The sequence below is a fragment of the Macrobrachium nipponense genome, chromosome 6, assembly GCF_015104395.2.
Source record: "Macrobrachium nipponense isolate FS-2020 chromosome 6, ASM1510439v2, whole genome shotgun sequence".
In the NCBI taxonomy this organism is placed as follows: Eukaryota; Metazoa; Arthropoda; class Malacostraca; order Decapoda; family Palaemonidae; genus Macrobrachium; species Macrobrachium nipponense.
In genome coordinates, this window is record NC_061108.1 from 118,620,762 (window position 1) to 118,764,940 (window position 144,179).

The following is a 144,179-nucleotide window of genomic DNA, read 5'->3' on the forward strand; positions in this document are numbered from 1 at the left end:
ATATATATATATGTGTGTGTGTGTGTGTGTGTGTGTAATAAATATATGGATACATATATATATATATATATATATATATATATATATATATATATTAAATGTGTGTGTGCGAGTGCATTTAAAAGCAGGGAAGGGTGCTCTCATAAAGGAACAATTCTAATCTCCATTTCATGTTGAACTATTCATTTATAATGTAACACACAAATCACTGTTTCATATCACTTTCATGACAGCTCCAGTATATTAATTTTATGACGTAACATGGAAATTAGTTATTATCACAGTTCATTTAATATTGAACATTGTTTCACATAAATAACTCTTCAATTCGGTACGAATTTGATTAAACCGTTGTTGTACAAATGATAATAACGTAATCACAGGTTCGGAAATACAGAAAATTGCGTATTATGTGTATAATCCCTAAAAGAAAATTGCGAATGAGTATGTGTTTAATTACCGGTAAAAATTCCGTGTGAATATGTTTAATTACCGGAAGCAAATTGCAGTTTGCTTCCGGTAATTAAACATATGTCTTTAATTTCTAAAACATATGTCTAACATATGTCTTTAATTTCTAAAACATATGTCTAACATATGTCTATAATTTCTAAAAGAAAATTGCGTGTGAATATGTATCTAATTACTGAAAAAAATGTCTATGAATATGTATAATTAAAGAAGAAAGAAAATTGCTTATGAATATGTGTTAAATTACGGAAACACCAACATTACTATGGTAGATTCACATCAACCGTGCATTTGACGTCTAGGCCGGTCCCTTACGACGCTCCTGATTGACCATTGATAAGCCAATCACAGGGCTGGAAACTCTCAGTCTCTTGAGAGAGTTCACATGGGTAGGATCTATATGTTCCATCTCTCCTGAGGGATACGTCTTTCAAAAGTATCCCTCAGGAGAGATGGAACATAGATCCTACCTATGTGAACTCTCGAGAGAGACAGATTCCAGCCCTGTGACTGGCTTATCAACAGCCAATCAGGAGTGTCGTAAGGGACTGGCCTAAACATCAAATGCACGATTGATGTGAATCTACTATAAGATCACCATTCTACCCAGTTACCTAGCACATACATATCTGCGGGTGTACGTGTGTACTAGATGAATAATTTATGGTCGATTAAAGGTATGCATGGTTTTCGTGCAGCGTACCATTTGTTTGTTTGGTATTACTGTGGACATTGCTCCCAAGAAGCTCCTGATTGTTTGCCTACTCTCTCTTCTTCTCTTGACTTCGCCATACACGAGAGACCTCGGAATCTTACAATACTATGTGAAAGTTAAGAACATAAGGGTCAACCTTTTTTATTAAGATTATCATACCTATCACCTCCAGAATGGGAAATTCTCTGTCTTCCTCTATGTTTCATGAATATTTCACATGGCGCAAATGTTAAAATAAATAAATAAATAAAACTATGAACTCGAGAGTCAACCGGTTTTATAAGTACTGACTTTTTTTAGTGTGGAATACTCTGAATAAATTTGTATTTCCTGGATGTGTCTGCTTCGATAAGTCTATTAATGCCTCCTTTCCTTCAGGAAGCGGACGTGATTTGGGCATCCATGCCCCATCTTGGCCCCTTCCCTTAAATAAGAATTTTATATTGTCTTCTGAGGGACAATCAAAATGCAACTGGTTATGAATACGCGTGAAAAATCTGTCGGTACAGCGCCATAGTGGGTAAAATAGCGGATTAAATTATGTAATCGCCTTACATCAAGGTTTTTTGACTAATGTCCCAATGCATGTTCTGATAGGTTTGACATTCAGTGGTGTGCAGTTACACAACATTTGCTCTCTCTCTCTCCTCTCTCTCTCTCTCTCTCTCTCTCTCTCTCTCTCTCTCTCGTGTGCGTACAGACTGTTTCCTTTAATGTACTCTATATGCCAAAGGCACAGACAAGCAACTCTGCTAGATTTGTTTTGCTACTACAGGAAATGAAAAGAGGAATTTTTAAGCGTTTGAATTATAATTGTCCTTTCTATTACACAGTAGACATTCAATTGAGTGTTCTGGAGAGCGTATTCTAACACGCAGCCTTGTCAAATTTTCGATAAAGTCTCCTAATCTGGGACCTAGGTATATTTCACCGTAAAATTCTTGCTACTTTTATTTCTAATACTGAAATCACTGAACGTTGGTTTATATATATATATATATATATATATATATATATATATATATATATATATATATAACATATATATATGTATATATATATAATAATACACATATATATATAATGAAGAATGGACAGTAGTAAGGGAACCCTTAGACTCATGTTCGATATCAGTCAAAGGTATGTTTCAAATTGGAGAGGGCTTTTGCGTAGCATATGCCTCATACCTGAAACTTTGGCAGATTTACAGTACATGAAAACCAAGGTCATACCCATTAACTTTCATATGCGTGTATGTTTGCGAGTTTGTGTATGTGTGCGTGTATCACATGTATACAAGAATATTTTCAGTTCAAGGTAAAGCGTTTGAGTGATGCAAATTAACTGCATATTCTTCCATATTCAAAAGTGAAGAATTCTTTCAACGTAGGTTTTAATTTTGAATTGTAGGACAGAGTTAAAATGAAATAACGTCATTTGTAGGCATTCATGTCACTCTTTTTCCATTATTCTAGGAATTTGTACGAGTTAATTAACGCCTTTACAAACCGATACTCCATTTTTTTTATATGCGTGTGTATATGTTTGTTTATCAATACAGTATTAATTCAGATTTTACATACGTCTTTCCGTGTATTTTCGACATTGAAGGAAAATATGTTGAGATGAGATGTGATCTCTCTCTCTCTCTCTCTCTCTCTCTCTCTCTCTCTCTCTCTCTAACATTTTACCGTACAAGGATCATGAATAAATAGCCTATATTTTACCATGGAAAGAATCCCCAAAGAAAAATGAGTCGAAAACACTGGCTAACTCTCTCTCTCTCTCTCTCTCTCTCTCTCTCTCTCTCTCTCTCTCTCTCTCTCTCTCAGAACGTCTTAGAAATGTATCATATCCTCGACTAAGTCCCACACTTCGAAACAAAAATGGGAGCAAACCACTGGCGAAACTTTATAATCTGCCGGACGAGGAAGAATAAGTCAGCAGGAGTCTTGCGGGTTTCCTTGACACACTTTCCGAAGGATCATTTGGCCCTTTGATGAGTCCGGTTGTTTGTGGATTTCCAAACGGCCGGTTGCAAGATGATTACGCAATATGGCCTCCGCATCGTGAGAAATATTCCTCAGTGCTTGGTCACGAGAGGTTGTCCTTTTCCAATCTGTTACATTTTGTCCGTCAGTGTTGAGGAGAATTGTGTAAGTTAAGTATATATTAGTTTAACCAGACCACTGAAAGATTGGATATTTTTACGTGGCTAGGAACAAATTGGTCTCCTAGCAACGGGACCTACAGCTTACTGTGGAATCGAACCAAATTATATCGAGAAATTAATTTCTTTCACTAAAAACATATTCCTCTGATTCCGCGTTGGCCGGGCCGAGAATCGAACTTCGGACTACCGGATAGGTAGCCGAGCGTGAAAACCACTTGTCCAGCGAGGAACTAGGAGAACTGTATAATATCCAAGGTTTGTGCGGCCACATCTAAGACTAGAATTCGCGACTTTACCTTCTTTTGTACTTCCAAAGTCATTTCACTTGCCTCTTCGTACAAAGGAGAGTTTGGTACGTCCTCATTTCTTTTGAACTCCGTTCTTCCACCATTAAATCCACTGTTGAGTTCCAAGAATGAGGTACTCTCTCTCTCTCTCTCTCTCTCTCTCTCTCTCTCTCTCTCTCTCTCTCTAAGTAAGAAACGACTTCTGACGGGCTAGTCAGGTGGTCCAGACGTAAATAACGAACGTACAGAAAATAAGTCAGCCATTGTAGCACGCACATAATAATCTGAATAGGTTTTTTCGCTTTGAAGCTTTTCATATCCCATACTCTTATATGTACTTCATACGTGTTGTCTGCGATGTAATTGAAAGAGATGGGAGTCTATGGAGAAATGACATAAAAGGATCATTCTTCTAAATACTCTTTTTCGCAGAAGGCTTTTCGATATTCAGATACATGTTTACAATGGGAGTTGCTAATGAACTGAATCACAATTTGGTTATTAGCTATTTTTGGCGCTTGTGAATGTGAAGGTGGTTAATTAAGTCTGGGTGGGCCAACGTCTGCATTCATAGGAAATCCGATGCCTGTCACTGACTGGTTTAATGTTCGGTCGGTATGATACAAAAAATTACCTGCTGCTGAAAGTCCGTTGCTGTGACTAGGCTGAACTTCTCGTAGCTGGCATATGTCTCAAAGCTCAATGGTAAGGCTTTTGAACGCTTGTATGTATAGTAGATTCACATCAACCGTGCATCTGATGTCTAGGCCAGTCCCTTACGACGCTCCTAATTGGCTTTCTCCTGAGGGATACCTCTTTCAATAGTATCCCTCAGGAAAGCTGGAACATGCATCCTGCTTATGTGAACTCTCTGGAGAGACTGAAAATTTCCAGCCCTGTGATTGGCTTATCAACAGCCAATCAGGAGAGTCGTAAGGGACTGACCTAGACATCAGATGCATGGTTGATGTGAATCTACTATAGTAAGAAAGCTTTCTGGGTGACGTTTGGAGACGGTTTATGTTTGCAGTGCAGGGACAATGTTGGTGTGCCAGTTTTAATGCTCAGTCTAAGAAAGCCCTGGCACCTGTGTTGGTATGATCACAAGGTACTAACATAGCTTGGCATGATAACAAACAGATGCCACAACAGTGCCCGGGACAACTACATTTTGGGAATCCTTGTAGCGTTATATTTATCGAAAAATCAACTCTCGGAACATCACCAAGAAGGCATCCGTTCTTCTTTGGCCGGGTATTCAAGCTCAGGTTTACCTGTCAGTCCACCCAAGACTGTTCGACGGTTGAGCGTCCACACGTAAAGAGTAGAACTGTCAGTCGGAAAATCAACTAGAATCCCAGGCTCAAAAAAAAAACAAAAAAGTGCCAATTTTGTGTTTTTTTTTTAAAAAAAATTTTTCCTTAATTAAACAAAAATCGGTTTGGGCGGGGGTTAAAAAACCCCCCCCGGGTCCACCCACGTCGCGATCACCTGCCAGTCGGTCGAAAGAACTTTAGGTAATTCCATCTGTTTCATCAGTTCTAGCGAGTGGACTGACTCCGCCCACAAACTGTCGTCCACACGTACGTTTTCACATCAGTTTCGATGAACTGACAGGTAAACCTGTGCGTAAATCCCCGGCCTTACAAGTATCAATGACATCCTGTCCAAAGTATCTATAACTGTTTGTCCATGAAGTGGCACTTCTGCTTTGAGTCACCCACCAGGACTGAGGACGCTTTCATCCACAGGCAAGCTATGAGATGTTTTTTCCAGGTTGTAGCAACGTGCTGTCCACAATCTCAGTCAATTTCCTGACACATATGGACCACATACCACTCATATGCTGACTGCCAAATTGACTGTCAATGAATAGTTACAGGCTAGTACCCAGTTTTTTTCTTTATGGGGGCAGGGTCTTTTTCCCCAAAACTGGATCTTTTCTTCTATAAATGGCATTGCATATATAGGTATATATCATATTCCTATTATCACTTTTGTATTTCCTACTACTAAAGAATGATGTTAATGTTTAATAAAAAAAAAATTAAAAAAAAAAATTAACAAAAACAACATTGTTATTTACTACTTTGTAAGTACAGTTCAATGAAAAGAATAGTCACAGAAAATTTGGACTTCCAGAAATTTTGGTTGGGGGGGTTGTCGTTCGACACCCCCGACCACCTTCACCCCCGCTCCCCCCTCGGTACAGGCCTGAGTTACAACATACTCATAGTAGCGGGAGTCTTGAGATGTACAGAGAGCTTTCGGGAAACTGTTGAGATTTATTTTAAGATGCATATGTACCCATACATAACTGTGGATTTGTTTCGCTAGTGAACACAAAGGCTAGGATACGTGTAACTGACCAACTTACCGTCTGCCAGTCCTCGTCAATATGGCAACTTATCTCATCATGACCCAGTTTAGTAGTATCCCCTGCTGTCATGTCCCCGTAGGGGGGATAGTGCCGTCAGTGCACCACATTCGGTGCAATGTAGGCAATACTTAAGTTCTTTGCAGCGTCCCTTCAGCCCCTAGCTACAACTACTTTCATTCCATTTACTGTATCTCCGTTCATATCCTCTTTCTTACATCTTACTTTCCACCCTCTCCTAACAATTGTTTCATAGTGCAACTGCTTTGAGGTTTTCCTCCTGCTACACCTTTCAAACCTATTACTGTCAATTTCCGTTTCAGCGCTGAATGGCCTTAGTTGCCCCAGTGCTTGGCATAATGCCAGAAATCTATATAAATCAAATCAAACCCCGTTGTCATGTTTGACTATGGCGAAACACTAACAATTCACTATGCATACTGGTTGTAAATAGTTCATAAATACAATGACTCATATATAATTTGTGCATATACTTGCAGATAATTTGAATACAGGACGATTACTATGTGACCTATGTCCCTTGATAATGGGGAATTACTAGGAGAAACGGAATATTCTGTTAAAGCTGAATTGCTTCGATGTAGCTATTATTATTATTATTATTATTATTATTATTATTTTATTATTATTATTATTATTATTATTATTATTATTTTTATTATTATTATTATTATTATTACTGGTAGCTCGTCAAACATGCAGCTATCTTACAAAGACACTTTCCGCACAATACAATGGCGTTGTTGGAAAACGAGAAATACGGACACAAATATTTTCAGCTATTAAGCTATGCCAAGGACGGGAGAGACAAGGCGTGCGCGCGCGCGTGAGAGAGAGAGAGAGAGAGAGAGAGAGAGAGAGAGAGAGAGAGAGAATATCACATCTATGAAGGGCTTACAGGGGCTGACCCAGTTTCAATACCTTTGATGCTCACGCCTAAAGACATCAAGAGGCTTACTGAAGACGTTACTTAGACCGAGGAGTATCGAGAGAAGATGAGATAGTAGATGTTTCTTGGTCGATAAGAAAAGAGAGAGAGAGAGAGAGAGAGAGAGAGAGAGAGAGAGAGAGAGAGAGATCAGCTCAGGTGGAAAAGCATCGTTTTCGGGGAACTTCTCAATAGTTTTGATGATATAAGATGCCATCTCAGTGTAAAAACAGGTATAGGAATGCTATAAGAAGCTGGCAATATATATGATAAGACATTGTTGTTATTATCAAATACGAACTCGTATAGCAAGCTTCCTCCATAGAAGAGGCTGCCCTTTCAGAAACGGCATTTTAATATCTTTGCTGTTTTGCAGTATGGGCTGAATATTATCCTCCTTTTTTGTAAAATATAAAAACTCGGTATTTTAATGTATAAATAGAAAACGTACATCAAGATTCCTGAATTATGGCGACCATAGGGATGTCAAGAACAATTTGGAATATAAGCGAAGGATTACATAAATTCAGAAAATGAATGTAGTTTTTACTTTATTTAAATTTAAAGTTATCCATAATCTTGCGTCTGGCAACGATACAGGCTAGGCCACCACCGGCGGTGGTTAAAGTTTCAAAGGGCGCGGCTCATACAGCATTATACCCAAACCACCGAAAAATAGATCTGATTTCGGTGGCCTAGATTATACGCTGTAGCGACTGTACAGAAAACTCGACTACCATCGGCGTATTTTCCACTTGTTTCTTAGGGAATTGGTTTCCCGATATGAAAGTCCTATACAGTTTAATTTAGGATGAGAGGAACAGAAGGACTTCAAAGTGGTGGAAAGCGGAAGCGGAAGTTAGGAGGGTTCTCTAATTAGTGCGAAGACAGAGGCAGATCACGAAATCATGTTTACGTCGCCATAAAGTATCTAGGTCTCGACTAATCCAATACTGCTTTCAAGCATCCTTTGATGGCCTGTCTCGAAGTTAACCAAATTACGGGAAGAAAACAGTACAAGGCTAAATCCCGTATTCAGATCAAGCGAGTTGGCCTCGACTTATCACTGTTTGAAGAGAACAGCTTCATTCAGTGTCCCTTCGACACCTAGCTGCAACCCCTTTCGTTCCCCTGACTGTGCCTCCGTTCATATTCTCTGTCTTCCTTCTTACTTTCCCCCCTCTAACAATTACGTCATAGTTCAACTGCTTTGAGGTTTTTGTCCTGTTACACCTTTCAAACCTTTACTCTCTATTTTCCTTTCAGCGCTGAATGATTTCAGAGGTCCCGGCACTTTGTCTTTGGCCTAAATTTTATATTCCAATTCCAACAGTTTCATTCTTTCATATGAGTGAATAACAATAAGTTGCAACTCTACGTACAACCTGACCATTCCGAAAATAGAATAGAGGCCGAGGTAAATCTATGGTACTATTCCGCGGCGGCCTAGACTATGGCAGTTGCGGATTTTCTATCAGTTTTACCTCCTGAACGAGAATTTTAAGTAGTATTTAGACTATGGCAGTTGAGGATTTTCTATCAGTTTTACCTCCTGAACAAGAATTTTAAGTAATATTTAGACTATGGCAGTTGCGGATTTTCTATCAGTTTTACCTCCTGAACAAGAATTTTAAGTAATATTTAGACTATGGCAGTTGCGGATTTTCTATCAGTTTTACCTCCTGAACAAGAATTTTAAGTAAAATTTAGACTATGGCAGTTGCGGATTTTCTATCAGTTTTACCTCCTGAACAAGAATTTTAAGTAATATTTAGACTATGGCAGTTGCGGATTTTTATCAGTTTTACCTCCTGAACAAGAATTTTAAGTAATATTTATTCGGGCGACTGTAATTAACCCTCAGGGGCCAGTACTAAACTCGGCGAAATACATTGGACGCCGCAATCCCTAATGGATGTCGTCTACTCGATTATGTTCCTTGCAGTGGTAATTCTACAGAATAGTTCCGCACGGACTGCAAGGAACGTAACCGAGGGTACGACATCCACTAGGGATCGGGCGTCCAATGTATTTCGCCGTGTTTAATACTGGCCCCTGAGGGTTAATTACAGTCGTCCGAATAAATATTACTTAAAATTCTTGTTCAGGAGGTAAAACTGATAGAAAATCCGCAACTGCCATAGTCTAGGCCGCCGTGGATTAGTACCCTAGATCTACCGAGGCCGATATTGGAACCTCTCGTGTGAAATGCGATTTGGAATCAGGAAAGGTTAACGATTATGGAAATCGGGTTCTCTCGAGGACACCCGAATGTCTTCTTCTTCTTCTTCTTCTTCTTCTTCTCCTTCTTCTTCTGGCCCTTGGCCTTAATAATGCTTCTCGGCACGTCAGAGAAACGTACTGTGAAGGGTGTCAAGGCTAAAGGGATATTCTAGTTGCCTTCCAATTGGCTGGAAATAAAAGTCTCTCTCTCTCTCTCTCTCTCTCTCTCTCTCTCACTCTCTCTCTCTCTCTCTCTCTGGTATGTTTGCTCTTTATAATCCTTCTTCCTTGCTCTTTCTGTCTCTTCATCTATACACCTATTTGACACATATAAATGCGTGAGTGTATGTATGTATATAATACATATTTCTCTCTCTCTCTCTCTCTCTCTCTCTCTCTCTCTCTCTCTCTCTCTCCTTCAATCTCCTTTTACAATCTCTCTCATATTTATCTTAATCGCTCCCACAGTTGACTTTTCAGGACGCGCTGTGAACCTTTGTAACTTGCACTAGACTCCTATGGTTTGTTGCAGGATTCCAAATACTGATATGTACATTCTGTCTCTCTCTCTCTCTCTCTCTCTCTCTCTCTCTCTCTCTCTCTCTCTCTCTCTCTCTCTCTCTCATCGAAATTAAGTGAAAGTTATCGAAACCTCCAGATCGAACCATTGAAATTACAAGATATCTACAAGCAAGTAGCAACTAACGATTCACTAAACTAATTAGAAATGAATGCTTTGAAATTTTTTATATCAAATGTCCTTTTGTCAGTAGCTCTAGAAATTGTTGAGTAGAAATTTAATGACATAGTAGATAGTCGATTAACGATTCTAATTTGATGTCATTTTTGTTCAGCCGATTGGTCAAAAGTTGCTATTCAATTTCACCAAGACGCCCATCCATGATCTTCTTCAAAAGGTTTTGTTTTCGTATTGCAGACAGAGAAATGATCTTCTTCAAAGTGTCTCGTATTGAAGACAGAAATGATCTTCTTCAAAAGTGTTCTCGTATTGAAGACAGAAATGATCTTCTTCAAAAGTGTTCCTCGTATTGTATTAAAAGACATGAAATGAAATCTCTTCAAAAGTGTTCTCGTATTGAAGAACAGAAATGATCTTCTTCAAAGTGTTCTCGTATTGAAAAGACAGAAATGGATCTTTCTGCGAAAGTGTTCTCGTATTGAAGACAAGAAATGAATCTTCCTTCGAAAGTGGGGTTCTCCGTATTGAAAGACAGAAATGATCTTCTTAAAAGTGGTTCTCGTAAATTGAAGACAGAGATGTCTTTCTTTAAAAGTGGTTCTGGATGGAAGACAGAAAGATCTTTTTCAAAAGTGTTCTCGATTGAAGACAGAAATGATCTTCTTCAAAAGTGTTCTCGTTTGAGACAGAGATGATCTTCTTCAAAATTGTTTCTCGTAATTGAGACAGAGATATCTTCTTCGAAAGGTCTCGTAAAATTGAAGACAGAGATAGCTTCTTCAGTGTTCTCGTATTGAAGACAGAGATGATCGTCTTCGAAAGTGTTCTCGTATTGAAGACAGAAATTATCTTCTTCAAAAGTTTCAGAGATGATCTTCTTCGAAAGTGTTCTCGTATTGAAGACAGAAATGATCTTCTTCAAAAGTGTTCTCGTATTGAAGACAGATGATCTTCCTTAAAAGTGTTTCTCGTTGAAAGACAGAAATGGATCTCTTCAAAATTGTTCTCGTATTGAAGACAGATGATTCTTGTCTCCAGGGGGGTGTTTTCTCGTATTTTTTGAAGACAAGAAATTGACTTCAAAAGTTTGTTCTGTATTGAATTGCAGAGATGATCTTCAAAGTGTTCTTGTATTGAAGACAGAGATGATCTTCTTCAAAGTGTTTTCTCGTATTGAAGACGAGATGATCTTCTTCAAAAGTGTTCTCGTATTGACAAAGAGATTCTGATCTTCTTCAAAGTGTTCTCGTATTGCAGAACAGAAATACTTCTTCAAAAGTCTCGTATTGAAGACAAAAGAAGATGATTCTCAGTGTTCTCGTATTGAGAACAGATGATCTTCTTCAAAAGTGTTCTCGTATTGAAGACAGAGATGATCTTCAAAAGTGTTCTCGTATTGAAGACAGAGATGATCTTCTTCAAAAGTGTTCTCGTATTGAAGACAGAGATGATCTTCTTCGAAAGTGTTCTCGTATTGAAGACAGAAATGATCTTCTTCAAAAGTGTTCTCGTATTGAAGACAGAGATGATCTTCTTCAAAAGTGTTCTCGTATTGAAGACAGAGATGATCTTCTTCTAAAGTGTTCTCGTATTGAAGAAAGAAATGATCTTCTGCAAAAGTGTTCTCGTACTAAAGACAGATTTGATCTTCAAAAGTGTTCTCGTATTGAAGAAAGAAATGATCTTCTGCAAAAGTGTTCTCGTACTAAAGACAGATTTGATCTTCAAAAGTGTTCTCGTATTGAAGACAGAGATGATCTTCTTCAAAAGTGTTCTCGTACTAAAGACAGATTTGATCTTCAAAAGTGTTCTCGTATTGAAGACAGAGATGATCTTCTTCAAAAGTGTTCTCGTACTAAAGACGGATTTGATCTTCAAAAGTGTTCTCGTATTGAAGACAGAAATGATCTTCTGCAAAAGTGTTCTCGTATTGAAGACAGAGATGATCTTCTTCGAAAGTGTTCATGTATTGAAGACAGAGATGATCTTCTATCGAGTGTTTCTTCGTACTGAAGACGAGATGATCTTCTTCGAAAGTGTTCTCGTATTGAAGACAGAGATGATCTTCTTCGAAAGTGTTCTCGTATTGAAGACAGAGATGATCTTCTTCGAAAGTGTTCTCGTATTGAAGACAGAGATGATCTTCTTCGAAAGTGTTCTCGTACTGAAGACAGAAATGATCTTCTTCAAAAGCGTTCTCGTATCAAAGACAGGCAAAGACTTAGACATATTGATTTTGTTCTCTTGCCAATAAGTCGTTTTCTGTATCAGGGATTGGATCCAAAGATATGCTTGAGAATAGCCACTAGCACGTTTGTCCTTTAACTGCTGAATCAAGGCTAAAACCTTGTGCAGAAAACTTACACACACACACACACACTGCTCCACTCAACTCTGTTTTGCATTATCTGGCACTTACTCAGTGTTAGTAACATTGGGTGAAATAAGTATTGAAAAGTATGTAAGTAACATAATGTTACTTACCTTACTTTTCAATACCTATTTCACCCCACTTATCCAGAAATGTTTTTGGTTTCCTCTTACTCTTACTCAAATCTTCCAAACTTAAGTATATTTTAGTTTAACCAGACCACAGAGCTGATTAACAACTCAACGAAGGATTAAGTTTTTATTTACGTGGCTAGGAACCACATGGTTACTTAGCAACAGGACCTACAGCTTTTTGTGGGAACCGAGCCACACTTTATCGAGAAATTAATTTTTAATCAGCAGCCGGGAGCAAACTCTGGCTACCAGATTGATAGGTGAGTACGCAACCCCCTCGTCCAATGACGAACTTCGAATCTTCCAAATCATACTCCTTTATCACCAGCTGATCGTCCTCCATTCTCTCTGTATGACCAAGCCACCCGAAATCATTCATATCTATACTCTGTTTTTTTCCATCTGTCCATCTGCCTGTGGTGTTTTTGTATGGTAACACTGCGTCCCGGGCTTTAGATAGTTACATTCAGCTTACATTCAACGATTATAATAATATCCTATTTCGAATATTAACGGTGTAATTCACATACAGTAAATTATGAAAACACTTTTCAGTTGCAAATGTACACCCAGATATCCTTTTATTTACCTAAAACTTACACATAGCGTAACAATCGAAAGCCCGGGACGCATTGTTACCATACAAAAACACCTCAGGCGGATGGACAGATGAAAAAAAACAGAGTATAGTTTTCTATTTATTCTTAAACTTTTACCACTCCATTTTCATCGTTTCAACTGGTCTTGTTTTATACATGCCTGGAAAAGGTTATTTTCAACAGCTTGCGCAGTCTCTCCCCCCCCCCCCCCCCCCCTTCATTTTGGTTGTTTAACATCCATAATCCTCTCCCTAAAGGAGAATACTTTACAAACTCTTCATGCATCTTTTATTCAATTTTCCTTAAATACTACCTTTCTCTCTCAGACATTTACAGAGACCCTGATACTTGCCTCGTGTCTCCTATTCCATGGCCATCTCAAATTCCCTGTCAGTCCGTGTGGCTATTCAGCTTCCCAAAAAGGAAACTTGCCCTTTATATCTTATATGCGGCTTTTACCTCATCCTTTATAAAACTGTCAATCTCAATAACATTCGAGCGCTCTTCAGCTAAGCAAGTCTACTGCTCAAGTAGAGGAATATATACTATATGTACTTTTTATATACTTAGAAAACAGTCATGATTTGTTATTACTGGAGCATATTTATATTCACATGAATTTAATTTTTCTTTCCATTGAAATCATTATCTATTTCAACTTTCATTTCAACAAAATAACGACGCAGTAAGTTTCCATCCACTTCCTAACAAACTCTCGGCTATTTTGTGCAAATGGAGGGTCCGCCAATCTCTTTTATTGCCGTTTTCTCTCTCTCTCTCGAGTACACTATTGAACGCCTTCTCCGGAAATAGGAATTTCCACCGGGAAAACCTATGAGTTCAGCCTTCGTTCCCCCTCTTGAATTCAGCTGTGTAACTGCTGTTTCATTACTTTCCGATGGTTACCTTGTGGCTGAAAGTTGGCAAATAGCTTACTATAGCTTACCATTAGTAATAACAGTAGTAGTATTAGTGGTATTATTAGTAGCAGTAGTACAGGGTGTCCATAAAGTCCCAGTTGCATTCTGAGCAATAAATGCTTGTAATGGTACTGGGACTTTATGGACACCCTGTATAATATCGTTTGTATGTTGATCATTCTTTTTTTCTTCTGTTTTTTAGGCAGTGAATGTTAAACTGACAATTGCAAAATAACTTAATATTTTCTTAGTGATAACAACAAATTAGAAAACTTACTACGCCTGTCAAATGCCTTTCAAATTATTTGCAATATAAAATGAATTCGTTACGCCATTGCCTATAAACTCTGAGATCTAAACAAAAACAAGGAATTTTAATTAACAGTAGAAAACACCTTTTTGATAAAAAATAAACATCCAGCCTGAACTTCCTCGTTATTTTTCATGAAAGTTGCTCCTGTATCAGCAGTGCCCTACGTTTAATGAATACAAATGACCCTTACAATCAATACTACATAGATGAGAGAGAGAGAGAGAGAGAGAGAGAGAGAGAGAGAGAGAGAGAGAGAGAGAGAGTGGGGGCGTGGTTGAAGGAAAAACCAGCAAGAAAACTGGAGCCGAGCAATAGAAAAGGGAGTGAGAGCCGCTTAATTTCAAATGAAAATTGCCAAGTCCTTTTTGGGTTGTTTGTGTGTGTGTATGTGTTTGTGTGTGTATGTGTGAGGGTATGATTGTGTGTGTAGGTATGTGTGTGCGTTTTTTTTTTTTTTTTTTTTTTTTTTTTTTTTTTTTTTTTTTTTTTTGCTCCTGAAGTGCTAATCCCAAGATAGCCCATCTGTGAAAATCAGTCACAATATGTATGTATGTATATATGTATGTATGTATGTGGGTATGTATGTATGCATGTATGTATGTATGTATATATGTATGTGTGTGTTTGCGTATGTGAGTTTGCAGCTTAACACGTGTCGGGATGTAATTTATAAGTGAATTACAGAACACGGTAAAATGTTTGTACACCATTCCTACCGAAAAAGCAAAAGTTTAATTACCGGCGGGGTTTATTATGATGCAAAAATCGCACTATTTCCGTAAAAAAAAAAGATCTAATCTGCTTTTTCTGAATGACTTTGTATGTAGGTGTTAGAGCGAAAACTGTTTGAACAGATTTGGATAAAACCCAAAAATACTACACACACACACACATTGTCTACCTTCTAATTTCACTTCAAAGTAAGATATTTCTATTTATTTAAAGCATTCTTTAAATAATTTTCAGTCTAGAAGCCAGGAAATTATCGTTGAGTATGTATTTGTTAACTCTTTAGATTATATTCTCTCTCTCTCTCTCTCTTCTCTCTCTCTCTCTCTCTCTCTCTCTCTCTTCCCCAAGCTTTCTCTCACTGTCTCTCTCTATCTCTCCTTCTCTTTTTCTTCCCCACGCTCTCTCTCTCTCTCTCTCTCTCTCTCTCTCTCTCTCTCTCTCTCTCTCTCTCTCCTGCAAGGCAATTATCTTTGTATATTTAGGTGCTCGAGCAGCAAAGCAAAACCATCTGGAGCTTCAGTTTCACAGGAAATGTAGAGAGAGAGAGAGAGAGAGAGAGAACTAAATTCTTTTTGTAACTGACTTTGCGGCTTGAATGGACTTTAAACTGTTAGGACATTGCCTCCTTTTCATAGTTTTCCATTTACCTCTTTTTTTTTTCTTTTTTCTTTTTTTTGAATTTTCTGGGAGAAGAAAAAAAAATTGTGTAACGAAAAAGAAACTCCTTTCTATTCTTAAACTGTCGTCGTGACATGCATGGACAGAATACTAACGAGGCATTTCTTATTTCACCATTTTATTTCTTTTTATCCTTTCGAGTTGTCAGGGAATCTTACGCGTATCCAAGTGTAATAGCAAGACTCCGTTGGATCTAATGGATTTAGATACGAAAATAGAAAACCTTTTTACTGTCAACTTGCCTTTTTAGACTGACGTCAGTGGAAAATGAAAAGAAAGTTCATGCGTCCGGAAGTAAAATCACGGTAAGAGAGACTGACAAGCAGTTACAAGGATTACAATGTCTCAAAGACTTGTTAGTCCATCCGAGGAGACATCTTGTGCTCGCTTATCTCTAGGCGCAGGTTTTAAATGTTCATTCGCAGTGTCCTAATGATTTTGTCTAGCTCTCTTTTAAACTCTTCCACACTGTTGCTGCTGAGAGAGAGAGAGAGGACAGAGAGAGAGAGAGGAGAGAGAGAGAGAGAGAGAGAGAGAGAAATAAGAAGGAGAGGTGGGTGGAGGAATAAGACGAAATTGATGCAGGCAATACTAAAATTTTGCCTTGATTATCTCGTACAAGAGCAGAGAGAGAGAGAGAGAGAGAGAGGAGAGAAGGAGAGGTGGGTGGAGGAATAAGACGAAATTGATGCAGGCAATACTAAAATTTTGCCTTGATTATCTCGTACAAGAAGAAGAAGAAGAAGAAGGAGAGAGAGAGAGAGAGAGAGAGAGAGAGAGAGAGAGAGAGAGAGAGGTGGCGGGTGGGGGCGAAGTAGAAAATGAAACAGAGAATACTAGTACTATGTTCGATAGCCTCACAGGAGAGAGAGAGAGAGAGAGAGAGAGAGAGAGAGAGAGAGAGAGAGAGAGAGGAATGAGACGAAATTGATGAAGGCAATACTAAAATTTTGCCTTGATTATCTCGTACACGAAGAAGAAGAAGAAGAAGAAGAGAAGAGAGAGAGAGAGAGAGAGAGAGAGAGAGAGAGAGAGAGAGAGAGTTGGATGGTTTACAATCTCCCACGCGTAAGGTCCCTGGGAGCAAAAGCCTTTCTTCTGTTCTGTTTACTCGTGAATTTAGCATACCGACTTTTTCCATTCCTGTTTTTCGTTTTCTCCCTTTGGTTTTATATTTCTCTATGAATTTTGGAAGTTTTAAGCTGACAGTCTAAAGTTTCGTGGTTATTTAGTTTACCTTTCAAATGAGTATTTTGGCCCAAAGTTGGCTGTTTTTTTAATTAAAGAATTTCACCTGGACATATTATGGTTTTTGCCTTTTGGCAAGTTCAGTTCACATGTGCATCACTGACCAATATTAACCATCATTTAAGGGAGAACTTATTTCTTCTCCTACCCTGATGATAATTATGACAATGATGACTATTTATGATGTACACTCCTTTATTTGGAACAGAGAAAGCTCTTAATTAGTTAAGGATGTTTCCACGCGAGACGATGTTTAAGTGTGAACAGTTATAACAAGGTAAAAATGCGCCGAAGTTTCTTCGGTGCAATCGAGTTTTCTGTACATCGTATTATCAAGGCCACCGAAAATAGATCTATCTTTCGGTGGTCTCGGTATAATGCTGTGTGAGCAGCGGCCCATAAAACTTTAACCACCGCCCGGTGGTGGCCTGGCCCATACCGTTGCTAGACCCGTGTTTATGGCTAACTTTAACCTTGACCAAAATAAAAACTACCAAGGCTAGCGAGCTGCAGTTTGGTATGTTTGATGATTCGACGGTGGATGATCAACATAGCAATTTGCAGCCCTCTAACCTCAGTAGTTTTTAAGATCAGAGGGCGGACAGAAAAAGCGCGGAATAAAAAGAAAAAAAAAAGTGTGGGCGGACGGACAAAGCCGGCACAATAGTTTTCTTTTCAAAAAACGAAAAAATTCCAAGATAGTGAAGTGAATTGGAAATCTAATTTCCCACCATTATTGGATTTTGTTTTGTTTTGTCTCTCTTCTGGGGAAATTTACATCGCATTTAGGAGATACTGACACCTTATTCCTATTTGAAGAGTAATTCCATCAGAAGCATTTGATTCTGAATAAAGGCTAATTAATTAAAAGGATAATTGTCTTTATGGAATTTTCACCTTACAAGTTTCGTGACTGTCGAGGCAACTGACATAATACAATACTTAAAGTCCTATGATATACGGAAGGCGTCTGATTGCATCTGTTTAAATTTAAGAGTATATTTAGTATTAACTATTTTTTTTCCATTTTTGAAGCCATATTCTCGAATACTGCAATATTACGAAACAATTGTTATTAGCAGTATGGAGTGTTTTATTCTAAGTTCCTTTCCATGCGCCAATATAACTTTAGCATTCGTAGATTGCATTCCGTAGTCTTGCAATGACTATTATATTTAATTTGCCGAACGTTAAGAGGATTTGGTACCTCTTGAACTCCATGTGACAATAGAGCAAATGGCAATATGAGAGGAGGAGGAATGGCACACATCTATTCCTCAATTCTTGCCTAGAATTACTTATACACACATACACATATATGCGTATATATACATATATATATATATATATATATATATATATATATATATATATACACTAGATATATATATATATATATATATATATATATATATGTGTGTGTGTATATATATATATATATATATATATATATATATATATATATATGTGTGTGTGTGTGTGTGTATATATATGCTTAAAAAATCACAGCAGATGCACGTGACTTCATTAAATAAGCGAATACCACAGGAAAATGATAGTCAGAAATCCAAGCGCTTTCGTCTTTCCTAAGACATTGTCAAGGAACGAATGAATCATTCGTTCCTTGACAATGTCTTAGTAAAGAAGAAAGCGCTTGGATTTCTGACTATCATTTTGGGGGGGGGGGGGGGGGTTTCCTGTGGATATTCGCTTATATATTATATATATATATATATATAGATATTATATATATGTATATATGTATAGTTATATATATGTATTATATATATATATATATATATAGCATATATATATTATATGTATTATATACATAGATTATAATATTATATTTATCTATATATATGTGTGTGTGTGTGTGTATGTGTGTGTGTGTGTGTCGCGCGCGCGTGTAGGTACATAATATATAGATCAATACAGATAGATAGATATTCCATAACAACCTCTACTTATTTTCCTTTTTCTTCTGCGTGCGTGAATTGTTTTCATCAGTAATTTGCTGTTCCTCTTTTCTTAGCTACGTTTATTTTGCATATACGTTATAGTTATATAATTATTTGCAATGTGTGAATATATACATACATACATACATACATACATACAGACATACATACATACATACATACATCATACATACCTATATACAATACTATATATATATATATATATATATATATATATATATATATATATAATATATATATTGGTGTGAACCAAATACCCCATTAACTCGCTAAGCAGTTAATAAATCCTTCCGGCTAGCCGTGTCAGAGGTCTGGTAAAACTATCTTGATAATAATAATAATAATAATAATAATAATAATAATAATAATAATAATAATAATAATAATAATAATATAACTATACATGAGGGGGGAAAAACAGATAGAAAAAAAGGACATAAAATAAAATAAAGCTGAAAATAAGTAAAGATAAATCAACTAACAGTTAAATGTATGCATGGATAGACAGAAATTTATTGACCACAACATATGCATTTATTAAAATTACAAGTTCTTGAATATGATCCAACAAAAAATACATAGAAATCTGCAAATAAATCTTCAGAAGAAAACGGGCGAGACAACTAAAGATGAGACATGAAGGCAGAAGTCAGGAATCTCTTAAAACAGCGGAGGAGAGCGTTGCGTCATATCGCACTGCTAATAAGTAAAGAGACGTCAGCAGAGATTCAGGTATATGAGAGCATTATCCGAAGTGCTGAGGTGATTTACGCTCCATGGCATTTCGTACCGATGGTAATTGGGTTCATTATCTCAACGCGAAGCTGAAATGCACTTGGTAGAGAACATTTCACCTGGTGCGTCTTCTCCTTTCTCTGGATGATTTCATGTCTGTTGACGGTGAAAGGTTTGGAGATTATCCCCTCGCATAGATTTGGTAACTTGTATCCTTAATTTCTTCCCTGCACTGATAATGTGTCAGTTTTATTTTTCTGTATTAAGAGCTCAGGGGCTGAACGCCGGTTGCCTTGTAGTTTGGCATTTTTTAAGTAAAGGCTGGATCTAAAGTAAAAAAAAACTGTATTTCACTCCTAGAGTAAAGGCTAGATCTAAAGTAAAAAACTGAAGTCTGACACTTTAAGTAATGGCTATACCTACGGTCAAAAATTGTAGTTTGACGCTCTTTAGGTAATGGCTATATATACAGTCAAAAACTGTAATTTTACACTCTAAGTAAAGGCTAGACCTACAGTCCAAAACCCGTAGTTTGACACTCAATAAGTAAAGGTTAGATCTACAGTAAAAAAAATGTAGTTTGACACTTTTAAGTAAAGGCTAGACCAGCAGTCACAAACTATAGTTTGACACTCAGTAAGTAAAGGCTAGATTTACAGTAAAAAATGTTGTTTGACACTCTTTTAAATACAGGCTAGACCTACAGTCAAAAACCGTAGTTTGACACTCAATAAGTAAAGGCTAGACCTGCAGTCAAAATTGTAGTTTGACACTCTTTTAAGTTAAGACTAGACCTACAGTCAAAAACCTAGTTTGACACTCTTTTAAGTAAAGGCTAGACCTGCATTCAAAAAATGTAGTTTGACGCTATTTTAAGTAAAGGCTAGACGTACAGTAAAAAACCGTAGTTTGACAATCAACAAGTAAAGGCTAGACCTGCTGTCAAATATTTGACACTCTTTTAGGTAAAGGTTGGACCTACAGTCAAAAACCGTAGTTTGACGCACACTAAGTAAAGGCTACATCCCCAATAGAAAATTGTGACCTTACTCAGGATTAGCACCAGAAATCATTAGAGTGGGATGATGGATGACGTCAAGGCGTTGAGTGTTTTGTTTGTTCACCTTCATCCTTGGAGACCTGGCGGATGACCTTGGTTACAAACCAACAAGCAACGGCAGAGGTAATTGGTTTAGTTTTTCTTCTTCTCTTTGGATTATAAGGACACACTTTCCAGTGGAAGCGTGCTTTAGGAGTTAATGGTCTTTTCGACTTGTTTCTTATGAGATTGTGTGTTTTTTTTAAATAATAATAATGCGTGGTTTATCCATGTAACTCGGATAGTTAACGGCTAATGATCTCTACATTTAGCCATCACAAAATCTGCATGACAAAATTTAGAGTGGTCGTTAACTATCCATGTTACTTTGCTAAACAATACATTTTTTTTTATCCCCCTTGGGAAGGCGCGAACCCACGACATCTGAGTGGCAAACCACGACACTATACCAGAGGACCTATTTTACACAAGAGCCTTATTATTATTATTATTATTATTATTATTATTATTATTATTACTAAAGAACAAAATCGTGATTCTCATCATGGATACATCAAAGGCTCCTGCGTAACATCGGTCCTCAGGTATAGTGGTTAGTGTCGTGGCATGCCACCCAGACGTCGCGGGTTCTCTTCTCACAGGCCGATAGAAAATGATATTCTCTGTATCATGATCAGTTACTGCTGTTGTGTGGGGTCTGCGGTGGGAGGTTGATACAAACATTCTTTGGAAGCTGGAATTTCAATTTCAAGGCAGTGGTGCCTGTGTGCTTGTTTCATGTTAATAGGTTTCATTTACTGAAATAATATAATAATAATAATAATAATAATAATAATAATAATAATAATAATAGGTAAAGTATGACTTGTTAGAAAAATTTTGAGTGAATTGCCTCACAAGATTGATTATAATACATGACGCAACAAATTACGAAATAATTCATTCCAATGAGCTGAAAAAGAAACACTCGCATTATTAATTGGCGCTTCGTGAAATTTTGGAAAACATCGAACGGATTCGTGTAAATAATGAATTAAATTCATATTCCCGTCAATTCGTCATGAAAGCTTTTTCATCGTGTAATTCTTAACGCGAAAATTGGCTTGAAGATATTATAATTAGACTCATTTACCTGGTATTATTTTTTATAATGCGTCGATGACCTAGAATCCTAGAGAGAGAGAGAGAGAGAGAGAGAGAGAGAGAGAGAGAGAGAGAGAGAGAGAGAATAAAGTAAATGAGCCCATAATTAGAGAGAAGGAGAAAGGCGGCAATAAATAATGCTACAATTTGCGCATCAGTAACTTGAAGAAAAAGTAGACGCAGGAAAGTGTTAATACTTAGCAAAAATAAACTTATTACATTATCATAAACTAGGGCATGAGAACAAAGATCCTCTTTCAAGACAAGCAAAGGTGTTTAATAAAAATGTAGTAAGAACTTCTCTAGCGTTATCAAAGCGATTTTAGTGGCTGTTTTCAAGCAGACATTAATTGTTTTTAAAAGCAACAAATATTTCCTAAGGCTCTGCAGGAAAGTTTCATATTGATTTTCCCTACAACCTAATATTTTCCCTTTGCTCACAAAGTAACCGTTGTTCGTACGGTTTGTTTCATATATATATTACTGCTATTTTTTAATGTCGCTGACTGGGTCATTTCTGAAATATACTGCCCTGATCAATAAGCCTCCGAAGACGTAGCCATCTGGAAAGAATGAGGAAAAGGATTATGTTATATATATATATATATATATATATATATATATATAATATATATATATATATATATATACATACATACATATGCAAAATATATTCTGCGCAATCTTTTCTTTCAGTCTGTTTCCTATTTTTGTCATTTCTTTATGTAATTTTCCATTCTCTACTTAATTTCATTAAACAGTATGAAAAACCATTGCAAATGAGTACTTTAGTTTGTTTTGAGACTGTTCCATAACAATCTATATTTGAAAGAATAAGAACTTATTCTCATTAAAACCATTAAATCCCTTATTAAAGCGAATATCTGCCATGCCTAGTTGCATGGATTTTATAATGAACTAGTTTGTTACGTGATCGTATCAAACCCAAAGTTAAGACTAGTGTAGCACCTCTTCACGACCTTTCCAGAAGGGAGTGCTAAAACCAAAGCGTAATTTTCTCAGTCATGGCATATACAGCCATGTTTTAAGGACACGGCCACTACTTACTCAAAATTATAAGGGTAATAAAAGCAAAAATTGGAAGGAAAAGCCAGGCTATGACGAAGATGATTATGCATACCACAAAACTGATTCAAAATATATGCCACATGATATAATTGTAGATAATGTTACGTAATGTTATTGTTGATAAATATTACTCGCCCGGTTTCGTTTTTAATGACTAGTTTGAAATTTCGGATGGAAAGTTTTTTTTTTTTATAAATCATATTTCCTCTGTGGGATCATTTGCGAATGCTTGATGTTTCCTAACGAAATTCTCTAATGCATTTTATCACTATTTCCTCTTTGTTGATTCAACATAAATTGCAAGAGAAACATCTACAAGTAGAATGACAACATATCCCTTCTCCTCTCGCTCTCTCTATATCATTGCATCGCAATATCTGCAGGGATAAATTGGAATGGGGAGAGGGCGTAAATTTGATTTCGAACGTCGACGCATTTAGATGCCAGTTGTCAAAATTGTGTCGTGACAAGGAAGCCCAAGAAATGTGCTTGAAATAGACGTTCAAGTGGGGCTCGGCAAATACCTCTTTATTCGGATTAATGTAAGCAACATTGTTTATTCTTTAAAAGGTTTTCCGTGTTTCTCGAGGCTGCCTTCGCGTCGTTCTATAATGAGAATACTTATTATAATTATCGACTATTATAGACTTCTTCTTTCTCTACAATCTTGTGCCTATTTAGGGTTGCTATAATGGTTCTTCGACACATTCTTCCATCTCCTTCGGTCCAGTGTATCCTCTTCGCTCAATCTCAACTCCTTCATATCTCTCCTCACACAGTCAATCCATCGCTATTTTGGTCTACTCAACTTTCTCCCACCTGGTAGTCCCATCTCCATCATCTTCCTTATCGGGTGGTCTGATATAGACTAATGTTTAGTATCTCTGGTGAATTTAGTTTAATTAGGCCCGTTAAGGATGCAATCAGTATTCATGAAGTCTAAACTGTGCCATGGCTTCTATATCATAGACTTCCACAGACATGCGCATACGTTTCCTAGCCGGGAGATATGCCAGGTTCGTTTCCTTCTTTTTCTTTCGCCATTTCCAGATTTTATTTTTATTAAATGAATCTGTTGGTCAAGCAAATTAGAGAGCGAAGTCCCTTGAAGGTCGAGTACGCTAATGCCTATTACATAATCTTGTGAGGACTGGACTGAGACAAGGAGAAAACTCTTCTTGACTTTATTGTGTTGTTGTTTGAGATTAAGCTGGCCTTTTGCCAGCACGGGCTCTTGCTCACAGAGCAGTCCGTAGGCCAATTATTGTATGTTGTTTGAGATTAAGCTGGTCTTGTGCCAGCACGGGCTCTTTATTGTACAGAGACGACTGTGTCCTGTGCGGACGGAGACGTAGTGTCCGTCACACGCACACATACAAAAAGGACGGAGCTTCTACTGAGATTATGCTTTCTCGCACCTATAAATAAACATATAACTGAGCGTGGAGAATACATTTTTTCGTGATGTATATATCGGCGGAAAGGCCGTGAATTACTCTACATTTTGATATATGATAAAAGGATATATACATAAGAAGGACGGACGACGTTTAGGTTAAAATGTCGACCTTACAATCTCTTCCTTGTTCTTAGTTTTCTATTCTTAAACTCCCAGTCAATTGCCACTGAATTCCCGCATTTTATGCGTCAATCTTGGGGTCTTATTTTAGTAATGATATGGTATTTGCCGATCTCATCACACTCTCCTTTTTGCTTCAGGAATGCTACGCCTTCGACATGATCCTTAAATTATCTTGCTGTAAATGGTGTTGTTACCAATTTCATAGTTCCTACAATGTGATTTTGCCTCGAATCTTTCCGCATTGTATTTCATGGCTTCTGTGAGTTTAAATGCCATTTGAAAAGTATTGAAATCTTGCCCAGCAATTATTTGTGATGAAAGCGCACAAAATCTTATTGATAATAAAAGTAAATTTGATAAACCTACTTTTAATACCACAGCATCATTACATATCTGCCTAGATTCCTTTTACCTGAGAACAAGAGGCCTGCTTTCCATAAAAAGAACTATTAATGTACCTGCTTTAAGTTTTATTCAAGATTATTTCCAGCAAATGTATTTTACTTGAATTTAGCATGTTTTGTAACCCTATTGTGTGTAGCAGTCTGCTATTCGAAAGCATAATCGATCTGTAAAGATACTTATGCAAAGGACAGTGAAAAGCTTGGTAATGTTGCTGCTCAGTATGAGAGGCGTGCTTTAGAATCCTGTTAGTCTCCTGATCGCCTTCACTTGGTTGAGAAACCTTTCCACATTAGTAGATCCAGTTCTAACTGATGCCCTTGCCATAGTTGAGGCTAATGTTTATGGATTTTCTTGACAAGGCTGACTAAGTGCCACCAAACTGATTCAATATATACCTAATAATACAATACGTAAATATTGTCTAATTATTATTATTTGAGGGGGGCGGGGGCGCCAACTGGGAGGGATGGTAAACCTTTTTGAAACAATTCCTTTTCGTAGGGCTTCTTATATCCACAGAGGTAGTGGTATCAGTAGTAGTACTATGATACAAACATTTTAGCTGCCATTACTAGTATATTGCTCGTCGATGTGAATGTCAAAAGTGTGTGTGTTTTTTTATTATTATTAATCATATTCACATTTTGTATATCAACAGAAAACTCAAACTTTCGTTTATTTGCCTGTCCTGTCCCTTGGCATTTAGCGAGTGTTGCTCGTCTTACAGAATACCAGCATTTCTCTATGAGTTTCCAAGGCTGCGAAATAGTCTTTTTAGCTGTGTTCTGAATGTCAATTTGCTTGCCAGCTGAATAGGGCCTTAAAAACCGCTTTAAATAACTTGTGCTCTTAGGTCATCTATTTGTCTTTTTGCGTGACCGTAATTTCATTTTTAAAAATTTTACTACGTTTTTCTTTCTTAATCCTATCAATAACAAAAACTATGTGATTCTTTTTCCAGTTTCAAGACTTTTAGCGCTCTACCAGCGCAAGTTATGTATTACTTGAGTGCCCCCCATATATATATATATATATATATATATATATATATATATATATATATATATATATATATATATATATATGTGTGTGTGTGTGTGTGTGTGTGTGTGTGTGGTGTGTGTGTGTGTGTGTGTCTGTGTGTGTAATCATTGTTATTGGTAACTCTATACAGGAATTCCATTCACCAAAGCATTATCCACTCAAGGTGCAATAGTAAAGTAGGAAAATTTTTATTCTGTCAATTTACGTTGTTAGTGTTACCTCTCTGTTTTTAGAGTGTTTATACACAAAGTTCCATTTAAATCTTGGACCAAACGATATAAGATTCAACTTGAAAATTACCTTTTATGAGAGTGGCGAAATTAACGAACCTTGGACAGGTAGGTAAACCACGCCCCACAGTCATTCCAGCAAACATCTTATGTCGTACATTGAGCTCTGAAACGGCTATGAGCTGTATGTTTAGACTTGTATATGAGAAAGGATTAGACGCTTTGTATGGCATGATTAAATTATGATATATTTTTGACATAATTCCGAAATAAACTATTTTATAGATATTAAAATAAGCTTTGTATACTTGTATGCTGAGTGCTAAGTCGATAGAGTTCATAGGCACTCTTTGCAGCAGCCTTCATTCATAAACAAATCACCTGTGGACAGGTAAGAAAACAACGTAAATTAAGGGCGTTGTTCTGTCAAAATAGAATTCATATGCACATATCCCCAAAAGCAAATATTTTGATAACGTAGCATAGGTCACGGTATCGATTCAATAGATTTAGAAAGCTTAGCCGTTCTTGTAAAGGCTACCCTGGGGTTGCGTAGATGAGGCAAGTATAGTATTGGCTAGGGTTGGTCCTACCTAGCTAAGTAGCCCATGGAAGGCGAAATCCACGCCGAGGTAATTAATTGTTTTATTTGAGCTAGGCCAGTCTAGCCCATAGGTATCCCGAACAGAAACTTTAAAATCAGTAGGATGGGCCGAGGTTAGGTATTTGAGGCAAAGCTACCGAGTTACCTACTTTAGGATATCGGTGGTCTTCGGCAGCAGAATTCAAATTCTCCTGGCAAGGAATTATCGGCCAGGTAGGCTACAGTAGCCAAGACCCCGATTTCTGAAAGGGGTGGGTTCCCTGGCAAAAATACCTCTGGTAAATTTGGGGTAGATCTAGGAACTAGGCTAACTCCGTTGGGTATTTCTTTGGAAATTACGGTTTCCTATAGTATTCTGGTTGCTTATTAAGAATTTACTATTATTTTTGGGGGTCGACTGTAATTAACCCCAAGGGGCTAGTACTAAACATGGCGAAATACATTGGATGCCTCAATCCCTAGTGGCTTTTGTATTCGCAGGGACTGTTCCTTGCAGTCCTTGAGGAGTAATTGCCTTGAATTACAAAATTTAGTAATTCTACAGAAAAGATCTGCAAGGCATAAAAACAAGCAGAAGACTGCACAGTAAATGGTAAATGCAAAGGAGACGGGTGCATAAAGATAGCATTTATTTATATAAGTTTTTTGTTAAACAATAGTATAGAAAGTAGGCTGTGTAGCCTAAATAGCCTAATGCAGTACATGTGAGGTAATGTGAGAACTCTGCTGAGATAATGAGAAATTTATGGTCTTTTGTTTGTTTTTGTGTAAATCCCTGAGGGGATGGTACTAAACGTGATGAAAATTCCGCAGGGTGCAGTGCTTAATAATGACCCCATGAAAGTGAAGTCATAAAAGATGGAAATTTTCTGATTATCTCAGTAAATTTCTCAGTTTATCTTTCCTGGATTGCATTATATACACTTTTTAATAGTTTTAAGGCAAAACCTTATACTATTAATAAACAGTATCTCTATGTGGATCTCTTCTATAGAATTAAGATAACTTTTTACTTTATAATACAACACTCCCATGAGCACCATGTCTAGTACCAACCCTGTGGAAATGTATGTTAAACCAGAAATAAAGATGGTAATTCTAGGCAGTAACTCCGCACAGACAGCAAGGAACATTCCTGCGAATACGACAGCCACTAGGGATTGGGACATCAAATGTATTTTACCATGTTTAATATATACTAGTCCCTGGGGGGTTAATTACAGTCGACCCCCCAAAAATAACAGTAAATTCTTTATAAGAAACCCAAATACTATAGAAAAACTTAATTTCCCAAGAAATACCCAACGCAGAGTTATTACCTAGATCTACCCAGTAAATTTAGAGGCTAGTAGATGTTAGTATGATTTTTGTACTTGCTAAGCACCATAAGAATGCCAGTAGCGATGTGTGGTATTAGAATAGAATATTAATACCAAACCCCTGTTATTGATATGGGTCCCCATAATTGTTATGTGGCCTATACCCTAGCTTAGAGGTAACATATAATTGGGGTAGTGTGCAGACGGAGGCCTCACGAAACACCCCCCCCCCTCCCCCCCATGATATCTGTGGTAAGGTTAGGTAAATATAGTTCTGGTTAAGTTATATTCCCTCCAAAATGCCTTCTATAGTTAAGGGGTAGCCTAGGCCAGACCATGTAACTCCTCCACTGATTGCTTTTGTAAGCTAGATAAAATATGTAAGAATACCTTCAATTTCACATTTACTAATGCTTTAGTATACTTAATATTAGGCTAGACTTACCTTGTAGTTATTAGGGGAACCACTTTTTACATAGATAATAATACTTACCCTTTAGTCTAACACATTAGACCCCTACTAAATATGCTTTATTACACTATTTAAAGCTGTAGTCTTGACTTCGATGCCATTAATCAATCAATCAATCATCCTTTACCCAGCTAAGGTATGACATTAGTATCTTTCCAAGACTGAAATAAATGGCACAATTCCAGTGGTTAAATACTGATGATGATTTTAATTACAGATTGTCAACACTGAAGAACAAGTTAACAATTACACATATTTACATATACTTCAACCAAATGTATAATTTTCGGGTATTTATTGTCATGTGATAGATATGAGTAAAAATACAGGAGTCATAAAACTGTGTATTTTTTGTTTTATTATTGCGTATAGTAGATATATTGAAATACTCTCCTAAATATACCCCACTTGATTAAAACAAGCAATCTTTTGCTACATCATTGATATTCAATTGTAAATGAAAAATAGATAACAGGCAAAAGTTTCATAGCATATGCTGCTGAATTGTTCATTGTCCACTTCAGGAAATATGGAAATAATTAAGTATACACAATAAAACATTAATTAAAAAATGTCAACGTATCATTAGTATGTGGGAAAAAATGGCTCTTTATAAATGTTGAACTGGTTGTTGCTTCTGAGTTTTGCAAATTGACCTCATAGTCTGCAGGGTAGAGCTTCAAAACTAGCTAGATTATGGCTAGAGAATAGGTGTTTGCATACACACACATACACTATTATGATATGTAGCTAATAATGATACTAAAAGTTTCTCATGGTGCAGATCAAGGCCTTGAGAATTTGTTAGGTTTTATTCATAAAGCAAGACTGCATCATCATATAAGCACACAAATATACATAATATATGTACATATACATATGTAATTATACGGGCTAGAATTATGATAATGCAGGTGAAAAGCTTTATACTTAGCTAAAAATAGCATTTTATTTGGAGTCAAAAGTTACAAAAAAAATGGGAGACTGGTAATGCTGAAAAGATGGTAAACCCAAATATTGCTTTCAAGTAATCAGGTAAATCATCGCTGCCTGGCTCAAGAAGTTGTAAATGCACTCTTTCCTGCCTTAGAATAAAATAAGATGCCTGAATAGTGTTGTTTTAGTTGAAATTGAGTTATTAGAAAATTACCTGATTCCTGGGTTTCTGAGTGATAAATGATAATAAATGATTATGTACTAGTAATGATGCTTGAAATTTTGTAAATCATCTGGAATCACCAATGTCCATAAAATTTTAGGGAATGTTCATGTATACATCATACTCTTTTCCACACTATGAACTCGTGTTTTATATGTGGTACCATTGTAATGCTTTTAATGTCTCAAAACTAATTTTTCATGTTTTTAAATCTGAATGTTTTTGGACTGTACATATTCCCATTTGTTATGGAGGGGCTAATGTGAAAACAGAAGGCTTAGGTTTTATGTTATTTTCAGTTCATTCTCTATTGGGTGCAAAAATTTCATTAGGTTGCTTCCTTTAAAATAAAGAGTAAATAGTTAGAGGAACTGTGGGTATGTATCATGGACCTATATTTTTTTTGGAAACTACAATTTTTATGCATGACACTTACCTGGCAGGTATATATATAGCTTATCCTCTTGACGCACTGGCAGAATTTCAAAACTCGCGGCAACCGCTAGTACACTGGTAGTTCAGGTGATGGCCACCCCGCTCCCGTGGCGCTGGTACTTGGAACTATTCCCGTTTCCTCAGATTTTCTCTGCCAGCCGAACCGGCAAACATCGTTGTTGGTCTCTGTTAGAATTTCCTGCTCGTTATCTGACTTTTGGATATTGGTATCGTATTCACGAAGTTAGAGTGGCAATCGCATTTTGTTTGGACCTTGTTTAGTATGTCTGATTCAGGAAGTATGTTTAGAGTTTGTGTGAAAGAAGGGTGTAAGGTGAGACTGCCGAAATCATCGGTAGATCCACATACTATTTGTAAGAAGTGTCGGGAGGTTTGTATGTACGTGGGACAATAGTGCAATGAATGTCAGTGTCTGAATGAGAAAGAGTGGAAGGCTCTTATGAAGTATGATGGAGAGATTAGAAAAAGATCGGGTTAGAAGATCTGTATCTAGGAGTGAAAGATCGGGATCTTCGAGTAAACCTTTGGATGAATCTTTGCATGTGTCTTCTCCAGCTCATTCACATGTAGATGTAGCACCTTCCCCCCAGGTTTCTCCTGCTCCAGTTGCTGTATCTGAGGATACTACTGATCCACAAATAGTGAAAGTGTTCGCTGCCCTTGCTCCATGGGAGACCAAATTAAACGATTAACAGACAAAGTGGAAGTGTTTGGTGACAGTGTTGTGGAGGGGGCGCCTGATCGTCTCTCTCGTGCTCCTAGACCGAGACCTCTGTCAAGCTCCCAAGACCCACCCGGGAGAAGGCATGTCGACAGTCGAAGGGAGGCGAGAGGGGTTGACTTGCGATCAGTCGTCCTTCAGGCAGTCCGTTGATAAGTCCCAGGCTGCTGCAGTACGCCATAGAAAAGGCGATACTGGGAAGTGCCGTTATTCTTCGGATAGTTCAGCCTCGGGAAGGAGTAGGGCGGTTCGCGGAAGTATCGCGTCCTCTCAAGAGGTCATACTTTCCGTCCTCTTCACAGGAGGAAAGGGCTTTCGACCAAGAAGGGTGGAGTAGCCCTGAGATTTTTTCATCGAGGATGAAGAGATGATCCCTATCAAAAGGAAGAGGATTTCACGTCAGTTGGAAGTTCGCTCGCCTCTTCGTGTTAGCCCGGTGCGTCCTCGATCTCCTCATTCATCAGGAGTTCTCGTAAGGAGGCGGAAACGAAGGAGGTGCTGCGGGACATGCAGCAGAGATTGGCAGTGATTGATTCAATCATGGGAGAAGCCCGAACAACCTTCGGTTAGACGTAAGGGACTCGTCTCTCCCGGTTAAGTCCTCCAAGAGGACGCAGGACGTACAACGCGATCCAGGACGCAGTGCGTACCTTAAGAAGGACGAAGTACAGGACGCAGGACGCAAGAGGAGAAGTGATGGACGCATGGTGGACGCATACGTTCAGGAGGACGCAGGACGCAGGCCGGCAGCAAAGTCAAAACATTTTGTCTCGACAAGGAAGAGAGGAGTTTTATAGGGAGTCAGTGCCGCATTCGCTTTCTAAACAGGAGCTGCATAAGGACTCTGAATTGGAGAGTCAGCAGGATCTTGGTTTTCAAGATATTTCTTCGCAGGAGGAAGAATTTGCGGAGAGTTGCGGAAGAGGACAAGACGGAAGCTCCTTCCTTCGGACTACAGGAGGCTAACAGAGTGCCTTCTTTCTTTGTTTGAAGGAGATTTTCAACCTTCAGGCCCGCCATCGCCTTTGTCGCAATTTTCGAAGACTAAGACAGCCAGAAATCGTCGTTTTTGAAAATGACTTTGTCCATTTCGGCCAGAAAGCCCCTTCAACGCGTAAATGAGTGGTTGAAGGAGAAGAAAGAGTCGGGGAAGACTTCTTTTGTATTTCCTCCTCCGGCCAAGTTGGCTTCGAAGTCTGGTGTTTGGTATAGCTACGGGGGAAAGTCTTGGCCTGGGAGTGCCTGCCTCCTCCAGGGAGACTTTTCAACATAGTGGATAGCTCCCGTAGACATGCTTTGCATTCAGCCAAAGTGTGGTGGACTTCGTCGGAGTTCGACCATTTACTCAAGGTATCTTTAGGACCTTTGAGGTGTTTTTAATTTCTTGACTGGTCGTTGGGGGCCCTGGCTCGAACTTCGGAGATGAAGAGTCGTCAGTATCCGAGTTGTCGAGAAGATTATGTCCTGTATGGATAAAGCCTTGAGAGATGGAGCTAATGAATTGGCTTCAATTTTTACAGCAGGCGTCTTGAAGAAAAGACATCCTCTTATGCTCGTTCGCTGCTGAAAGGAGTGTCGAACGAGCAAAAGTCGGAGAGTTGATGTTCTCTCCTCTGTCAGGACAGCTCTTCCCGCAAGAGATCATTAAGGACTATCTCTCTCCCTCAGTCAAGGCGACTCAAGATCTTCTTACGTCATCCGTAAGGAAGTATTTACCTTCTAAGGTCATGAATAAGACTACGAAGGATACGAAGACAGCACAGCAGCCCGTTCGGGGTAGGACTTTCGCTCGACCAGCATTTAGAGGGAAAAGAGTTCCAACCAAAAGAGGGGCCAAAACTTCAACCAAACAATGATCAGAAGTCCTCCAGACTTGTGTGGGGGCCAGACTTTTAGACTTCTGGGAAGTCTGGCAAAGCAAAGGAGCGGATCCTTGGTCCGTAAAGGTAGCGAAGGAAGGGTACAAGATTCCCTTTCTCAAGAAACCACCTCCTCGCTACAGCTCGAGAGCCCTAGGGGCTCATTACATCGATTTAGAGAAGAGAGAGGCTCTTTGGCATCAGGTCGTCACCATGATAGAAAAGGGGGCAATAGAACCGGTTCTGGATCACGAATCCCCAGGGTTTTACAACCGTCTGTTTCTAGTACCGAAATCATCAGGAAGTTGGAGGCCGGTACTGGACGTTAAGCCAGCTAAACGTTGTTCGTAGAAAAGACCAAGTTTACGATGGAGACGAACGATTCAGTACTGGCAGCGGTCACGACCCAAGGGGGACTGGATGGTAACACTGGACCTTCAGGATGGCGTACTTCCATATTCAATTCATCCAAGGTCCAGGAAAATATTTGAGATTCGTGATCCAGGGAAGGATTTATCAATTCAAAGCCCTGTGTTTCGGGCTGTGCACGGCGCCTCAAATTTTACAAGAATGATGTCGAATGTGGCGAAGTGGCTTCATTTGGCAGGAGTCAGAGTCTCTCTCTACCTCGACGATTGGTCATAAGAGCACAATCAAAACAGCAATGTCTGGAGGACAAGGACGTAACATTGAATTAACTCAGCAACTGGGTCTGATGGTGAACCTGGAAAAGTCACGATTGATCCCCTCTCAGGAACTAGTTTATTTGGGGATTCTGATATCCTCAGTGACTTTTCGGGCTTTTCCGTCACCCGAAAGGCAGACCATGTATATCGGAAAGTGCAAGAATTCCTAATGAAAGACCAATGCTCAGCGAGAGAGTGGATGAGCCTGCTGGGGACACTCTCTTCGTTAGAGCGGTTCATTTCACTAGGAGACTTCACATGAGGCCCTTACAGTTCTTTCTGAACGAAGTCTGGCCAAGAAGATCGCAACCAGATTCCTTCCGGTTTCCAATTCCTTCGAAGATAAAGGTAGGAACTAAAGTGGTGGCTAGTTCCGGAGAGGTTGTCAGAGGGTACGTCACTCCCAGCAGAGGAACCCAGACCGGATATTATTTTCCGACGCGTCAGACGCAGGCTGGGGAGCGACGCTGGGCCCTCGGGAGGAGTCATGGCCTTTGGAGCGAAGAAGAAAAGGCATGGCACATAAACAGGAAGGAACTGATGGCGATCTTCTTGGCTATGAAAGCGTTCAGACCGTGGATCAGCGGCAAAGTGGTGCAGATCAACGCGGACAATACCACAGCTCTGGCATATATACGGAAACAAGGAGGAACCCACTCGTTGTCCCTTTGCAACCTGGCGAAGGAAGATTCTTCTTTGGTCGCAGAGAGGGAAAACGTCACCTGCTCACCATGGTTCATTCAGGGAGAGAAGAACGTCAGGGCGGATCTGTTGAGCAGGGACGGACAAGTGCTTTCCACGGAGTGGATGTTGCATCTTCAAGTATGCCAGAGATGTGGGAAGCTCTGGGGCACTCCAGTAGTGGATCTTTTCGCTACCGCAGCGACGAAGAGGTTACCGAACTATTGTTCTCCAATCCCGGACCCTCTTGCAGTCGCAGTCGATGCCTTCCTACTAGATTGGACGGGTCTAGATGCGTACGCTTTTCCCCCGTTCAAGATTTTAGAAAGGTAATGAAAAAATTCAGGGAAAGTCGAGGAACAAGGGCTGACCCCTGATAGCCCCATACTGGCCGGACCCAAACGTGGTCACAGAGGTACTGGACAATGGACAGTAGATTCTCCGAGAAGTCTACCCACGAGAGTAGATCTTCTCAACAACCCCCCACTTCGACAGGTTCCACAACCCCCCCCCAAGAACACCCTCGCTCTGGTCTGACTGCGTTCAGACTATCGAAAGACTTGTCAGAGCGAGGGGGTTTTCTAGAGAGCAGCGAAGGCAGTCGCAAGAGCACGAAGGCCATCGATATCAAAGTGTACCAGTCCGAAGTGGGAGAACTTCCGTAAATGGTGTAAGAATCGGAAGATTTCTTCATCCAGTACCTCTGTGACACAGATTGCAGATTCCTGCTATACCTGAAGAAAGAACTAGGTTTGGCTAATCAGAACGATTAGAGGCTATAAGTGTATGTTGTCTGCAGTGTTTAGACACAGAGGTTTTAAACCTGTCCAATGACGCAGATCTTAGAGATCTCCTCAGATCGTTTGATCAAAGAAGGATCGACGGTGCAGAACCCCTTCTTGGAATTTGGATGTCGTTCTCAAATTCTTGGAGATGGTATAAGTTCGAACCTATGGGCAGTGCGCCTTTGCGAGAGCTAACGAAGACAAAAACTATCTTCTTAGTAGCCTTAGCTACAGCTAAAAGGATTAGCGAGCTACAAGCTATTGACAAGCAAATAGGATGGAAGCACAACAAAGCAGTTTGTTCTTTTCAACAGGAGTTCTTAGCAAAGAATGAGAATCCTTCGCATCCATGGCCAAGATCATTTGAGATTGAAGGGACTGGCTGATCTGGTAGGTCAAGAACAAGAAAGGGTTCTTTGCCCAGTAAGAGCCTTACGGTTTTTATGTAGAAAGAACAAGAAGCATTTTAGGGGAACTTCATGTTCTCTGTGGGTGCTCCGTTAAAGATCCTATAGACCTATGTCTAAAAACGCAATGGCTTTCTTTGTAAGAGAAGTCATTAAAGATGCTCATTTGCTTTGTCAGGAGGAATGCTTCGGTATAATTAAAGTTAAAGCTCATGAGGTGAGAGCAGTAGCTACGTCCTTAGCATTCAGGAAAATTTAGCCCCTCAAGGACATTATAGATTCAAACGTATTGGAGGACAAACTCTGTGTGTTTGCCCTCTCATTACCTTAGAGACGTGAAGACAACTTTTTGATAATTGTCAAACGTTAGGCCCGTATGTATCCTCAGGCGTACAGTACTGGGCAAAGGAGTTTCCACCACCCCATAACCTAATAACATGCTAGGTTTTATATTAATTAGGTATATGTTTTTATGGTTGTCTGAGAAGGTTAAGACCAGCTCAGTCTGTGGTTAGTGTTTATTATATGTGTGTGTGGTTCAGGTGACTAACTTTCCTAGCATGAATGCCCGTGGTAAATGAGGGCTAGGGTTCTCTGTCAACAAATTGGTCACGTCCAGTTGTCAGGCCCTATTGTTAGCTTTCTCACAAACAGGTCACGTCCTAGTTGAGAGCTACTAAGGTTTAGCAGGCTAAGAGGCAGGACCTACGAAGTCAGCTACCTTAGCAGGTAAGGACATAATACATAGTTACTAAAAATTTAGTTAATTTTTCGAAGAATTATGACGATGTTGCTGTCTATGACCCACCTCCAAATGTGTCAATCAGCTATATATATACCTGCCAGTAAGTGTCATGCATAAAATGGTATTGTTATGATACAATAAAGTTTTATGCATACTTACCTGGCAGGTATATTATTAATTCCACCCTCCTCCCCTCAGGAGACAGGGTTCAGAGAAAATCTGAGGAAAACGGGAATAGTTTCCAAGTACCAGCGCCACGGAGCGGGGTGGCCATCACCTGAACTACCAGTGTACTAGCGGTTGCGCGAGAGTTTTGAAATTTCTGCCAGTGCGTCAAGAGGATAAGCTATATATATACCTGCCAGGTAAGTATGCATAAAACTTTATTTGTATCATAACAATACCATATTTTTTTTCGCAAAAATAGGCAATATCTTTCAGATGCTCTTTACAGTTGACACACAACCTTCACAAGTCAAGAGAAATTTGGTGTTATTGTTTCAAAATAAATTAAAATACTTTGGGTAAGATACTACACTTCACTTAGGACATGAGTACTACTGTAATTGCTATTAGAGGCACTTTTTACAAAATTAATTTCACACATACCATATTAGTGTGTACTATATATATATATATATATATATATATATATATATATATATAATATATATATAATATATATATATATATATATATATATATATATTATATATCATATATATCTATACATACATATATATACATACATATATATATATATATATATATATATATATATATTATATATATATATATATATATATACATATTACATCCACACATATATATACATACATACATATATATATATATATATATATATATATATATATATATATATATAATATATATATATATATATAAATTTTTTTGTCAGCTATTCATGTGTTTTGAGCATTTTGCACTATTGCTGCGGATGCAATTCCCTTTTTTCTTCCTAGCCATAGTTTCCCACTGTAATTCTCCTATGTGTTTCCATTACTTGTCCCCATGTATGGGTAAGGGAAAGACAGAAACCGGTTATATTTGCACCAACAGTAGTAGTAGGAGTGCATAAACACCAGACAAGCTGTTGAGAAAAAACATGTGTTTCATTTGGCAAGAATTAATGTCATACCTTTGTCTCTAATGTTAGTTATAGTTTTGTGTTGTTGGTAAGTGTATGACAAATTAATTCTCACAAAAAGCATGATGTAGGCCATATTTTTATATAAATATTTTTAGGTAGAAAAGAGGATTTTTGGTTTTAGTTTGTTGTGCGGTATTGTGGTAAAGGTAATACATATTTAGTTGTAGTGTAGTAGTAGTAGTGGCTAATATTATAGTTATTGTCATTTTATGACACTAGGCCTTAGTAACTGTATGACTAGTTGAGGGGTAGTCACTTGTATTTTAGTTTGTTTTGTTAAGTATTATTAAATTATGAGCTCTTTTTACTAGTTTCAAAGCTCTGTTGCATGTTGAATAGGTTTTATATTTTAACTGGATTTTAAAGTAATCAGTTTTTACATTTATGCACTGACTTACGTTGAAGGTCAAATCACTGGATTTTAGATTCTGAATTGTTTGATGGTTTGTACATTACAGTCTCAATAAGATTTTCCTTATTCCATGTGGAAATATACAGTAAAAGTAATATGATATTGTACTATGTGATAAATGATTTCACCACATATTGAAACTTGTTAAATGCCATAAATTGGTGGGATATTTAATATTTACTTGCAGAGATTATCCTCATTTTAATAGTATTTATTTTATGAGCCAAAGAAGAGAAAGGATGAGAAGTTATCACTGTAAATGCTGTTGCATGTCAGTGATGTTGCTGAGAGAGTGTTAGCTAGGAAATTCTTATGTAGATATTACTATATATCGAGCATATAAATGGTTTAATAGATGGAATTTAGACCTAAATTTTCTTTTTTGTACATGAACTTCCCTGACAGATATATACTTAGCTTATAGTCTCCGACGTTCCCGACAGAATTTCAAATCTCGCGGCACACGCGACAGGTAGGTCAGGTGGTCTACCTTACCCGCCGCTGGGTGGCGGATGTACGAACCACTCCCGTAAGCTTGTCAGATTTTTCTCTGTCGCGGGAACGATAACAACTGTTGTCGGTTCCTCTCGATAGTTTTTCGATTCTCGCTTGCCTGGAGTTAATTTGGACTTCTTTTGGTGACGTATTCGCTTTGTTTGGCTTGGCATACGCTGATTGTGGACCGGTTTGATTTTGAGTTTGATTTTCTTTAACGATGTCTGATCTAGAATCGGTAGTTAAAACTTCGGTGTTGTTTAGGGTTTGCGTGAATGAAGGATGTAAGGTGAGGTTGCCGAAAGCTTCGGTAGACCCCCACACACCGGTTTGCATGAAAATGCAGGGGAATGATTGTGCGTTTGCTAACCCTTGTAGTGAATGTAAGGGATTGAATGAAGAAGAATATAAGGCTCTCTCTTCTTATGTTAGGAAGTTGGAACGTGATAGAGTGCGTAAGGCTTCCTCTAGAAGTTCTAGCAGATCTAGAATGAGTGGATTGGATGTGGATCCTAATAGTACTAACGTTAGAATTAGAACCTTCTTCCCAAGTTGCAGCCCCGGCTCCCCGCACCGAAGCCGGAGATTCGCCTTCGGAGGCGGCAGCTCTGAAAGCCAAGAATCGTTCTGTGGATCAGAAGATTCGTCAGTTGGAAGGTAAGGAGAGTGTTAGTGATCAGTGCAGTGTTCCCCAGTGTTGTGGAGGGTGCGTCTGACCGGCTCCTTAGTGCCTCTAGGCCTAGACCTCTTCCAGACTCCCAGTTCCATGGAGTAGGAAAGTCGAAAGCCGCAGGAGGGCTAGGGAGAGCCCCCACCGGTCAGGCGTCCCCTCGGCAGATCCTGAAGTACGCTCCCAGGCTGCCTCGGATCGCTTACAAGAAGGAGCTCCTACGCCAATGCTTCTCCTCTTCGTCGTCTCCCTCTCCGAAGAGAGGTTGGAACTCCCCGGATGCGTCGCGCCCGTTGAAGAGGGCTTGGAAGGCTCCCTGCAGTCCTTTGGCTTCTAGTCCGGAGGTTTTCCCGGAAGAATCGTCGGTGGAGGCGAAGAAACACAAGAAATCCTGTGATCGTTCTTCTTCTCGCGCTCCGCACCTCGGCGCCTGCTTCCGAGGAAGAATTAAAGAAGATTCTCCTACGAGAGTACTCGCGGGACTTCAAGCTCGATCACGGCGCTAGCAGACTCTCTAGCAGTTAGATCACGTAGGAAGAAGGACGTTTCTCTTCCGATCAAGAGATCATAGGCGCCGCCTCTTCAGAGGATCGTTATCCTCCTTCAATATGGGGATGGTTTCGTATGAAGGTGGGGGCTCGCGTGAGCGCCCTCGCTCGCGGGAGCGCTCTCACTCGCGTGAGCGCCCTCGCTCGCCACTGGCTCTCTTTCAATTTCAAGGCGCCAAACATCGGGTAGGACGCTCTATGGAGAAAGAAGTTTTTTCTCCAGATTGGATTCCCGCTTCCGGTAAGCGCACTGCACCTGCTCATCACGCGATTTTCTTCAACTCCCTCGCGTGAGACTTCTCCTCAGCAGCTTCAAGATTATAGAAGGCGCCCATTATACAAGTAGGCGTTCTTCTTCCAGATGTCACTCTCCTCGAGTATCGGATCGTGACTTCTCTCTGACAGGCATCTAGAGTCTGGTAGGAGTCGTGTGCATGATAGACGGCCTACTGTTAGCCGCTCCCCGCAAGGTAGGCGCCAAGAGCCTACTGCACATAGCTCTCCTAGTAGGCGCTCGTCTCTTTTAAGGCGTCATACTCCTGATTATTCTCCTAAGGGCAGACAACAAGAGTCTTTCAAGCGCCCTTCTCCGTGTAGGCGCTCTCCGCTTCTAGGCGCACTTCTCCTGACCGTTTGTCTCTTGGTAGGCACCAGGAATCCCGGAAGCGCCCTTCTCCAAGTAGGCGCTCGTTAGTTTTGGAAGCGCCCTTCTCCTGAATGTTACCCTCTTGTTTAGACGTCAAGAGTCTCGCAAGCAGCCTTCTCCTAGTAGGCGCATTTCGCCTTCCAGTCGAACTTCCGTTGATCGTACGCAACTGGACAGGTATGGAGAGCCGCGCAAGCGCTCTGCTCTCGATAGGCGCTCTTCTCCTGGCAGCCGCTCGCCCCGCCGCAGGATAGGTGCATAGAGTATAGTAGGCGCTCGCCTCCTCGTAAGCGCCTGCGGATGTTTCCGAGAATTCTCGGAGTAGGAGCCTACCTCTCCTTCGGCTGAGATTCCGTATACCTCGAAGAGGGAGTCTCATCGTATACTTCCCAGATCTTCTCATCGTTCTCCAGTGGATGTGAACTCTTCTAAGAGAGGGCGTTCTCCAACCTCTCGCTCAGTCCCTGCTAGGATCCACCTTCGTCACCTAAGGATCTTCCGCGCTCGCCTCGCCTCGACAAGACGTCCTAGAAGGTTCGGATGAGGAACCGAACACTTCTGCTGCTGTCTCTTCTTACAAGAAGCTTACAGAGCTACTTTTACAAGTTTTTGGGGATTCCCTTACGCCTACGGCTCCTCCTTCTCCTCACTCACTTTTTTTCAACGGCGAAGACAGCGAAGAGTTCTTCTTGTGTGAGGATGAAGCCAACTCTTTCTATGAAGAAGGCACTGAGGAGTTTTGGTTCCTGGATGGCTTCCAAAGAAGAAGCGGGGAAAACGATGTTCGCTTTTCCTCCTTCGAAGTTATCAGGACGCGCTGGTTTCTGGTACGAAAAACAGGAGAGCCCTTAGGATTGGGTCTACCGTCTTCGGCTGATTCGGATTTTTCGGCACTGATAGATTCGACAAGGAGAACTGCCCTTAACTCTGCTAAGACGACTTGGGCAATGAACGAATTGGATCCATTTGCTCAAAGGTATGTTTAGAGTGCTAGAAGTATTTAACTTCCTTGATTGGTCGTTGGGAGTCCTAGCCAAGAAAATTGAAGTGCCAGAGTCAATTTCACCAGATGATCTTATGTGTGTTTTGTCTTGTATGGACAAGTCAGTAAGAGACGGAGCGAGTGAAATCGCCTCCCTTTATGGGGCAGGCATCGTGAAGAAGAGGTCGGTTTACTGTTCCTTCTTAACGAAGTCGGTCTCCCATGCTCAGAGGTCTTCTTTGCTGTTTGCTCCTCTGTCTACTCAGTTGTTCCCGAAACATCGAGTGCAGGACATTTCGAGGTCACTTTCGGCCAAAGCCACCCAGGACCTTTTGGCACAGTCGGCAAGAAAACCTCGCCCTTCCTTCCCTACCAAGGCTAAGAAGGAAAAGGCAAGTGTTCGAGAACCCTTTCGAGGGGCATCTTCATCAAGACTCTACGTTTAGAGGTCGTAACCTTCAAGAAGGGGTAAGACTTTCGCCAAGTCTGTTGAAGCCCCCAAATAACTTGCAACGTCCTTCAACAACGTGGTGGGCGCCAGACTCTTAGAGTTTGCAGAAGTCTGGGCCCAAAAAGGGGCGGATCCTTGGACCCTTTCTATTTGATGGACGAGGTTTACCTCATTCCCTTTCCTTTCGGTTTCGAAAGGACCGCCCTTGACGGACCAATTTCCCAAGGGAACTGACGGCCAGTACAGAGACCCCATCATGAATCAAGCTCTCCATCTAGCAGTAGATCAGATGATGGAGAAGGGGGCTATCGAACTAGTGACAGACCATCATTCATCGGCTTCTACAACCGCCTTTTCCTAGTTCCGAAGTCCTCAGGGGATGGAGACCGGTGTTGGATGTAAGCGCCCTGAACTTCTTCGTAGAAAAGAAGAAGTTCACGATGGAAAACGCCTTCATCAGTGCTGGCAGCGCTTCGTCCAGGGGACTGGATGGTTTCCTTGGATTTTCAGGACGCTTACTTCCACGTACGATCCATTCCTTCCTCGAGGAAGTTTCTCAGATTCATGATGGGGGGGGAAAATTTTTTCAGTTCAGGGCTCTGTGTTTTCGGCCTCTCGACGGCCCCCCTCAAGTGTTCACGGGGATTTTGAGGAATGTGGCTCAATGGCTTCATTTGAAAGGGGTGAGGATATCCATGTACCTCGACGATTGCTAATAAGGGCCAATTCAGAAGATCGTTGTTTGAAGGACTTACAAGTAACTTTAGAATTGACGAAGGCTTTGGGACTTCTCGTCAATTTCAAGAAGTCATCACTAATTCCCGAGCAAGAGTGTGTGTATCTCGGGATACAGATGAACTCTCTGAGTTTTCGGGCTGCCCTTTTCCCTCGCAGGAAAGGATAGCCCGAGGATTCGAGAGAGTAACAACCTTCTTAGGGAAAGAAGTATGCACAGTGAGGGAGTGGATGAGTCTGCTGGGGACACTCTCCTCTCTGGAGCAATTCGTTTCCCTAGGAAGGTTGCACCTGAGACCGCTCCAATTCTTTCTTCATCGGAATTGGAGTCGTCGTTCTCAGGATTTGACGTTCTCCCTGTCGTTATCCCAGGACATCAAGAAAACATCTCTTATGGTGGACAGATCCCAACCTCTTTGCGAAGGGACTGTCTCTTCAATCACAGACCCCCAACCTGGTGTTGTTCTCCGACGCGTCGGACATGGGGTGGGGTGCAACTCTGGGAACCAACGAAGTGTCAGGTACCTGGGTGGGGGACAGGTAGGCCTGGCACATCAACAGAAAGGAGTTGATGGCTGTGTGGTTGGCTCTGAAGGCTTTCGAGCCCAAAGTCAGAAGATCGGTAGTGCAGGTCAACGCGGACAACACTACAGCTCTGGCATACATCAGGAAACAGGGGGGACGCATTCCTTCTCCCTGTACAGACAGCAAGAGACCTTCTTCTGTGGGCAGAAGAAAGAGGAATCAAGCTTCTCACCAGGTTCGTGCAGGGAGAAAGGAATGTAAGAGCAGATCTCCTCAGCAGGAAAGATCAGGTCCTTCCCACAGAGTGGACCCTTCATCTGGATGTATGCCAGAGCCTGTGGAAGTTATATGGGGCAGGCCACACATAGACCTCTTTGCCACGTCAAAGAACAAGAGGCTGGAATCCTTACTGCTCTACGATATCGGATCCAGAGGCAGTAGCAATAGATGCTCTTCTTCTAGACTGGAACGGACTCGACGTCTACGCGTTTCCCCCCTTCAAGATCCTGGGGCTAACTATCAAGAAGTTCGTTATGAGTCCGATTCAACGAGAATGACCTTAATCGCTCCCTTTTGGCCGGCCCAAGAATGGTTCACAGAGGTACTGGAATGGTTGGTGGACCTCCTTCCAAGATCGCTCCCGCTAAGGAGCGATCTACTCAGACAACCCCACTTCGACAGGTACCACAAAAATCTCCTCGCTCTCAGTCTGACTGGTTTCAGACTGTCCAAAGTTTGGTCAGAGCGAAAGGCTTTTCAGCAGCAGCTGCTAAAGCAATCGCAAGAGCGAGGAGACCTTCCACCTTGCGTGTATACCAGTCAAAGTGGGATGTCTTCAGACGTTGGTGCAAGAGGAAGAACATTTCCTCTTCCAGTACCTCTGTGACCCAAATTGGGCGGATTTCCTTATTTTCCTCAAAGGAGAATGTCATCTGGTTGTGTCAACTATTAAGGGATACCGCAGTATGTTGGCGGCGGTATTTCGGCATAGAGGCTTAAAATATATCCGATGATAAGGACCTGCATGATCTTATTAGATCATTTGAAACCATTAGCGTCCTCATGTAGTACCGAACTGGAATCTAGACGTAGTCCTAACAATTCCTTGGATCGTCTAGATTCGAACCTCCTGGCTTAGCCTCTTTCAAGGACTTGACGAAGAAGGCTATCTTCCTTTTGGCCCTAGCTACAGCTAAAAGAGTGAGTGAGCTCCAAGCTATTGAGGGCAATGTAGGGTTTAAGGAAGATTCTATGGTATGTCGTTTCTTCCAAGTTTCCTTGCAAAGAATGAAAACCCATCACGCCCTTGGCCCAGGAGCTTTGAAGTTCGTAGTTTATCTTTTCTAGTAGGGAAGAGCCTGAAAGAACTCTTTGCCCTATGAGAATTATGAAGTATTTCCTTAAGAGGAAGGAACAACTTAAGGCTAATCAAGATGTACTTTGGTGCTCCGTAAAGGACCCCACTCGGCCCATGTCGAAGAATGCTCTTCCTTTTTTCTGAGAAGCCTTATTACAGAGGCACATGTTGCCTGTAAGGAAGATCAGTTTAGACTACTGAAAGTGAAAGCTCACGAGGTGAGAGCCATCGCAACTTCGCTTGCATTCAGAAAAAAATATGTCTGTGCGGAACTTGATGGAGGCGACTTTTTGGAGATGCCAATCGGTTTTCGCAAACCACTACCTACGTGATGTAAAAATCACATATGATAAATGCTTCGCCTTGGGTCCTTTCGTATCGCGGATTCGGTGCTGGGGCAGGGAGCTGAAACTTATCCGTGTAAATTTTTTATATGTTACCCTATATTTTATATTGTTGTTTTTTGGTTGTCTGAAAGAGGTTGCAGGACGGCACCTCTTTTTGTCGTAATATTAACCCTTTGTATTTTGGTTAGGTGGTCTGGTGGGTTTTGGCTCCTTGCAGAGGTAGTGGTAAGGATCTGTTAGGTAAGCGGACAAGGTCCCTCTAACAGCATCCGACTTGGATTCTACCACAATAGGGGATCACATATCCCAGTGGTAGATCCGAGAGTCTTTCAGCATCAGTCACGTTCCTAGCTGTAGCTCTCCAGGCAATGCAGACTCAGAGATAGTATCTATGAAGTCCTTCATCCTGAAAAGGTGAGAACCAAGGTTTTTATATCCTACAACATTAGTTGTTTCCCGTCTTACCTGTATTATTGAGCTGTCTCTTACCCTCCACCAAGGGTGCCAATCAGCTAAGTATATATCTGTCAGGGAAGTTCATGTACAAAAATGATATTGTTAAACTACAATAAAGTTTTGTACATACTTACCTGGCAGATATATACGATTAATGGCCCACCCAGCCTCCCCTCAGGAGACAGGTGGAAGAGAAAAATCTGACAAGCTACGGGAGTGGTTCCTACATACGCCACCCGCGGCGGGTAAGGTAGACCACCTGACCTACCTGTCGCGTGTGCGCGAGATTTGAAATTCTGTCGGGAACGTCGGAGACTATAAGCTAAGTATATATCTGCCAGGTAAGTATGTACAAAACTTTATTGTAGTTTAACAATATCATTTTTCTTCTGCATTTAAGATTTCACCATTATTGTCATTGATGATCACTGAATGATTGCTAATATGATTATTTTGTTGTTAGTGATAAGTCCACAGTTTTACATTTTCCTTTTGGTAATTCTGCAAGCACTTTGACAAAATGCATTTCAGTATCACATTGTTTGGCAAGTGCACGCAGTTTATGCTATGTGCCTCTTTGTTTTGTATTTAAAGTGCTTCAAACCTTTGTGTTTTACAAAAATTACCCTGTGGGCATGTGTGCATAATCAGTAAAGGATTATTATTCATAGCTGTTAAATGAAGTCTTTTGATTTATTGTTGACTCCTGAGCTTGAGCCTCATCATGTTTTACATCTGCATAATTCTGTCTGAGAATTTTTTCTAGGAAATACGAACAAATAGATATGGAGCATAATTTTGAATTTGGTATGAATTATTAGTTTCATACAATCAACTTACCTGTCAGATATATACATAGCTAAGACTCCGTCGTCCCCGACAGAAATTCAAATTTCGCGCCACTCGCTACAGGTAGGTCAGGTGATCTACCGGCCTGCCCTGGATGGCAGGACTAGGAAACCATCCCCGTTTTCTATCATATTTTCTCTGTCGCCGGTGGTATCAACATTGTTGTTATTACCTCCTGACTTGGATTCATTTTTCAACACTTTGATCAGCGTTTTTTCGACTTTTGGTGACGTATTTGGATCGTGTTTTGCATTCGCTACTGTGGACTGTTTTTGGAATAACTCTTTTGGATTTTTCTCAGTATGTCTGATTCTAATGTGAGTGTGATGTGTGTGAATGTAGGCTGCAGGGTGAGGATACCGAAAGCTTCGGTTTGATCCTCACACTGTATGCCGTAAATGTAGGGGGGTGCAGTGTTCTGCTATTAACACTTGTAAGGAATGCGAGAGTTTGAATGCAGAAGAATGGAAGACTTTGACTTCTTATTTGAAGAAGTTAGAGAGGGATAGAGTTAGAAGGCTGAAAGGTGTGAATTCAAGGCCTATTGAGCCTTTCAATAATAATTCTAACCCTACTACTGTAGATTCTCCCTATAAATCTCATTCTCAGAGTGTCTTTTCGGATTCGGCATCGGAAATCGCCAATCTGAAAGCGACGATTCGAGACATGAAGTCCAAGATGGCGGACTCGAAAGGTAAGGCTAGTGATAGTGAAAATTTTAGTGAAGTGAGCCCTATCATTGTGTTTGTGGATGGGGGCGTTTGATCGTCCTGCGGCGCTCCCAGGCCTAGAACCTCTTCCAAGCTCAAACATGCCCAGAGGAGAAGGAAATAAGTCGAAAGCCTTAAGGAGGTCGGAGGGAATCCCCAACGGTCAGACGTCCCTTCAGCTAGCTTTGCTTCATGGCAGCCAGCTCAAGGCGCTATAGAAAAAGCGTCCTTCCGCGAGTGTTTTCTCGTCCTCTCCCTCTCCCTCACCTAAACGAGGGTGGAAGGAGTCGAACTTATCGAGACCGCTGAAGCGTCATATGAAGCAAGACATTGATTCTAGCCCGGAGAGCGCTTCTCGGATGACGCCCCGTCGGCTATTAAGAAGCGAAGGTGGCGTCAACGTCACCTGACGCTTACGAGGAAGTACCCCATCATGCTTCTTCCCCGAGTGATGACGAAAGGCGTCAGGCACTATACGTAGGAAAGAATCGTCAATGGAAGATCATTCCTGGCGGTTGGCAGGAACAACTGTCATCTCTTGGGTGGGAGTTTTTTAAGCGCCCACCGTTCGGAAGGACGGGTCGACCTTCCTTATTAAGAAAGTTCCTCGGTCCTCATCGCACCATGCTTCGGAAGTCGTCTTGTAGAAGTGAAGCGTCAAATCAAAGAGGAGCTTAGACGTGACGCTCCGTCCAAGATTGTGACGCCGAGTAGGAAGCCCTTAGAAAGCGAAGCGTCTTCCAAACGCGAAGCGTCATCTAAACGTCAACAAGAGACGTCATACATGACGCTCGGAGAGCGGGAAGCGTCATACATGACGTCTTCTAAAGCGCGAGAGAGAAGCCGCAGGTTGTGACGCCTTCCAAGTCGATCAGAACGGGAAAAAGGAAAGACTTTCATTCCCTTAGGCCCCTCTCCGATCAGGAGTTTGTCTCCCCCAGAAGAGGAAAGTTCTGAAAGGAGAACAGAAACTCAGGATTATCACGAGTTCGAACGAAACTCGGATGATGACGATCTTGGAAGAGAGGGCTTGTCCAACTATAAGGTGTTGACTACCCTGCTTCTGGAGGAATACGGAGACGAGTTGACTCCGGCTGCTCCTCCTTCTCCGCTGCTCGCTCTTTTCGAGTGCGAAGGTGAAGAAGACTTCGTCCTTTTCTGAAGATGAAGCCCACCATCTCGATGAAGCGGGCTTTACACGCCTTAGACGCCTGGATGAAGTCGAAGAAAGACTTAACCAGGACAGTATTTTGCATGCCTCCAGCAAGGTTAGCTGGGAAAGAGGCATATGGTACAAGACGGGGGAGGATATGGGTATCGCTCTTCCCTTCTACTACAGAGGCAGACTTTTCGACGTTAGTTGACGCTTCAAGGCGTCCTAGTCTTAATTCTGCCCGCATTACTTGAGTATTTCGGAACTAGATCATCTCCTCAAGGGACTTTTCCATGTATTGGAAGTCTTCAACTTCTTGGATTGGTCCCTTGGGTGATGTCCAAGAAAGCTCACGATTCGCAGGGAATCGAACCTGAAGCCCTGTTATGCATTTTGTCGTGCATCGACAAAGCAGTACAAGATGGATCTTTGGAAGTCTCTGCATTATTTGGAGCAGGTCTTTTGAAGAAAAGGACAGTGTAGGGCGCCTTCTTAACAAAGGCAGTCTCGCATGCGCAGAGGGCAGCTCTACTATAGCACCTCTTTCGAACTATTTGTTCCCTTCTAAGTTAGTGAAGGACGTGGCTCACTCTTTAACTGAGAAGGCGACGCAGGATCTTCTGACGCAGTCAGCTAGGAAGAAGAAACCTGCTTTAGTATCGGACAAGAAAGGACCTAGCACTTCTAACGCAGCCCTTTCGAGGTGGTCCGATCTCCAGACCTCCCGCAAGAAGGAAGGCTCCAGAGAAGAGAGGTAGGTCCGCCTTTCGTCCCTTTAAAAAAAGGGAAAATGAAACATTTCTCCTCCAAGCACCAGTAGGTGCCAGGCTCCTGCGACACTCCCAAGCCTAGACCTCTTCCAAGCTCACGAACACAGAGGAGAAGGAAAGTCGAAAGCCTTAAGGAGGTTGTGGGGAATCCCCAACAGTCAGACGTTCCTTAAGCTAGCTCTGCTTCGTTGCAGGCGGCTCAAGGGCACTATAGAAAGCGTCCTTCGCGAGTGTTTCTCGTCCTCTCCCTCTCCCTCACCTAAACGAGGGTGGAGGGAATCGAACTTGTCGAAACCGCTGAAGCGCCATATGACGCCTGACAGGGATTCTAGTCCGGAGAGTTTCTCAGATGACTCTCCGTCTTCTAGCAAGAAAGCGAAGGGGGCGTCAGCGTCACCTGAAGTGTACGCGGAAGTACCCTTTCCTTTTTTTTTTTCCCCACCGAGTGATGACGAAAGACGTCATGCACTGGACGTGGGAGAAGCGTCAAGAGAATCATTATAGCAGTTCAAGAGCAACTGTCATCTCGAACGCAACGTCGGAAGGACGTGTCGCTTCCAATTAAGAAGTCTCGTCCTCTCTTACCTGTTCAACGACAAGCGTCATACAGACGGGAAACGGCTAAACGTCTTACAGAAGCGTCTAGTGCGAGAGAGAGAACAGGTGCTTACGAGAGTTTCGTAACGCCAGAGAGAAGTAAGACGTCTTTTAGAAGCGAAGCGTCATTGGAAACGGAGCATAGACATGACGCTCCGTCCAATATTATGACGCCAAGGAGGACGCCTTTGGAGAGCTGAGCATCTTCCAAGCGCGAAGCGTCATCGAGACGTCAGCAAAAGACGTCATCCATGACGCTTGGCAAACGGGAAGCGTCATGTAAGCATGAAGAGTCTTCTAAAATTCTAGAGAAGCCGAAGCTTATGACGCCTTCCAAGAATATTAGAGCGGGAAAGAGGAAGGATTATCATTCCCTTAGCCCCTCTCCTGTTAGGAGTTTGTTTCCGCAAGAAGAAGAATGTTCGGAAAGGAGAGCGGAGACGCTTTTAGATCCCGAGTTAGAGGAAAAAAACTCGGATAACGAATATAGTGGAAGAGAAGGTTTGTCTAACTAGAAGGGATTGACTAACCTTCTTCTTGAGGAGTACGGGGACGACGTTGACGCCCAACACCACCCCTCTTGCCTACATTCGGAAACAGGGAGGGACGCACTCCATCGGTTCCTTTACGAGCTCACGGAGAGACCTAATTAACTTTGGACGTATTCACACAGTAAAAAAAACAAAACATCTCCCTGATGACAAGGTTCTTACAGGGAGAAAGGAATGTGAGGGCGGACAGGCTCAGCAGGAGGAACCAGGTCCTTCATACAGAATGGACTTTACACGAGGAAGTGTGTCTCGATCTCTGGTCTCTGTGGGGAACTCCTCAGGTGGAGTTCTTCGCAACATTTATTTCAAAAAAGGCTCACAGTGTTTTGCTCGGTCGTGGAAGATCCCAGAGCATTCTTAGGTAGATGCCTTCCCCCTGCTAAATTGGTCTCGAGAGACGTTTATGCTTCTCCCCCATTCAAATCCGGGGTTAGTAATGAAAAGTTTGTGGCGCCAAAGGAGACGAGGATGACGTTAATAGCCACCTTTTGGCCGGCCCAGGAATGGTTCAAGGAGGTGGTAGAGTGAAGCGTAGACTTTCCAAGATCCCTACCCGGAAGGACGGATCTTCTCATACAACCATCAAACCTCTTCCGCTCTCGCTCTGACTGCCTTTCGACTATCGAAAGACTTGTCAGAGCGAGAGGCTTTTCTCGCGAAGTAGCAAGCGCGATCGCGAGAGAACGCAGAACCTCCACTACGAAAGTATACCAGTCGAAGTGGAAGGTATTTAGAAGGAGGTGTAGATCCAAGAAGTTGTCCTCCTCCACTACCTCTATAGCGGAAATTTGCGGATTTCCGGCTATTCCTGAGAGGAAAATCTCATCTAGCCGTATCCACAATAGAGGGATATAGAAGTATGCTCTCGGCTGTATTCAGGAACAGAGGATTAGATCGGGCAGATAATGAAGATCTCCACGATCTCATAAGGTCTTTTGAGACTTCAAAGTATAAGGAACCAGTACCTCCGAACTGGAACCTAGACGTAGTTCTAAAGTATCTGTCATCGGAAAGATTCGAACCTCCTCATCGGGCATCGTTAGAGACATTACCCGAAAATGCCTATTCCTATTATCTTTAGCTACGGCAAAGAGAATTAGGGAATTGCATGCTCTGCAGGATGAAGTAGCATTCAGGGAGACTCAGCGATTTGCTCGTTTCAGACCCTGTTTTAGCGGAAAACGAGAATCCTACGAATCCCTGGCCTAAGTCATTCGAAGTCAAAGGCATGTCAAGTCTCGTAGGCAGAGAAACAGAGAGGTCTCTCTGCCCTGTTAGAGCTCTGAAGTTCTACCTTCAGAGAAAGCATCGAATGGGAGGCTCTAGACAAGGTCTTTGGTGCGCGGTAAAAGACCCCACACAAGACTGATGTCCAAGAATGCGCTGGCATTCGTTGTAAGAAACGTCATTACAGACACTCATAAGGCCTGTCCTGACGAACAGTTACAACTGTTGAGAATAGAAGCTCATGAAGTTAGAGCTATAGCGACGTCTCTCTTGTTTCATAAGAATATGTCGTTAAAAACATAATAGAACGGACATTTTGGAGATGCAAAATCAGTATTTGCATCATTACTTGAAAGACGTGCGTGTTTTGGACATATGAGAAGTCTTAGGTCCTTTCGTATCAGCGGATACGATTCTGGTACGGGAGCAGACACCAATCCTTAAATGTTTATACTTTTCTTCTTTTTGGATATGGTCGAGTCTCTTCTAACAATAGAGGACTTAGGCTAGCACGGGCGGCCGTCTATGTTGTTCAGTAAAATTCCTGGTTCATATCCAATTAGTTGAGTATAATTTTTTGAAAATTATGTATGTGTGCGTAGTGATTTTGAGTTACGATTGTTGTGACGAGTTCGGGGATAACTCTTAACAATCTGTAGTTCTAACGTATGGTTGGGATCAGGTGGTCGGGATTGGTTGTGTGCTCCTTCATAAGGTGTATTGTCATATAAGTGGATCAGCACCCATTGACAAAGTCCTTTTAGGCTCTGCCGAGTAAGTGGGTAAGACCCCATCGGCAGACCCACAAGAACTCTTGGCCATAGATCATATATCTCGCTAAAGTTTCTTGAGGTGATGCAGACTACTGGGCAAACACCCACGAAGTCTACCACCTATCAGGTAGGAACCAAGGTTTATTTATACCTACAACATATGTTGTTTACCTGTCTATTCCATATAGAAGCTGTCTCTTACCCTCCACCGAAGGGTGCCAATCAGCTATGTATATATCTGACAGGTAAGTTGATTGTATGAAAATGATATTGTTTATGTTACAATAAAGTTTCATACATACTTACCTGGCAGATATATACAATTAAAGGCCCACCCAGCCTCCCCGCAGGAGACAGGTGGAAGAGAGAAAATATGATAGAAAACGGGGATGGTTCCTAGTCCTGCCATCCAGGGCAGGCCGGTAGATCACCTGACCTACCTGTAGCGAGTGGCTCGCGAAATTTGAATTTCTGTCGGGGACGACGGAGTCTTAGCTATGTATATATCGCCAGGTAAGTATGTATGAAACTTTATTGTAACATAACAATATCATTTTATTTTTGGTTTCAAGTGGAGGGACAGGTTTCTGTACCAACAATGGTTTTTCATAGGCAGGATGGGGTAAAGTTTTTGTGCTGGTAACTCACCTGAATCCTATGTTGGAAATTCTTATAAAAAGTTCTGTTGGGCAGCTCATAGTATTCTTGAGGTGCACATTTCAAATATTGTGTAATGCCTTACAACCAGCCAAGAATTTGGAAGCTGTGGTTGTTACTCATCATGTTTAAAAATAACTGTGACTGTTTTAATGTATGTTTCATAAATCATTTATGTAGTGCTTTTCTTCTGAGCACAAATCTGCATATGTCGACTTGGAATTTCCTCTTCTGAACTTTTTGAGGACTAGTTCAAAGATATCATAAGAATGTTTAGAGTGTTCACAGCATTATACTAAAGGCTTACAGAGGACTCACTGAAGTGATCATCACTTATCATTTAAATGCCTGAGGTCAGTGCAGTCATTCTTCTGATAGGAATAACTGTTATGGATATAACGATGAATGATGACAGAGACATAGGCCAGGCTTCTTGGAAGACTTTAAAATTGTATTGTGATTCTGGTGGGTTTTGCCGTATTGTACATAGAACCACTATGTGATACTGATTACGCACAGTTGACTCATAAAGATAGTAGAAAGAAAGATCAGGTAGATTTTAGGTAACCAAAAAACAGTGGTGGTGTTTATTCAGCATTCAAAAAAGTAAGGGATGTCCAAGACAGAATGGTGCAGTGCTGTTAAGCCCCCTTAAGAGGAATCTGCTAGTTATTGAAGACTGGAAAGACATAGTGTTAGCCTGTGACAGAAAATATTACCTTACTGCACCTTTACAAAAAAAGACCCTAGTCAAATCCCTATATGTATAAACTGGCATATCACATCCACTTTTGAGAAAAAACCAAGTACGTAGTACTAATCACCAAGGTTCCCAGGTTCATACCAAGGTGAGGTTATTATATTGGTATGCATTTTTATTTTCCAAAGCTCAGGCAAATACCCCCCAGAATGGCCTTTACATTCTGTGTTGTGACTAACAGCGCTAATGGGTTAAGCTGATACACCTCTTTATAGGCCTTAGGATTTATGTCCTTCCCCTCCTGTGGAGTCTGCTTTGTGCATCTCTTTACTACTTTATCTACTGAGATTGATGATTGCAAGGTTGTTGTATGTTGATCTTGGATTGACCACTGTACCCCTTCAATGGTCTTAGCTGGATTTATATAAAATACAAGTAATTTTTAATGTAAAATTGCCTTCTTATCATATGTTCTTCAGAATAGGTTAGAGTTGCTAAGTACCTTTTATTTCTTGTAAAGACTCCCGTCAAAAGTGCAAACCAATAAGCAAGCATGTTAGAATCTAAAATCAAGTTGTAGACCTTTTTCATAGACCTAGTCAGTAGTATGTAAAGCTTAGGTTATGTACAATAAAAAGAATTTTTATTATTTTCATCTCAGATAATTTTTCATGTTCAGTGTAGTGTTTCATAGATCAGGTTGTATTGATTTGTGCATTCACCAAAAAAATTAGAATCCAAAAAACTTTAGAAGTAAAATAAGGATTTTAAAAAACGTTTGCTATTATTGATAGGATTTTTTTTTTTTTTTTTTTTTTTTTTTTTTTGTGTGTGTGTGTGTGTGTGTTCCAGCAGTGTTCAGAAAACATTGGGAGAGGATGGTTTGTAATTTTGCTTGGTCCTGTCTCTATGTAAAATTGTAGGTGCCACTCCTTGCACTTCTGAGAATCAGAAATTGCTATCCATTGTGAAAAGAACAGGATGGGTTAATGCATCAGGATCGCAGGTAGATACAAAAATTTTAAAGGAATTGTGAACCCAAAAACATGGTCTTTGTCTGATGACATCCAGCTGGGAGGCTGGGTCTCAGAACAACATTGAAATGCTTGAAGAGCCCAGGATTATCATGGAAGACAACATAAAAGACCAATAACTACTGGGAAAGATGAAGCCCAGCTATTGGTCTAGAACAAACATTAAAAGCTGAGAAACATATTTTGTCTTGATTATTTTTTCATTTTAACCCTGCATTAAGTCCCCTCCCCAACGTGATGGCACCAGAGAGGAGTGATTTTGCAGCTCCCCAGCCCCTTGGTTATTTGCATCATTGATTGCCATCATGGTGCATGATCACATTCTATTGTCTGTATGTTGAATAGTAATTTTTTTTTAAGGTATCATGACTATGGATGTACAGGATTGCAAAACATGGCTTCTGGAATTTAACCCATAATGGCAGGTGTAAGCAAAATCGGAAACATCTGTCAGTCAATGTTTACTGAACACTCATAAATACCCAGTGAGTTGCTAGAAGAGAAAGAATTATATTGTTCCCATCAAAAACAGCAAATATTCTGAGAAGACTTAATTTACTTCTAAGTTTCATGCATTCCAAGATTTTTGCGGTGATTGTAGCATGATCCTGATATAGTACTTCTATGTTCTTTACCATAGCATGGCTTCAGATATTACATAGCATGGCTGATTTTATTTTAAAGACAAACACACTGCTTTTGAACAGCACTGATCGTCTTCCCAGGAAGCAGAACCAGTCTCCACATCTTCACTTGCATGTCGGAACGCCAGTACGAAATGCAGTACTTGGGTGAACCTGCAGCCCATTGCAAACTGTAATTACTCAGATTTATACTTTGTTTCTGATTCATTGTTCCATCTTTTCTTGTATATGCATGTTATTATATTGTAGATGCTGTTCTAAGTTTGCTTTTACTTATTGTTGATGTTTCACTCAAAGATTTTTTGTGAAAGATAGATTCCTTAAGGGGTAAGCCATACCATCGTGTAGTTGTGAGTTGAAATGTGAACAATTCAGTGGTAGGTTCTTCATTGCATTGTTGCCTGTATTGGTTGTGCATGTGACAGCATGTTGAAATCCTTTTCATTTGAAACAAGGAAGTCATGTTTATTTCAGTTTCCATTGAGAATTGCAGGAGAGTACTATACTATTGGATATTTACTATAAAAAAGGGTGACTGATTTGCTGGAAATTTTTTCATTCTTTCTCAGAAAAATAGGAATGCTTTAAGGCTGTAAAAGTTGACTAAATTATTATTAACTATTGTAGCATTTGTTTTAATGCAGACATCTGTAAACCTGTGCTGTACTTATTCCATATAGGCAGTCCCCGGGTTACGACGGGGGTTCCATTCTTGAGACGCGTTGTAAGCCGAAAATCATCGTAACCCGGAACATCATCAAAAACCCTAAGAAAACCTTACTTTTAATGCTTGGGGTGCATTGAAAACTATGTAAACTGCATTCTTATTGCATTTTACATAAAAAAAACTTCAAATATTGATTATTTTGCATTTTAGGTGTCATATTTCATCTGCCAGATCAGCGTTGTAGGCGTCGTGACCCTGGAAATAATTTCTGAGAATATAATTGAAAAGCGCCTTAACCTCAGAACGTCGTAAGCCGAACCCATCATAACCTGGGGACTGCCTGTAGTATTATTATCGTAGTATGAAACAGATAAAATATAAATGAAATTACTTGTACGTATATGTATGCCTCCTTTAGCTTGTTATTCTATTTAGAGAAAACTATTGTGCTGACTTTGTTTGTCTCTCTGAACTTTTTTCTGTTTGCATTTTTCTGTCTGTCCTCAGATCTTAAAAACTATTGAGGCTAGAGGGCTGCAAATTGTTATGTTGATCATCCACCCTCTAGTCATCAAACATACCAAATTGCAACATTCTGGCCTCAGTAGTTTTTATTTTATTAAAGGTTAAAGATACCCAAATGGTGCATTCAGCAACGATATAGGACAGGCCACCATGAGTGGTGGTTAAAGTTTCATGGGCCACAGCTCATACAGCATTATGTACCAAGACCAACAAAAGATAAATATATTTCTGGGCTCAGCTCGTGTCGCTGCGCGAAATATCCTTTAATCTATTATTTCTAGGGTAAATGTACTAACACATACCAGAGAATAAATAAAATAAAGAAAAAGGTCAGTATAACTGACTCGCTCACCCTCCAGGAGGGTGTCGGTATGAACACTAGGCGAGTGAGACCACTACCACGAGCCAAATGCCAATAGAAATCTCCCACTACAAAATCCCTCCAAGAGGGGAGCCGACCCACAGAGTGAGCAGCTCGTACTACTACTACTCCATCCCATGCTGCCGACTGCTGCGCCTCTGGTGGCCATCCTTTCAAGTTAGCGCACACGAGCGGTTGTGATATTTTTCTCTCTGTGTTTTTTGTGCCCTTTCATTGGATTTTCTATTATGGAGCGTGCAGCTATCGCAGCAGCTAAGTTAAGTACTCAGTATTTACGGTTAGTTGGTTTTTTTCCGGCCCCTGAGACAGTATTTGCCGTTTTTTTTAAGGGTAGGTATAAAAATACGACCTCGGGGTCGGAAGCATGGCAGCATGGTTCTGCCTCGTGATGGGTTCGTTCTTGGTCTCCCATACCTAGAACATCCCTTATTTATCTTCGCTCTTTATGATTATCCGCTTTACTTAGGGTACGGTCTACTCAGGTTTGTCATGCATGCATGTATTTTACCTTACGTAGGCTTCTTCTATCCAGACCCTAGTCCAGGTTCTTAGTATCGGCCTCTGACTAGCTTTGAGTGGTAGACTTGCCTTCGGGTTAGTCGTACACTCCTGGATTTTTTCTCCTGCTATATTGTTTTCTTTCTTTCATTTATTTATTTATATAACTGTATATTTTATTATTGTTAGGTTAGTTAGGCGTCTGGCTTAGCCTAGGTCCTGGCTCGGTTTGAGCCTATACTACCGCTCATCAGTTCGGTTGCTTCCCTATAGCATCTCTCTGATCAGTTGGTTCGGCCCAGTGGGCTTATTTTGCCTCCGCTTTTCAGTTCAGTATGCTTCCCGATAGCATCTCCCTGATCAGTGGTTGTCCTAGGCTTAGTTGTCGTATTTGGTCTTACCGCCTCGTGGTCACTTCGTGATCACGGGCAGCCAGACGCCTGTCCAGTCATTCTTACCCCCCCCTCCCGCTCTTCATAGTGTCGGGCGGGGGCGGGTCGGTCTGCCCATGCTCGCTCCTCATACCGAGCCTGCCTCCCTCTCTCCCCTCAGGCGGAGGGGCTAGGGAGTCGGGACAGACCAGACTGGTCTCGACCTCTCGGCTTCTCGGTCCGGCCGGTTGGTACGGAGTGGGGGGTGTACTGGCCTTGCCCACCCTCCGCGCTACCTTGTCGCTGCCTCCGGGCTAGCTTGAGCCTGTATGTCTTCTCGCTCTTTCCCATCTTACTAGGGCTCCTTCCTGATCGGAGTCCTGGTATCCAGCGGAAAGTTGTTAGTCCACCCAGTAGGGTGGACCGGAGCATACAGTGGGTCTCTACTAACCTTACCGTTTTGCTGAGTTACTACACTCCGCTACGCACTGGACTTAGTCCGGTTTGTGCTTGTGTGTTAGGTTTAAGTTATCTTTAAGTTATCTTAAGAAACTTAAAAACCATCCCCCTCCTTACATATCTTACGGATATCTCCGGGATTATAGCCTATTCAGGCGATGCAGGGAGGGGTGGGGTATGCAACAAATTTTTTCCGAGCTCCGGCATGCATCGGAGCTCTTCTGTCCTTTAAACTGTAAGTGATGTTTTTTAAGATACTCATGTGTCTCCCCCACTTACAGGCCACCAACGGTGAGCATCCGGGCGGATGTTCCGCCACACTTCAGGAGCCCTGTGGACACGAAGTTTGCGGTCCCATGCTCCATGCGCGACTCCGCTCGGGGACTCCAGGTCTGGTACCATGAGACGTGTACCATATGTTACGATCTGGTGAGCCAGCTTTTGGAAGGGGTAAGTTTTACATCTCCAGTAGCTGCTCCGCTTCTTTTTTAGCGCTAAGTTTTCATCATATTAACTTAAGGCAATTAATTTAAGTTATACTTTAAGTTTTAGTTTTAAGTGATTCTTAAATCTAAACTACGCCCTCTCTTCCAGGCTCCGGCGGTAAGAGATACCGCACTGGCTACCCTGCGGGCCTGGGTCGGCGGTTTGGGTTTGGGAAAAACGCCGCCAAGGGACAGCCCTACATCCTAGAGAAACGGTTGGCATTACTAATCTTCCCCAGGAGGCAAGAACGACAGGATAACGTCGACCCGATAGAAGCGGATCCGACTATCGCCTTCATCCAACAACAGCTGGCCACCTCATTAACTGATCAGGACCAGGATATCTCTACGGATGTCGCGACCCTAGATATTAATGTTGAACCTATGGTAGGTATAGACGACCTGTTGGTCGAGGTAGGTACGGTGGACACCCAAGGGTCACCCTGGGCGTAACTGTTTCTTCTACTCCTGCAACCTCTCCATCCTCCAAGGCTTTACGGGTGACGAAATATATTCTCCTCCTGGTGCTTCGGTTAGAACCTAAGGTCAAGTCTAAGGTGATGGACTTTGACTAAGAAGTCGTCGTCGTCTAAGAAGACGACTTCGGCTCATCCTCCTCCGTAAGTCTCCGGCTGGGAATCCCGGAGCATCCAGGTCTAAAGCTCTAGCTCCGGCTCTAAGTCCTCGAGGAGTAAATCCTCCAGAGAGAGATCTCGCACTCCGGCAGAATCACCAGTTCCGCTACCTTTGGTTCCGATTCAGAGCCTCCCCTCCACCTCCGCAGCAGCTCCGGCTTTGGACTCCAATGCTGGCCTGTTGCAACAGGTGGGGGACCTGGTTGGGTCCTTAAAGAGTAGCATGGAGCAAATGATCTCTCGTCTGTCGGACAGGATTACTTCCCAGGACTCCATTATAGCCGGGCTGAGAGAAGCTCCTCTAGCCTCTCCTCCACTGTCCAACACGAGTGGATCCCAACTTCCTCCGTATGACTCACTACCTCAGTTCTCTATGAACAATCCGTGGAGAGTAGCGTCATACGCCCCCTTCCAGGACGGTCTCATCTCTATACCGGAATTTGGGACTCGAAGAATAGAGGACTTCGAGTTCTTCCCGGAAGACCTCCAGCCTCCGTTCATAGGCTACGCAAGGCTTACGCCGTCGGCTATGGTGCGGGACGATAAGGTACCTAAGGAGGACAGTCCTCTACTCACGGAGACCAGGCTCAGAGAGAATGGCTCAGGTGTTTAGAGGACATGGATTGTTCTAACACCAAGATACAACCATTTAAGAGTCCCTTTACCATTTTTACAATGGATGAGAGTATCCCGCTCCCGTTCCTAACCAAGATCGCGAGGTCGACCATCCCAGCGGCCCAGAAGGGGGAACCTATACCGCAGTTGAAGGAAGCGGATCCCACTTCTCCGTTGCTCCCCTCGGTTGGAGAATTGTGGGAAGACTTGCCGAATACATTCTCAGCTGGCAAACTCAAACCGGACTGTGCTATGGAGCAGTTTGGTGAAAAGCTACCCAGGCTCCCAGATAGCCTTATTCAGGCTGAGTTTGATGCAAAATCGCGTCTAGCCAGATCCATCAATTTTTCTATGGCTTGTCTGAGGTAGCTACCATGGCTTATGGATCAGAACCGATTTTTAAGCTCATGACCAAAGCCCTGACTCAAACGGTACAGTCAGATATGTTTGAGTTTGCCACTGCTCGGACGAATTGTAGGAAGCATGTCCTACAAGAGGCAACCATTCGGCATGAACCGAATAGGTTACTCTCGTCTAGCATCTGGGGAGGCAGATCTCTTCCCAGAAGCTATGGTTAAGGAGGTCCAGTCAGAGGCTACCAGGTTAAACCAGAGCTTAAGGATCGTTGGGGCCTTTCGGCTAAGAGGAGGCAAGACCGGACTCCTAAAGGTAAGGGACAAAAGAAAACCCAGGCGTTTCCAACTTTACCAGAAGAAGCAACTACGCTTTCCTCAACAAGTTCCAACAGTACCGTTAGTGCAGACAGCCCAACCCTCCACTTCTAAAGGTCAATCACAGCCAATTTATGTGATATCCCCTCAGCCTCAGCCCTCACCTCTTACGCCATCTCTCCAGCTTACAATCAAGCCTTCGAGAGTCAAGCTTCTCAGAAGTATGACCGCTCGGGTAAGGGAGGTAGAGGTAAGCGTTCCTTTCGTGGGAGAGGATCGGGAGGCCCCTTTAACAGGGGAAAGCACTTCAGAGGAGGCCGAGGCGGTTACCAGAACCAATGAAGAACTTCAGGTAGGGGGGAGGCTGTTTCACTTTCACCACCGGTGGAACTTCAGCCAATGGGCTCAGAGCATAGTGTCAAAAGGTCTGGGTTGGAGCTGGTTGACGAACCCACCTCCATCCAGACCTTTTCCCGTCAACTTCCTTCCAAGGAATTGACAGAGTACGCAGACGATCTCCTTCAAAAAGGAGCTATAGCAAGAGTCAAGAGATTAAAATTTCAAGGTCGCTTGTTCAGCGTGCCAAAGAAAGGCTCACAAAAAGAAGGGTAATCTTAGACTTGTCCCGCTTAAACTTAACCATCCGCTGCGACAAGTTCAAGATGCTCACGATCTCACAGGTGCGGACCCTACTTCCCCGTGGGCCGTCACCACCTCTATCGATCTTACAGACGCTTACTATCATATCCCTATTGCAAGACACTTCCGTCCGTATCTGGGTTTCAAGATAGGAGACCAGACATTCTCCTTCAAGGTAGTTCCATTCGGACTCAACGTGGCACCCAGAGTGTTCACGAAGCTAGCGGAAAGTGGTAGTGCAACAACTCAGATCGCAAGGGATCATGGTAGTAGCGTATCTCGACGATTGGTTGATCTGGGCCCCATCAGTCGAGGAATGCAACAGAGCTACTCTGAAAGTGATTCAGTTCCTGAATATCTAGGCTTCAAAATAAACAGGACCAAATCAAGACTCACTCCAGAGTCAAACTTTCAGTGGCTGGGCATTCAATGGAATCTATCATCCCACACTCTGTCGATTCCATCAACCAAAAGGAAAGAAATAGCAAAGTCAGTCAAGCAATTTCTAAGTCACAAACTAGCGTCAAGGAGAGCCCAGGAAAGGATCCTGGGTTCTCTCCAGTTTGCATCAGTGACAAACGTCTTAATGAAAGCCAAACTGAAAGACCTAACCAGAATCTGGCGCTCGCGAGCAAACGTCAGGTCCAGGTACAAACTATCCTCAGTGCCTCTGATTCTAAAGAATCGACTTCGGCCATGGGCGAGAGTCAAGAATTTATCAAGGTCAGTACCCCTTCAGTTCCCTCCACCAGAGGTCACCATCCACACAGACGCGTCCTTAAGCGGCTGGGGAGGGTATTCCCAGTCAAAAAGGTTCAAGGGACTTGGTCACCTCAGTTCCGTCAGTTCCATATAAACGTACTGGAGGCAATGGCAGTGTTCTTGACTCTAAAAAGGTTACGACCCACCCAAGTACTCCCACATAAAGCTAGTCCTGGACAGCGCAGTGGTAGTACATTGTATAAACAGAGGAGGCTCCAAGTCACGTCATCTAAATCACGTCATGATAGCCATCTTCTCCCTGGCAGACAAGTTCAGTTGGCATCTTTCCTCCACTCACATAGCTGGAGTAAGAAACGTCATAGCAGACGCCCTATCCCGATCAGTACCCCACTAGAGTCGGAATGGTCACTGGACAACAGTTCGTTCCAATGGATCCTTCAAAGAGTCCCAGGGCTACAGGTGGACCTCTTCGCATCACAAGCGAACCACAAACTACCGTGTTATGTAGCCCCCAACCGGACCCTCTGGCCTATGCCACGGACGCCCTGGCTCTAGACTGGAACAAACTGGGAGAAGATTTACGTCTTCCCTCCAGTGAATCTCCTCATGAAAGTATTGAACAAACTCAGGACTTTCAAGGGTCAAGTGGCTCTAGTAGCCTACGCCCCAGACTGGCCGAAGAGCAACTGGTATCCTCTAATTTTGGAGCTGGGCCTTCGTCCTCTTCAGATCCCCAGTCCAAGCTCTCCCAGTCAGTACAAATGAAGACTGTGTTCGCTTCCATCAGGGATTCTCAAAACCCTAACTTTATGGATTTCATGAAGTTTGCGGCAAAGAGAGATGCGAATATTGACCCTCAGAATATTCTATTCTTGGAATCCGATAAAAGGGATTCGACTTTGAGGCAGTATGATGCTGCTGTCAAAAAGTTAGCAACCTTCCTGAGAGATTCGGATATTAGAATCATGACAGTTAATTCAGCTATATCCTTTTTCAGATCCTTATTTGAAAAAGGTTTAGCAGCTAGCACGATTACGACAAACAAGTCAGCTTTGAAAAAGATATTTCAATTTGGATTTAACATAGACTTGACGGATTCCTACTTCTCGTCTATTCCTAAGGCATGTGCTAGGCTTAGGCCTTCTGTAAGGCCTACGTCAGTTTCATGGTTCTTAAACGATGTTCTAAAACTGGCTTCCGAAACGATAATGACACATGCTCGTTTATAATGCTCTTAAGAAAAACCCTATTCTTATTAAGCTTAGCTTCAGGAGCAAGAATTTCAGAACTGTCGGCTCTATCCAGAGACCCGGATCATATTCAGTTCCTTCCCACAGGAGAAGTCCTACTTTCTCCGGAACGTAGCTTTTTAGCAAAGAATGAAGATCCTTTGATGAGGTGGGAACCTTGGAAGGTACTACCCCTTCCACAAGATTTATCTCTTTGCCCAGTTACAACCTTACGAGCCTTTCTGTCTAGGACCTCCTCATCTTCGTCGGGTCCCCTCTTTAGGAGGGAAAAAGGTGGAACTTTATCCATTAAAGGCATCAGGCAACAAATCCTGTACTTTATTAAGCAAGCCAATCCTGACTCTTTCCCGAAAGCACATGATGTCAGGGCAGTAGCCACCTCAATTAATTATTTCCAACATATGAACTTCGATGAGTGAAAAAGTATACTGGATGGAAATCGCCGACAGTGTTCAAACGTCACTACCTTAAGTCCTTGGAAGCTCTGAAATTCCCAGCAGTAGCAGCGGGTAACATAGTTTCCCCTGACTCTAACTAGTTTGTAGTAGAAGATTCAGTCCTCCTTTCTACCTGCCTCACCCAAAAGTTCGTCTATTCCTACCTGGTTCATTTGCATTCACCTTGTGTCTTAGCTGCTTTTGTGATAGTGTAGTGGGTGCCCCTTATTGTCTGGTTAGGGACACTCACAAATGATTATACACATTGATCTCATGGATGTTTCCCCTTATTTTTATGCTAGGGGATACATCATATTATAATGATTACGGGTTTTGTATATTAAGTCATATACATTCCTTTATATATTATTATTGTTGATTGTTTTTATTAATTGCTATTATACTTTTGATACATGCTGTTACACAGATAACATTGATCATGTAATAATTTTACCTGTACATATGTAATTACCTTATGTTTACAAACATGATTAGATTTAAGGGTAATTTAAGCATATTTCTATTTTTATACCCCTGTGTATATGTATCTTTTAGCAATTATAGTATATTCTTATATATTTTATCTTTTATTTGAGACCTATTCTGATTTATTTTATTTTTATTCTCATTTTATTACTTTTGTTTACAATCTTGTGCTATTTCTCTGGTACGATTTCGCGCAGCGACACGAGCTGAGCCCAGAAAAGGGATTTTGTTTTGACGTAAGGAAAAATCTATTTCTGGGCGATTGGCTCGTGTCGCCAGCGAAATCCCACCCTACCCATCCCTTCGCCCAAGATTGTCTGCTAACTTCAGGATGGCCACCAGAGGCGCAGCAGTCGGCAGCATGGGATGGAGTAGTAGTAGTACGAGCTGCTCACTCTGTGGGTCGGCTCCCCTCTTGGAGGGATTTTGTAGTGGGAGATTTCTATTGGCATTTGGCTCGTGGTAGTGGTCTCACTCGCCTAGTGTTCATACCGACACCCTCCTGGAGGGTGAGCGAGTCAGTTATACTGACCTTTTTCTTTATTTTATTTATTCTCTGGTATGTGTTAGTACATTTACCCTAGAAATAATAGATTAAAGGATATTTCGCTGGCGACACGAGCCAATCGCCCAGAAATAGATTTTTCCTTACGTCAAAATCCCTTTTTTGGCGACCTTGATTATATGCTGTAGTGGCTGTACAGAAAACTTAATTGCACTGAATATTGTTACAACTATTACTCACAGTTCCAGAAGTCCAAGACATTGAAGTCTTTCTTCATGTTTGGAACATTTAGATCTGTTTGGTTGGCCACTGCTTTGTCTAATGAGAGATTGATTGAAATTTGTATTTTCAGTTAGTACTATTTAGGTTACCCATGCAGACCCCTCCCTTTGTATATTAAAAATGTCTTGCTATAAGGCTGTTGAGCAGTCTTATGCAGAGATGTTTTTCTTCATGTGTGGCAATCACTACCTTTGTCACAAACAGTTAACAACTACCCCTTTCTATGCATTTTGGTCTACCCTAAATACACTGATTTTATTTTTTGCTGACTTCTTTTGATTTTTTTTATGGTGAAGATTTACAATATGGTTTCATAGTTTTATTCTTTTCTGTAGCATTATCTCTGACTCTTCATATCTCGAAAGAAGCTTCCTTGACCTAGCAGATTTTGTTATTCCTGAAAAGAAGAAATTGGATGCTGCCTCCATGAGCATTCACATCTTGCCTCATCTAGTGTCCATGTTATATAAAGGCTCTAGGATCATGGTCTCTTTTTTGGCAGAGATTGGCCATCCGTAGAATTTAAGTTGAGTGTTAATTGAAAAATCATGCTCAGACAGGTAATGTTCAAATGGAGAAAGTTTTACACCATTGTTTTCTTTAACTTATATTTTGCAGTTTGTAGGCTAACTCTTATAGCTTTGAAAGTAACTTTGTCTCGTTTATTTCAGGAATATCGTCCATTTTACTAGCTCAATAGTGATGGCTGGTCAGGTATATCAAAGCACTTAAACTTCACTCTGTGGGATGCATTGTGAATGGTACTACGTACATGTCTGTGTGGTATCTCTTCTTTGTTTTCATTTTTATCTGCTTCCTCTGGTCTCTTCTGGCATTGTAACTTTTTCAACTTTGTTTTTCCATGTTTTCATAATTCACTTAAGAATAAATTATTTTGGCTAGACTTGTGAGTCTGGAATTGTAAATCTGGTCTGGTTGGACTACATGATAATAGTAATGTGGAATACCCTAATTTCATTCACTGACATCATCTCTTGGTTCATTCACCAGATCAAGCCAAATTTTCAAAATTATTTCTAAACCAGACCATGTATGAGGTAACCCCTTTGGTCAACATACTTTGTATGAGCTGCGTTCGTAGTACGTAAAGTAGCGCATTGCTTGTATTTGAGCATTTTGACTGAAGATATACCCCGCTAGAATGTCATGCCATAATTAGGCAGTTTTAACCTTCTTGGATAATGTAGATGTTGAGTCTTGGTCAGTTATATTTTAATGCTCCAGTTTATAGATTACCTGCCAATTGGTAGAGTAAGCTTCTCCATATTTCCTGCAGTAGGGGGCAGTTGCTACCAATTTTCTGTGTGCCAATCCTAGTTCTGCACAAAAGGAGGTCAACATCTCATTGCTCTACTTCTACACAGTATGGTACAATATTTACCAAGTATTAAGAGTTCATATATGAATTAAGTCTCAAATAGGATTGTTTGATGGAGGCATACTTCCTGATTGGAATGCAGAAAAATTAAGAGGCATAGTTAGCAAAGCACTGGCAACAATATTGCCTGTGGTAACTCTGCCATGCTTAGTAACCACTGCTGTTACCCCAGCAGGTGTTAATGCCACTGTCACTTTACTCTCAGTTCTGTAAGCAGATAAAAGTGCTACACTGAAGTAAAATACGGGTTTGTATTCATGAAAGTTTTTTTTTGTTTCATATTGATAAAATATTTTTAAATCACTCCATATCTTGGTAATTCGGAGAAGAAGAATATCTTCTAAATGGGTAAGCTGTAGTTCTTTTGCTTGGCAGGATAACTTGAGAACCATTATTCCTGCCTTAATCATATAAAGTTATTCTTTCCAAGTGATGTTTCAGGATTTATCTGTTGTATCCATTGGCATTTCAAAAATATCAAGTGAACTTTTTTAGAATGCTGTCTTTTCGTTCCTACTGAGTTACAACCCTTCATGTTCCATATGGGTATTCCTTTAGCGAATGCTTGGTACCAAGGTGGTTGATAATGTCAGGTAGGTAAGTGGTGGGGTAATTCATAACTTATTCTTTCATCAAGATGCTTGTTGCTGCTGTGGTCACAGAACAAGTCCAGTGGGTTTTATGAAACTTCTGTGTTATTTTCTTTTACATTATATTTGTGGTGATTCAGTACGAAGGGATACTTTTTTGTTTTACAAGTGCATTGTGGAAAGACTTCAGGGATAGACTGCAAGTATACAGTCTTTCAACTTTATACAAGCATTTTTATAAGATATTAACCATTTTTACAGTAAAACTTTAGGTTTTTACGCTATAGAAACCCAATCTTATAAAGTCTAATAATTACATTAGTAGAAGGCAAGTTTTTTCTGGAAACTTTTACAGAGGACCACATAGGGTTATTTTATCCTGCTTGCTCTAACTGTTTGCTTTCTTCTCAGTCATTGGACTGCTGAAAAAGTGAGTGGCCATTAGGAGTCGTCCCCTTTGCTTATCCTTCAGGATTCCTGTGAGCATTCCCTTCTCTTTTAGGCTGGAGGTCAGTCTTTGATCCCTTCTCAGTATCAAAGTTCTGGTAGAGCCTGTCTGTTAGTTTTGTCAGTTTTTTATCAACCCTCAGCAAGACTTCCTTGGAGGTTCGCTTGGTTCTCTGCATGTTGGAGGACAAGGATATCTTGATGGAAGGGTTGAGAAAATGCCAATCCTTCATTTACCCCTTTATATTTTCTCTCACTTGGCATGAGCTCAAAACTCCTAGACATTCCCTGGTTCTAACCAGTGCTAAGGATATGTTCATAGAATAAGGGATTTTCTCTGCTCCTTCTCCGTGACTGATGATTCTCATCCACAATTTCTGTTAGTCAGTGGAATTTTCTCTAATCACTCATAGAGCAAACAAAGAACCTTCCTCAGAGCCTCTGGCCTCAGCCAAGAGCCCTTCCTTTGAGTCCTGGCTTTAACTTAGACCCTTCAGTCAATTCAACTGTTGTCTTTAGTGACTACACTCAAGTGTTGTTTCATATGGTGAAAACTAGACTCTGGCAAAGGCTGTCAAGTTAATTATAGTTTACAGTCAGTCATACCCTGCTCTTACACTTGTCAGAGAAGCTAGCATTCATGGTGGTGGTAGGCTTGTCTGTCTAGTCTCTAACCTTTGGCACAGACTGGGACATGGCATAGGTTCATAACCTCATATTCTGATTCCTTTGGAATAGTGCCAGTCATGATTCATGAGACAAAACTTCCCACTTAAGGAGTTAGTCTTCTTGTAAAAGACAAAAGTTCACATCTTCATTGGAATAAATTGCAAATTCAGGACGTTTTGGATTTTTTAGAGATATGCAGACTTGAAGTTTTTTATCTGCCCCAGCATACTAACTGCTAACATTAACCACCTTATCACCAAGCTTCACTGACAAGATCATCTATTACCATATGTGCATTCATAAAAAGTTTGCAGTTATGTATTCACAATGAAAAATGTAAATTGAAATTGTTTTGAATTAGCAAATTATCTATTTCCAGTGAATTTGTTCATATCTTTATGCTTTTTATTTAACTTACATTTCGTCCCATTTTCTAATTTCTGATATTACTCTGATTAATGTTTTTTTCATTATTTACCTCCATCAGCAGTGATATATATGTACAGTCTCCAAAAGCCATGGTCTTTTTTTCTGCAGTTCATCTCCCTGCATATGCTATTCAAATGTATTTCAAGAATTTGCAACGACAATTTCCTGTTCAGTGCAACTAGACCAGTTTCTGCTTATTGTAATCCTTACCCTCCCTCCAAGTGCCACTATTTTGTCAGAGACTGAAAAGCAGTCTGGTGTCAGACTGATTCAGGATTTCTGTATTTTAGCTTTTCTTGCTCATATCAAGCAACTTGATAAAGCTAATTTTGTTTCTAAAGAGTTAGATATTCTGTTCTTCATTAGAGAAATTGAAACTTTGTGCAGGTTTTTTTCTTCCCCATTTAGAATTTTGCCTTTTGGTGTCATATAATGCTTATGTAAAGTATTGAATTTACACAAATAGTACAGGTATTAATTTTTTTAGTTCATTGTAGCACAGTATTAATGTATAGTTTTAGAAAAATTGTCATTTTTCATTTCCAGTAAATCATTGAATTGACTGGGATTTGGTTTTAGATATATCATGAATGTTTTTGATTGCAGGATGCCTCGCTCACTAACAGGCAGTGTATCTGCCTTGTCCACTACATCTCGAATCTCAAGGGTCTCCCATGCAACAACAATAAGATCCGTTGCAACGCTCACAAACACATTGCATACAAAGACAGGCATATCTATTCCAATTCTTTCAAATGCTGTTATTACAAATGTCCAGCGAGGGTCGGTTATTGCTGCTACTTATTCCATTGTAAGTATTTACCGATTCGTTTTTATGATATTTTGGTGATCACAGAAGTGGAAAACCTTTTAGATTCTTATAGTAATGATTTGAGGTAAAAGCTTACTGTTTGGCTTCTTTTGTCCTTAGGAGAAAAGTGTAGAGTCAAGGCTTTCCCATCTAAAATCTGAAAGCACCGGCATATTCAGGGTGAATTTATTGTATGAAAACACATTTTATCTTATCTTGATTTTATGAATGATGCAAAATCCAATGATAAGTAAAAACAGGTATACAGGCAGTCCCAGGGTTACGACGGGGGTTCCGTTCGTGAGACGCGTCGTAAGCCGAAAATCATCATAAGCCGGAACATCATCAAAAATCCTAAGAAAACCTTACTTTTAATGCTTTGGGAGCATTGAAAACCATGTAAACTGCATTCTTATGGCATTTTTCATAAAAAAAACCTTCAAATATTGATTATTTTGCATTTTTGGTGTCATATTTCATCTGTCAGATGAGCGTTGTAGGCGTCGTAACCCTGGAACATGCGTCGTAACCCTGGAAATAATGTCTGATGAATATAATTGAAAAGCGTCGTAACCTCGGAACGTCGTAAGCCGAGACCGTCGTAACCCGGGGACTGCCTGTATAAAGAATTAAATGCTTCTCTCTTCACTTTTACTCATTGTAATTCCTTTGTGTATTATTTTATTGATTTCAGGAAAAGATGATTTAGTTGTACAATTAATACCAAATCCTATGATATGACCAAAACATTCCTATCTTTTGCAAAGCGTGAGATAATTGAAGAAGTATAAACATATTGCTAAATTCCTAGTAAGCTACAGATGAAAATGAGACGCTGAGCCTACCGCTCGGCGCTCGGTACCAGCCAATCAGAGGCCACCAAACAAATGTCTCGTAGGCATAGTGCTCACCCAAGAATCTACAATAGTCATGAAATTTTATTCATATGATGCTGCAAATATGTACAAATACATATTCTCAGTACAGTACTTCATGATATTAGCTCATGTTTTTTATACTAACAATTTCTATTTTTTTTCAGTTTGAAGGAGTCTTCGCTATAGTCACTGGCATTTTTGACATCTATGCTCTTTCCCTTGCTGCTCCTGGCTCCAGTCATTATGGTTTTTACCTCTTCTCATATGATTTTGTATACACTGGAAATGAACATGGTATGTACAGTATCTAGTAACAAAGTTTCTGTTGTAGCTGTAGAATAGTTTTAGTATTTGTCTATTGTTGCATAATGATGTATATGCCGGCATATAAGGTGACTTGGTGTATAAGACGACCCCCATTTTTCATGTAAAAATGAATGTTTAGAGTTATGTTAGCTGTATAAGACGACTCCCAATTTATTAAAGTGAATAACTCAATTAGCTGATGCAAGGTAGTTAGTACATCAATATAAAAACAATAATTATTGGATTGGTATCTTGAAGATTTAAGATTTTTTTGCAAAGCTAACCATTACAAAAAATACTTTTGCATTCCCTTAGGAAAAATATATTTTAAACATCACAACAAATGCGTAACACCTGTGATGTCACTATTTGTGGGGTAATACCCATTGGAAGTACATAGATCCCCATGAATGTATTCCTTTAAAACTGGAAAGAATCCCAATATATTAAAGCTAACTGGGGAACTATTGATATTATTAAACATTACCTTAATATAATTTATCTAGCCCTAAATCCCCAAAAACCGCACCAAACTTACCACATAGGCAACCCTGTTACCACCTATTCTGTCCGCTAGTTGGCAACGCTGCTGTTGACAGTTACAAAACCTTCCCTGAAAATCAGTTGTTAACGAGCGCCCGTGTTGTTTACAGCACGGCCGCTCTTTATAAATTTCCTAAACCTTTTTGTGCCTTTAAAAGCTCTCATTAATTGTTAATGCGACTTTATGTTAATTACCACACGTATTACATCCACGAAATAGTGAATTAACTTTTATTTTTATACATTCAACTTCCCTGCCAGATATATACTTAGCTATAGACTCCGTCGTCTCCGACAGAATTTCAAATTTCGCGGCACACGCTACAGGTAGGTCAGGTGATCTACCGCCCTGCCCTGGGTGGCAGGACTAGGAACCATCCCCGTTTTCTAATCAGAATTCTTCTGTCGCCGGACCATCAACATTGTTGTTGGTTCCTCTCGATTGGTTTTTCTTTTTTCACCGGCAATTGATCTTCTTGACCGACTTTTGGTGACGTATCTGGATTGTTGGATTGGCATACGCTTTTGTGGACTGTTTTGTGGACTTGATTTTGGAATTTTCTTTAATAATGTCTGACTCTGGTATGGTTGTGAGACGTTGTGTGAATGTAGGCTGTAAGGTGAGGTTGCCGAAAGCTTCGGTAGACCCTCACACGGTATGCAAGAGGTGCAGGGAGTATGAATGTTCTTTTACTAATACTTGTAAAGAATGTGAGAACTTGAGTGAGAACGAATGGAAGAATCTAACGAATTATTTAAAAAAGTTAGAAAGAGAAAGAGTGAGGAAGGCTTCTCATAGAAGTTTAAGTAGTTCTAGATCTGAACTAATTCCAAGCTTGGGATCTTCCCCAAGGGTAAGTATTGCTACTTCTCCTTCCATTGCAGCCCCTTCTCCTATTGCAGAACCTGTAGACCCAGCAAAAGAACTTGCGGATCTAAAAGCAGCCTTCAAGTTGATGGAAAACAAAATGGCTGCCAATAGCAAGTAAGGCTAGTGTTTTTTTCAGGGACAGTGATATGAGTGTCCCCAGTGTAGTGGAGGGGGCATCTGGTCGGCTCAGCAACGCTCCTAGGTCTAGACCTCTTCCAAGCTCACATGCCCAGAGGAGAAGGAATGTCGAAAGCCGAAAGGAGGTTGTGGAGAATCCCCACCGATCAGGTGTCCCTTCGGCAGTTTCTGTGACACCCCAGACTGCCCAGGCGACCGCTATTGTAAAAGCGTCCTAAGTGAGTGTTTCTCGTCGTCGGGATCTTCATCACCGAGACGTGATTGGAGAGATTCAGACCGATCTCGGCCTCTCAAGAGGAGTTGGAAGGCTCCGAATATTGACTCGAGCCCTGAAAACTTCTCTGAGGAGTCTCCATCGGGAGTGAAGAAGGCAAGAAGAGCCATTCTTTCAACCAGAGTGAGAAGGAGGCAGGAGGTGGAGGCTATGGACTCCTCCCCTCCTCCTTCCCCTCCTCCCGAAGAGGATAAAGAGGAGGCTACAAAGAGGTTCATGATGGCGATGCAGGAACAGATTTCGTCGTTTGTAGGAGTCCTGTCAAAGGAGCCTCCTAGAAGGAAAGACACTTCCCTTCCTATTAAAAGATCCTCCAGACGGATGGAGGTATCTGCCTCCAGGATCGATACTCCTACTCGAGGTGAGGTTTCCGGTACGAACCTGGACGAAACGATCAGACGTCTGACACCGGCCAGGAGTGAGGAGTCACCCAGGAGGCAGGAGCCAAGAGCCAGGAGTGAGGAGTCAACCAGGAGGCAGGAGCCCAGAGCCAGGAGTGTAGAGGCATCCAGGCAAGAGGCAAGAGCCAGGAGGAACAAAGAGCCAGGAGCCAAGAGGACAGATGCAAGGAGACCAAGAGGCAAGAGCCAGGATGCAAGAGGCAGGAGTCCCGGAGGCAGGAGCCAGAAGAGTCAGGAGTCAGGAGGACAGGAGTCAGAGTCCCGGAGTCAGGAGGCCGGAGTCAGGAGGTCAAGGAGTTCAGGAGGCCAGGTGGATTCAAGGAGGCAAGAATCAAGGGGAAGCCAGGAGGCACGAGTCGGGGACTTCGTTCCTGGTGGTTATGACTCTTCTCCAAATAGGAGCTCCTCTCCTTCAGAACATAGGAGGTCTTGGAAGGACTCTCCCTCCAAACGTGAACTTTCTCCTTCGTCTGATCGAGGGTTAGACGAGTTGTCTGACGACGAACCTCCTGCTAATGAGGGACTTTCTAGTTATAAAGTCTTGGCCTCATTACTACTTCAAGAGTTGGAGATTCTCTAGTCCTGCGGCTCCCTCCTTCTCCTCGTTCGCTCTTTTCGAGCTCAGCTACGACTAAATCGTCGGCCTTTTTAAAATGAAGCCTGCGATATCAATGAAGAAGGCACTCCATTCTTTAGATTCTTGGATGGACAAGAAGAAGGAGTTAGGAAAGACGGTATTCTGCATGCCTCCTTCCAGATTGCACGGGAAGAGAGGTATTTGGTATGGGACAGGAGAGACTATGGGTCTTTCTTTACCTGCCTCTGCAGATGCCGACTTTTCCAATTTAGTGGAGGCCTCTAGACGTCACTCCTTAGGATCGGTCAGAGCGACGTGGAACACTTCAGAATTGAACCACTTTCTAAAGGGACTTTTTGTCACTTTAGAGGTGTTCAATTTTCTGGATTGGTCACTCGGAGTTCTGGCCAACAAATCTAAGGATCCGGAGTTTCTGAAAAACCCAGAAATTCTCCATAGCGTCCTGTCCTGCATGGACAAGGCAGTACAGGACGGTTCGGGTGAAGTGGCTTCCCTTTTTGGTGCTGGTCTCCTGAAAAAGAGATCAGTGTATGGATCCCTATTATCGAAAGGGGTTTCTCCGAGCCAGAGGACTGCCTTACTGTTCGCCCCTCTATCAGATCAGCTGTTTCCTTCTCAGTTAGTGAAGGATACATCTCACTCGCTAACTGAGAAGGCGACACAAGACCTACTAACGCAAACGTCCAAGAAAGGACGCCCGGTAGTGTCGACGGTTAAGAAGGAATCTCGTCCTCCTCAGCAGCCCTTTCGTGGAGGTGCAGCGGCTCGTCCCCCTGCCAGAAAGAAGAGCTAAGAGCTCGGAAAAGAGAGGAAGGTCTTCATTTAGGCCCTTCAAGAAATCAAAGTGACTTTTGTTGCCCCTGCCAAGCACCAGTGGGCGCCAGACTCCTGAACTTTGCAGGAGTATGGGCAAAAAGGGGAGCCGACCCTTGGTCAGTGTCGGTCCTCAAGAAGGGATATGTAATCCCCTTCGACGACAGCCCGCCCCTAACATCTACGCCTCGGGAACTGTCAGCGAGGGACAGAGACCCGTTAATGAGAAAGACTCTCCTTCAAATGGTGGAGCAAATGTGGGAAAAAGAGGCCATCGAACTTGTGCAGGATCCACACTCCCCAGGATTTTACAATCGCCTTTTTCTAGTACCAAAGGCATCGGGGGGGGGGTGGGGAGGCCAGTTCTGGACGTAAGCGCTCTGAATCGCTTCGTACAGAAAAAGAAGTTTCGCATGGAAACGTCCGCCTCTGTAATGTCGGCGCTTCGTCCAGGAGATTGGATGGTCTCTCTGGACCTGCAAGACGCATATTTCCACGTTCCCATTCACCATTTGTCAAAGAAATATCTTCGCTTTGTGATAGGAGACAAGATCTTTCAGTTCAGGGCTCTGTGCTTCGGTCTGTCTACAGCCCCACAAGTATTCACCAACCTGATGGCGAATGTAGCAAGATGGCTTCACCTAGAGGGGATAAACATCTCCCTCTACTTGGACGACTGGCTGATCAGGGCCAAGTCGAAGAGTCAGTGCTTGGAGGACTTAGAAGTAACAAGGAACATGACAGATTCGCTAGGGTTGCTCGTCAACCTCGAGAAGTCACAACTGATCCCCAGCCAGAACTTGGTCTATCTGGGGATTCAGATGGATTCTCGGGGTTTTCGGGTATATCCTTCGCGAGAAAGAATCGCTCGAGGTTTGTCGAGAATCTCGAGCTTCTTAGAGAGAAAGAACAGCTCAGCGAGGGATTTCCTGAGCCTTTTAGGGACCCTGTCCTCATTGGAAAAGTTCTTCTCGCTAGGGAGACTTCACCTTCGCCCTCTTCAGTTTTTCCTCAAAGAGGTGTGGAGTTGGAAGACGGGTCAACTCTCGGACATCCTCCAACTTCCACAAGAAGTAAAAGATCATCTGAAGTGGTGGATCCCTCCGCTTCAAAAGAACGAAGGCGTATCGCTTGCTCTGCAGAACCCAGACCAAGTGTTATTTACCGACGCTTCGGAGTCGGGATGGGGAGCGACGCTAGGAGCAAGGGAGGTGTCAGGCACCTGGACAAAGGAACAGGTGTCCTGGCACATCAATTGCAAGGAACTTGTGGCCATACACCTAGCCTTAAAGTTCTTCGAAGAGATAGTCAGAGACGGGGTGATACAGATAAACTCGGACAACACCACGGCTCTGGCTTACATACGCAAACAAGGAGGCACGCACTCTTTCTCCCTCTATCAGTTGACAAGACACCTGTTAACCTGGACGGAAGAAAGAGGCATAACTCTCACAAGGTTTGTTCAAGGGATCAAGAATGTGAGAGCGGACAGACTGAGCAGGAGGAATCAGGTCCTTCCCACAGAATGGACTCTTCACGAAGAAGTGTGTCGAAGTCTTTGGTCCCTGTGGGGGAGACCTCACATAGACCTGTTTGCGACGTTCCTCTCCAAAAGAATAGAGATCTTTTGCTCTCTAGTGGAAGATCCGAGAGCCTTCGCCATAGACGCGTTTCTCATGGATTGGTCGGGTGTGGACGCATACGCCTTTCCCCCGTTCAAAATCCTGGGGGAAGTGCTCAGGAAGTTCGTAGCTTCGAAGAGCACGAAGTTGACACTCATAGCCCCATTTTGGCCAGCCCAGGAATTGGTTCACGGAGGTACTGGAGTGGATAGTGGACTTCCCCAGATCGCTTCCAAACAGACACGATCTACTCAGACAACCCCACTTCGAGAGGTTTCATCACAACCTCCAGGTCTCTCGCTCTGACTGCCTTTCGACTATCGAAAGACTTGTCAGAGCGAGAGGCTTTTCTCGCAAGGCTGCGGGCTCTATCGCTAGAGCCCGCAGAGCTTCGACGAGAAGAGTATACCAGTCGAAGTGGGAAGTCTTTAGGAGGTGGTGTAAGGGTCAGAAGCTGTCCTCCTCCAGTACCTCTATAGTGAATATTGCCGATTTCCTCCTCTTTCTGAGAGAGGAATCACACCTATCTGTCTCGACAATAAAAGGATACCGAAGCATGCTGTCTTCAGTATTCAGGAATCGAGGCCTGGACATTGCTAATGACAAAGATCTACACGATCTAATTAGATCTTTTGAGACTTCGAAAGCAGCTACTCCTAGAACACCTAGTTGGAATCTAGACGTGGTCCTGAAATTCCTTTCATCGGATAAATTCGAGCCTTTACATGGCTGTCCTTCCGCGACGTCACTAGGAAATGCTTGTTCCTGGTGGCTCTCGCTACAGCCAAGAGGACGAGCGAATTACACGCTCTGGATTCCACGGTGGGGTTCAAAGGAGATGCTGCTATCTGTTCTTTCCAGACAATGTTTCTGGCAAAGAACGAAAACCCATCAAAACCTTGGCCCAGAAGTTTTGAGGTAAAAGGCCTATCTAACCTGGTAGGCAGAGAGATAGAGAGATCTCTCGTCCAGTGAGAGCTCTTAAATACTATTTAGAGAGGAAGACGATGGGAGCTTGTCCAACAAGGTCTTTGGTGTGCGGTGAAGAACCCCAAAAGAATCATGTCCAAGAACGCCTTGGCTTTCTTTGTGAGAAGCGTTATTACGGACGCTCACAAGAACTGCTCGGAGGAATCCTTCGGTCTTCTAAAGGTCAAGACTCATGAAGTGAGGCAGTAGCAACGTCTTGGCGTTCCAAAAGAATAGGTCTCTAAAGAATATCATTGAGACTACATATTGGAGGTGCAATTCAGTGTTTGCATCTCATTATCTGAAGGATGTGAGAGTGACCTATGAGAAGTGCTTCTCGCTAGGTCCTTTTGTATCAGCAGATACAGTACTGGGTCTTGGAGCAAAGACTGATCCTTAATTTTGTGTTTTTAGCGTACATAAACCCTCTTGTCAGATATGTGCTTGGTTTTCTATTAGCAAGCTCACTACTGTCGCACGGGAGCAGAGTGTCATTGCTGGTAGGGGATCAGGGGTATGTATGACTAGTAGGGGAGTACAAAAATTTTTTTTTTGGTATATTTTGTAATGAAAGTGTAATTATGTTTCGAGTTTTTGGTTGTTTGTAAGGAGTTCGGGGATAACTCCTTACAATCTTAGAACTAACATGGATGTTAGGATCAGGTGATCGGGATCGGTTTTGTGCTCCTTGAACAAGGTGTATTGTCATGTTAGTGGAATAGCACCCAATGACAAAGGCCTTTAGGCTCTGCCGAGTAAGTGGATAAGACCCCATTGGCAGACCCACAAGAACTCTTAGCCATAGATCAATATCTCGCTGAGGCTCTTGAGGCTAAGCAGACTCCAAGGCAGTAGCCGCGAAGTCTTCAGCCTAATAAGGTAGGAACCAAGGTTTATAAATACCTACAACATATGTTGTTTACCTGTCTATTTCAGTTGTTAGCTGTCTCTTACCCACCACCAATGGGTGCTAATCAGCTAAGTATATATCTGGCAGGGAAGTTGAATGTATAAAAATGATATTGTCATGTTACAATAAAGTTTTATACATACTTACCTGACAGATATATACGATTAATGGCCCACCCAGCCTCCCCGCAGGAGACAGGTGGAAGAGAAGAATTCTGATTAGAAAACGGGGATGGTTCCTAGTCCTGCCACCCAGGGCAGGGCGGTAGATCACCTGACCTACCTGTAGCGTGTGCCGCGAAATTTGAAATTCTGTCGGAGACGACGGAGTCTATAGCTAAGTATATATCTGTCAGGTAAGTATGTATAAAACTTTATTGTAACATGACAATATCATTTCTATTGTGGTATTTCATTCTGCCAGCAACATCAGGAATTGCGCGGCTTGTAGGACAAGGATGAGTAGCAGGGAGTATTAACCCCATGACATTTGTAGCTTTGTCGTGGACAGGTTTGTGACTTGACTTATCGTTGTGACTCATGTATGCCTTGGTCTGACGAAGACTTGACGACTTAGCCTATATGAAACATTAAAGAATCTTGCAGCGTAACAGATTTATTAAGGAGAAAAAGAAATCGGTAGTTAGACCTGTATCTAATGATTTCCTTGATTTGTGCGCTCATGGTTCTGGCACTTCGGTTTCGGTATCGTGTGATTCCGATTCCGAATTAATTGATGCTTTGCCACCTGTACAACCGGTAAATAGTGAAGTCGTTTCTGATGTTGATTCAAAGGTTTTGGCGATGGAAACTAGTTGGAAACAAAAGTTTGAAAAATTACAGCTTAGTTTAGCTAGATAGATACATTTCAGCTAAGTTTAACAAGCTGTCAGAGAATTTTGAAAAAGCTTTTACTAGAATGTCTAACACTTTTTAGATTAATTTTCAGCTCCCCGTCAGATACCTGTCGAAGCACCATGGGTAACGGTTTGAACCCCGTCGTGGCGAAGGCCTAGGAGGGGATCCGGTCCGGGCAGGTGCCTGACGATTCTTTACCCAATGTGTCCCTTGTTAGTCCCGTAACAGTGCCAAAGGGCACTTATTTAGGAGAAGGGGGGAGGGTTATTAGTGTTAGACCTAAGATAGCTAGTCATCAGGATCTTACTTCAGGGGAAGTTTCTCAGTTAGGATCTGACGATGATGATGATGATGATGACTTGGATTCGTGTGATATTGATGTTTCTTTGAATGGCGGTCATGATGTCGAGTTCAAGAAACTTTTTCTGGGCTCAGCTCGTGTCGCTGCGCGAAATATCCTTTAATCTATTATTTCTAGGGTAAATGTACTAACACATACCAGAGAATAAATAAATAAAGAAAAGGTCAGTATAACTGACTCGCTCACTCTCCCAGAGAGTGTCGGTATGAACACTATGGCGAGTGAGACCACTACCACGAGCCAAATGCCAATAGAATTCTCCCACTACAAAATCCCCCAAGAGGAGAGCCGACCCACAGAGTGGGCAGCACCTACTACTACTACTCCATCCCATGCTGCCGACTGCTGCGCCTCTGGTGGTCATCCTTTTCAGTTAGCGCACACGAGACACACGTGCCATTCTCTTCTCTGTGTTTTTGTGCCCTTTCCTTTGGATTTTATTACCATGGAGCGTGCAGCCATCGCAGCAGCTAAGTTAAGTACTCAATGTTTATTGCTAATTGGTTTTTTCCGGCCCTGAGCACGTATTTGCCGTTTTTTAGGTATAAATACGGTCTCTAGGTCGGAAGCATGGCAGCATGGTTCTGCCTCGTGGTGGGTCCGTTCTGGGTCGCCCATACCCAGAACTTCCCCTGGCTTTTGTACGCTCTATTTTTATTATCCGCTTTGTTTAGGGTAAGGTCTACACGGTTTTGTCATGCATGCATGTCTTTTACCTTATGTAGGCTCTTCCATCCAGACCCTAGCCACGGCTCTTAGTATCGGCCTCGGCTAGCTTTGAGTGGTAGACTTGCCTTCGGGTTAGTCGTACACTCCTGGATTTTTTCTCCTACTATTTTGTTTTCTTTCTTTCATTTTGTTATTCATTTTGTATATTTATGTGATATTGTTAGGTTAGTTAGGCGTCTGGCTCGCTTAGCCTAGGTCATGGCCCATTGGGCCTCTATGTTACCGCTTTTCAGCTCGGTTGCTTCCCGATAGCATCTCTCTGATCAGTTGGTTGTGGTCTAGGCTTAGTTGTTGTTCTTATCGCCCCGTGGTCACTATGTGATCACGAGGCAGCCAGACGCCTGTCCAGTCACCTTGCCCCCCTCCCGCTCTTCCATAGGGTCGGGGGGGGTGGTTAGGCCTGCCCATGCTCGCTCCGCATACCCGAGCCTGCCTCCCTCTCTCCCCCCAGGCGGAGGGGGTAGAGGGACGGGACAGACCCAGACTGGACTCGACCTCTCCGGCTTCTCGGTCCGGTCGGATGGTAAGGTGGGGGGACTGGCCTTTCCCCCCCTCCGTTACTACTCCGTCGCTCCGTTACTAGCCCGAGTCTGTATGCCCCTTGCTCTTTCCCACCTTACTAGGGCTCCTTTACCACCGGAGACCTGGCATCCAGCGTAAAGGTGCTAGTCTACCCCACGGGGTGGACCGGAACATACAGTCGGTCCCTTCTAACCTCTCCGTTTCACTGAGTTATACACTCCGCCACGCACTGGACTTAGTCCGGTACGTTCGAGCTTTTAGGTTTAAGTTCTATTATGTTAAACTATTAAGTTTATCTTAAGTACCTTAAACCATTCCCCCTCCCTTCATGTTTCACCGGATACCTCCGGGGTTTATAGCCTATTCAGGCGATTAAGGGAGGGGCTATGCCCAAATTTTTTCCGAGCTCCGGCATGCAACGGAGTTCTTCTGTCCTTTAGCCTGTAAGTGATGTTCTTTAAGATACTCATGTGTCTTTCCACTTACAGACCACCAACTGTGAGCATCCGGGATGCGCCGCCACACTTCAGGACCCATGTGGACACGAAGTTTGCCGGTCCCATGCTCCATGCGCGACTCCGCACGGGGACATCCAGGTCTGGTACCATGAGACGTGTACCATATGTTACGATCTGGTGAGCCAGCTTTTAGACGGGGTAAGTATACCATCTCCGGTAGCTGGTCCTCATCTGTTTTAGTGCTTAAGTTTTACATCAATCACTCTAACTTAAGGTAAATTCAAGGGGCCTTATAGCCCCTATTATTTTAGGTTATGCTTTAAGTTAGTTAGTTTGTTTTAAGTTATTCTTAAATCTAATCAATACCCTCTCTTCCAGGCGCCGGCCGTGAGGGATACCGCACTGGCAACCCTGCGGGCCTGGGTCGGCGGTTTCGGGAAAAACGCGCCAAGGGTATGCCCTACATCCTGGAGAAAAGGTTGGCGGTACTAATCTTCCCCGGAGGCAAGGCGACAGGATACGTCGATCCAGTAGAGGCTGCCCCGCACTATCGCCTTTATCCAGCAACAGCTGGCTGCCTCATTGACTGACCAAGGCCAGGACATCTCCTCGGAAGTCGCGACGTTGGATATCAATGTAGAACCTATGGTAGGTGTAGACGACCTGTTGGTCGAGGTAGGTAAGGTGGACACCCAAGGGATACCCTTGGGTGCAACTGTTTCTTCTACTCCTGCAACCTCTCCATCCTTCCAAGGCTTTACGGGTGACGAACTATATACTCCTCCTGACGCTTCAGTTAGACCCAAGGTCAAGGGTCAAGCAGTGAAATCCTTGACAAAGACGTCGTCGTCGTCTAAGAAGACGGCTTCGGCGTCATCTTCCTCTCGTAAGTCTCCGGCTAGGAATCCCGGAGCAGAGAGATCTAAAGCTTCTGGGTCCGGCTCTAAGTCCTCGAGGAGTAAATCCTCCAGAGAGAGATCTCACACTCCGGCAGAGTCGTCAGTTCCGCTACTTTGGTTCCGATTCAGAGCCACCCCTCCACCTCCGCAGCAGCTCCGGCTTTGGACTCCAATGCTGGTCTGTTACAACAGGTGGGCGACCTGGTTGGATCTCTGAAAAGTAGCATGGAACAAATGATCTCTCGGTTGTCGGATAGGATTACTTCCCAAGACAGCATTATAGCCGGACTGAGCCAAGCTCCTCTAGCCTCTCCTCCACCTTTCAATACAGGTGGAGCCCAGCTTCCCCCGTATGACTCTCTACCTCCGTTCTCAATGAACAACCCTTGCCGAGAGTAGCGTCATACGCCCCCTTCCAAGACGGACTCATTTCTATCCCGGAATGTGGAACTCGGAGGATCGAGGACTTCGAGTTCTACCCGGAAGACCTTCAGCCTCCGTTCATCGGCTACGCAAGGCTCACCGCCTCAGCCATGACTCGGGATGATAAAGTTCCAAAGGAGACAGTCCTCTATTCACGTGACCAGGCTCAGAGAGAATGGCTCAGGTGTCTAGAGGACATGGATTGTTCCAATACGAAAATCCAACCTTTCAAGAGTCCGTTTACGATCTTTACGATGGAGGAGAGTACCCGCTCCCTTTCCTGACAAAGATCCCGACGTCTACCATTCCAGCGGCCCAGAAGGGGGACCCCATGCCTCAACTGAAGGAAGCAGATCCTACATCTCCGTTACTTCCTTCAGCCGGAGAATTGTGGGAAGACTTACCTAACACCTTCTCAGCTGGCAAACTCAAACCGGACTGTGCTATGGAGCAGTTTGGTGAAAAGTTACCTAGGCTTCCAGATAGCCTTATTCAGGCTGAATTTGACGCCAAATCACGGTTAGCCAGATCTATTAATTCTATGGCTATGACCGAGGTGGCTACCATAGCCTATGGCTCAGAACCGCTCTTCAACTTATGACCAAATCTCTGACTCAAACGGTACAGTCAGATATGTTTGAGTTTGCCACTGCTAGGACGAATTGTAGGAAGCATGTCCTACAAGAAGCAACTATTCGGCACGAGCCGAATAGGTTACTTGCGTCGAGCATCTGGGGAGCAGACCTCTCCCAGAAGCGATGGTGAAGGAGTTCAATCAGAGGCTACGAGGTTGAACCAGAGCCTTAAGGACCGTTGGGGTCTTACGGCCAAGAGGCGGCAAGATCAAGCAGCTAGAGGTAAGGGTCAAAGGAAACCCAGACGTTTCCAGCCCTATCAGAAAAAGCAGCCACGCTTTTCTCAGCAAGTTCCGGCTGTTCCCTTAGTGCAAACAGCCCAACCTTCCACCTCAAAGGCTCAATCACAGCCTATTTATGTTATCTCCCCTCAGCCTCAGCCTCACCTTTACGGCCCTCTTCCAGCTTACAATCAATCCTTCGAGAGTCAAGCTTCACAGAAGTATGACCGCTCGGGTAAGGGAGGCAGAGGTAAGCGATCCTTTCGTGGGAGAGGATCGGGAGGTCCCTTTAATAGGGGAAAACATTTCAGAGGAGGCAGGGGAGGCTACCAGAACCAATGAGGAATTTCAGGTAGGAGGAGGCTGTTTCACTTTCGCCACCGGTGGAACTTCAGCAAGTGGGCTCACAGCATTGTGTCAAAAGGCCTGGGTTGGAGCTGGTTAACGAACCCACCTCCATCCAGACCTTTCCGCCAACTTCCTTCCAAGGAACTGACGGAGTATGCGGAGGATCTCCTTCAGAAAGGAGCTATAGCGAGAGTCAAAAGGTTAAAATTTCAAGGACGCTTGTTCAGCGTGCCAAAGAAAGGCTCACAAAAAAGAAGGGTAATCTTAGACTTGTCCCGCTTAAACTTAGCCATTCGCTGCGACAAGTTCAAGATGCTCACGATCTCGCAGGTACGGACCTTACTTCCCCGTGGGGCCGTCACCACCTCTATCGATCTTACAGACGCTTACTATCATATCCCTATTGCAAGACACTTCCGTCCGTATCTGGGCTTCAAGATAGGAGACCAGACATTCTCCTTCAAGGTAGTTCCTTTCGGGCTCAACGTAGCACCCAGGGTGTTTACGAAGCTGGCGGAAGTAGTAGTTCAACAACTCAGATCGCAAGGGATTATGGTAGTAGCGTATCTCGACGATTGGTTGATCTGGGCTTCAACAGTCGAGGAATGCAACAGAGCAACACTGAAAGTGATTCAGTTCCTGGAATATCTAGGCTTCAAGATAAACAGGACCAAGTCAAGACTCACTCCAGAGTCAAACTTTCAGTGGCTAGGCATTCAATGGAATCTATCCTCCCATACTCTGTCGATTCCATCATCCAAGAGGAAGGAAATAGCGAAGTCAGTCAAGCAATTTCTGAGTCACAAACTGGCGTCAAGAAGATCTCAGGAAAGGATCCTGGGTTCTCTCCAGTTTGCATCAGTGACGAACATCCTAATGAAAGCCAAACTGAAAGACCTAACCAGAATCTGGCGCTCACGAGCAAATGTCAGTCCAGGGACAAATTGTCCTCAGTCCCTCTGATTCTAAAGAATCGACTCCGGCCGTGGGCGAAAGTCAAGAACTTGTCGGTGTCAGTGCTCTTCAGTTTCCTCCACCAGGGTTCACATCCACACAGACGCTTCATTAAGCGGTTGGGGAGGATATTCCCAGTTCAAGAAGGTCCAAGGAACGTGGTCACCTCAGTTCCGTCAGTTCCATATAAACGTACTGGAGGCAATGGCAGTGTTCTTGACTCTAAAAAGGTTACGTCCGCCAAAGTACTCCCACATAAAGCTAGTCCTGGACAGCGCAGTGGTAGTACATTGCGTAAACAGAGGAGGCTCCAAGTCACGTCATCTAAATCATGTCATGGTAGCCATCTTCTCCCTGGCGGACAAGTTCAGTTGGCATCTCTCCTCCACTCATATAGCTGGAGTGAGAAACGTCATAGCAGATGCTCTATCCCGATCAGTACCTCTAGAGTCGGAATGGTCACTGGACAACAGTTCGTTCCAATGGATTCTTCAGAGAGTTCCAGGTCTACAGGTGGATCTCTTCGCATCTCAAGCGAACCACAAACTCCCGTGTTATGTGGCCCCCAACCTGGACCCTCTGGCCTATGCCACGGACGCCCTGGCTCTAGACTGGAACAACTGGGAGAAGATTTATGTCTTTCCTCCAGTGAATCTTCTCATGAAGGTGTTAAACAAACTCAGGACATTCAAGGGTCAAGTGGCTCTAGTAGCCCCAGACTGGCCGAAGAGCAATTGGTACCCTCTCATTCTAGAACTGGGTCTTCGCCCTCTTCGGATCCCCAATCCCAGGCTCTCCCAGTCAGTACAAACGAAGACTGTGTTCGCTTCCTCAGGGATTCTCAAAACCCTAACTTTATGGATTTCATGAAGTTTGCAGCGAAAAGGGATGCGAATATTGACCCTCAGAATATTCTCTTCTTGGAATCCGATAAAAGAGATTCAACTTTGAGACAGTATGATGCTGCTGTCAAAAAGTTAGCAACCTTCCTGAAAGAATCGATATTAGGATCATGACAATCAATTCAGCTATATCCTTTTTCAGATCCTTATTTGAAAAAGGCTTAGCAGCTAGCACAATTACGACAAACAAGTCAGCCTTGAAAAAGATATTTCAATTTGGGTTCAACATAGACTTGACAGATTCCTACTTCTCGTCTATTCCCAAGGCGTGTGCTAGGCAGTGTCTAGACTCAGACCTTCTGTAAGGCCTACGTCAGTATCATGGTTCTTAAACGATGTTCTAAAGCTGGCTTCAGAAACCAATAATGACACATGCTCGTTTATAATGCTCTTAAGAAAAACCCTGTTTTTATTAAGCTTGGCCTCAGGAGCTAGAATTTCAGAACTGTCGGCTTTATCCAGAGATCCGGATCATATTCAGTTCCTTCCCACAGGGGAAGTGCTACTCTCTCCGGAACGTAGCTTTATAGCTAAGAATGAAGATCCTTTGATGAGGTGGGAACCATGGAAGGTACTACCCCTTCCACAAGATGTATCTCTTTGCCTGTTTCAGCTTACGAGCCTTTCTATCTAGGACCTCCTCATCCTCATCGGGTCCTCTCTTTAAGAGAGAAAAAGGTGGCACTTTATCTATTAAAGGCATCAGGCAACAAATCCTGTACTTCATTAAACAAGCCAATCCTGACTCTTTCCCAAAAGCACATGATGTCAGGGCAGTAGCCACCTCAATTAACTATTTCCAACATATGAACTTCGATGAGTTGAAAAAAGTATACTGGATGGAAATCGCCGACAGTGTTCAAACGTCATTACTTAAAGTCCTTGGAAGCTCTGAAATTTTCAGCAGTAGCAGCGGGGAACATAGTTTCTCCTGACTCTCACTAATCCTTAGTAGAAGATCCAGTCCTCCTTTCTACCTGCCTCACCCAACAGTTCGTCTATTCCTGCCTTGTTCATTTACGGTCACCTTGTGTCTTAGCTGCTTTTTATGATGATGTAGTGGGTGTCCCTTATTTTTTTGCTAGGGACACTCACATTTGATGATGGTTATTGATCTCGTGGATGTCATCTCCTTATTTTTATGCTAGGAGATACATCTTATTATAATGATTACGGGTTTTGTATATTAAGTCATATACATTCCTTTATATTTTATTATTGTTGAGTTTGTTTTATTCAACTTTTGTGTTAATTGCTTTAGAATGTTTTGATACATTGCTTTACACAGATACCATTTTTGTACATATATGATACATTTCTCCTGTATATATGTATATTACTTTAAGTTAAGAAATATTATTAAAATTAAGTATAAAATTAAGTAATATTTCTATTTTGTATCACTGTGTATATGTATCTTTATTAGCAATTATATTGATTTATTTTTATTTTATCTTTTATGAGACCTTTTTATATTTTGTTAAATTTCTTTACAATCTTGTGCTATTTCTCTGGTACGATTTCGCGCAGCGACACGAGCTGAGCCCAGAAAAGGGATTTTGACGTAAGGAAAAATCTATTTCTGGGCGATTGGCTCGTGTCGCCAGCGAAATCCCGCCCTACCCATCCCATCGCCAAGATTGTCTGCTAACTTCAGGATGGCCACCAGAGGCGCAGCAGTCGGCAGCATGGGATGGAGTAGTAGTAGTAGGTGCTGCCCACTCTGTGGGTCGGCTCTCCTCTTGGGGGATTTTGTAGTGGGAGAATTTTATTGGCATTTGGCTCGTGGTAGTGGTCTCACTCGCCATAGTGTTCATACCGACACTCTCTGGGAGAGTGAGCGAGTCAGTTATACTGACCTTTTTCTTTATTTATTTATTCTCTGGTATGTGTTAGTACATTTACCCTAGAAATAATAGATTAAAGGATATTTCGCTGGCGACACGAGCCAATCGCCCAGAAATAGATTTTTCCTTACGTCAAAATCCCTTTTTATTTAATTTTGAGTTTTCTTCCTCAGGCGAGGCCTAAGCAGAAGCAGCCTCTGCCTCGTATTATAGATGGGATTTTTCTTGACAGTCCTTCCCAGACGCGGGAATTTTTACGTTTTTTCCCTTGCTCAGAGGTTCGTGAGAGTGAGGGCGGACGTCGCCGCTAAACTTTTGAAGGTTATCGGGGAAGGGAAGAGGAAGCTCTCTTCTCTTCTATGACACCGGAGAGGAGTTTATCAGGTGGCGGATGATGCTTCATTCTCTCGACCCCCCAACCAAATCCTGATTTTGTCCGACTTTTGGGTCAACCTTTGCTTTCCAAGGCTGCGGTCTCGGTCTCAATCGAAGACGTTATTGCCATGGAGTCTGTTATGAACCCCTTAAAAGAAGCTCAATCCTTCAATATGTGGGTCCTCGGAGGTCTTTTAATGTACAGTATATCAAGGACTCCGGGTTTGTTCCTCCCGATGCTCGTCTTTTTGAGAAATTCTGCTCGTCTGTTTCAATCACTTCTGTACATCAGAACGAGCTTGCCGCTTCAATGCAGGCCTTTCTTGTTTCTCTAAGACGTAACCTGTATTTGTCGCATTTACTCTTCTCTGTGTTGGAGATTCAGAGAAGCCGTTTGTTGTCCTCTTCTCCTTTTGGCGATTCCCTATTTGATATATCTGAGTTTTCGAAGGAACATCAAGGTGATGCTTCTTCCCAAGCTCATTGGGCCTTATCAAGAGCTTTTTCCTCTGGTCTTCCTCCCGTTCCTTCAAGGAGTAAGCGTAAGTTTAGTGCCAGATTCGTACCTTCTGCTCCAGTCCTACAACCTCCTCCTTCAGGCTCGTTTTTCCAGAGTTCACCTCAGGTTTCTGGCGCCTCAGCTTCCTCCTCTGGTGCTCACTCTTTGAAATGCTGGAGAAGTTCTTGGTGTGGCTCTAAGGGGGGGAAGAGCTCAACCTCCAGGTGGACCTTCCGGAAGTAGGAGTCATTACCTCTCTCGGAGACCAGTAGGAGCTTGTCTCTCGCCATTGGTCAGCTTGGCTGGAAAGAGCAGTGGATGCTTGGGTGGTGGAGGTCCTGAAGGTAGGTTGCGAGTTCCCTTTTGTTTCGAGACCTCCACTTTCCAATCGTCCTCTCGAGTTCAGCAGTTATTCCTCGCACTCAATCAGGGGTCAAGCCTTGGAGAAGGAGCTTTCGGCTCTCTTGGAGAAGGATGCCATAGAGCGAGCTCTTCCTTCTCCCAGGTTTTACTCACGGGTGTTGTAGTTCTAAGGCCTCGGGTGCCTGGCGCCCCATCATAGATCTTTCGGTCTTGAACAAGTTCATTCTAAAGTCCAAGTTACGAATGGAGACTGTTCAGACTGTTCTTTCATCAGTCAGGATGGGGAACTGGATGATTTCCATCGATCTGCAGGATGCTTATCTGCAAATCCCCATCCATCCGAAGAGCAGACGTTACCTTTGGTTTTTCACGGACTGGGGAGTTTTCCACTTCAAGACCCTTTGTTTCTGCCTCACCACTGCTCCACAAGTCTTTTCTCGGGTGATGGCTCCTGTTTCGGCTATTTTGCATCAGTTAAATGTAAGGATGCTTCGGTATCTGGACGATTGGTTAGTCCAGGCCGAATCTCGAGAGAAATGTCTCCTATCAAGGGAGATAGTTCTGTCTCTGTGTTGAGTTGGGCATTCATATCAACTTCGACAAGTCCAGTCTTATCCCTTGCCAGATCATGACTTATCTGGGGATTGTTTTGAATTCCCAGATTTTGAGGCCTTCTCCCACTCCAAAATGGATAGACAAGCTTCTAAGTCTGGTCAAAGAATTTTTGTCCTCCATAATGCAGCCAGTTTCTCTTTGGAGGACTCTCCTGGGCCATTTGTCATCCCTCATCCAACTGGTTCCCGGAGGTCGTCTCAGAATGAGGTCCCTTCAGTCGACACTTCGCCAGTCGTGGGATTTCGTGTCCGAGGACACGATAGTCGCCTCTTCTCCACAGTCTGATGGATCTCTGTTGGTGGATGTAAGTTCACTGCCTCAAGTCAGGGACATTTCTTTCAGTTTCGCCGGACCTAATGTTTTGGTCAGACGCCTCGGATCAAGGTTGGGGCGCGCACCTGGTCTCTGAAGCCGCTTCGGGCCTTTGGTCAGAGGAAGAGAGGATCATGTCAATAAATTGGAAGGAACAAAGGGCAGTGTACCTAGGCCTTCTTTCATTTCTGGATCAACTGTTGGAGTCAGTTGTCGCGATCTTCGTTGACAACACCACAGCAGTCTCGTACGTAAGAAACCAAGATGGCACGCAGTCGGACCTTCTCACTCAAGAAGCGCGATCAGTCCTGTGTTGGGCAGAAGACGGGGATTGCGTTGGTCCCTCAGTTTATCCTGGGCCATTACAATGTCTTAGCAGACGCCTTGTCGAGACCGAACGAAGTTCAAGGGTCGGAATGAACACTTGCCAGGAAGTCTTCGACAGCCTCAGGAAGAAGTGGCCTGTCACAGTCGATCTGTTTGCCACCCCACTGAATTTTAGGTGCCAGATCTTCTTTGCCTCTTACCAGACTCATCAGAGTACCGGGACAGACGCTCTTTTGCAGGACTGGGGAGGCCTTCAAGCCATTGCATTTCCTCCGTTTGCTCTGGTGAGGTCAGTCCTCAACAAAGTGAGAGCAACCAAGCGTCTGGATCTCACCTTGATTGCCCCCTTCTGGCCACAAAAGGAGTGGTTTCCCGACCTACTGGAAGCTCTGGTGGAGCCCCCATGCGTCTGACAGAGAGACCAGATCTCAAACAACCCCATTTTCATCAGTTCCATCAGAGGCTCCACAAGCTCATCTTCATGCCTGGAGACTGTCAGGAGATTCTCCAAGCACGAAGGGTTGTCCTCCAGAGTGGCGCGACAGTTGGCCGACCCAGTCTGCAGTGTTCTCCTCCGACATGGGACATTAATAAAGTCCTTAAAGTCTTTAGGTTCCCTGCGTTTGAGCCTCTGAATACGGCCGATTTTGGGGACCTCTCTTCTAAGACACTCTTCCTTGTCTCGCTGGCTACAGCCAAGAGGGTGGGTGAACTGCAAGCACTCTCTTTTCTGGTTGCTAGATCTGGACAAGACATTATTTTGTCATACCTTCCCGAATTTGTCGCAAAGACTGAATAGTCTGATAATTCCATTCCCAGGTCTTTCGTGCTGAAGTCGCTGGTCGACTTTTCGGTAATTTTAATGAGGAATTAGTTCTTTGCCCTGTTAGGGCACTCTCATGCTATTTACGCCGGACGAAGGACATTCAGGGTTGTCCCCGTCATCTGTTTGTTTCACCCCAAAATGTCAAGAGACCTATTTCAAAGAATGGTGTATCCTTTTTTTTTTTTTCTCAGAGATCTTATTATTAAAACTGGTGGTTCGGCTGCCTGTGAGGGCCAGACGCCGAGAGCACACAGTATTATAGCAGTTGCTACATCAGTAGCTTTTATGAAGAACATCTCAGTCGCCAAGGTGCTTGAGGCGGCGACTTAGCGTTCTAATTCTGTTTTTTGCCTCCTTTTACTTGAGGGATATTTCTCTAGTTCTAGGCGACCTACGTTCCTTGGGCCCGTTGGTGATGGCAGGACAGGTCGTCAGACAGGAGAATTAGGTAGTCTTCCTGTTTTACGTTTGGTTGCTACCTGTATATTATTTTTTCTTTTTTTTTGTATATATTTTTTGTTTTTACATTATAACTTATGGCAGTTTTAGGTTTAGTTATAATGGGAATTAGGCAGTTTGGTATTTAGGTGTTGTTGATGACAAGGACTAGCTGCTTGACAACTCATGCTACTTCCATTGTCAGTGTGACATGGGACCAGCCACTGGGTTGTCGGCACTGGCGACTATGCTTCTCCCAAAGTCGATGCCGACCTAGGACTAGCCACTGGTTCGCTTGTCCTGACGACTCACGCTTCTTCCATTGTCCTTCTGGATAGGGAATTAGTCGATGGATCGTCTGCTGTCATCTGGTGACTTGTTCACCATCTACTTTTTGTCTCACCTGTTTTCTCGGAGTCAGACACTCGTGCGAGATCAGGCGACATTAGTAGCCCTGAGTTTCTTGTTGACGACGTCAGTTGCGTTGATACACCCTCCGATGATCATTTAACATGAGACCAGGTTTGACTGCCGGCACTCATCCTTCGGGACTGAGTCGCCTTTTTGCTCCACGCTCCTTTCTCTTGGCACCAGAAAGCTTGAGTCAGGAGTTGCTCATGAGCCGATATCGCTGCTGGCGACGTTGGGTTGCGTTGATACACCCCCAATGTTTGCTTAGCTTTGAATCACCCAGGCAGTCCAGGCACTCATCCTTCAGGGAAAGAGTTGTCAATACCCGATCCTCTCTCTTGGCGCCAGACATTCGTGAGAGAGCAGGTGTCGTTGTAGTGCTTGATAAAGTCATCGGGGTGCAGCCTTGCTGTCCTCATTTTGTCCGACTGGTCACCTGGTCGGTCACCTGACTTTAGTACAGACTGACTGACTATACACTTACTCCTTGTCCTTTACTACCGCAGTTCTGCGGCATTATGGTAGGAGACTTGGAGTTCTTAGTATCTTAGACCTCGGGTTGAGTTTTTAACTGCCTATGATATATATTTCTTTGATTGTTTTATGTCCTATTCTGTCCGAAGGGGAAATTGTACTCAGATTCCCTCCTCCTTTTCAATGTGGTTAATCGGGCTAGATAAATTATATTAAGGTAATGTTTATTAATATGGAATTTTTATTCTAAAATTAATATTAATAATACTTACCTGTATAATTTATCTAGCCCTAAATCCCCAAAAACCGCACCAAAATTTACCACATTGGCAACCCTGTTACCTCCTATTCTGTCCGCTAGTTGGCAACGCTGCCGTTGACAGTTACAAAACCTTCCCTGAAAATCAGTTGTGATAGGCAGATCGTGGGGTAGGATGGGTGGGACTAGATAAATTATACAGGTAAGTATTATTAATATTAATTTTAGAATAAAAATTCCACATCACAAAACCCTTTAGTTTGATATTAATATACTACTACCAAGGAAATATTGGCCTTTAGTAAACAACAAGGCTCGTAAGTCAAGTACAACTGGTATCTACAAATACTGATGAGTAGGCTGCAAAATGTTTTGGAGGCAAAAGCACCGTCTGAAACTGGAAAAACACCATGTACTTCATTTTATTTACTACATTTATAAATAAATTAGCTGCAGTTTTTTAACTCAGCTTTGATAATTTACAAAAGAAGCATATCTCTGAATTAAGTTATATTCGGCAACTAAAGACAGTATTGATGTCAGTAAAAAACCCAGCTGATTATTTTGAGATTGTAAACAAAAGCAGAATGCAAATGGCAAATCATTGTTCATATTATATGATGATATGGTAATAATACATGCAATATGATTAGATACAGTAAAACAATAGTTTTATTAAAAGGATCATTATTCTCAATATGTACACAACTATTATTCAACTTTTGCCAATGGAAATCATCTGTCAGTGTAACAACTTAACCAGGGCAACAGTCTCTCTCTCTCTAACCATGATACTTATTCTCCATCCTCCACTAAGAAATCCTGGGTTTTAGAATTACAGATGAAGCGATTGTAAACCTGTACCTACATAAACAACTGAATCGAGAAACAGCTGATTGCTGATGTGATTTGCCATAACTATTCAGAATTGCATTAAGTTGTCACATTAAACCCTGCTGATTCTCAATGGTGGCTTTCAGATGTAAAATTAGAATACATTTTTACTCATTCTTCACACAATGGAGATCTGAAGAAAGAACCCAGTAAATGGAAGCTTCAGGTTGAGGCTGAATAAAATTAATAACGGACCAGGCGAAATTGATGTCCAGAACTGGTGAAATCACACTTTATGCCTATAGTACAATCAAGTATTTTGTGCGTTTTAAACCTACTACATTAATTTACAAGAAAAAATATCTCTGAATTACATCTGATCTAGCAGCTATTGGCAAAAAGATATCGATAGAACTCAATTAGCCAAGATTTTGAGAATGTAAACAGTATCAAATGTCTATGGTGTACGATGACATATGTAATACGTTTAAATTTTGCAAATTATCATTATCTCCAGAAAATATTTAGGTTCATAGCTTTTCAGTACTTAGAATTGAGGATAGAGATCTTACACCTGTAACAAAATGAGAGCTCTCTCATCCTAATGTCTATAGTCTGTTTTTTTCCATCTGTCACAGTAAATTATTGAAACACGTTTCAGTTGCAATTGTACACCCAGATATCCTTTTATTTACCTAAAACTTACACAGTGTAACTATTTAAAGCCCGGGACGCAGTGTTACCATGCGCGACCACCACAGGCGGGTGGACGGATGGAAAAAAACAGAGTATAATTATGGTAATTATCAACAGTAATTACTGTAATTACAGTTATTTTGTTTACAGTATCAATAGTTTTGTTGCTAGTGATTAACTTGAATTACCTACGGTTTTTACCATTATTACAGTATTTTGTTTACAATGCTGATACTTGTGACGGTAGTTAACTATTTATACAATATTGACACTTCAGGGTTTAGCCTATCTTTAAAAATCTCAACAGGATTTAAGGTTTGCTTTTTATACTCGTCGTATAAGACAGCCCCCGATTTAGGTGAGATTTTTTAAGGTATATGCCTGTATATGCCTTATACACCAGCATATACAGGAAGTATAGAGCTTGATATTTATTTGTAAGGTTGTTTGGGGTTTTCTCCAGAAATTCTGGAGATGTGGCTGTAGATAAAGGCATGGTTATAGATGATGGAAGTCATCAGAAATGACTGGGAACTGCCTTATCTGTAAACAAGGCCCGTGCTTGTATTGTGGTTCTTTGATGCATACTTGAGACCTAATAAGATTCTAGTCTTTGATCAGTGTGGTGAGGTCAGTTCTGGCAAAGCTGACAATTGAAGGGTTGCTGGACATTTCACCTAAATTTTACACCTTCCTTTATTGGTTTTTAGGACAGTGGCTGGATGGAGCCCCATCATCAGTCTAAGCCCATTGGGGAAGTTTTTACAGCCAACTCTTTTCATTGGGGCGACTATGGTCTTGATGCATTTCCCATTTGCAAAAGGAGATTTTCTTACTTAATGGGACCTCTAGTATACATATTTATACATCCTGTTTCATCCAGAAAATACCTTTGCTTTATATGGGTTGGGTATGTACTTCAATTCAGAACCTACCATAGCTCCCTATGCTGTCACCAGGATTCTTAACACCATTGGCAGCTTGGGCTCTCAGGAGAGGCATCAGACTGATGAGTAACTTGAGGACTGGCTGGTAATGGGAAGGAGCTGCATCAATGCTTTTACTGCCTCGTTCAACTCTTTCAGTTATTAGTATATCAACTGGAGAATGTTTGATCTTAACAGTTCAACCAAGGTGACCTATTTTGGAAATGGCTAGGACCAGGAATTAAGGGATTGTCATTCTTGGTGCAGATGTTCCATCACAGTTTAACGCATACATAGCCTTTTAACCTGAAGTACCAAAAACACTTAAAAAAGCAGTGAAAGGGAAGATCATTAGCTAGCTTAGCAGAATCAGTGTTACTTGTAAATGAACAAAAACAAGTATTCACAATAACCCTCATGTCTTACCTGCCTTCCACAATGGTGGTGAAAACCATCTTAACTGACAGAGATGATCTGTGCTTGGGAAACATGTTTCATTTCAAATTCTTTTTATCACATGACTGAAGGAAGGAGGAGGTTAACTTAAATGGATGAAGTACATAGCGTGAATGCCTTTTGTAACTGAACGCTGTAAATGAAATTGGTAATCCTAGACTCAAGTTAGAAAAGGTTGGATTTACGGTGATCAGTGAATGATGTCACTGACTCATGAGAGTGAATTAGTCAACTGCAGGAGACCCTGGGATCCATTCACTCATATGCAAGTTACTGGCCAACTACCTTTTATCTTATAATTAGGAATGAAGTATCTGTGATTTGAAGACTACAAATTTTGGCTAGAAATATAAGTAAGGACTTGGTGGTAAAAGAAACATTTTTCCTCATGAAAGAAGACCTAAAATATATTAACAGATTGAGGATTTATGAGAATTGGTAAACAGCTTGCAAAAGATATCTGTTTGTAAATTAATGCTTCATAAGAGTAGATTTCACTATTATCATTAATCGTTTTTTTGTTTCTTGATTGGTGTTTGTTATTTTTCGTTGCTAAATGTAATAAACTATTTTTATTAGCATAATTTATCATCATTGTTTAACAGAAGTTATGAATATTGCATCCATATGTGACGATGTTGATACTAGCTTCTTATTATTAGGTAGTTTAACCAGACCACACAGTCAAAAGTCTTAGCTGCAATATGTATATTCAGCCTCACAGCATCTTATAATGCAGGCTGCTTGTATCTCAATAGCATTACAGAATGGTGGTCACTTAAACCATTGTATGTTAATGTATCAGTATTTTTCATTAATATTTAATTTGTTGATAATCATTTTTAGCCACTTTTGCAAATGATTTTATATACAGCATATAAATATTTTTGATTCTTCAGGAGTACTCACTGTTTTTCTCTTTTACAGTTCGCAACTCTCTCATGCTTTTTGGTGGCATTACAGCCTTAGGAGGGGTTTGTCTCATAGGATGCAGCGTTGTGTTGCTTCAGGGGCTACGAAAGGTAATGATTGTCTCTCAGTATTATTATTGCTACAGTTATTATTATCTGTCATCACTATTGTAGTTACATAGCACTTTGATTGTGGAGGAATGCACAAAGAGAAACCATGGAAATGGAAACATTTAATTCTTAACTAAATAGCCGAGGAGCATTTGGAGATTGCACATTGATTAGCATTCATATGCACACATTATGAAACAAGCCAACAAGGCCTACTAACAAATAAAACAAGCTTCCCTGGAAAAGAATGCCAATGCATTGTGGAAATATATAGTAGAATATTACAGCCAAGAATGTTAAAGTAGTTAAATTCAAGTGAGAATGACATAATATAGGATATCTAGATAAAAATGGAAGCACTTGATTAATAAGCAACTGTAACTACTGGCTGCAGGGTCAGTTCAGGTGTTACACCTTATTCCTAAATATTGTAAAATCATAAGCTTTTTCAACCTCTGTGCTTTGCCATGTGCAGTCGTAAGCTTGAATCTCGTAGTTCATGGTTACACTATTTTTGTGTTGATTTGATGTGGCATAATAGACCCATCACTTTACAATTGTCCTTTGGTGATCAGCAGAAAATTATTCCAAATGTTCTGCCAGAGTGAACAGACCTATTGGTGATGCCTGGAATATGATCATTATTAGCATTTTCTTGCTGTTTCAGCCTGTTACCCTTCATTTCTTCTTCCTGGTGATAGTTTAGCCATAACTATTTTTAATCTAGGTCCTTTGTACTGTTGACAAGTGTATTCAGTGTTACTTGTTGTAAATTCTCAGTAAATGTTTCTACTGGTAAAGCTGCTGCTTACTGTTAAACTTTTTTATCTGAACATCCATCCTGTTTACCAGTTTTTTGTAATTTAGTCATTATAGCTGTTTTACACCAGTTTTGGGTTGTCATTTGAATTAAAATAATCGTGGATAGCATACCATCCCATTGATATTTTGCTTAGAGAAGTTCACTGACTTTGTTGTGCTTGCCACGCTTGTTTTGTGTAGTTTATGATTTTACTTTTCCTTTGAGTAATATATTGTTAGGTACAGTATGTGTTCTTGGTTTGTTAATGAAATCATTACAGTGTTTAATGGAATTATGATTATTGCTTTTAAGTTCTTCATACCTAATGTAGATTGTGGAATTTTGGTGATAGAATTATGATGCAATATTAAGTTTTAGTTTTGGATTTGAGTCCTTTTAATGTTTGTTTGGGCATTTGTTAAATAACTCGTTTTTATAATGGTTCAGCAGAGATTCATTGTCACCTTTTGTAGATAGTGCTGTTATTACTATCTTCCCTCATTTATTTTGTAGTAGCCATAGTATTCAGGTTTATCATCTGGATGTGCCTCATGAAGTAGGATTGCTTCAAGTCCCAGTGCAACAAATAGCAAAGGTTTAAAGTTCTTCAATACCCCTTGCATCTTTATTATTTCTTGAGCTCAAGCTTTGTCTCCTAGCATGCTTGCAAGTGCTATCAACTCAACAATTGCCAAAAACAGCAGATGTAGGGTGCATATGCCCCTTGATCGCTCTTTCAGTGAAGTATTGTTATAAGGATAATAGCTCAAAGAAATCCATGAGAACGACCAATCTGCTTGATCTATTAGTGCATCTTTCTTGTAAGTCAAAAAAGACTAGTTCACAGGACTGCCACTCAGCATGACTCAAGAGATCCCCATTTTAGTCTACACTCTCTGATAGTGAACTACATATATGGCACAGTGAGTTTTAGTGGCTTTCCATTTCCTGGCTGCTCTCAGCAGCTTCTTATCGCTATCATGCTAGGGTTAGCAACAAAAAGTTTTTTTGTTAGTCAGTCAAAGGAGAATAAGGTTCTTTGACCCATGTCCTTGGGAGAGTTCAATACTTTGGAAAACAAGTACTACTTATCCAGTGGGCAAAATGTGAGTCATAGTGAGTTCATGCACATCTGTAAGATGAATTGTTATTGATTTGCTTGTTGTTAGTGCCATGTGCTGACGCTTTCCTGTGAGGGGGTAATTATCCTCTTTAGTACAACACACACACACACACACACACACACACACACACACCTACCTGTCTGTTGCTGATAATACAAACAACAACCACAGTAATTGGAGTCCTCACCTGAGTCAGTATGCTTTCTTTCCAACCTTGCCATGCAACTAGCTCTACTTCTGCTTCAACCAGGGAGCACTTGGTGCTTTCTGCTATTTGGAACAGCCAGTACTGCTTGAGCACAAGATACTTCATCAGTGATACAACTGGCAAGACTTCTGCTGTCATTTCTCCTGCTGAAAATATTACACAGCACTGGAAAGGATGATATTGTAGCTTCTTGGTTAGAGAACATCCCTCTTCAGCTAGCACCTGTTTTGTTGAATAAAAATTGCATTTGAGATCTACCAGTATTTTCAGCATTTCTGCACTTCACGTCTAAAAAGTAAATTTTTGCATATGAGACTTACCCAGTGATTATATAGCTATTAATTTCCACGGATGGCAGCCTAATTCAATTGCTCAGTGTGTAGGTACTAGGTATACAATGCCATCCCCCAATGGCAATACTAGGAACAACTTATCAAAGCACTTCATTCTGTTTCCTGCCATGCTTGACTAAACATCATGCGCTTACAGCAGCTTGTTCTTATTTTCCTGTTATATCACCAGATTTCAGTAGTGTTACACAACCACCAGATTGCATTCGTAGCCTTTGAGGAGGATGAGTCTTGTCCTATGTTTGTTTAATTCAGATTATCTTCAAGCCGGATATTTGTATTCTCCAGAAATAGTTCTTGAATGTAACAACATTCAATTAGGCCTAATTCTTTTGCATATTATGTTTTACTTACCGGGCTTATGCTTTGCACAAGTCACTGGATAATAATGACCTTAAGGAATCTTGATTTAACATCATTTCTTTAGGCCAAGCTTTTGTGTTTTGATTTTGTTTATTGGCCATAGAACCATTAGCAAGACACCGGTAAATAATTACCTTCAAATAATTCTCGAATGTTATTCCATTCTTGTATCTTATAACCTTTGCATTTATTATTTACTTACTCGGATTAGGCTATGTGCAAGTCGCTGGTTAACAATTACTTTAAAAGTAATTCATGTAAATTGCATCCTTCCCTTAGGGTATACCATGCTTTTGGGATTTTGTTTACCAGCCATAGGCTATTATAGTCACAAACCACTGGTAAATATATAGTTACCTTAAAAGTAATTTGTGAATGTTAAGACATTCTTTTAGGCCAACACACTTTGTTTTGTTTACTGTTCTTACGACACTCATCACTTTCCTTTGCAGAGACTGAAAGTGTGGAGGTTGAAAGTAGTAAGGAGAGAAAGATGTTAAATGTTTGGCTATGGGGGCTTTGGGAGAGAGGGTTTACATGGTCTTGGCGTACGGGTGTAATTTTCTTGGTGTCATGTAATTGTGAACATTTCACATCTTAGCCAATAGCCTCCAGCTCGCTTAGTGGACTGGAGCACAGGCCACTCAGGTCAATTAGCAGGGCACACAATCGGTTACTGATTGCAATTACTTTTATTCCTGATAATTCTTATAATGATTTCTTTTGAGTAATCGGTTATTTGTAAATATTATTTTATATTAGTCGAATTTGCTTTGAGACTTTAATATGAAAATTCTTGGTGATATAAATATATATATTTTCTAGGTCAAGTTATTTAGAAATACATACATCTGAATACATGAAATGCTATTTCATATATTTGTAAATGATATTTGTTTTATTCATTTATCACTATTTGAAGAATAAAAGCAGTGTTTTTACATAGTAGAGTCCGATGGGCTTTGACACTTTAAAGCGAAAACGATTTGTTGATATAAAAATATTAATTATTATTATTATTAATGTTTTGGAGTTATGCATACATTTAAGTTTATTTTTAAATGCATGTCTGAGTATATGAAATGCTAATGTATTCATACATTATGAATGTATCAGGCCTAGTTACCATAATGCCCTAGATAGTGATATATAAAGTAAGTAGTTAGTAATTGATTACTTGTTGATTATTTTCATGAAAGTAATCAGTAACTGAGATTACCAGCAGAAGGAGGCATAGGATGTTCTCCTATTATTATCTCTTCACCTTTTCAGTAAGATACTGAGTTTGGAGAGCCAGGGGGTACAGTGTACCTAGAGCACCCACCATTCTCAGTGGATGGGTTTTGACTTTATTTCAGTGTAGATGTCAGTGTTTTCTGGTTGTTTCATTTTGGTTCTGTGCCCAAGGCAAGGGTGGGCACCTATCATACTTTGCTAGCCATTGGAGCATTTCTCTTCGTTGCAAAGTTTCCCCTAAGTAGGAGGCGACCCTTGGCTCTACCACCACATCACTACAAGTCAAGATGAGCCCCAACCAAAGGCAGAAACTATTCGTCTGCATAGTTCTCTTAACTGATAGGAACAACAAGCATTGTTTTTTTTTCAAAGCTAGCAACTTTTCTATTTCAAATTCATTACATAACATAATGCTTTGGAGTAGAATATGTCAATGATCCCACCTCCTTTCAATGTGGAATCAGCTATATAAATTACATACTTGGTATATACAAAAATGATATCTTTATAATAAAATAAGGTTTTGTATATACAGGCAGTCCCCGGGTTACGACGGTGTCGGCTTACAACGTTCCGAGGTTACGACGCTTGTCAATAGACGTTATTTCCAGGGTTACGACGCCTACAACGCTCATCTGGGAGATGAAATATGACACCAAAAATGCAAAATAATCATTATTTGAAGGTTTTTTTGATGATAAATGCCATAAGAATGCAGTTTACATAGTTTTCAATGCACCCAAAGCATTAAAAGTAAGGTTTTCTTAGGATTTTTGACGATGTTCCGGCTTATGATGCGTCTCAAGAAGGGAACCCCTGTCGTAACCCGGGGACCGCCTGTACTTACCCAGTAATTATATGATCGGAGCCCACCCACCTCCCTTCTGATGGACATTATGCATGAAACAGAATGAAGTGCTTTGCTAAGTTGTTTCTTGTATTGCTGTTGCGGGACAGCACTGTATACCTAGTACGTACCTACACACTGAGTAATCGAAGCGCTACCCGCAAATTTTGAATTAGGCTGCCGTCCATGGAAACTAATAGCTATATAATTATGTACTGGGTTTGGGGAGGATCTGGAGAAGATTCTTGTTCTCCCAAATGTGGATAGATGCATAATTTTGAAATTCATCCTCAGGATGAGGTTTCTTATTATAAATCTCTGAACTGGATGTGCTAGACATTGCACATAGAAAAGCAACATAAGCATCCTTGGTTGTGCATTTTTTCCTTGGAACTGATTGATAAACTCATTGACTTATTATCAGTTGGCCCTCTTGTAGCTTGTATGATTGTTATTCCCTCAGTAAGGAAAGGATACTCAAGACTTGTACTGTACTAAAATGAAAATGGAAAATTAGGACAAGGTATATGTAAAAATGTTTGGCAGTTAAAGATGATAAAACCCAAAGGAATAGGTTAAAAGTAAAAGGCAGAGGACAGTGCAGGGACGTTGCAAAGAGGTTAATGGTTTTCTTGGTTATTTCATAGGAATGTATGCATGTTTAAAGTAATAATAATGTCAGTGTGGCTAAAAGTTAGCATGCATGACAAGAGAACTGTGAATGTGTAGGAGAAGTTTTATCAAACAGAGGATAGAGCAACGTAAATTGATAGAGATGTCATATATAAGGTAGAAATATGTCAGCATAGGAGATGATCCAGTAAGTGTTGGATTCTTGAAGTGACGGAAGTGTTAAAATTAAAAGGGTCTTTAGGGGAATACATGAGGTTGAGGTGAAGGATGCAGTGTAAATAAGGGAGTGGGTTGATTTGGCAAGGATGAGGGTTTGCGTAGATGCTTAGAACTTTGGGAGATGTGTAAACTAGGTGTGCATTTTATATTCTACTTAAAGGTTGAATGTATCAGTGATAGCTGTCTATCTTTCTGTTGAGACAGCAATACTTTTATGGAAATAGTAACTGCTATGTAAGTATGAAAGGTTATATTAGGCAAAAACGCTTGACGGTTTTAGGAGAGGTTATAGATAAAAAGAGAAAATGATTGTTCACAAGTTATTGATTAAGGATAATCATTATCTTATGTTAAGTGTCATATACAGTCATGGCCAACTTTTCTCTTTCTTCTGACTGCTAACTATGGTCTGATTATAGTGATGATGCTTGATAGTTATTTTGTACCATGTATCCAACTATCTGTTGGGATTATTTTCATCTTGGTAACTGCATTTTGCAAGTACAGCACTGTACTATGTTTTCAAACTATTAGAGCTTTTCATGATTTAATGGACATGGACATAGACAACATTTTAAATTAATGTGGCTGAATGTGTTCTACATTGTTAAGGTTGGTAATGATAAATGGGTTTGTATGAAAACTTGTTTTGTTGTAAAAAATATAGCCCTTTTTATTGATGATTATTAACCCAACCAGTTATCAAGTTATTCCTTCATAACATTCATCACATCCAATTGAAGTACTGAAAATATATCACAAGTACCTAAGGAACCGGCTATATTTTCTAAACAGTTATATTAGTAATCATCTTGAAAATTAAGACGAGATGATAGTTTCAGTATTATAAGGGGATTTTATGGTTTGCATTCAGTGTTTCAAAAGAATTTTAGAGTTTTATATTTCAAGTTCATTTATGAATTCTCTTTTTAAATTTCCAGGAAATTGAAATGCGTTTGGAACCATGGATATGGTGCATGGCCATATTCACTGTTTGGCGAGGACTGATCATCACCTATTCATCAGTTGTCAATGATATGGTATTTTCATATCATATTTTGATGTGCCTGTTTTGGCTTTCATTCATTGCTGGGAACATTTTCGCTTGGCTTGTTGTCCACTCGTTCTACCATGAACTCTGTGAGGTCACTCGTTTGGAAGATGTGGCCAGAGTCAAGGTAAGTGTCTATGATGTGTTGGTTTTACTCTGTATAATATATAGTTTCTTTTGATACTGTGTTGCACTTGAAAACGCTTTACACAGAATTTGTTTAATCCATTATTTTTAGCTCAGTTACATGTGCTTCTGTGATTTGTATAGGATTTTCAGTTTAATTCTCATTTAGCAGTTCAATTGAAATTAGTAAAAGTATTGACTAGAGGTGTCTTGTATTCATGATATCAGAAGAATTTTCAAAATAATTACCTTCTGTAATTATAAAAACATCAGTCAGCTGACCTGATTTTGAGGTAGGTATAAAACACTTGACTAAATTTTTTTTCCTTTATTAAGTCACATTTAACCAAAAGACAACAAACAACTTGATAGCAATATAGGTTAATCCATTTTAATAGTGGTAGTAGGTACAAGAGCACTTAGCCATGATGGAGCATAGTAAATTTTACTTGTACTACAGTTAATAAAAACCATATAGTACTGAGCATTATGTATAAGCTGTTTTTAAGATTGTAATTATAATAGCTTTGATACCAATATCAATCAAGTGTCTGGAGGTTTTCATTATGCCCAAGTAAAGACATAATCAAGAGCCAGTAAAATGCTGTTTTCTAACCATTGTACACAGAACTGGAGTTAGGTTTGGGTATATTATTCAACATTTGCCATGTTAGAAAGTCTAGGGAATAATCTGAATAATTTCATCTGATCTCTCTCATCTTAAATTTTAAGTTGCTGTCATCATGGTATTTTTTTCCAGAGTGAGTGTTTATAGTTAGATAATTAATAATAACTCTTCATATAAATTCAAACAGATTAGGATAGCATGTTTGTTTATTTTTCTAAAATACTAAGCCCTCTAGTATATGCCTTTTAGTATAACTCTCAAAATGTTGACCTTTCATTGCAGTTATTTCGACTTTTATATTGACTTCGTAGCTTTTAACTTGATATGATCATCTTGCATACAAACTTGGCGCTTGGTTGCTGCTGTATAGAGATCACATACGTATATTTTTTTTATAGAAAATTGTTTTGACAGTAATTAGCTTCTAATTTAATGATACATTTCTCTTTAAAAATGGAAATAGATTGCATGTATAGATAAACTTAGTTAAATCGAAAGAGAGAACATTATTCTGCCTTTCAGAGGAACAAAATTGCAAAATAAAAGAATAAATAGGTTTGAGAATTTGTAGTTCATCATTAGGGGGCCAGGTTATTCTGCACCTGATTTACCCTTGGTTTTTTAGTAGCATGCTGGTATTAAATTTATTACTTTATTTAGAATTTTCATGGATAGATGACAGGTCCATTAATATTGCTATTCACTTTGCACATTGCTTGAGGGTGTCTAAGTGGGTGTTTTGTCTGTGAGGTTCTTAACTATACATTTCACCATTTGTTTCTGTATATTTCTTAATGTGGTGTTAGTGCTTGTCAGTAGTCTCACGAACAAATGGTGTTTTGTCCTGCATTGCACCTTTGTCTTACCTTCTTGCACCTTCTTACAGATGGACACAATGAGCACCATGGGGTACAGCTCACGACCCACAACTCCTGGTGCACGTTCAACTCTTTCTACTCAGTCAGATTATAAAGTGTAGTTCAGTTTTCTAACTGAATATGTCTCATTTTAGGTAATTCTGTTAAGACAACTTTTTTTTCGTCATGTATTTTCAATTAGGATAAGGTTTTCCAGATATGAATATGGTAAGTTTTTTAGTAGTATTAAATCTTCTTGATATTCGAGAAGGACTTAGTGCTGGTTATGAATAGGTACACTAATAAATCTAGTGTCCACTCTGTTTATGGCAGCTCTATCACATGGATTGAAAGCAGACTGTTAGTATTTTATGTATAGCAGATTCCTATAGTAACAGCAAGTAGCATCCTTGGTAATGGAAGTTCCCAGGCCCATGCAATAAGAGAAGTTTAAAAGAATCATAGTAGTCTGATTTTAATTTCATGGATATTTTTCTTGTTTCCTTGAGTTAAATTAGGTATTTTTTCTTTATAAATATCGTGAACCAGTAAAATTGGATGATGTTTGCAGCCTTCACTGGTTTATCTAAACTTTATCCAAATACATTTTTTTGTCTTTTTTAAAATTTTATTTCTATCTGTGGGGGAAGAATAAGACAATTTTAATTTTTGACAAATATATTGAATCATATTTTTCAATATTATCAGTCTAGATCATTTTATGTGGATACTTCATTTTCTTTACTTTTATTTTTTAGAACTAGTTTGAAATATTCATCTTAATGTTACAGTGCACATGCACATACGTACAGTTACAAAACTGAATGTTTAGTTTGTTAGCATCGTTTTCTCATGCCCAAATGTTTTACTTTATTTAGTTGGATGTCTGGTAAGTCTTTCATACTTCATAGTATCCTACTGAAGAGGGGTTTATGTAGTTATCCTTCATTTATATTTGATTGCTGATTTAGCATTGTCCCACTATACGTATCTCTTCAGAACTTAAAATCCTTATATTTTTTATCCATGCTGTAGGCTGTGGTAAATGTTCTTTTTAGCATCCCATGGCCCCAAGTAACTTCCCATGCAGGCGCCCAACCTTTTAACTGTATTAAACCTACTCTTGCAAAAGAATGCGTCAAATTCTATTTAGAAAAAGTGTAGGCTGGATGCTTTGAACAAAGCAGTGCATTCTGCTGCTATTCTAATTTTTTTTGTCTTGTAGTCCTTTCCAAATAGTGCTATCATATTGATAGAGTTACTTTAGTTAAACCAAGCATCAGGGTCTGTCATGAGGTCTTTGTAGCTAGCTGGTCCATGGATGAGAAAATTGAAATTCTCATCTGCTAATGCAGGAATGGAGTCCAACCTGATCTGTAACCTCAAAGATTTTAAAATTAGTTTTTTCCACGAATGAATTCTATCCATTTATCATCTGTGTGGCCTTTATTATCTTCGGGTTTCTTGGAGAAGGCTGATTTGGTTTCATCAAGCTGAGATTTAAACATGTTAAGAATTTACTTCTCAAAAAAGAATTTTACTTATTTAGGTTTACAGGCGATATAAGTTTTACTTTTATGCAAATTGTATGTTATGTACTCTTATTTTTATAATACACTTTATAAACTTACATTGTTCCATGTATATTACACTATTGCTTAGAAAATACTAAATGTGTTGAACATTTACTATATATAAAAATATTCTCTCAAGATATTGAGATAACACAATTACCAGGCTTCAGTAACTAGTCTTAGTTTGCTACACAGTTCTTAAAGAAATATAATGTAGGAAAAAGGAATTTTGAAAACATGGTCATCTGACTTGTATTGATCACTTTATTCCTTTTAATTTTTCAGATGGAAACAATGAGTTCTTTCACAGCCTCACGACCTACCACACCTGGTGCAAGGTCAGAGGTGTCTTCCAAGATGATTCCATAATTTTTTTTCATTATGGCATGTATTTACCATAAAAGAAATTATTTTTATAAAAAGGCTTGTAGTATTGGAATTATACATCTAAAACACTAAATAAAATATTTTTGCTCTTAAAGAACAGTTGTTATATAAAAACAGTATTGTTAAATAAATCTTGTGAAAAAATGTGTGAAGTATTACACAGTAACAAGCTGTGGTAAATGGAGTACATAAATGGTTTCAGAAACAGAAAGAACATACAGGGAATATTATAAATCTACACTACCTTATATTAGAATGGTTAAGTTATTATAAGTTGACATTATAAAAGTTTCCTGTTATAATGAAAGGCTTTTCAAAGTATCACAATAATTTGATGTGTCAACTTGAAATTACTTAAATTATTTTTCTACAATGACATCATATTTCTCAGCTTTCATATTGCAGGGTAAGATAGATTCAGGAATTTGTATATGGCCATTTCATTATCTCTATGACATTCCAACCTCTTTGTAGTGGTGAGAGCAGCAAGTGCCTCTTGGATAATATTTCAGGAATCTCAGTTGTTATTAAGTGTTATTAATTTGGATTCCACTTTACTTTGTTCCAGCTTTATAAGACATATCCATAGTTCTTTGCTTTTTATGTTGTGAATTTTTATATGGAGGTTATTATTATAATTGTGTGCACAAAATAACTAGTAGGAAGTGTTTTGCAGTACAGATATATTTATCATTGAATATACAGTAATCAGAAACTTTTATTCAGTATTCAAGTTTAATTCCAAATATAAACTTTTGTAAATTTCACCCTGTATGTATCAGTATTATGTACTGATACATACAGGGTTTCAGGTTACCAGAATTAGGTATGTTGTCAATATTTTTATGGTAAAAATTTAGCCTCCTATTTTGATGTAACATCATTATGCACAATTAGATAGAGAAAAAATGCATTTCAGGATATACCAGATCAGATGTATCGGTAGACTGAGAATAATTGCAAAGAAAATATTTTGGAATTATACTGTATTTTACGGTTTTATTTTGAGAAACAGAATGTCACTAGTTTAATAATTAGTGCAAGTGCAAGTACGTAGTTATTTTATTGCATTTAACCATTTTAAAGTTAGAACAATACCTGTGTTTACTTTTTTTTTTCCACATTATGAGTTATCTTAAACAATTCGCTTCTACGAGTCTGTACTGATGAATGTATAGTAATACACTTTTGAAAGTATCTTAAATTAAGAAGCAAATTTTATGCAATACTTTGTACTGTTGCATAGTTTTCTCCTTTGCTCAAACTCTCATGAAAGTTGTATATACCTGCAGTATAATTTTGTGCTTTTTCCAAAATGCTACTTATGCACAGAAACACATCTACAATGTTTGTTGTCATTTCAATATGAATTTCAGTTTCATGTTTTCATGTTATTAAGTAAAGTGATATTCAAAAAGCAAGTATCTGTGGATTGTGTAGTCTCAATGTAGCTTTGAAAGTGTAGCTATTATTCTTTTAGGCTCACTCCTAGGTCCATAGAATAGGACAGCAGTGTATTCAGTGGCACATTACCATTTTATATGTATGAAGGTACCCTTGGTAAGTTGCTGTTTATCTCTGTCATGTGATTGGCATATTTTGAAATCCTGTTGTTTTAATTTCAGTTTCTCCCAAGTTTCAAAGATAGGCAGTGATTAAGTTTTGCTGTTGCTATGTTTGCTTTAATTTTTTTCCTTAGGATGTAGCAAGCAGTAGTGAATAACATAGAAAAGATATTTTTCTAAATACGTACTGTACTTAGCAGTTTTGGAATTAAAATTACTTCAGTGTTATTGCCACAGAGAATTCAGAGCCTTACTGAGTATTGCCAGTAAAGTGAATTGAAGGTTTTTGTACAGTTATATGTTGTCAGTAACTAAGGATTTTACTTCTAGTTAGTTGAAAAATCCTTATGTAGCTTTATTTACAATAGTACACTATAATTTTTACATAAAAAGTCATGATTCCTGCAGCCACTGTTTCATGTGAGTTATTTCGTAAAAGTTCAGCATTTATTAATGTGCTTTTTGGGTTTTAAGACTTTTCCACCTGAAAAAGCCTTCTTTTTTACTATAAAGTATTGGTAAAGTTAATTACTGTTGTAATTTAGTTGGAATTTCAGTAATATATTTTTACGGTAGTAGCGTGTTTTGAAGTGACTAAGCAAAAGCAACACCATTTTGCATTCTTGAATGTAGTGTTAAACTGCAGCTGATGTACTGGGAGTTGGATGTAAACACACTAAATGCCGCATGGTGGCAAGTACAAGTTGTGTCTGATGTGAATAGGCATGAAATTGTACAAAACTAGGTATCCCAAAATTTTGTGCTCTTCAGGGTCACAGAACGGTGTGTAAGGTTTAGAGGGTCAAGAGTTATCCTTGGAATTTCAGTTTTGGTAGGACAGGCACCCCAGCTAAGTTGAATTTATACCACTTTAGTTGATTTTATACAAGTTTGGTATAGTAACCACAAGCTTTTGATAATAGGTCCAAAGTGATAATTTGCTGCAAACAAAAGATGGATACACCATAGGATTAGATTCTTGGATTTAAACATTTGCCTCCACATCAGAAAAAGGTTGAAGGTAATTATTTTTGTTACGAATCTGATTGTGAATACTAGTTCAAATTTAGAAAAAATTCCGTCCAGTATCATGGTTGTTGCAGATACTAGTAATAATAGTCCGTCCACTAAAGAAACACTTCTTCCATGAAGTGTTTATCCTTCTAATTTTGTACATTCATTATTAATTATAAAATAACATAAAGCAATTTTTTCTTTTACCTATACAAATCATAATTTACAAAACACTTCACTGAATCTTATTTTCTGTGATGCAGAATCAATTCATGCAGTTTCAGTAGTCGAATTCACCTTTGAACTCTTGAGCTGTTATCTTATGCCCTAAAAGACCTGAGTAATTTATCTGTGCTTCAAGCAAATCTTTGATAAAGACCTTGGCAGAGTTAACAGCTGTAAATACTGAGTGAGAGCAATTCCCTTACTAAAGAATGAAACCATCTCCACTCACCAACAGCTCTGTTATATTGCAGGGTTTTTGTGGTGCTGATATCTGTTATTTGAACAGTTTTCTCTTTTCCTGTTTGGATTATGATGACTATTAGGTGACGGGCAATTTCCAACGCTCAGTATTTTTGCAAATAAAATTATTTGAATGTGCTCTCGTTGCTTCTCATTTTGCTCGACTCAATCAGGAGCAGAAAAGCCAGTCATCTTTAAGCATAATGGAATGCGTGAAAACCTGACAAAAAATGAAATAGTACTAGAAAATCAGGTTAAGAGCTTTTCACTGATGATATAAGAAATACAAGAGGATGATCTGCCATGGGGAATAAATAGTGATAAAAATTTGCTTAAGTATGCTAGGAATATTTTGAAGAAAATTTAATAATAATTGTCACTTATGTTTCATGCCAGAGAACCCCACAAGAAGAAAGTTTTTTATAGTTTATATTGAGGAAACGAGCGCCACAGTGGCATGATCGGTATGGTCTTGGCCTGCCACCTTGATGGCCGCGAGTTCGATTCTCGGACATTCCACTGAGGGGTTAGAGATGTGTATTTCTGGTGATGGAAGTTCACTCTTGATGTGGTTCGGAAGTCACATGAAGCCCTTGGTCCCATTGCTGAATAACCACTGATTCCATGCAACATAAAAACACCATACAAACTAACAAACAAACAGATTTTGAGGAAACTACAGGAAAAGCATCATACAAAAGCCTCATATTGAATCTAGTGGTCACTTGTACCATATTTATTTGTATATGTAACAATAACAAAGACTGCTCAACTTGTTATTGATTCTTTTGAGATGTGCTTGTTGCTATGAATTCATGAGTCCCTTGATGGGATTAGAAAAAAATAGAGTAGAATTAAGATCATCATTATATAAAGATAATGGTGAAAGAAACAGTGCCAAGATGGTGAAGAAGACTTTACTCCAGTTCTTTTGAATTGTATCAGAATTTGAAAGATACCTTTTTGTATGAACAGAATTAAATCCATATACGTAACCTTGCAGAGAGTGGCCAAGGTTAACCTCAACTTAATTGTTTGTGCGTGTGTTCGAATCTCACCAATGGAGATAAGATTTCTTCATATGTTCCTCATTTGGAGTTATGTATAGGGTTTGTAAAGACAAGCCTTTCAAAGAGTGGCAAGGTCATTGTAGCTGTTACAATACATTATGCCAAATATTTGAGAAGGTATTTGACAGAGTACTGTTTCAAAACAATTCGATGGGTATTATGAAAGTACTATAGAGTACCAGAATAGCGAGCAGAGTTAGTTAAGTTACTCCATCATTAAGAAGCCTACAATGAAGATAATGGCAGATGTATTGGAAGAATTGGGGTAAATGTTGATCTCCATCAAGGATTACCCTGTCCCATTTGTTGTTTATGGTGGTGCTGTAAGAAACAAAAGTGCAGAAGTGAGACTACTGGGAGATGCTACAGGTAGATGACCTAGCTTTAATAGCAGGAAGAGATGGTGGAATTACTATGGTGAGAGAGGACTGAAAATCAGCTTAATTAAGCAAAACAAAGCTTAGGATGGCTGGCAAACTAGCAAATGAAAAAATGCTGCCTTGAAAGTGGTTATGTAGTGTAGTGGGGAAAGCGTGGCATGAATCTAGTGCAGCGTTTAGCACTGAATGTAACAGATGGTGTCAAATTTGCTAAGAATTACAACATACTCAGAGTAAAGGTTTTCAATGCCCAAAATAGAAGAGCCAGTGGAAAAGAGTAAGACTTGGAGAATCATGCGTATGGAGAAGTAGAACAGTTCTGATACCTAGGTTATAGTACTTTTGACTATAAGTAAGAACTGAGAGAGCAGTAAGAAGGGTACCTGTAGCATGGATGAAATGAAGAGATACTCGATGCGACAAAAACATGGACACTTTGTATTGCAAATAGAAAATGTCAAGATTCATAGTAAGAATAGAATGAAATGTGATCTACAGTTGTGGAAAATTTACAGATCTCAAAAGTATCAGATATGATGAGAAGGGATGAGGAACATTTTGTATGGAAAGTAAAACGTAGGAAATTAGCACGAGGAAAACCTGTGGGATGTTCAAGGAAATGAAGAGTTAGTCAAGAAAATCATACAAATCAAATACTGTAGAGAAGAAAACTAAGGCCCCGTTCACACGGTCGATCTTTGGTCGACGAACTTTGTCCGATGTGACGTCAGAAGCGGAGAAACAGCGAGAAAAGTCAGAACTTTGCCGCGGTTTCTCCGCTTCTGACGTAACATCGAACAAAGTTAGTCGAGCAAAGCTCGGCCGTGTGGACGGGGCCTAAGACTTGATTGGGGATATTCAAAGTAAAATCATACTATTGGAGTATTCGAAATGTTTGATGATGGATAAAAAACGTGGAAATTGAGTGTTGCTCTATTTTTACATTCCTCATCATATTTGAAGAATACTTGACTTTGACGACACGCATACGGTAGACTAATTTGAGCTATCTTTTTGTAGAATAACTCTAGACCAGACTAAAAGATAGCCTTCAATATTTACGTAGGTATTTTCCCTCTGTAGGGAGAGAGGAAGAGAGTCTACAGTTTTGAAATATGCTCGTTAATCTTTCATCATGTCAAATTTAAATGGTGACCTAGACCTAGTCTGACAGGGGGACGATGTATTTGCATCACTGCAAGCTAAACAAATAAGAAAGAAAAGACAAAAAAGAAAGATTTATTTTTCGATATGGTAGACCAGACAAACGTTATACAGGACAAGTACTACAACATGGTTGACGGGAAAAACAGTACTTCGTGAAGATGTTACCCGAGAAAAAAAAAAAAAAAAAAAGTTTTCATTCTTCATTTATCAAGAAAATACTGGTTACCCCATTCATGGTCAAACTGCCTACTCTGCTTTGTTAAACAATACAACAATTTACTGAGTGTATCTGTTATGAAAACGAACATTATTATAGTAGTATCATCAAACAGACGGAAGAAAATGCTACAACTCAAGGTCAAGCGGATGACATTGCAAAATCAAATTCACCAGCAACGTAGAATTCCCGTTGTGTTACCGAACTAAAGGAAGAAGCGGTGCATGACAAATTGACAAAGTAACAACACAAGTGTCGCCGTTGTGTTGCTTAGCGGAGCGGACGATAGGAAATGGTACTTCAAGGTCAAACACTTGGCAATACTAGATTAACCGTTATATACCAGCGCTTTGCCGGACGTCCTTCTCGAAATTGCAAGCGACAACTCATAAAATGACATCAGGAGAATATGCAGAAAAAACTTGCTTTAGATGATCTGGCATCGATGGAAGAGAATGAAAATTAACAAGATGAAAGCAATATACACAGGTAAATGATCATTTGTATATCGACTGTATTTTACTATACTTGCAAAATATGCCTATTTTATCTACTCAGCTACACAGCCACTCGCCATTAATCAACTTCCCTGTATGGTTTACCTCACGCTGTGCACGGGAGGCATACTTAAGGTTCTTTCCTGCGGCCCTTAGCTGCAACGCTTTCATTCCTTTTACTGTACCTCCTTTCATATTATCTTTCTTCTATCTTACTTTCCACTCTCTCCTAATAGTTGTCTGACAGTGTAATTGCAAGGTTTTCCTCCTGTTATACCTGGAAGACCTTTTACTTTGTTTCCCTTTCAGCGCTGAATGACCTCGATGGCCCCGTCCCAGCACTTGGCCTTTGGCCTAAATTTCATATTCCACTCCATTCTACCATTAATCAACTTGATGGAATATGGTATTTGTCATGACCATTCAATGTTCTACTACTTCAGTGCAGTGTTGTCGGTAATGATGGCTTGGGAAATGTCCAGTATCGAAAACATCTAAAGTAACTTCAAGTTCGAACTGTTTTTCTCCCCCCTCCCACCCTTCCCGCACCTCCCCACAAATCAGTAAGAAATAATGCCAAAATCTGGGCTTATCTTTTCGTCATCGGGATTCAGGTCTTGACGAAAGGTGGGTGGGGGAAAATTAATCGTATCTGGTTATTATTTTATGTAATATTATGTGCATTATCTTACATATATTTATACAGGAATATTTGTGTATCTGTAACTTTTAAGCATTTTGACGGTCATATACTTGCTCGTAAGTGCGATGACAAGAGCCTCATATTTCCCATATGAAGTAACTTTGATTAATGATAACAAAATACTAGGAATGTTCAGAAATTTTATGAAGGGTGGTCACTGAAGCAGTCACAATCAGCTGATGCCTATAGCGCCGACTGATGTGGCCAAAATTTCATACGTTATTGAGTAAGTCGTCTGTTCATGGTTTCAACAACACCAATGTGACCGAAATGTTTCGTTTCGTGTTGATATTGTATCTCTGTGTTGATTTTCCAGTTTAATATCATCATCGGCTTAGTAGCTTAAGAGATTGGACACCCGGTGTTTATACTCATATCAGCTGTTAAAGAATAAATTTGGCTGAGAATATTACCCTGCTTTTCATTTATGCGTGCATGTAAGCCACTTGAGACATCTGTAAGGAAACAGATAGAAAGCAACACGATCTGTTGAAACGCAAAGACAGAAAATCTTTTTTTCTTTGTTTATATATAAATTTTGGTAGTTTTTCTTGATAGGTAGGTGTAGAGGTAGGTCTAATACAAAAGTGTGATATGTCTCAATGCCTGTTTAATATAGGTTAAATTTGTATCCGTGAGTCATGTGATACCACGGCCTAGACCGTGTGTGATACCAAACCAAGATTCCTCTCGCCGGGGACCAGGTTATTTCCAACTTGGTTCTCGAGTTGCCTCGTTGTTTTCTGCCATTATTTATGGTCTCTCTCTCTCTCTCTCTCTCTCTCTCTCTCTCTCTCTCTCTCTCTCTCCACTTGAATTGGCTTTTTTCTTTGCGTTCATTGCTATGATTTCCTTGGTCTCATTAATAGTTAAATATTACTATACATTATTTTCGTTTTTTCACCTTTCACCTTCAGTGAGTAAAAACAAAATGCTACTATGTTGTTTTGTCCCTTGATAAATTACTATTACTGTTAATCTGGTCTTCACACACTTTAATAAGCCCGTTAAATGTTTTTGTGGCATCGCATTGTAAATTTGAAAAAAGTAAATGTTTATGTTTGCATTGTAAATTTGAAAAAGTAAATGTTTATGTTTGCATTGTAAATTTGAAGAAGTAAATGTTTATGTTTTCAGCTTTCACGTCACCGTTACCTGTCAGCAGGACACGAACTCGAATCAGCAATTGTTTGCTCAACAGATAAGGTCACATTCTTAACTGGTAATGAAGTTTACCACTGGGACCAGATATGAGATAGTTTTGTGAGAGTGGTAAGTGTTCTTTTGTGTGTGTGTGTGTGTGTGTGTGTGTGTGTGTGTGTGAGTCTGTTCATAAGTTTGAATAAAAAAGTAATCGTTTTACTGTGATGTCAAATTTTATTTATTCATTCATTTATTTATTTATTAAAGGTACTGTTTTTCGCTTACTTGGGGAGTAAGCCTACAAACTATTTTGTTGTTGGGTGGGGGCTAGGAAACGTCTCCGGAAGAGACTAAAAAAGGTCTAAAAATTATGTTTCGCTTTGAATAAAAGAAACAGGAATTTTAGGATAGGATATTTATTGTTTATTCATTATAATGGAAAAATAAAAAAATAAATATGTGCATGTTAAACAGTACAGAAAAATTATTTCTAATAGAATATAGCATATTTATTTCAATTTTTGTTGGTGAAACAAAGCTCTATATATTTGACCATAGATTTTAGCACATCTTAATTTCCATTAAAATCTAAGAATATAATGTTTACAACTTATTGTTTTTTTTTCTATAGGAAATGAAACTTGGTAGTAACAATTTACTATCCAACCCGCGTTTTTAACGAATGGTATAAATGTCAAACAGAAGTGGGAATTAGTCTCACACTGAACATTTTCTGTAAGAGCTTGGGATTGGTCAATCGCAGATTTTAGATTTATATTCAGGAAATTGGTGATTCCTTAAGCAACGCCGACTCTGGTCAGTACTTGGACTATTGATCACCACAGAATATTAGTCACAATCGTCGTAGAAGTTTCTGTGACGATGTAAGGGAACCAAAATTTCCAACGGACTATAGAAGTAGTACAACGTGAGAAGCAGTGGGTCGCCAGCAGCGAGAAGTCATAGGTAATGTAATTTTGGCTTCACCATTACCCAAGAGAGGAAATTAAATGGAACAATGCAGTCTGTGGGTGTGAATTACCATGAAATAAAGCTAAATAAAGCTTGATACTATGCATGAAATTTCATGACGAATGACTAAATCGTAGCTGGAATGATTAGCATGAAGGAAATACCTACCCGCTTGGAGACAATGTGTGTAAAATATTATAGGCAGTTCCCTTGAACGTAGATAAGAGACCAACTTAATATTCCAGAACTGATTATTCAAAGCTTGGGACATCATTATCATCATTTTAATTAAAGAGAGACTTGGTAACATTTCCTACGTTGGAGAAAACTAACCAAAATTATGTAACCGTTCAAATATATTTATTTTTAGAAAGAGAAGCCATACGAAAAGCTGTTGAGAATCTGTACAGCTTCTCGAAAGCTATTTCTATAGACACCGTAGGAGGACAATACCTTCACTGCACCTCACGCGGTGCACTGTCGGCATTATTTAAGGTTCTTTGCAGTCTCCTTCAGCCCGTAGCTACAATCCCTTTCATTCCTTTTACTGTAACTCCGTTCACAATATCTTTCTTCCATCTTGCTTTCCACATTCTCCTAACAGTTGCTTCACAGTGCAACTGCGAGGTTTTCCTCCTGTTACACCTTTAAAACCTTTTTGCTCTCAGTTTCTCTTTCAGTCGCTGAATGGCCTCATCGATCCCAGTGCACGGCCTTTGGCATAAATTTCATTGTTCACTCCATTCTCTGTATAAATTAACTTTCCAAAGATATATATTTAAGATAGTTACATAAATGTATTCTATATTCTCTGTTTTAATATTCATGCTACTGTAAGCATGACCTAATTCTAAGATTTCTGGCACCATTAATTGACGTAATTGCATGTGGGACAAAACAAAAAATATTGTTTCGCTCATCGGAAAATGCATCATCGTCTTGTTGCCACATATGATGCGTCTAATTTTAAGTGCGGTTAGACGAAGCGACACAGAGGCTATGTTGCCAATAGCGAGTTGTCTCGACGAGGGTAACATTAAAGGTGACGACCAAAATACTGTCGTCTACTTGAGAACGACCGTCATCCCAATGTCCCACTCTCCCTTCTCCAGTTCCGGAGAGATTTTGCAGTCATAGCAACGTTCCAGGAAATTCTCTCTCTCTCTCTCTCTCTCTCTCTCTCTCTCTCTCTCTCTCTCTCTCTCTCTCTCTCTCTCTCTCTCTCTCTCTCATTCTTTCCGTGTGTGTGTGTGTCATTCAAAATAAATCTTATGCTCACCCGCCACCCCCACCCTGTTTATTAGCCTATCTACGAAAGCACACAATTCGGACGATGAACAGCATTTGTTCTTAGTTTCGTCTCATTTTTTATTTGAAATATGGACTCCTATTGTCAGTTTCTTACATACGTTACCTTCTGTTCAGTAACACAAACTGCTAAGCAGCTGTGCGCACCTTGTAAAACGGAGGCACCTGCTTGTTGGCTGCTCGATAATCCTTTCCTGGGTTATTTTTTTAAGCAAACCCTTAAATTTTACATGTCAAATTCACATTGAACTTTCTTCACTGTACTTATATGTAAACAGTGGAAAACACTTTTGACCCTGGATACTTCTTTGAATAATGGTTTTTCTTCTCTTTGCAAGTACTCGCTCTATCATCTAAACAGCCTGTCCTACTGCATGGGTGATGGAGTATAGGTGGAAAAAAATGAATTAACCAGATTTTGAAATTAGTAGAACTGTGAATGTGTGAATTTAAGTTGATTTTTAATAGAAAATTCAATAAAGAAACGTTTGTTTCTGGAGTTCTTTGAAAAAGATTTAATTCCTAAGATTATTCAGATACGCGTATTATGGTTTAGGTAAGGAGACGGTACTTTGTTAAAGCTACAAATGGGAAAAAGATGGTGAAAGTATGATCAATTCCTTAACGGGTACATAAGGTAATGTTTCTAAATGAGGGGAGGATTCTGATAGAGTGAGGGAAATAGGTGATCCTCAGTATAAGGGTAATAATGACAGAAAAGACTAGAATAACTGAGTGAAGAAAACTTTCTACAGTATACCTGGGAATGAGTATGGTAAGATTTTGATTGAGAAGGTAAGAGAGATGACAGGAAGTTTGATAGAAATGGGCATTCGCATTAAACAAAAGACAGGGCGTGTGGGGATTTGTTATAAAATAATTATGCGTGAACAGTTTAGAAATTAAAGGAAATAACTGTATGTGCCATACATGGACCAATGTTGTGATGGATGTTGACCATGTTTGGTATGAAGAATGTTTCGCATTAGAGTTTGTAGATGGGAGAGAGAGAGAGGCTTGGTGTAGAGGTAGGTCTAATACAAAAGTGTGATATGTCTCAATGCCTGTTTAATATTTTCACGGATGAAGTGATGCTTGAAGTCAGAGTGGATGTCTGTGTAAAGTAGAATGTTGATGGTTTACATTCGTAACTAATACATTACTGACTGGGTATATTAAAGAGTAACTTCAGAGACTAGCAAAAGAGTTTGACAGCATTGGCAAGAAGAGGGAGTTTAGCTAACATACGAACACGAGTGAAGTAGAAGGTAAACGGGATTAAGGAAGATGGAGTAGTGAATATCGTTATAGGTTCAAAGAGAATTAGAACGGTAGCTTCTTTTAGGTATTTGGGAGCAGATATTTTGAGTGTTGGTAAGAGGAGAAAAAGGATGAGTCACGTTGCAGATGAAGCAAGAAAGGGAGCAGGGTGTGGTCAAAAGATTAGGAGGAAATGGAGTGTGTACAGAAGTGAAGTGTGGATGTAGAGTGCAAACTAATAGCGGTGAAACTGTAGCGACGAGCTGTTTTCAGAAATGTTGGTGAAAAGTATAAAGTTCGAAAGTATTGGGAAGAAGGGGGAGATGAAAACCTAGAGAACGATTGATGAATGGCGTGAAAGAGGCACTGGGAAAGAGGAACTATCCAGACTGGCACAGAGTGTGTAGGAGCCGTCTGTGTGTGTATGTGTAAGAAGCGGCTGTTGTTGTGAAGGTATCCTGCACAGGATGTTCATCCATGACTGAGCAGTTTAAATGTTGCAGTGACCATTGCCTTTTCTCAGGATCCACTCATCAGATGAAACCCCTTTATGTTACACATACGCGCGCGCACACACACACACGTACTATATGTATATATATATATATATATATATAATATATATATATATATATATATATATATATAGAAAGATGATGCACAGGTGGCGGCCACTAAAACAGTGCACGGACGCCATATGGGCGTCAGTATTCAATAAAAATTACATACGGGATAGTCTTTGTCCAGAAAGCTTATGCATATTACTATAAAAGTAAAATAATGATCAGTAATAAACCTCCAATTACTCTATAAAGTTGATGCCTGAGTCTGACTCTTGTGTATGTGTGTGTGTCTGTGAGCGTATGTTTGTGTTACGATTGTATAAACCATAAGGAAAAACAGCTATTTACAATGCTCACTAACTCTGCGAAAGAGTCAGACATCAGACATCAACTTTATAGGGTAACTGGAGTTTTATTGCTAATCATTATTTTGTATTTTATTTCTCTTCGACATCTGAGTCTCTCTAGTGGTCTCCCAGTTCCGTTGTACAATTCCGACCAGATCTCCTGCTTAGTGACTCGTGAAGAGAAGTAAAACATATGGACGGCTGGTTTTGTCTTTTTAGAACGATTTTGCTCTCCGAAATTAAGCAATTAATGACGTTTAGAACCCTCAAATCAACGGGAATTCCATTTCGATCTCTTGTCATCGATTAGTCTAGGTTTTTCCAACTTGTCACTAGCTGATTATCGAACCATATCTGCTATCCTAAAATTGTATCGTGCGCCGTTCGTACATTTTTCATCGGTGTAGTTTACGTTAGTTTTGATGATAAAGAATAAGTTGAATTGGCAAAATCATCAAGCAGTGAGTGTGCATTACTCTCTGTCGGTGTGTGTCTCTCTCTCATACATACGAACACACAAACACATAACACTCACTTTGACACGCGCGCAAATTCGCAAACCTGGTATACTAAACTCCATTCCATAACTCATAATAGCAATATAATCAGCTTGCTGTTGGTGCAATGTACATATTCTTATACCAAATAGTGGTGAATGACACGGGTGAATGAAAGCTAGATCAAAACATCCATGAATGAAGTAAGAGTGTGCGCAGGGCGGATATGCACGCAAGCGCTCCGTGACTCACAACAGCCTTCCAAACCCTGTTCGCTTGACTTCCTTTTGCCGACATATGGATGGCAAAATACGACCGTAAGCAACTCTGTGGTGTCTGACATCGCTTGGAATACGACAAGCGACTTAAAGTTGACGTGGGAATTTAATAAGTTCCGGTGGATTACCATGTCCTGAGATGGAATATACAGTTTCTTCGGGAGAAATACAGAGGGGAGGGAGATCCCGTGTCCCCCACCCCACTCCTCCACCAAATCCGTCGCCTCCTTCTCCTCCTCTCCACCACCCGGTCCATTCCTCCACCACCTGTTGGGCTTGCGAGCCATAGAGAGAAAGAGAAAGAGAGGGGAAGAGAGAGAGAGGAATCATTTACCCTCCAACGCCAGCAACGATGACGGACGCCGACACTAAGGTGGAAGGAGAAACCAAAACCGAAGAGGAAACCAAAACGGAGGAGAAACAAGAGGAAGAAAAGCCGGTGAAGGAGATGAGAGCTGTCATTCTAAATGGTTTCGGCGGCCTCAAGTCAGTGAAGATTGTCAAACGACCCGAACCAGTGCTAGCAGATGGTGAGGTCCTCGTCCGAGTCCAGCTGTGGTAAGTGGATGAGATAAAGCTATAAACAGAGTTTTGTCCCGCTGTGATTGCTAAGCTCGGAAGATGAGGAAAAATGTGTGAATTTCCTGTACTCGCACCTAGGCGGTCTCACTCGAACTTCCCGTCATTATTTGCGCGAAATGGACCAAACTCGAATGACTTGCACGAGTCATTTACCTGAATCTAAACTGTAAGAGAGTTGTTACGCGAAATGTGGAAAAAGTGGCAAACTGAACGCGCCCAGTAAACACTGGAATGAAACTGTTTCCCGAACATTATTAAGAAAGAAGGATTTTACAGACGAGGTAACTGCAGTAGAGCAACAACATGAACCTATAATTAAATATGTTTAGCTTGCAAATTAACATTTTTTAAAAAGTCTGTTATGGAAATATTCCCCTTAGTGTTGTTGACATAGATTGCATTAATGCGTTTGTACAGAAATACAGTTATAGCAACCCATAGAGTGAAAACGTCACACAGAGGCTCATTAGCAGTGGGCGTCGGCGCCTGCTTGTACACTATCGACAACTTGATTACATCATCGTCAAAAAGCGCGTTCAGAATCTCCAGAATGATAATTAATTTCGTTTTCTGAGCATTTGAAATAACATAGAATATATATAGAATAATTAATTTCGCCTTCTGAGCATTTGAAATAACATAAAATATATAGTCAATACGTGACTCACGCGATGAGTAACAACGGGAGTCTTCTTGTTTTCGCTGCTGGTGTCTTGTGGGAGTCATAGGCCCCTTTGCAATGTAAAGCGTTGCTCTTTGCAAAGTGAATTTGCTTAAGATCCTCAAGTCTTGGTGATGCTTGGTTTGCCAATCTACAAGTCTTATCAGAGTCAACAGTCATATATATTTATTAACTGAATTACTAACACACACACACACACACACACATATATATATATATATATATATATATATATATATATATATATGTGTGTGTGTGTGTGTGTGTCTGTGTCTGTGTTTGTGTGTATATGTGTGTATGTGTTTTGCATAAGTTTTTCAAGTCGTGGTGCCTCTTGGTTCGCCAATCTCCAAGTCATATCAGAGTCAGCAGTCGTATATATTTTATTAACTGAATTACTAACACACACACCACACACACACACACACACACACACACACACACACACATATATATATATAATATATATATATATATATATATATATATATATGTGTGTGTGTGTGTGTGTGTTTTGCATAAGTTTTTCAAGTCATGGTGCCTCTTGGTTCGCCAATCTCCAAGCCATATCATACTTATACATACATATATATATATATATATATATATATATATATATATATACTCAGAATACGTTATACTTTACGTAACACTGAAAAACGCGAAGCGCTCTGTATAAATCAAGATGTCTTAGAAAACAGAAGGCCAAGACCAGTAAAGATTTATAACTAGTGTTTTGTTTTCTCGTGCGGTATACATCTTCATAAATGCATCGCGTGTTCTGGTGATTTCAAGCATATATATACATAATGTGTATTATATGTATATATGTATGTATATGTGTGTGTATGTAGTACGTATGCATGCTACAGATGAGGTTACCATTTTCATCGATACTCCGTTTTCCACTTCAAGGGGGTACTCAGCTAATATTATTATTCGATTATTGTGCTAGGTCCATGCCCTTATTCATGCTGGCTTTGGCTTAACGTAGTACCTAATTCACTGTTCAGGTCAACAAAAGCCTAATCGGATTTGATGGCATATGCCTGCTTCATTCCAGGTCCACTGGGAAACTGCTCAAAGCCCTCTCGTTGGTGATACGAGTATCATGACGTATAGGCCTATTTCATATATATATATATATATATATATATATATATATATATATATATATTATATATATACGTATGTGTATGTGTGCAAGTATGTATATAATATTTATTTCATATAGTACGAGGGTTGACCTTTATCCTGGAACATCGTATTTCCAGCCGATAATTTTTCATCGTTATTGTAAAAAAAAAAAAAAAAAAAAAAATCATATTTTAGACTAACGCTTAACATGTATTGAACAGCTGCCTATTTGCTTACATAGCTAGGAGGATATCGGTCTATTCGGAATTTTGCGTTATTCGTTATCAAGTCCTCTTTTTTAGATTGATAATTACTGTATATACTATGATATATATATAATATATATAGATATATATATATATATATATAGTTATTAACAGTAATTATCAATTCTAAAAAAAAGGAGGACTTGATAACGAATAACGCAAAATTCCGAATAGACCGATATCCTCCTAGCTATGTAAGCAAATAGGCAGCTGTTCAATACATGTTAAGCGTTGGTCTAAAATATGATTTATTTTTTATTTTTACAATAACGATGAAAAATTATCGGCTGGAAATATGATGTTCCAGGATAAAGGTCAACCTCGTACTATATGAAATAAATATGTATATATATATATATATATATATATATATATAAATATATAAAAATATATAATATATATTATATATAATTATAATATAATATATATATCATATATAACATATTATTATATAAATGTAATACATATATACATAAAATGAATATAGCATTCAGTACGATGACCAATATTACCGTTTCTTCTGGGGCATACTCATAAGAAACGGTAATATTGGTTATCATACTAATTGCTATATTCATCTTTTTCATGATGGGCAAGGATAACCCTAAGCGGAAAACTTCCCCATCAGCCCATGCCTCTTCTATAAAGGAGATTCAGAAGTGTTTCAATCTGCCCGCATACACTGCGCCACTCGCCTTTCGTTTGCAATTATCCACTGAATTTCTGGATGCTATGGCTCCTCTATTCCATGAACTCCTTCTGTGTGTTTAGCCAGCAGTTTAAACCATCCTTCAGGCCTCCATTCTATCTAAATGTTTAAACTATCTCAGGACATTCTAATCCATCTCCTTTTATCTCACCTTTTACACTCAACCATCCCTTCCTAGTCCACATACACTATGGAGCGCCTCTCAATTTTTCTTACATTTTCATTCATTACCTACACTTCACTTCCATAAATGAGAGTTAGTTCAACAGGTTTGGCTTTCATAATCACTCTTGTTCTCCTCCGGACCTTTGTCAGAGATTTTATCACGAACTAACCACTACAGTCTCCTAAAATCTACATTATCATAATGTTTTCTGACACACATCGTCAATTTTCTCCTCTCACAAAAGCTTTCAAAACGATCAGCTCTTTTGAACCTCTTTTCACTATTGCGAACTAACATTGTGTCACCTGCAAATATCAACCACTCGATGCTCCAGTCATCACGCTATTTAATAATGCCAGAGTCGTGTACCTACCTCTTCCTACATTTCTGTGACTTCTCTCGTATTTCCATCCATGAAAAACATCGAAGAGGACATAACACCTTTGTCCGCGTCTCGCTTTTACACCGATCCAATCAGTCCCGTCTGCACATCAGATCTAATAAAAGCTTCACTTTCATCATAAGAACTCCTGATCACTCCCTACAGAATTATTGCCCGCCAGATCTTACGTCCTCTTTCTCTCCATACCTCATCTGTAACAGCCCTTCCATAAGCTTCCACTCCGTCCAATTATCACCATAGAGCTTTTTTTCTTTTAGTCTGAAGTATGTCTCAGTATTTTTAAAGATAGTATATATATAGATATATATATATATATATATATATATATATATATATATATATATATATATAAATATATGTGCGTGGGTATGTGCATAAGCAGCAGTAAGCTCGGTACCTCGGTGGTCGTTTTTCAAATCAGGAAACACGTTGTCATATTAAAAAAATAAATAATTCAAAATTGGACCAGGTTGCGTTTCGAGGCGGGACTTATGATGTGTGGTTGTTTTTACCAGATATCTGCCTAAATATCTTCCTCCCCAACTGCCTTTTTAATTGATCTCTAAATCCGATTATCCCGTTCTTAAAGCTCCTTCCTAACCTTTTCCCTCCCGATACGTTCGGCCAGTTTCAGCCCAAAACACTCCACACACAGACACACACACACACACACACATACAAACATAACAAGTGCTTTACCACCTGAAGTTTGGTGCTTAACTGAAGCCAGATATCCTTGTACATCGTTCTGCGCTTGTTGAGGTAAAAGATTACGAAGGCTCTGTCAGTAATTCAAACTTCTTTTCGTCCATAGTACTGTTATACGTATTTATACATATATCTATGTATGGGTACATACATATTAATGTAAATCTGTAACAATATACTTATATAACAACATCTTTTATTATATATGATATATATATAATATATCTATATATAATATATATGTGTGTGTGTGTGTGTGTGTGTGTGTGTGTGTGTGTGTGTGTGTTTATATACATGCATTATGTATAATACCTGTCTATATATATATATATATATAATATATATATATATATATATATCAGTCAGTTGTCCTATGAACGAAAAGAAGTTTGAATTACTGACAGAGCCTTCGTAATCTTGCACCTCAACAAGATCAGAACGATGTACAAGGATATCTGGCTTCAGTTAAGCACCAAACTCCAGGTGGTGAATCGCTTGTTATCTTCCAGTAAATCGGCTATTTAGTTTCCGACTTCACGCTATTTAGATTGAGCAACAAATTGAACTAGAGTCATCTCCGTAATTACCTGGTAATAAGTTAATTAAAGCAGGTCATTAGGGATGGTCTGCTGAGTGACTTAGAGAGAGAGAGAGAGAGAGAGAGAAACTTCACCAGCTCGCCATCTCGGCTTTCTTCTCTGCATCGTCAATAACACCTTAAGCATACTAAAGTTCACTTTTTATTTTATATATATATATATATATATATATATATATATATATATATATATATGATCGTTTAGTTTCACTTTTTCTAAATTCTTAAACCTGTCACGTCACATGAACTGGATATCCTATTTTGTGACGTCTTGCTGAGCAAGTTTATATTTTTAATAGTTGCTTTTCGATTCTTGATAATTTTTCCTGGATGTTAATTCACAGTCGGATCCCGTTTCTAGATCTATTTAGTCATTTGTACTTGATTATATTTTTCTCCTCCTTTCGTTTTATAGTGTTTTATACACGAGCATTCTGTTTTGTTGTAGCCTGGAAAGCTTTCAATGATTTTAGGCTTTTTTGCATAACCTACTACTAATACTACTGCTGCTACCAACAATAATAATAATGATAATAATAGTATATTTTTCCTGCAAGTCATATTCTTCTTCCATATCCTTACTCCAAGAGACTCAATGGTGGAGAGAAATAGAAACCAAATGAGTATGAATGAGGGAAGTTGATGTGCAAACTTTTGACATTTCCATAATCCTTGGACGTTGGGAAATTTACCTCGTAGTCGGGTAACCGACAGTGTACTTCACATGGCGCTCTGTGGGCATTACTAAAGGATGTTTGCAACATACCTGCAGCCCTTAGTTGCGCTCATTTTTTTTTAGCAGTTTTACTTTACCTCCATTTCTGCTTCCTTTCTTCCATCTTGCTGTCCAGCCTGTTTTAAGTATTACCTCTTAGTGAAAGTGAAGAGTTTTATGATAATTTCGCCTTAGATCATTGTGCTATATTTCATACGTTTTCTGGATCTTTGTCTCTCTGCCAAACCACTCGAACTTCCTCTTTTTCACTGTCTTGGCGCCTAGTGCCTAAAAACGTCCAAGTGCTTGGGCTTATGGCCTAAATTTCATGATTGTTCATTCATTTATCACAAAATTCATTCCACGTTGTCTGCCCAGTTATGGCCATGTCCGGATTCCGCGTTAGTTAGTACGAAGATTTCGTGGATCACTGTTCGGCCTTTCAGAAGATTTTTGAAATTATGTGTGCCTATTCTAACGACAATGATAGGTTACAATTTCCAATAGGCTATGAAATAAGTGTCGTCAGTTTAATTTTCTTAGTGTTATTTTTCTTGGGTTGACCTAACGAACATCATAATCGGTATTCTGCTCAAGAGTAACTGAGGGCATCCTTCTTTTGCTTAAGCTCCTCCCATAGGTGTATTAGTATTCTGGCTGTGAGAAAGGGTGTTTTGGTAGTCTCTAGGGAGCTGGGGGAATTGCTACTGTTTAATAGTAAAAGATAAAAACTTATTAATCCTGGGGTAAATTGTCGCCAAATCATGAAATTCGAGAAATGCTGGAATCCACAGTGTGAATTTTGGAACACTGGGCAATCTGCTGTAGCAAACAGTGTAAGAACCAAACAAAAACTTCTTTCAGTTTTCTTCTGAAGATTGAAAAAGAAACTCACAAAATCACTGTGTAAAACGTGTTTACTTATAAGTATTTACATTTTATTTTACTCAACACTCAAGTACTTTCAGGCCTTTATCTGTGGCCCATTTTCAAGAGATGTGTAGGTTGTCAGCCTGGGTCAAGGCCCAGCAGTCTTCTGGAACTTCTTCTTGTTGAGCCATCATTTATATGATGGCTGTTCTTTTTCCTTGAGAGTTGCCAAAAAACAGTGTAAGGTTTAATACTACTCATTTTGCTAGAAGTTTCATCTTGGATACAACTAAAATGTGGAATAGTTTACCTAGTGCAGTTGTGTTTTTCTCTGATTTCTATGTCTTAAAGCAAAGAGCAAGTTTAATCCTGCTTTCTGCTGATGTCTCCTGTAACTTGTCTGTCTGAAAGCAGATTTCCTTTTGGAACCATCTTGGGTTTATAATCTGTCCTGGAGGATTTTCAGCTGAAAATTAAAAGAAAGGACGAAGAAAGAAAGAGAGAAAGAAAGACTCGCATTAATACTCATTCCCTTTTCATTTGCAGCTCAGCCACAAGGATGTTTATGTATACTGTTCGCTTGTTTACCCGCCAGTGTCAACACTATTATTCACCTGATATTAATTACTGTTTACTGTTGCTATTTACTATTTTTCAATTTATTATGACACTCGTGTATATACTACATACGTAAATATATATATATATATATATATATATATATATATATATATATATATATATACACATATATGTATATATATATACATATACATATATATCTATACATATATCATATATATATATGATATATGCATATATTTATATATTATTATTATAGTATATATATATATATATATATATATATATATGCGCAGAATCTACTGGTCATTTTTACCAGAATTGTAATAACCACAATACCCTCTTAACTTCTCAAATTCTTCGCTTTTTTTTGGATATATATATATATATATATATATATGTGTGTGTGTGTGTGTGTGTGTGTGTGTGTGTGTGTGTGTGTGGTGTGTGTAAAATTCATTTATTTGCAGAACCGTGTCATACGATCCCTATGCTCTCGTAATGTATTCTGTGAAAACCCCCTTTTTTCCAAATGACCTTATCTTCCGATGGTCCGAAACTTTCAGTCATTAGGTTGTGGGAAGAACGAAACTTCCCTGAAACTTTGCCTTCACACCTATCGAGAGCTTCTTCTTGATTGATAACGAATCAGGTGTTCAGTATGAAAAAAGACTGACAATGTTCGATTATTATTATTATTATTATTATTATTATTATTATTATTATTATTATTATTATTATTATTATTATTATTATTCAGGGTTGGCGGTTCAAACCAAATGGTTTAAACTAAAGCAAATGGTTTAAACCATGATTTAAACCATTCAATAAAAAACCATAGTTTTTTGGTTTTTATGTTTTTTTTTATATTTTTTAGTCTTCATGTTTCCTTTATAACTTTTATTTTGGGTAATATATATTTTTGGCAACTTTTGGTCTGTTTATCAGTTACTTGGATTTTCAAATAAAATTGGCAATTTTAATGTTTACTTGTTTAGCCTACTAAAACATTCTGAATTGTAAATATCTTACATTATGTTTGTGTTACCGTGCCATAATGTAACTGAACATATTCATACAATTGGTAAACCTCAGATAATTAGGTTAAAAGAAATTTGTAAATTATTTTATATCTTTAATAAAAAAAGGGGGTGATGTTAGTTATATAAAAAGAAACAATCGTGTTAATCATAGCTTCAGAGAGAGCGCAATTATTTATTTCAAGTTGAAATGGGTAAAAAAGACATTCAAATAAAAGAAAAATTTCAAAAATAATCACCATTTAGTGTTAACTACAAATGTTAGCACAGGTATATATGAAGAAAACAATCAGTTATTCACATCTAGTTCAAGTACCTAGGTCAAAACGACTCATTCAAATAAACAAGAAAAATTTCAAAAATAAACACCATTTGGTGGTGATAACCACAAATGTTACCAGTAGTTAACAAAAATAAAAATCAAATCAAACTACAATTTCAAAGAATAATAATAATAATAAAAAAAGACTTGTAATACAGGAGAAAAATAAATTGTCTTTCATCCAAATGCTAGCCTCTGACCATGCATCATTTTTCAGACGAAATTGGTTTATAAAGTAAAAATTTCAATGTCAAGGTAACTTGATCAACACTACAAAACATAAAAAAAATTAGTCTGTTTCATCTACATTATAGTCTTTGTTTAAAACTTTGTGTAAAAAAAAAACAACTTCCCGGCCTTTTTGATTCCCAGTCTGTTTCTGAGTTTGGAGTGTACCAACCCAAAAATAGAAAAGATTCTCTCAACGCTTGCACTTGAAGTAAGTCCATTAAGCAAACCACAGATATCTTCTATCACACTGATATCAATTTTGCCTTTTAATGCACGCCACCAGGAGCAAGGGCTAAGATGAGAAATGACTGAAAACTCAAACTTGTATATCAGGTACATACAGGGCCACAGAATTGTATGATTATCATTTAAAATTGCTTTATTTTTATACTGGGTAGCCCAAAATGAAAATAAACCCATAAAAAAAACCACCCCTTGTAGCACAAAAAAGTGAAAAAAACCATAAAAAACACATTACATGGTTTAAACCAAAAAAACAAAGGTTTTTTGGTAAAAAAAAAAAAAAAACCATTGGTTTTTGCCAACCCTGTTATTATTATTATTATTATTATTATTATTATTATTATTATTATTATTATTATTATTATTATATTATTATATTGCACCTAGGAAGCAGACTCTCTCAAGCATACTTTATGCCATTACTTTTAATAAAGTTACATTATTAATTATTATTATTATATTGATTTATTATTATTATTATTAATTATTATTATTAATTATTAATTCATTATTATTATTAATTTATTATAATAATAACGCCAAAAATCTATCATGTCAAAAACTGGTATTGTTATTGATTATATTTACTTGATTATTATAATTATACTCATTCGAATTTTTTAATGCAACTAGAGATTTGTTGGATAATTTCAGTAAACCTATTGGCAAAAAAAATTTTTTTAAAAAAAACTTCAATATTACTATTATTATTTTTTATTAGATTCACTACAATATTTATATTATTTAATATTATTATTAGGTATTTATTGAAAAAAAAAGTCGTGCAAAACGTTGGTTTTAATCATATATTTTTACAAAATGTAGTGCGACTTGGATCTTAAGCCTCATTGACAAAAGATACTAAATGACTCATTCTGAATTCCTCTTGCTCAGAGAGAGAGAGAGAGAGAGAGAGAGAGAGAGAGAGAGAGAGAGAGAGAGAGAGAGACGCCCCTGAGCAAGAGGAATCCAGAATGAGTCATTTAGTATCTTTTGGCAATTAGGCATAAGATCCAATTTGCACTGCATTTTGTATAGAATATTCAATTTGACAAATACCACGTTTTTTTTAATGAATCCCCCATTTGTCGTTTTAATAGCCAACTTGAGTACAGAAAAAAAGTCAGTAATAAGAAGAATATAGATACTTTTATACAAAATAAACGCGGCTGAAATAGCCATTATTTTCAATAAAACCTTTATTATTATATCATGATATCAATAATAATATAATAATAATAATAATAATAATAATAATAATAATAAGAAGAAGAAGAAGAAGAAGAAGAAGAAAAGTTCAAGTACGCAGAAAAAAAAACCAATTGACAATTGATGATACAAAATATTTTCTGAGAATTTGACCAAAAATACTTTGATATCGATTTCTACGGTTTAGTCTGTCGCCATTTTTTTTTTTATCGGCCGGCGACACTATCTTCAACGGAAATGACGTCAGTAATCGTTCAGAGCCTTTGCCCACCAGGCCAAACATGATTAGCACCACTTTCGCCTTTTTGTCTTATTAGTCTATTTATTATTATTAATATCGTTATTATTCAGCGTGTGCAAGCGTGCAAATGGAACAAGCATGTAAGATCACTAATTTGCAAAGCAGAAACTAACACAGTGTAGAATAGCCATCTGACAAGCACACACACATTGAAATATGTTATATATATGTATATATATGTGTGTGTGTACATTATATATATATATATATATATATATATATATATATATATATATATATATATATATATATATATATATATATATATATATATATATATATATATATATATATATATATATATGTCGTATAAATGGTTATAAATAGCATGTCGAGACACCTCCTCCAACAGCAGGCCTCCACCCTGTTGCCTTTAACTTGAAGGATTGATTTTTTATTAATGCTCTACGCTGACGTGAAGGCTGGGATCACTGGCGCAGCGTGAAGGAAATGTCTGTGTTCGTCAAATTTTAACGAAGCTGAAGTGTTGTCTGATTCTAAAGTGAAATCAAAACCTAAAAAAGAATGTTGATGTTGTTGTTGTTGTTTGGGATGATATAAAAGGGTAGTTTAAAACTTAAAAGAATGTCGTTGTTGTTGTTGTTTGGGTTGATATAAAAGTAGCTTAAAACTTAAAAGAATGTTGTTATTGTTTTGTTTGTTATAAAAGGGTAGATTAAAACCTAAAAGAATGTTTTTGTTCTTGTTGTTTGATAGAAAAAGGTAGATTAAAACTTAAAAGAATGTTGCTCTTGTTGGTTTGGTATAAAAGGGTAGATTACAATTTAAAAGAATGTTGTATGTTCTTTTCGGTTCGGTATAAAAGGGTAGATTAAAACTGACAAGAATATTGTTATTGTTGTAATTAGAATTATCAGGACTTACTGTCAGTTAAAGCATTTTTTATATTTAAATGGTACGTCTTCGAGAAACGTGTGTGTATTTAGCAGGGAGGTAGTGCAATCAGTGCACCTCATGCGGTGCACTGTAGGCATTACTTAAGGTTCTTTGCAGCGTGCCTTTGTCCCCAAGCTGCAACCCCTTTCGTTCCTTTTATTGTACCTCTTTTCATATTCTCCTTCTTGCATCTTGCTGTCCATCAACTCATAACAATTTATTCAAAGTGCAACCGGCAGGTTTTCCTCCTGTTACGCCTTTCAAACCTTGTACTCTCAGTTGTCATTTCAGCACTGAATAACCTCATAGGTCCCAGTGCTTGCCCTTTGGCCTAGATTCTATATTCAATCAACCAGTCATTATTCCAATATTAAGTTTATCTGTTCCTATGAATGCTTGCTTGCGTACTGTCGTCTCGTCTGTGCTGTACTATACTAAAAAAGATTAAAACTTGTTACGTATTCAGCTGTGTGATACAGAACTTCCTTGGATCATGGGAGGTAAAAAAAAGCACCCCCCCCCCCCAACACCCAGCTACAGCATGGAGTCCTATATCTGTAACGAGGCTTATATCCAAGATCAGGTGACAACGACACTCGTAATGAGCTGTGGTGGCTGAAAATTGACAGAAAGGTAAAGCATCACGGATGCAGGGATGCTGACGCTGTAGGATGAAGTATTGACCAGGCTCGGATAGGAAGGTGGTAAACCTATTATTGTCCTTCTGCTTCCTATTATGGGACCAAGCTAATATAGTGGCTTTAAGGATTATGAAATGAAGCACTAGTCGTTCTCAAATTTCTCGTATCCCCTGTCAGAATTCCGGAACTTTAAAATTAGTATACTCGTTTCAGACGAAATAAAAAAAGAAAATAGAAATCAGCCATCCTTATGCCTGAAGATTATACTATATTTGCGTCCACAAACAATAAATAAATAAATAAATAGTATTTAAATGGGTTTCAAGAAATTACTCTCAGTACCATACGTCATCAGTCCTCTAAACACTGTATCTCTGTTGATTTTATATGAAACGCGATGACCATATAATTATATAAAGACAAAATCCATCGTTTCTCTCTCTTTCGTGGATTTTGTCTTTAAATATATATATATATATATATATATATATATATATATATATATATATATATATATATCGATTATATATATATATATATATATATATATATATATATAATATAGCTACAAATGTCCTTTAATATCCAATTCGCTCTACCTCGGAATTGATATATTTTCATACATGTTAACCGAAGGGGGATTTTTTAGTTGATGATAATTTCTTCCTCCCGTGGATTTGTTGGCCGAGTCGGTAATGTCACTGAATTCCTGATTTCTCCTCTGTCTGTGCGCTGGTTCGAATCCACGGGAAGAGGAAATTATTACCAACTAAAAAATTCCCCTTTGGTTAACATATATGAAAATATATTATTTCCTAGGTAGAGCAAATTGGATATTAAAGGACATTTGTAGCTTAATGCATGTAATATGAATCACAGTTTATGTGATAAAAATTCATATATGCATTCATATATATTCAATGTAGCATGAAAGTCCACGTGCTTGAGAATATCATAAAATCCACAAAAGAAGGCGAGTGACAACCAGGACTTGGAACAAGTGAGAACTTGCAAATGTAGAATAAACTACGAAAGTACTTGTTCCAAGTCCCGGTTTTCCACTTTCTTTTTTACGTGGTTTTCATTATATATATATATATATAATATATATATATATATATATATATATATAATATATATATATATATTATAATCCCTATTAGTTTGCTCCTGCAACAGACCTCCCCAAATGACGCATGTTCAGTGTAGAGCGAAACCGTCAGGCATTCTTGGTTTTATATATTTATTAATTTTTTGACATTTTTGACTTAAGGATGCGCTACATCAACTGTGTGTACCTTTCATACTTTTAAATTAAATATATAAATATATATGTATACACACACACACACACACACATATATATATATATATATATATATATATATATATATATATATATATATCTACACATATATTTAGACCTACTTCTAAAAGAACTGTGAAAATGTTGTATGCAGATGAGCTGAGATTTAAGGGAGATAAAGCACAGTGAAGACATGAGTGGCAGAATTTCACAGAAGCTGTATGTGTCACATAAAGCTGGAGACGAATATTATGTATATCTTATATATATATATATATATATATTATATATATATATACTATATATATGTGTGTGTTTGTGTGTCTTTTTAATAACTTCAATTTTTCAACCCAAAAGACTTTTCAACAGACGAGAACGTAGACCAAGATACACAACACAGAAATAAGATCTTGGCGGCCGTGATTGATCGGGTCATGGTGACTTTGCTGACGTCACAACAAGCAAATCTCAGGTTCCAGTTATTTTCGATTCTCGGTCAATTTGCCGGTTTCTCGTTGCAAGCAATCACGTCATTCTCGTCAGCCAATGGAGGACGCAATTTTCCTGGTCATTGTTGTGGGTTTCATCATCATATCTTCGTTTTCTTTGTCGAATATTTAATCTTTATTTTGTTCCTTTACTGGATATTTTTATCGGTTGTTTTTGCAACTGATGGCATACGTAAGCGTGATAAGATTTGGGGGTCTATTACTTCCCATTTAATGGTTAAAATTGCCTCCATTTTCTTTCACTCGTTTGAAGTACACAAACCTCTCACCATTCTCTTAGCATGTCTTCTCACTCGTAAATTACAAGTTAATAAACCTCCAGGTCTCTCATTAAGAAATTTACTCGTTTGGAGTACACAAACTTGTCAACATTCTCCTATCAGGTCTTATCTCTTATAAATTACAAGTTAATAAACTTCCAGGTCCCTCATTAAGAAAAACATGGGAGTAAAGTCGCTTATGACAGTCTCTAAATTAAGCCAGCAGTTATAATCATATTGCCAGATTAATGCAATCCTCTTCTCGCTCCTCCTCTGCCTCATTTTCTCTTTGAAAACAGACGCCGACGGGACGGGCGACCTAAACCTGACGGAAACAATGAAAAGAAAATAAAAGGTTTCACCTGTGGAGGAAGATGGGGTCTCTCTCACCCATTTAATCCTCGGAATTGAGGAGAAGGCGATGATAATGGATGTCAGTTTACTGAAGGACCAGCCATGTTGATTGTCTTATTTTGTTTTATTGCGGACACTGAGAAGCCAAATAGAAACTTAGGCACAACATTTATCGAAAACGTTGCTCCCACTTTATGAGGTTTCATCCTTTAGATAAGCTTTCAAATGCGCAGCTGAAGAATTTATTACTTATTTGCTTGACTTCATTCGTCGAGTTTTCATTTCGGCGCTGAACTGGGACACCGAGATTCTGCTGAATGGAATGGCGGCTTTCTTGGGCCCTCATGCTCGGACCAAGCTTCGGGATTCAGTATCATACAGTGTTTATCTATCCACACAAAAGCTAAACGCTTGTTTCCAAAGGCTGGGGTCACTGGTGTTTTAAACGCAGACAGAAATAGCTCGATACTTGAGTAAAATAGCCTTAACTTTCGGCATTTTTCGCAACTTTTCGTAAAAGGTGACATCAAATAACCATTTTTTTTTTTACTGGTGCTAAATTGAATTCGAGCATGAGCTGAATTTTTCACAAACATCAGTAACTTGATACAAAGTTTCCTGGAAAGATAATAAAAGAAGTCAGAAGTTGCGTGTATCTCCGCCCTTGCAGGTAAATTCAAGACCTTTGGCGGTAAGAAGACTGAATGTAGTTATGAAACGAATAAAAAAAAAAAGGACAATGTTCCGATACCTTTGCATAAAGGAAGCATTCATATTTATGAAGTCTTTTGTCAGCTTTGAGCAATCACCCAAGATTTTTTATAAGGGACTTACAGGAATTAAGGAAAACAAAGCCAAACAAGAATGAGTGAAAACTTGTCTCTAGAAGGTTATGAGATTATCTTAGGGAGAACGAAACTGGGAGGGAAATTAGACAGATACATGAAAATCGATAGCTCCAATACAGAAATTTAAACAAAGGGCCAATTGTGAAATGTTTACTGAGGGACTGAAAACCAGTTAAATGTATGGAAATGTTGAAGCAGCATAGTTGCATATGGGCTGGGGCCTCGGATTTAAAAATGATTTCTGTCTTTAATTTTTGTTACACATGTTTATATATACGCCATATACCAAGTGTAAATGTGTTGAAAATACTAAAAGAAACTGTTGAATTTTACCAAGAGTTCTTGAGTAAAAACAGACACTACACTGGATTGCGCGCGCTTGGCATTAAGCGTTTCTCTCACCAAAAATGTATATCCATAAAGTAAGTGGTCAGACACGTATCGGATTTCGTATCTAAATGTAAATTTGTTTTTTTTTTATCTCTTTTTATTTTAGTGGAGTCAGCTTCCAAGATGTGAATTTGTTTATTTCTATCTTTTTTTATTTTAGTGGAGTCAGCTTCCAAGATGTAAATTTGTTTATTTCTATTTTTTTTTTTTTTATTTTAGTGGAGTCAGCTTCCAAGATGTGATGGTCAGGCAAGGGGTGACGGAGTCACCCCCGAAGACGCCCTTCATCTTAGGATTCGAATGCGCTGGGGTGATTGAAGCCGTGGCAGACGATGTCGAGAACTTCAAGGTGAGTGCAAGTATAAATAAAACAGTTATAAAATATTAAAAACAGTTATAAAATAAAAAAATATTATATATGTCTCTTTTGCGCATGGTACCGTATTTTAACGTAACGCGAGATAGACATTAGTCATACAGTTAGAAGACAATAACTCCACGCAGTTTTCATGAAGATACTGTTAATACAATGTTTATTCAAATCTGAAAAAAATAGGCTAAAGGGGAGCAAATAAAATAATGGTTTGATAAAGGGTTGAATAATGTAATGGTTGATTTAATTAGATAAATACTTTCCAATTACATCTCATCTGACCTTATTCGTTTCGATGATAATTGTCTATTTTTAGGTCGGGGACCGAGTTGTCGGCCTGCCCGACCACCGGGCATGGGCAGAGTTGGTTCCTGTGAACGCCAAGTATGTGTACCCTCTACCAGAAACAATGCCGTTACAGGTAAATGAATTATTCTCTCTCTCTCTCTCTCTCTCTCTCTCTCTCTCTCTCTCTCTCTCTCTCTCTCTCAAACACATATACATGCAAACGTAAACATGATTACTAAAACCTGTTGATAAATTTCATCTCACTCTATCTCTCACTCTCCTTTTTTCTTAAATACCAGGTTTACTTGAACCTCTCTCTCTCTCTCTCTCTCTCTCTCTCTCTCTCTCTCTCTCTCTCTCTCTCTCTCTCTCTACATAACCGGCCTATAAATTTCCTCTTCTCTCCAGTTTTCTTACTACCGGCCTTACTCTCTCTCTCCTGTCTCTCGTCTCTCTCTCTCTCTCTCTCTCTCTCTCTCTCTCTCTCTCTCTCTCTCTCTCTCTCTACGCTTTTTCTTATGAATTATTACAATCGGAATATTGTAAGAGCTAGGGAAAACTAAAGAAAGGAAAGAGTGCAGAAGCTCCTATACAAACATTTCCATTTTACGGGAAACATTTACACTTTTTTTTGAGATCCCCAGACTTCCTTCCCTCAAGGATCTATCAGCTTAGATCCTATCCGCTTTCGGGATTCGGCAAAAATCCCCAGAACTGGATATTCTAGATTTCTACGATCTTTCGTCCGTCCCATTCCGCGAATTCTCGTGTTTATGTTTTGTAAAATTTTCTTTTCGTATATTGGGAGTTTTTAGTGTCATTCCTGCCGTCGTGACTGATGAGATTCTCTCTCTCTCTCTCTCTCTCTCTCTCTCTCTCTCTCTCTCTCTCTCTCTCTCTCTCTCTCTCTCTCATATACATATGCATACCCATACACCTACCGATAAACCTTCTCACTCTCTCTTTCTCCTGTCATTTTAAACCACCGGATTTTATAAGCCTCTCTCTCTCTCTCTAACACATACACCTACCAATAGATATCCTCTCTCTCTCTCTCTCTCTCTCTCTCTCTCTCTCTCTCTCTCTCTCCCCTTTCATTTTAAACCATCAGATTTTATGAGCCTCCTCTCTCTCTCTCTCTCTCTCTCTCTCTCTCTCTCTCTCTCTCTCTTAGCATTTGATGGTTAATCTCTTCTTGTATTCTTTTTGCAAAAGTATCTTTTATGCTTTAAGGATTTTTTCTGTACCTGCTATTTTTAAGTTTCATATTTTCAAAGGCCTTCCTTGTAGGAAACAAATGTTGTCAATAAGTGTAGGCTGTAACATCCCACCCATGCTAAGAAACATTGCACATTTTGAGTAAAATCCAATGTAAAGTTCTGATTGGTCTAATTGCTCCAGTGAGTAATGATAATCGTAGTTTTGTAAGTGTAATCACGAATATCTACTTTTAGCTAACTTATTGGTTTGTTTCCTCAGTAAAGCATCAAAGTATCTTAGATTTTTATCATCTTGCACCAAAATGATCTCGCCATCAGAGTTTAAACACGTCTTCCTTTGGTCCACAACTGCACCAACTTTTTAGCCTTTTACTTGACTTCCATTACCTCTATTTTTTTTTCTTTTTTTAAATCGATGTACTTCCTCTCCTTTATATACTTTCTAGATTTCTTTATCTTGCTGTCCAACCACTCTAATTTCTCTTTTCATTGTCTGAAGCCTAGGCTGACTGGCCGAGAGTGACCCAGTGCTTAGCCTGACAGACTAAATCTCATAAAGTCAAAAGAAAAGGTTATAATGAGACTTCAAAGATAATTTCGTCTAAATATTCAAATTTTTGTTTATTTTTAATTTCAGGGAGCAGTTGGGAGAAAGTTATAATGACTCCTAAAAGTTAATGTTGGGAGAATGTTAGAATGAAACCTACAAGTTAATGTTGGGAGAATGTTAGAATGAAACCTAAAAGTTAATGTTGGGAGAATGTTATAATGAAAGCCAAAAGTTAATGTTGGGAGAATGTTATAATGAAAGTCAAAAGTTAATGTTCGGAGAATGTTATAATGAAAGCTAAAAGTTAATGCTGGGAGAATGTTATAATGAAAGCTAAAAGTTAATGTTGGGAGAATGTTATAATGAAAGCTGAAAGTTAATGAAAGCTGAAAGTTAATGTAGGGAGAATGTTATAATGAAAGTTAAAAGTTAATGTTGGGAGAAGGTCATAATGAAAGCTAAAAGTTAATGTCGGGAGAATGTTGTAATGAAAGCTAAAAGTTAATGTTTGGGGACTGTTATAATGAAGCATAAAAGTTAATGTTGGGAGACTGTTATAATAAAAGCTACAAGTTAATGTTGGGAGAATATTATAACGAAAGCTACAAGTTAATGTTGGGAGAATATTATAACGAAAGCTAAAAGTTAACGTTGGGAGAATATTATAACGAAAGCTAAAAGTTAATGTTGGGAGAATATTATAACGAAAGCTAAAAGTTAATGTAGGGAGAATGTTAGAATGAAACCTAAAAGTTAATGTTGCCGAAATATTCTAATTTTCGTTTCCTTTTAATTCCAGGAAGCCGCTGCAGTCACCCTGAGCTATACGGTGGCTTATCTTCTAGTCCACGACCTTGCTAACGTAGCACCAGGCCACACGGTGCTCCTCCACTCGGCTGGCGGCGCTGTGGTTAGTGACCAAGAGTTTTTTTTTTCTTCTTCTTTTTGTGAAATTTCTTGGACTGCGGATCTCGTTTCTTCCCTTTTTGCAGCGTCATCGCTATTTTTCGTAAGCTTCTTTGCTCAAATTGCATGCTAGGATGACGGTCGCGATCTACTTCCTACGATGATTAGGAAGTGGTATTTGCAAGTTTACTGAAATTCGCGCTTATAGTAAGATATACTTTTTAGTTTCATTTTCTTATATGATTTCTGTATTTTGAGTTGGAATGCTGACACTGGTATACTTTATGTGTTTATCGCACAGACTTGGTTTACTGGAGAATTTTATCAAGAAAAGCCACCCATTTTTTTCTTTTACAAATGCAAACCTACCAACATCACATTTCTGTCAACTACTTTTACATTCATTTCACCTAGCACACCCATCCTTTCATGTTTTCTAAACCTAGTCTGACTCAACTTAGTCTCATAAAAAATATGTACATATTATTTTCCATCGTCTTAATATATATTGATTGTTACAATTTCTGCCAAATTGTAACAGTCCTACCCTTGAAGTCATCAGTTGGGCAAATCTATACCCTTTCACACGACCATATAATCCTCCTGACTCAGTTCCTCCTTTTCACCTATGTAAACCGTAAACAAATCATCTGTGATGCAGTTATTCTATTCTGCGTCATGCCCATGAACATTCAAAATACCAAGGCTTCATATTCTATTTATTCCCTGAATTTTTTTCCAATATCAGAACAGGCAAAGGGTAATGCAAACCACATGCTCATCATCACTTTCTTTTCCTGCATCCCATACCAGTTGATCTGTATCCGAAATTATTTGCTCCTCTTATGGGCAGCAGTGTCCAAGTTGCACCACTGGGTGGGTACACCACAGTATCAGTCCGAAGCTGATAAAGTGAGGCTCAAGATGTTAGCCTTGTTCTCAGCAAGTTTCTTTCGAAAACGATTTACAGAGCTGGTCCAAGAAGTTCCAGCCAAGCGTTTGTATGTTTGTGTAGCGGACGTGCATGCGCCTACAACCTGACAAAAGCACCGCCCTATTTTTAGTATGCTTGCCTATCCCTTCCTCTAACTGGCTGCGTTTTGCAGTTCATTAAACTGGAAAACATCGGAAGTTACTGCATGTAAATAGCTTTGAATTTTACAAGAAGTATAATGGTAAGGTATCGCTAATCATCAGCTTTAAAGACTGTATAAGTTGAATTGGCGCGTTGCTTGTGCGCGCTAGTATTGTCAAGGTTAATGAGGTTTCTTCTTCGGCATTCATTCCTCATTATTACCCATTGCCTCTGGTATTAGGTTGATAATATATGTTGTAAGTTTTAGTAACCCTTGGTGATTTTGGAAGCCTTTAACGTTGTAACCTTATATTCACCTCTCCTCATTTGTCCAGAGTTTTGGCCGGCATAAGCGTATAAAAACTCACACGTGGCAGTAATCAACTCTCCTGCATCCTATCTGTCAGTGGTCTGAAGGACGCACATAAAAAATGAAGGCTATCGATTACTGATAAGAGTAGCGTGGAGTGGCGGTTATCACTACAACCCTTTGAAGGCCGGTTATTAACTTCCCCCGTTCATTTATCTCACTTCATCGACAATAGAAGTTCTTTATATTCCTCGGGCGATTAAAAACTTTCGGTAAATTTACAAACGAGCAACAGGATCTCTGGAGTTCGGTAGTCTCATTAAAGCCCCTTTTTTTTCTTTTTTTTTTACCTGGTGAAATGTTCTTATTCAGCAGAAGCTGAATAAAGGACCGGTTCGTCTAGGGATGGTAAAACGAAGGTGCGTTTCAACTTGCAGGAATTGGATGCGGGCACGTTCTTTCTGTTACACACAAAAAAAGGAAAAAAACTGGTTTCTTTTTTCAACCAGGAAAGAAATCATTTGCGGCTGCGGGTTTACCCGAGATTCAAAAGTAAGCAGCCTTTTGCCATATGTTGACGAACCTTGTTTTGTGCCACAGGCTCTGTACAACTTCCTTCATTTGCGTGTTTTCTTATTTCTATTTATTTCTGTATAGGATTTTAGTTTTTACTAAAATTTCCATTTCTTTGTTTCTGTTTACCGCATTTGGACAAGATGTTAAGTAGAATTTTGCTTGTCGTTTTCCTGTTTTTCATGAGTATGAATGAATAAGCAATTGTAATGTGACAGAATAAAAGTATGAATGGAACGCATTTAACGGACAATGATAAAAGGAAGGTTCCGTTCGTTCAAAATATTCCTTTACTTAAGGGAAAACACGGCAGATAGCGTTCAAGTCAAATCACAGTGTCTTTCTCTCCAAGGACAAGTTGTGTTTGATTTAGTATTACACTGATAGTTTGCGTTTTACTCGTCTGTAAAGGAAGGTCTCGTCTTGCATTCAGCGTTAAACTACTTTTGAAGTTTCTGAGCCAGATAATTTAAAATCAGTCATTCATTCAGGGATAAAGGGCGGGGGTTGGGGGGCAGGCGCGAGTCTTATTAAAAGAGAGGTAAAGAAAAGCACATTCTATTCAGGAGACAAGTAAAGAGAATTTATTTCTTAGAAATACTATTTGCAAGATTGATTTTATTATCTGAGCGCATAAATAGTTGCCATTTCTTTCAGCATAGATAAATGGGTTTGATTCATTCAGCGCGAACACATGAATACCCTTGAATTTAAACATTATAAAGTGAAGAGTCTTTTCATCTCTGGTAACAAGGCAATGACTATTTAGGACTTTCGTTTTAAAGACAGTTTTCTAAAGGAAAATGTATGAATAGAAGTTGATATTTTGTTCGGATTTTGTCTTTAGTTTAGAACCAGGAATTTTTCTTACCACGTGACAGAAATAGGAAGCAACAATTGATTATGATAACATATCTTCGTAGTTGTAAGAAACATTCAGTGGATGCCAAGTAAACAGTGGTGACCTTTGGTATGAAAAAAAAAAAAAATCTGATATTCCCTATATAGTGACCCTGACTGGTTTTATCCCGGTATGTATCCACCTTAGCGGCGTGTTTAGTACTAGCCAGTTGGGGATTACGATAAAAACATAAACAAGACACTATGAATATCATAAAGATAATAACTCCCAAGAAATATTATCCCAAGATAACGACCCCCGAAAACCCTTTGGGGTCACTATCGAGAAAAGAGCCAGAATATCTTCATATCACATGGCCTGGAAAATGTTGCATTTGTTCACGAGCGATCGGGAATCCTCTTTCATTCTGACCGGATCGTCATCTTTCTTTGCAGGGCCAGGCTGTTTGTGCCCTTCTGCAAGATATCGGGAAAGTGACCGTCCTCGGGGTAGCTTCCAAGAACAAACACGAAGACATCAAAGACTCGGTCACTCATCTCATAGATCGAGGTGGCGACGTCCCTGGAGAAGTTAAGAAGTAAGTTGCACTTCATATTTTCATTCGTGATCATAACTTTTCACCTTCATCATATGTCTACGCTAAGTTCAGTCATCTCTGTACAGACACATTATAACCCTATGATCCTGTTACTGGGACCACCTATGTAGGCTTCAGCTGACGCTAAGTTCCGCCATCTTTTAACCACATTTTAACCCTAAGATCCTGTCACTGAGACCACCTATCTAGGTTCCAGCTAACACTAAGTTCAGTCATCTCTGTACAGACATATTTTAACCATATTTTAACCCTAAGATCCTATCACTGGGACCAAGGTATATAGAATCTTGACTGGGACCACCTATCTAGGCTCCAGCTGACGCTAAGTTCCACCATCTTTTAACCACATTTTAACCCTAAGATCTTGTCACTGAGACCACCTATCTAGGTTCCAGCTAACACTAAGTTCAGTCATCTCTGTACAGACATATTTTAACCATATTTTAACCCTAAGATACTGTCAATGGGACCAAGGTATATAGAATCTTGACTGGGACCACCAATCTAGGCTCTAGCTAATGCTAAGTAAAGTCATCTCTTTACAGACACATTTTAACCGTAAGATCCTTAGATCACTGGGACCATCAATCTAGGCTCCAGTTGACGCTAAGTTCAGTTATCTATATACAGACACATTTTAACCACATTTTAACCCTAAGATCCTGTCACTGTCACTGGGACCACCTCTCTAGGTTCCAGCTGATGCTAAGTTCAGTCATCTCTATACAGACATATTTTAACCACATTTTAACCCTACGATCCTGTCACTGGGACCACCTATCTATGTTCCAGCTGAAGCTAAGTTCAGTCATCTCTGTACAGACATATTTTAACCACATTTTAACCCTAAGAGCCTGTCACTGGGACCACCTATCTAGGTTCCAGCTGACGCTAAGTTCAGTCATCTCTGTACAGACACATTTTAACCACATTTTAACCCTAAGATCCTGTCACTGTCACTGGGACCACCTATCTAGGTTCCAGCTGATGCTAAGTTCAGTTATCTCTGTACAGACATATTTTAACCACATTTTAACCCTAAAATCCTGTCACTGGGACCACCTATCTATGTTCCAGCTGACACTAAGTTCAGTCATCTCTGTACAGACACATTTTAACCACATTTTAACCCTAAGATCCTGTCACTGGGACCACCTATCTAGGGTCCAGCTGACGCTAAGTTCAGTTATCTCTATACAGACACATTTTAACCACATTTTAACCCTAAGATCCTGTCACTGGGACCACCTATCTAGGTTCCAGCTGACGCTAAGTTCAGTCATCTCTATACAGACACATTTTAACCACATGTTAACCCAAAGATCCTGTCACTGGGACTACCTATCTGACGCTAAGTTCAGTCATCTCTGTACAAACATATTTTAACCACATTTTAACCCTAAGATCCTGTCACTGGGACTACCTATCTAGGTTCCAGCTGACGCTAAGTTCAGTCATCTCTGTACAGACATATTTTAACCACATTTTATGCCAAAGATCCTATCACTGGGACTACCTATCTAGGTTCCAGCTGATGCTAAGTTCAGTTATCTCTGTACAGACACATTTTAACCACATTTTAACCCAAAGATCCTGTCCTGGGTGACCACCCTAATTCTTAGGTTTCCAAAGCCTTTTTGATGCAAGGGTTTCCAGGTTCCATCTCTGTACAGAAACTATCATTTTAACCACCATTTTAACCCAAGATCCTGTTCCCGAGGACCACCTTTTAAATCTTTTAAGTTCGCAGCCTGCCGCTCAAAGTTTCAGTCATCTCTGTACAGACACATTTTAACCACTTTTAACCCAAAGATCCTGTCCAACTGGGTCCACCAATATTCTAGGGTTTCCGCTGAAATCTAAGTTCGTTCGCTTCTGTAACAACAATTTTTAACCACATTTTAACCCAAAAGATCCTGTCACTGGGACCCACCTATCTAGGTTCCAGCTGATGCTAACGTTCAGTCCTCCTCTCCGTGCAGTACATGTTTTAACCACATTTTTAACCCAAAGTATCCATGTCACTGGGACCACCTATCTAGGTTCCAGCTGATGCTAAGTTCAGTCATCTCTGTACAGACATATTTTAACCACATTTTAACCCAAAGATCCTGTCACTGGGACTACCTATCTAGGTTCCAGCTGATGCTAAGTTCAGTCATCTCTGTACAGACATTTTTACCACCAACCCAAAGTTTTAACCCAAAATGAAAAAAAATCCTGTCACTGTCACTGGGACCCACTTATCTAGGTTCCAAGCTGATGCTAAGTTTCAGTCATCTCTGTACAGACAGATTTTTTACACATTTTTAACCCAAGATCTTTGTCACTGAACCACTAATCCTAGGGTCAGGCCTGAGCTAAGTGCAGTCATCTTTTCCTGTACAGGGAACAGGGATAACCAATTTTACCCTAAGATTTTTCTGTCACGGGACTTCCTATTGTAAGCTCTCAGCCACGCCCTAAGTTTTAAGCCGTATTTTGACCCTTAGATCACTGGGACTACCTATCTAGGCTCCAGCTGACACTAAGTTCAGTCATCTCTGTACAGACATATTGTAACCCTGAGAAATTCTTTCATTCTTTTCAGAAGCGTATATTAGAAACCTTCATCTTACGTGCTCTCGGTCTCTCTGTCCCTCCTTTGACTTCATCATCTCCTTACCTCCCAGACTTCCTTGTTCTTCTCTCTTAACTTCGTCATCGCCTCATTCAATATTCTATATCCCCATAGAATTATTCACTCGACATTTGCGCGCAATGCAATGTTCATTACCTTCTTCCGTGTTAATTTTGGAGGACC

At 39.9% G+C, this 144,179-nt stretch overlaps 2 protein-coding genes across 3 annotated transcripts in view; both read left to right on the top strand.

Annotated features, from left to right (window-relative positions):
* The first annotated feature begins 26,462 nt into the window (after positions 1-26,462).
* LOC135216051 (uncharacterized) lies at positions 26,463-107,975 on the top strand. Of its 2 annotated transcripts, XM_064251024.1 has the most exons (8): positions 26,533-26,551; positions 54,578-54,686; positions 68,285-68,489; positions 69,532-69,661; positions 94,707-94,801; positions 101,525-101,761; positions 103,275-103,400; positions 105,105-107,975. In XM_064251024.1, exons 2-7 carry the CDS (start codon positions 54,628-54,630, stop codon positions 103,365-103,367), a joined length of 819 nt encoding a protein of 272 aa, XP_064107094.1. In that variant the 5' UTR covers positions 26,533-26,551; positions 54,578-54,627; the 3' UTR covers positions 103,368-103,400; positions 105,105-107,975. The 2 variants fall into 2 exon arrangements, with proteins under 2 accessions (XP_064107095.1, XP_064107094.1); XM_064251025.1 differs by lacking the exon at positions 54,578-54,686 and having other exon boundaries at positions 26,463-26,551.
* A 10,620-nt stretch (positions 107,976-118,595) lies between these two features.
* The window catches only part of LOC135216054 (synaptic vesicle membrane protein VAT-1 homolog-like), a 33,477-nt gene continuing 7,893 nt past the window's right edge, over positions 118,596-144,179 (top strand). Inside the window, exons 1-5 of the mRNA XM_064251027.1 lie at positions 118,596-119,210; positions 134,841-134,970; positions 135,311-135,415; positions 137,852-137,962; positions 141,213-141,355. Of these exons, the coding sequence (XP_064107097.1) occupies positions 119,005-119,210; positions 134,841-134,970; positions 135,311-135,415; positions 137,852-137,962; positions 141,213-141,355 (695 nt within the window). The 5' untranslated portion in view covers positions 118,596-119,004. The remainder of the gene's footprint in view (positions 119,211-134,840; positions 134,971-135,310; positions 135,416-137,851; positions 137,963-141,212; positions 141,356-144,179) is intronic.

Coding starts and splice junctions, on each gene's coding strand:
- LOC135216051 (XM_064251024.1), top strand. CDS start 54,628: ATGTCGGAACGCCAGTACGAAATGCAGTACTTGGGTGAACCTGCAGCC. Junction 54,687..68,284: donor CCTGCAGCCCATTGCAAACT/GTAATTACTCAG, acceptor TTTTGATTGCAG/GATGCCTCGCTCACTAACAG. Junction 68,490..69,531: donor TTGCTGCTACTTATTCCATT/GTAAGTATTTAC, acceptor ATTTTTTTTCAG/TTTGAAGGAGTCTTCGCTAT.